Source organism: Camelina sativa, chromosome 16 (genome assembly GCF_030686135.1).
Source record: "Camelina sativa cultivar CO46 ecotype springtype chromosome 16, ASM3068613v1".
In the NCBI taxonomy this organism is placed as follows: Eukaryota; Viridiplantae; Streptophyta; class Magnoliopsida; order Brassicales; family Brassicaceae; genus Camelina; species Camelina sativa.
In genome coordinates, this window is record NC_141895.1 from 9658968 (window position 1) to 9801671 (window position 142704).

At 34.9% G+C, this 142704-nt stretch overlaps 13 protein-coding genes, 4 non-coding genes and 6 pseudogenes across 23 annotated transcripts in view; 17 read left to right on the plus strand and 6 right to left on the minus strand.

The window, feature by feature from the left end:
- Nucleotides 1-1314: 1314 nt before the first annotated feature.
- LOC104760078 (mavicyanin pseudogene) lies at nucleotides 1315-1746 on the plus strand (annotated as a pseudogene).
- A 7038-nt stretch (nucleotides 1747-8784) lies between these two features.
- Nucleotides 8785-10467, plus strand: LOC104758953 (CST complex subunit TEN1-like). 2 transcript variants are annotated; one of them, XM_010481922.3, is made up of 4 exons: nucleotides 8785-9014; nucleotides 9185-9339; nucleotides 9427-9583; nucleotides 10123-10467. In XM_010481922.3, the coding sequence occupies exons 2-4, from the start codon at nucleotides 9236-9238 to the stop codon at nucleotides 10243-10245; spliced, it is 384 nt and encodes a 127-aa protein (XP_010480224.1). In that variant the 5' UTR covers nucleotides 8785-9014; nucleotides 9185-9235; the 3' UTR covers nucleotides 10246-10467. The 2 variants fall into 2 exon arrangements, with proteins under 2 accessions (XP_010480224.1, XP_010480226.1); XM_010481924.3 differs by having other exon boundaries at nucleotides 8792-9014; nucleotides 9181-9339.
- Nucleotides 10468-14326: 3859 nt separating this feature from the next.
- On the plus strand, nucleotides 14327-15035 carry LOC104758952 (defensin-like protein 46). The gene is made up of 2 exons (XM_010481921.3): nucleotides 14327-14495; nucleotides 14748-15035. Exons 1-2 carry the CDS (start codon nucleotides 14411-14413, stop codon nucleotides 14900-14902), a joined length of 240 nt encoding a protein of 79 aa, XP_010480223.1. The 5' UTR covers nucleotides 14327-14410; the 3' UTR covers nucleotides 14903-15035.
- Nucleotides 15036-17664: 2629 nt separating this feature from the next.
- LOC147925379 (uncharacterized) lies at nucleotides 17665-18225 on the plus strand. Its single transcript, XM_087492595.1, has one exon. The coding sequence runs from the start codon at nucleotides 17665-17667 to the stop codon at nucleotides 18223-18225; it is 561 nt and encodes a 186-aa protein (XP_087348721.1).
- A 3708-nt stretch (nucleotides 18226-21933) lies between these two features.
- On the plus strand, nucleotides 21934-23371 carry LOC104758951 (F-box protein VBF). Its single transcript, XM_087491533.1, has 3 exons — nucleotides 21934-22356; nucleotides 22454-22572; nucleotides 22710-23371. Exons 1-3 carry the CDS (start codon nucleotides 21958-21960, stop codon nucleotides 23191-23193), a joined length of 1002 nt encoding a protein of 333 aa, XP_087347659.1. The 5' UTR covers nucleotides 21934-21957; the 3' UTR covers nucleotides 23194-23371.
- Nucleotides 23372-27798: 4427 nt separating this feature from the next.
- On the plus strand, nucleotides 27799-29149 carry LOC104758949 (F-box protein VBF). The gene is made up of 3 exons (XM_010481919.2): nucleotides 27799-28130; nucleotides 28225-28343; nucleotides 28467-29149. The coding sequence occupies exons 1-3, from the start codon at nucleotides 27882-27884 to the stop codon at nucleotides 28948-28950; spliced, it is 852 nt and encodes a 283-aa protein (XP_010480221.1). The 5' UTR covers nucleotides 27799-27881; the 3' UTR covers nucleotides 28951-29149.
- A 4754-nt stretch (nucleotides 29150-33903) lies between these two features.
- On the plus strand, nucleotides 33904-34855 carry LOC147925380 (DNA gyrase subunit B, mitochondrial pseudogene; annotated as a pseudogene). Its single transcript, XR_015585015.1, has 3 exons — nucleotides 33904-34152; nucleotides 34251-34361; nucleotides 34721-34855. The product of XR_015585015.1 is annotated as a DNA gyrase subunit B, mitochondrial pseudogene (transcript).
- A 4095-nt stretch (nucleotides 34856-38950) lies between these two features.
- LOC104758948 (tropinone reductase homolog At2g30670-like) lies at nucleotides 38951-41474 on the plus strand. The gene is made up of 5 exons (XM_010481918.3): nucleotides 38951-39515; nucleotides 39630-39837; nucleotides 39951-40167; nucleotides 40783-40889; nucleotides 40997-41474. The coding sequence occupies exons 1-5, from the start codon at nucleotides 39451-39453 to the stop codon at nucleotides 41186-41188; spliced, it is 789 nt and encodes a 262-aa protein (XP_010480220.1). The 5' UTR covers nucleotides 38951-39450; the 3' UTR covers nucleotides 41189-41474.
- Nucleotides 41475-41757: 283 nt separating this feature from the next.
- On the plus strand, nucleotides 41758-41906 carry LOC147925381 (small nucleolar RNA U3; annotated as a pseudogene).
- A 3696-nt stretch (nucleotides 41907-45602) lies between these two features.
- On the plus strand, nucleotides 45603-48323 carry LOC147925382 (uncharacterized; annotated as a pseudogene).
- Nucleotides 48324-56058: 7735 nt separating this feature from the next.
- On the minus strand, nucleotides 56059-57151 carry LOC147925383 (uncharacterized; annotated as a pseudogene).
- A 2907-nt stretch (nucleotides 57152-60058) lies between these two features.
- Nucleotides 60059-60152, plus strand: LOC147925384 (small nucleolar RNA snoR69Y). The gene has a single exon (XR_015585504.1). It is a non-coding gene; the product is annotated as a small nucleolar RNA snoR69Y (small nucleolar RNA).
- Nucleotides 60153-60219: 67 nt separating this feature from the next.
- LOC147925385 (small nucleolar RNA snoR69Y) lies at nucleotides 60220-60317 on the plus strand. The gene has a single exon (XR_015585515.1). It is a non-coding gene; the product is annotated as a small nucleolar RNA snoR69Y (small nucleolar RNA).
- Nucleotides 60318-60514: 197 nt separating this feature from the next.
- LOC147925386 (small nucleolar RNA snoR53Y) lies at nucleotides 60515-60590 on the plus strand. The gene has a single exon (XR_015585589.1). It is a non-coding gene; the product is annotated as a small nucleolar RNA snoR53Y (small nucleolar RNA).
- A 3700-nt stretch (nucleotides 60591-64290) lies between these two features.
- On the plus strand, nucleotides 64291-64805 carry LOC147925387 (uncharacterized protein At4g04775-like). Its single transcript, XM_087492596.1, has 3 exons — nucleotides 64291-64315; nucleotides 64366-64541; nucleotides 64611-64805. The coding sequence occupies exons 1-3, from the start codon at nucleotides 64291-64293 to the stop codon at nucleotides 64803-64805; spliced, it is 396 nt and encodes a 131-aa protein (XP_087348722.1).
- A 724-nt stretch (nucleotides 64806-65529) lies between these two features.
- On the minus strand, nucleotides 65530-66216 carry LOC104760077 (uncharacterized). The gene has a single exon (XM_087492597.1). It carries the CDS (start codon nucleotides 66214-66216, stop codon nucleotides 65530-65532), a length of 687 nt encoding a protein of 228 aa, XP_087348723.1.
- Nucleotides 66217-71894: 5678 nt separating this feature from the next.
- LOC104758947 (uncharacterized) lies at nucleotides 71895-75254 on the plus strand. Of its 2 annotated transcripts, none has more exons than XR_015584529.1 (7): nucleotides 71895-72449; nucleotides 72661-72775; nucleotides 72857-73519; nucleotides 73605-74131; nucleotides 74210-74334; nucleotides 74487-74643; nucleotides 74715-75254. XR_015584529.1 is itself a non-coding variant. In XM_010481917.3 (7 exons), the coding sequence occupies exons 1-7, from the start codon at nucleotides 72259-72261 to the stop codon at nucleotides 75198-75200; spliced, it is 2259 nt and encodes a 752-aa protein (XP_010480219.1). In that variant the 5' UTR covers nucleotides 71895-72258; the 3' UTR covers nucleotides 75201-75254. The 2 variants fall into 2 exon arrangements, 1 of the variants encoding a protein (XP_010480219.1); XM_010481917.3 differs by having other exon boundaries at nucleotides 74492-74643.
- Nucleotides 75255-75919: 665 nt separating this feature from the next.
- LOC104758946 (dormancy-associated protein homolog 3) lies at nucleotides 75920-77388 on the minus strand. 2 transcript variants are annotated; one of them, XM_010481916.3, is made up of 3 exons: nucleotides 77112-77388; nucleotides 76778-76960; nucleotides 75920-76267 (listed from the first exon to the last, which is right to left on the minus strand). In XM_010481916.3, exons 1-3 carry the CDS (start codon nucleotides 77224-77226, stop codon nucleotides 76149-76151), a joined length of 417 nt encoding a protein of 138 aa, XP_010480218.1. In that variant the 5' UTR covers nucleotides 77227-77388; the 3' UTR covers nucleotides 75920-76148. The 2 variants fall into 2 exon arrangements, with proteins under 2 accessions (XP_010480218.1, XP_087347660.1); XM_087491534.1 differs by having other exon boundaries at nucleotides 75920-76276; nucleotides 77112-77322.
- A 21975-nt stretch (nucleotides 77389-99363) lies between these two features.
- On the plus strand, nucleotides 99364-99470 carry LOC147925388 (small nucleolar RNA R71). Its single transcript, XR_015585622.1, has one exon. It is a non-coding gene; the product is annotated as a small nucleolar RNA R71 (small nucleolar RNA).
- An 11511-nt stretch (nucleotides 99471-110981) lies between these two features.
- LOC147925389 (uncharacterized) lies at nucleotides 110982-111989 on the plus strand. Its single transcript, XM_087492598.1, has 2 exons — nucleotides 110982-111575; nucleotides 111672-111989. Exons 1-2 carry the CDS (start codon nucleotides 110982-110984, stop codon nucleotides 111987-111989), a joined length of 912 nt encoding a protein of 303 aa, XP_087348724.1.
- Nucleotides 111990-129646: 17657 nt separating this feature from the next.
- On the minus strand, nucleotides 129647-131295 carry LOC104758945 (heavy metal-associated isoprenylated plant protein 35). The gene is made up of 3 exons (XM_010481914.3): nucleotides 131036-131295; nucleotides 130855-130930; nucleotides 129647-130770 (listed from the first exon to the last, which is right to left on the minus strand). The coding sequence occupies exons 1-3, from the start codon at nucleotides 131153-131155 to the stop codon at nucleotides 129887-129889; spliced, it is 1080 nt and encodes a 359-aa protein (XP_010480216.2). The 5' UTR covers nucleotides 131156-131295; the 3' UTR covers nucleotides 129647-129886.
- A 496-nt stretch (nucleotides 131296-131791) lies between these two features.
- Nucleotides 131792-135739, minus strand: LOC104758944 (uncharacterized; annotated as a pseudogene). The gene is made up of 4 exons (XR_015583679.1): nucleotides 135547-135739; nucleotides 134744-134829; nucleotides 133957-134631; nucleotides 131792-133865 (listed from the first exon to the last, which is right to left on the minus strand). The product of XR_015583679.1 is annotated as an uncharacterized LOC104758944 (transcript).
- Nucleotides 135740-140294: 4555 nt separating this feature from the next.
- Nucleotides 140295-142704, minus strand: part of LOC104760075 (uncharacterized) — a 4121-nt gene continuing 1711 nt past the window's right edge. For both annotated transcript variants that reach the window (XM_087489856.1, XM_087489857.1), the window contains exons 3-5: nucleotides 142457-142704; nucleotides 141873-141971; nucleotides 140295-141775 (exon numbers count right to left, since the gene is read on the minus strand). The exon at nucleotides 142457-142704 is cut by the window's right edge. In XM_087489856.1, the coding sequence (XP_087345982.1) occupies nucleotides 140467-141775; nucleotides 141873-141971; nucleotides 142457-142704 (1656 nt within the window). In that variant the 3' untranslated portion in view covers nucleotides 140295-140466. The remainder of the gene's footprint in view (nucleotides 141776-141872; nucleotides 141972-142456) is intronic.

Below are 142704 nucleotides of genomic sequence, written 5' to 3' on the forward strand. Positions count from 1 at the left end.
GTATTAAACATAAAATAAATCATAAATTGAACGATCAATCATTTAAAATTTAGCAATTTCGAGATATATATTAATACACTGGTGGCTTAGCCTCCTTATACATTAACCATAATATATATATAATTTAACAGCAATATTATGGTGAAGGAGTCATCCACATTATCGGCGGCTGAGCTATCCATTGTTATGGTGCGTTAAGCAACTATTACAATAATTACTTATTGAGGCGGAATACCTCCCACTATAGTAACAAATAAATAATGGTGTTTGAACAACCACGTAAATTTTAACTAGGCGACATACCGTCTGGTCGAATAACATATAGAGTATAATGACATATATATTATAAATATTATAAATATATAATTATAACCCACCGTAGAGTGATCGTACTGATAACGTGTTATAAAAAGTGTGATTCTGTGGTGAATGAAAATATAAATAATAGTGAGAAATTTATACCCGGAGAAGGATCGAGATATTGAATAAAAGAGAGACGAAGAGAGAAAGAGCTATAACTTCTTTGTAATTGAAGTTTGTAATGTATTCGTGTTTTACAACGATCGAATTTGATCGTTTATATAAAAGTAAAAAAGTAAGTTACTATGTGTGCATAGGAACAGTGGGATCCATATAAAATAATAATAAATGCATAATGTTATAGACATGCGCATCATTTGTTTGACATTGTATACGTCTTCTTTTCTGACTTTCACTACAAAATTGTATATTTAAATATATATATATATATATATTAAAAGTATGCTATATTGATTAATATCAGTTATTCATTTTTTAATTTTATAATTTATCAGTAAAAAACAAAGTTAAACCAAACCATGATATAATATGATTCCGTATGGGGTATATTTTGTAGAACCTAAAATACCAACAAAGAAAACAAACTGGGAACCAAACCAAAATACAATTATTTTCCAAAATCCAAAACTCGAATAAACTGACTGGATTAACCAAAAAGTTTTGTGTTGCTATCTTTAATCCCATTGGCATCATGTAAGAATATTCTAATTGATTTCTAATTACTACATTATAATTTATAAGTTATATTTTTTCTCACGTAGATATACTTTATCAAGCTCTTAGTACACATAGGGTCTATAATAAAATCAGGAAATTTTTATAGAAAATAAAATCATATTCCGAGTAGCAAACAAAATTTCAACAAATTCCCAAGTCTCTATATATACACGCACTAGTAGTCTTAAACAATTTCAATACAACAAGACTAATCGTTCTAGTACATCTCGACCAAGGAGAGAATCAAAATCTTTAATCATGATGAAGAACACAATCATGGCTTTGTTAATTGTGGCATTGTCACTAATTGGGTTAGTTCGTACTTCATCTCTTTACGAGGTTGGAGACTCCAACGGATGGACAACAACGATGGGTCTTGATTATTACAAGACATGGTCTTCTTCAAAAAATTTCTACGTCGGTGATATACTCCTCTTTCAATACAACGAGACTCTCCACAATGTGATGGAAGTGAGTTCCCAAGATTTCGAGTTGTGCAATCCTAAATCCCCTCTGACTATATACCAGTCACAGAATGAAGCAGTTTACCTTAACCCAACCGGTCACTACTACTTCATATGTGGTGTGCCTGGTCATTGCGAATCTGGTCAGAAGCTTGACGTCCTAGTTGTGGATCCTATTAATGAATCAAACAGTCCTAAGAGCATGGGCATTGGTGAGGGACAAATTTTGGTCCCTCAAATATAATAATTTTATTTTTAGAGTTTCTTAAATTTGGTATGAGCATTGGTGTCCCTTAGAATTGGTCCCCTGAAAAAATAATAATATTTTAATTTAAAAAAATTAGTTAGTTAAATGAATAAGTAAAAACATATTAAAGTTTTAATTATAATTAAAAATATAACATTGACATTAAAAACATAAGAAAATTACAAAGTTACAAAAACTTGAAAAAAAAACAGAATATACAATAAACTATTAAAAGAGTGTACGAAAGAGGAAAAAAGTGTACCAAAGAGGAAAAGAGTTTAAGAAGATGAGGAAAAGAGTGTAGCATATAGAAATAGAAGTTTAAGATGAGGAACATAAGTCGTTCTCAAAGAAAACGACTTGGAAGATGAAAGATACAGAAGATACATAGAAGATGATGGAGAAAAATTGAAGGCTGGTTGGTGTTTAAAAGAGCACATCGTTCTCAAGTAATAACTTAACAATCATAATGACCTATCCACCAACTACCTAAGTCTAATCCCAATTTATGACAACTTATAAAAAACCAAAGCATTATACTAGCAAGCTGTTCACCACTAATATTCGCTCCTTTTTATCAGACTTCAATCATCAACTACACTATCCTTTATACTAGCAAGCTGTTTACCAATCATATTAACTTGTTTATCAAATCAATTTATGATACCGCAACAAAGACCACAACAAAGACCACTACAAACACCACTATAAAAACCACTAAAAAAACCACTACAGAGACAACAACAACGACCACTACAAAGACAACCACAGCAATTACAAAACCGAGTCCACCAAACAACAATATATGGACATGTCTGTAGCTAAAGGAATCGATTATTTACCTCTTACTCGATGATTGTTGCTACTGCCTCCCGTTATGTGTGGCTTTCTCCAGGTGACACTGAGGAAACTCATGAAAAACAAACAATTGCAAGGTTATACTCGATTTAGCATAAAAGAATCCACATAATCAATACAAACTGACAACAATCTTAACAGACAAAGCCATAAACTCGGACAGTCAACTAGCTAAACCCATAAACATAAACCAAAAACCTAATTATAACAAAAAATTGACACACTCAACCATCGATACCAAAAAAATAATCCAATACCCTAAATCGAAACAAAAATCAGAGAGATCATATATCTAAAAACACATAGTAAACTAACCAAACAAATTCCCGAAACCCTAAATCGCGAAAGGAACATCAACCCTAAATCGAATCCCACAAAAAATTTCTCAAATCTATCGAATCCCACATATAATTGCCCTAACCTATCGAATCCCACAAACAATTTCCCTATTCTATCGAATCCCCCAAACAATTTCCCTTTACCCTAAATAAAAAAAAAATCATAAAACCCTAAATCGAGATTCCATCAAAATCATTCTTCAATTTACAACACATACCTCTTACAATTGGATATCTTGGAAGATGATATACTAAGTGAGGCCTTCGCGTTGCAAATCTTCACTTTGATGGAGGCGATCCAAAGTTTTTGATTAATCGTCGTTGCGATACAGAGAGAGTAAAGAGAGAGAGTGCGAAAGATAAAATGAATTGATCGGTCGAGTTTTTTTTCCTTTCACCCTACAAATAAAACAACATCCTATTAAAGGATGACACGTGTCCTGAGGGACGCATATAAATTGTCCCGTTTTTAGGAACGTTTCTTTGTATAATATATGATTTCGATTTAAATCAATCGTTTTAATTAAGTGGGACGGACGAAGGACGGTGCGATGCACATGCTCTAAGCCTTCAGAGGATCCTCTTGAGGTTCTTCCAGTAGATGATGCAACGATCGCAACACTTCCTAACAATGCGGCATCAGATCCTTGTCGGTGGAATGGTTTAAGCATGCTCTTCTTATTTCTCCTATAAACCCTGTTCTTCTTTGAAGATTTTTTTTTTTTTTTTTTTTTTTTTTTTTTTTTTTTTTTGGTTTTTTAGGGTTGATAGTTCTATCTACTTAAATGTTTATTTTTTTTTTCTTCCTATTAATCTGGTACCGGATAACCGATAATTTTTTATTGATTTAAAATATATGAACTTTTAAATTCAAAAAAAAAAAATTGATGGTTATGATTTGTAGTATTATTTGCGGAAAAAATGTCAAAGAAAATAAGGCACTTAAAATAATGAAAAATATGCTTTACTTTTCAAATTTCATTCAAAATTTAAATATTTAATTTATCTTTAAAATGATGTGCCAAAAATAATTTGTTTGATCGACGTTAACTGTGTTAATGACTATTGTAAGTTCTATTCCCATGCCCACATAAACCTAAATTCATAACTCCAACTTCTAGGATCCCTTACAAATTTGTAGGTCAAGAATTGTTTTATGGTTCTGAATCAGATATACATATTCCAAGTGTTATATATTCAGATCATTCACACTTGTTTCCAAATAAATGGGTCGAAAGTCGAAACTAAAGCCATGATAAGTATGATCAAATATATTTTAGGAAAGGAAATCATAATTTGAGTAAGAAACCAATTTATGTCTGTAAATTTTTTTACCTTACCTTTCATTCGTAATATCTCTTCGGCCTATAAGACCAACCTTGAATTACATTGTTTTTAGAGCTATTTGGTGTTTTAGTACATTTTACAAACATAATTGTAAAACTAGTACAATTACTATTTACAATTGGAGAATACCATGTTGACCACTATTTGCAACTGTTCGATTCTCTTTTTTGTCATCCCCTAACATACATAATTACCTTCACGACATTATTCCTCTTTTCTCCTTTTTTATTTATTTTTTTATTTTTCAAATAATTGTTAATATAACTTTTTTTTAGAAAACTTCTTAGAAACAGAAAAAACTATATTTTTTTCTTTACAATTTGATATGAATTTTGTTTAATATTTTTAAATATATTATATTATTCGTACATTATTTTAAGTATACAGACATTTGTAATTATACAGATGTTTGTATACTTAAAATAGTGTACGAATTAAACATATTATATATGTACACTTGATAATATGTACGAACATTTGTACTCTTAATAATGTATGGATAATATAATATATAAAATATATTACTTTCGTACACTTGATAATGTGTATAGACATTTGTACTCTTAATATTGTGTACGGATAATATAATATATGAAATTATATTTAAAATAATCAAACAAAATGCATATCAACTAATAGAGGAAAAAACATAGATTTTTGTGTATCTAAAACATTAAAAAAAAAGAATTACAACAACTAATTCTTTAGTTATTAGAATTTACGGGTTATGTTTAAATATAAAAAAAGAATAAAATAAAATAATAGAGAGAAAGAGGGAGAGAACGTGGCCCACATTCCATTTCTCCTGTTCCTTCCCTCTCTCCTCTTCCTTCACTCTCTCCTCTTTCTTCCGCAAAACAATCGACCAGGGGCAAACCAGTAATCAAATCCAAATGTCCCTGACCACAATTTTTTCTATCTCTTACCACCTCTATCTCACAAACCCTCTTTTTCCAATTATGAATAGTAATTGTACTAGTTTTACAATTATGTTTGTAAAACGTACTAAAACAAAAACACACCCTTGTTTTTAATATAATGCAAATCGGGTCAATAGACAATAGCTTAAGGTTTTTGTCATGCCTTCTATTCAGCAAGCACCTTCACCAAAAGTTAAACCTTGTTCTTCATGTAATCAAAATCCTTCTTAGATGGCTCCATCCCGGCCCTTCTCATCAAACTGCTGCCACAATCTCAACCGCCTCAAACTTTATGATATTTGGTTATTTTTGTGTAAAAATATTTATATTTACGATTTTTTTTTTGGCTCAAAACTACTTTATATTAACCAAAAAAGATTACACCTTGTCTGATTCCACATGAGATTGAATCCAAGATAGCAAAATAAAGTATAACTTAGGAATGTAATTCGTAAACTAAAGAGCTTTCTTGGCTATTCTATCCGCCACCCCATTTCTTTTTCTATGCGTGAAAACTACTTTTGCTTCTTCAAACCAAGGGAGAAGGCGCTTAGATTTCTTGAATAATCGGTGCAAAGTGGGGCACATCCGTTCCTTGATTGATGATTGACACTAGTTGCTGTGAATCTGATTCAAATATGGTTTTCCCATAATTGAATCTGGACAAAGAGAGAACTGCCCATCTCAAAGCAAGCTCGGCTTCCAAAACCGAATTGGTTCTCGGTATATCTCTTGCTCCCATCCATGGCGCTTGCGTCACAGAGTTTTTTAGCACCCAGCCTATACCGTAGTTCACCCTCTCAGCATTCCAAGCTCCATTGGTGTTGCACTTAACTCATTGGCTCAGAGGTTTTTGCCATCCACCCCGTCCTACTGGATTTGGCATTGTTGTGAGTGTATGCGGGGATAATTGTTCTTCTTTGCTGGCCCTCCATTCCCTTTCATCTTCCTCGGTTCTTCGGATTAGCTTTGGAGAATTATACTCCCTTCCTTTAAACAATAGATCATTTCTACTTGTCCAACGCCGCCACCGAATCCAGGGAGCTAGTTTGCTCTCTCCATTCCATTGGTGGTGAAAATGGCTAAGATTGAAGATGTTATAGACATTCTGGTTTGTAGAGTCTGACCATTCTCCCTCAAATTGCGTCGGGATTGATGAGATAACCCAAACCAATATAGCAAAATAGCATTTAAAGAGCATGTGATTTACCGTTTCTATGTTCCCCGAATATCTCATGCATGAGCCATCCTTTGCAAGGTCCCAATGGGATAGATTTTTTGCCACTGATAAACAATAACTAAGGCAGCACCATAGGAAATGTTATACCTTTGGAGATGTGTCTAATTGCCATGTCTGGTGAAACAGAGGATTGATGTTTGGTTGAGTGATATCCTGCAACTGCCTCCACTTAGCAATAATCTCACCCAATAGCAAGATTTGACTGAGTATAAGCCATGTTTCGAGTAGTCCCAGGTGAATCTGTCTGTCATTTCCTTGCCTCATGAGCGGAGTTCCATGATGCTCTGACAGATTTCTTCTGGCAAACACTCAAAATCAGCTCCTCTTTCCATTCTCTGTCGTTGTTATCTAATATATCACTTACATGTTGGAGAGAAGATATTTGTGAATACTGGTTCGGATGCACCATTTTCACCAAGTTTATAGCTTTTGCGGGTTTCGATTGCAACCACGGAGTGTTCCACATGCCAACATCTTTTCCACTTCTGATGACTGCCCTGACCCCTTTTTTCATCAATTCTTGAGCTTCATAGAAGCTTCTCCAAGCAATGGAGGGTCTGGAACCTAGAGAAGCATTGAATGGGTCAAATTTTCTTACATACCTGCTTTTGTAGACTTTGGCCATCAAGGAATCTTTCTGAGTGATCATTCGCCATAATTTTTTTCCTAGTAAGGCGATGTTGTAGGCTTCAATGTCTTTGAATCCTATACCATCTTGTGGCTTTTTGGCTTACTTAGCTGATCCCATGCTTTCCAATGCTTGCGCTTAGAGTCTTTGTTATTTCTCCACCAGAAGTCGGCCATGAGTGATGATAGTTTTTAGACATATTGTTTTTGGGAGCTGGAAGCATGCCATTGTTTGAGTGGGAAGAACCATTGCAACCGCTTTGAGTAGTACTTCTTTACCTCTTGGTGAGAGGAAATTATTTTGCCATCCCGAGACCTTTTGGTGGATAACCCATAGACGATACTTTGGATCCTCCAAAAGATTCTGGCAACCCCAAGTAAACTTCATGCCCCCCCCCCTCTCTTGATCTATCCCCAACTTTTGCGTAATTCCCTATCTTCTATCCTTAGGGATGAGTTTGCCAGATGTGATACTAGATTTATGGTAATTAATTCTCTATCCAGACGCTAGGTTGTACTCTTCTATTATTCTGATGATCAGATCAAGTTCCTCACTTTTTTTTATAGTATAACATATTGTCATCATCAAATATCAGGTGGGTAATGGATGGAGCTTTCCTTGCTACCTTTGCCAATAATTTGTTTTGCTTCTGCAATCTGTAACATTTTGATCAATATTTTTGTGCAAATGACAAAAAGGTACGGAGAAAGAGGATTCCCTTTCTTAGCCTTATTGTCGGGGTTATCTCCCTCTATAGAGTTCCATTGATCAGTATTTGATACTTCACTAATCTCACTGGTTATATTTACAAATTTATAATTGTAATTTTGGTAATTGGGTTATATCAAGTCTAAGTATAATCTATATATACATTTTTTGGAAACATTTATAAAATAAATCCTGAAGTTGGCACTTATTTACAGGCATGACATTGACATTAAATAATTAATTTAATAAACAAATTAATTCTACTTATATTTGATTTTTTATAGAAACTAAGTGTTTTAAAATATAACAAACATAATTGTAAATGTATACATAATTTATTTCCTTATTTTATAAGGAGGTGAGTAAGAAGTATTGTTCTTTAAAAATTTGAAAAACTGATTTAATAAAAAGTGATTTTTAGCCTCACATACTATATTTTACTTTCACGGGTTTCGTATGATGAGTTTTTGCGGATTAAAAATCTTTGAACATGTTGCGTGATTCGCCTAGCATAGCGGGTTTGGACTATAGAACCAACACTAAAACTATTAGTTTATTTCATATACTATAGATTTGTAGTCATAGTTTGGAAAATTAACTTATAAATTATTTAGTATATGAACTACAAAATATTACACATACTACAACATATTCTTAATATTCCAAAAAATAAAATAAAATTGTATACACATAAATATATACACTAACATACCATATAAGCATACACCTTTGTTTAATTATAGAAAAAAACTAAGTGTTTTAAAATTTTATATTTTATCTAATAACAAATTTAATGTAATTAGGTTATAAATTATATACAACGTAAGAAGAAAAAAAACATTCTAAACAAAATTATAAATTAATTAGATAAAATTTAATTAATTAGAAATTTAAAAATTAAATAAATTAAAAATTATTATTTAAAATATATTAATTTATAATTTAATCGAGCGGACTACCGCGCGATGAAAACCTATTAATATACAGTATTGGACTATATTTTGGATATATCATGTATCCGTTCTCCATTGGCTATCGTATCGGTCCTTATGTTTAAGATCTATCGGTTATTTCGTTGATTTTGGCTCGGTTTGGTTCCTTTTTCTGGTTAGGGTATATTGCCAAAGACTATCACTTTCCCGGACGACGCAGACACAAAGCCTCCGGTCTCGTCGGAGATTCTAGTGAACCACGATTCACCTTAATCCTCTCTCGTTCTGTGTTTGGTATGGTTTCTTCCTCAATCTTTTCACTGCAAGTTTCAATCTTTTAGTTCTGATTGCATAGAAACCTCAAACTTGTTTTAGATCAGATTGAGAATGTTGTGCAGATTTTAACTTCTTTGTTGTAAATTTTGGATCTTTTGCTAATTAGTTAACACCTCTTTTGAAGCTAGAAACTGGGTTTATCGAAATCGAGGGGTTTTGTTGAAATTATAAAAATTCCGATGGCGGATTCTCAAATGGGACCTGGTGCTCCCATTACTCTACAAGAGTTGTACCCTTCTTCTCCGTTTTACAAGGAAGCTGTTTCACTCAGAGTTACAGGAATGTAAGTTTCTGCTTTCTCTGATTTCCAAAAAAAAGTCATGAACTTGAGAGAGATTGTACCAATGTAATAATGAGAATGATCTTGCAGGTTGAGAGGATACTCAGTTGAAACAGCTATAGGAGTTATTGAAGATGGAGGGAGAAGTCTCAAAATCAATACTCAAAACCTAAGAGATGTTAGTTTCAGGGTTGGTTCAATCTACCAGTTCATTGGAGAGTTACACATTGAACAATCTAATAATGAGGTTAGTTGTTTTAGAGAGTGTTTTCATTAGGAACTTAATGTATTTGCCTGTGTTCTAAAGACAGAACCTGAGTATTAGATTAGTATAAAACGATTCTCTTTTCTTGTTTGTGTCGTGTGTTTGCGGATATGCCAAAAGGTGAACAAAGATAGGTTATGGGACGTCAGTTTTACCAAATGGCAAATCTTTAGTTATCTTCACTCAGAAATGGTTTATGGTAGTAGCCTAGTAGGATGTTAAATTTTCGAATATGAACTAGTATCTAAGCCTTTCGGGTATATCTAACGTACATGGAACATTTGGTTTCCCAAGATTAGACAACTTATGTATACTATGAAAGTTCTGATATTCATGAGCAAGAGGTCTTAACATTGATATTCCTCGTCTCTTCTTTAAAATCAGAAACGTTGTAAATGTTCTATTGAGTTTTAGTTAGCAGTACTGGTACCCATCTCAGGCTGAACTTTGTGTTTCAAACTGATAATATTGTCTTTGAAAGCTAACCAATCTGAAAACTGATTTATATACCATTTCTTTAGGCGATCTTGCAGGCTCGAACAGGAAGAAATGTGGATGGAATCGATATGAACCTCTACCGTAAGACAGTTGAACTCCTAAGACAATTTCTAAAAGAAGAAGGCAACAGCAATATGGTTGAATGAGGCTCTAATGATCAGTTACCATCCAAGTAACATAACCCACCCACGATAACATATCTTCTTATCTTTTTGTTCACTTGTAGATGAATCTTAGAATTGGTGGATTTGTTTTGGTCAGTTGGTTAATATGAGCAATGTTCTCAAAAGAATGTGTTTGAATTTGGTTAACCGGTATGAAATCCGGTTTGGTAAGTTGGTTAGCTCAAGCAATTCCGTTTTGATAAATATGACGTATATTAAATTCTTTATTATATAGCATATATAATTAGTACTAGTGTTATAACAATTGAGACTACCGAAGTAGTATGATTTTCTTGCCACTAGATTCATAACTATTAACTAAATAATAAATCCCCTACTGTCTTAGTTGACCATGAGCTTCGGCGGCTAGAGATGTTGGCAAAGTCATCTAGTGGTATTAAAATTATAGAGTCAATTAGATTGTAAGCAATGTTAACGATTAGAGACTTCAAGTTAATTAATAAACCTTAAACAAAGAAGCATGATCTTTTGGTGTGAAACGGACTCAGTGTTTGGTGTAGAACCTTATCAACTAAATCAACACCCCAAAATTTGACCCTAATTTAGCATTCCAAACTCACTAAACCAACAACCTCTCTTGTCTCGTAGCCACTAGGTTGTTAACTGTATTTGCTGATTAATCCAACTTTTTTATTATTTGGAGGATTGTGATCACGTAGATGGTCTTTATTGGCGGCGACGGAGGGGTTGTTTTGCTCGTTCAAGTTGTGCTTGCTCTTATAGTTGTTGTTTACTTTCCTTACACATTTAGAAAGAAAATCAAATGAAATTGATGCACTCAAGAAGCTTTGAAAGTTGTACTCTTAAAGTTAATATATGTTTTAGTGCGGTGATCTAAACTCTTTTGCGTATACGTATACAGTAAAACATCTATAAATTAATACTCTATAAATTAATAAACACTATAAATTAATAAATTTTACTAGTCCCAAGTCGGGACAGTGTAAAAATTAACAAAATTCGATAAGATAATAAGATAATATTTTTTTTGAAATCCCCATGTAAAATATAGTCCCAATAATATCATAAATTAATAATCATATAAATATATATATATATATATATGCTGATATAGTAAAGTATGTTTCTCTTAAACCTTATATATATAAAAAAAATTGTTATGTTGTATCTTCAAACTATAATGATATAAAATATTCTATAACATTTCATAAAACAGCTAAAACTTTTTAAAATTTTCAATTTCTAAATATGCATCATTTACATTTTTATAGTTTGATAGACTATTAAAATACGAGAATTGATATTCTTATTCATAAATTTGAATATTTATATCATATGTATAAATGAATTTGTCTATAATATTTGTAATTCATTGTCAGTAATATTTTTTAATTATTTCAAATTCAATTCTAATACCATAAAATTTACAACATCCAAAATTCTAATCTTATTTTGCAAAAATTGTCTCAATTCATAGTTTTTTAAAAAATAAACAATTAAAATTATACCTATAAATTAATAATTATTAATTTACACTATAAAATAATAATTATTAATTTATAGATAAATTAATATCACTATAAATTAATAAAATGTTTTGGTCCCAACATTATTAATTTATAGAGGTTTTACTGTATGTTGATTCTATGAAAAGAAAATTTATAATATGTTGAATAGATTTGGATTCGTTAGAAAGTAGAAACTTACTTGGATTGGTACAAAAACCTAATTACACAAACATACTTGTTCCCACAGCCGTTCCTAAGTTTTTGAGGGCCACTAGCAAATGAAAAAAATTGGCTGCTAGATCCCAAATTCTCCAAGAAAGATTATTACCATGGGACTAAAAGACAACTTTCTATAAAATAGGACCGAAAAAATCTTATAAAATATACGGTCGCAAGCAGCTGATTCATGAGCATAGCCTTTGGACCAGCTCTGCTTGTTGCCCTAACGATTAAGCACATAAACAACACACTTACATCGAAAACAACCAATAAATTCCTCCCAATCCATCCTACACATCCCAATCCCACATTTGTCATCCCAATCCCTAGAAAAGCTCAAAATCACCTAATTAATTCGGATTAATGACGAAATCTGGGCAAAAAGCAACACCACACAACCAACGTACTTCCCTCTCCTCCTACATGCCACTCTTTTCTCTTTCCTTCCAAGAGAGACCAACACAACTCTCTCATCTCCTTCTATAGGAAATGAAACGGTTTGGAAGGGAATCACTAAACCGGAGAGGCGTCATTCTTTTATAGGAAGACTTTAAGATTCCTCCAAAGCCACACTAAACAGGAGAAATAAATTAAATTAAAGTGATCAACCTTAAACGTTGATGTTGTCGATTGACATCTCCTTTATGTCGCTAGACACCAAACACACAACTTGTTTCCGGGTTACGAACGTTACATAATGTCATGTCACAATGTTTCAAAATTGTTTTTGTAGTTTCTTGAAATCTATATTATGTAACATACTAGATTTATAATCTGCGCGTTCCGCAAGACTATAATTTTTTAATTATTAATATAAACTGTTGAATATAATTATAATTATTCAATATGAAAATATAAATCTAAATAGATGTCAAATTAATTTTATTAAGTGATATATAACTTATCTAATTCTTTTTACATTTTTTACAATTAATTCTTTCTTTATTTTCCCGTATACATGCGTCATCTATTGCATCTACTCTTTTTCACATTCTATTATCTCACTTATAATATATTGATTATGAAGATATATCATAACTATTTTTTATCTTCCAATACTTTTTTTTATCGGTTGAGTGATCATTACTTACTAACGTAGACGTAGAAGATTTTTAAAAATATACCCACTCTTTGTGGCAAAGTTTCTTTAACAGTGTTATATACTATACATCAGTTTTGCAACCTAGTAGTAAAATTCATAATTGAACTCGTTTTTATCCACAAACATCATATTATAACATCAAATATTACATTTTATCTTAACTGTTTGACAAAAAAAAATTATGTTCACATATATAATTTTTTTGCTTTAAAATATGTATAGTCTACTTTGGTCTATATAGTGTTCTTTTGTTTTGATTCTCCTAAATCTACAAACTCATAAGATTACTCTAACTTTTAAATATGTGTATTTATCCAAAACTATAATTGTTTTTAAAATTTAGTTAAAATTCTACAATCTACCACTAATTTTATAATTGTTAATATTACAAATAGTTTTTTTTCAAATTCATTCTTAGTATTTTTCACTATTTTTTTTTGGTGTGTGTGATGTTCAGAATAGAGTTTCTTTAATATGTTTTATTTCAAGTAACCTTCTACATTTCTCTTAAATATATACATTCTTTCAATTTTTGAGCACTTGATTATTATTTTATCTTTTTTATATATCTTTGTTTATGTAATCTCTATTCACATTTTACTTTGATATTTTTTGTATTTTTTTTTTCATTTTGTTTTTGGTTTATATTTTAGTTTAATTATTTAAAATGATTTTTTTAATAATCAGAAAATATTACACAAATAAGTGAATTAATTGATGCATTTGCTTTAGATTTTATGTTCTTTGATGATGTGAATTAATTTATTAAAATTGAAAATAAGAATTGATGAGGTGGAAGGAAGGAGAAGCTAGAAAAACTAACTTTATATCTATAGATAGATTATAGCATAATGATTTTACCTTTAACAAAAAAAAATTAATGATTTTACAGATAATAATATGTAATTTTCAGTTTCTTTTTGGATACGAATTTTGAAATCAGCTAAAATTTCTATCATATATCTAAATATAAACAAAATTGTCTAATATTACAATATTATGAAATATAACTTAAGATATTGATTGATCATAATGATAATATATCCAACAAATTTTCTTTGACCATATATACACTCATAAATGCCAAATTTTAAGTTCTCATTATGATCATTACATGTAAATATTTACATAGTCATAAATGTAAAAGATCTTTTGCCAAAAAAAAAAAATTGACAAGAAACGAAAATTTATTAATGATAATACAAAATATTGAAGACTAAAAGTTATATAAATAGAACCTATCTCTCTTTTTATTTATCACTCAATAGAAGCTATCTCTAAGATCCAAGAAATAAATCATTTGAATTGCTCTATATAGTTTATAGAAGAAATTACTATGTGTAGTACTAAAGCTTTGGTGATTTGTTTCCTTGTAATAATACTTGCAGTTTCGTTGTCTAACAATAACGTTTTGGCTTCAGGTATATTTAAAGTTTGATTTGGTTATTTTGAAAATTAGTAGTGATCATTTCAAAAGATCTCAAGATATATATATATATATATATATAATTGGTATTGACAATGCTTTTATTTGATTTATATATATATATATATATTTATATAGACATGCATTAAAAAGTTTCCTTAAAATTATATTATTTGGACATGTTTTATAAAAAGAGTTACACCTGTTTTATATCGATTATGTTCAATATATATGTGGACTTGTATAGATGGACGGATCAAGAATTTTGATGTTGACCATTGCGATACTCGGTGTTACGGAAAGGATGAATGTATGAACTACTGTATTCAAGCTGGATTTAGAAGTGGAGAATGTGGTTCTCTTTGTATTCCATGTCCTATCAAATGTTGTTGCCAAAAGTAGTGAAATTACTTATATATCTTCTCTTTCAAGATTGACGATTCTAGCTTTACATTTATTATTTTTAAGTTATTGGACTTGTATCTTGTTTTACATATAAATGCAATGAAATAAAAAAACAGTTTTTAATAATAAATAATTTCCTCTTGAAATCTGTGTATTAGAGAATGTATCACGGGGTAAATCCTAATTGAAAGGAAAAACTCTTGACAAGCTGCAAAATATAATAACATTAATTAGTTTTATTGGTGGTCAAAAATAAACAAATTTGATAGATGAGGATATAGTTAACTACTAATTGTTTGACATTCATGATTGGTTTTGACTATATATCATTAATTTTCTTATATACTACATCACTATGAAGATGTTGGGAGAGATGGAAAACTCTTTCTCTTTGTAATTATCATCAAAATAAAAAGGAAAACTCAATACAATATGTTAAATGTTAAGGTCATGCACTTAATGTCATCACCGCTGCGTTTTAGTGGCCTTCTTTTTCCTTAGGAAATAACGAAGAAAAGCAATAATAATTTGTCAAATAGGGGGTATGGTAGGGAGGTCCCTCCAATAGGAAATGAATTTCCCAGAAATGCCTTTATAAAAAAATAGAAAATTAACAATTGTATGATAACATATACATCTGTTGATAAATTTTATAAATTATTTAAGTTTACAAAATGTGTGAAAAAATATGATTTTTGGAATGCAATTGTGATATTAGATAATCTATATTTATTCTTAAGACAGTTGAAAGTAGTCCTGGGCAAATAAACCGAACTGAATGGACCGAACCGAAATTTCGGTTTCGGTTCGGGTATGGATAGTGGACAATAACCGATTGGATAGTGTTTTAATTATCCATGGATATCGGTTATTAACCGAACCGAACCGATATCCATTCGGTTATCCGAATTAAATCGAACACGTACTAAAATTATGTTTTAGCCGAGAATCGAACCTGAGACCTCTACAAACTGTAGTGTGCAACATGGTCACTGCGCCACATTGAAGTTTTAGCTTTGTATTACGTGTTAATTTATATAAGGTAATAAAAAGTAAACTAAAAAACCATATATATTTAAACAACAATACCAAAATATTTGAAATAAATCAAATATGAGGAAGTTTTTAGACATATTTGTTAAAATATAATCAAATTTTATTTAAATAATATTTTAAAAATTTATATTACACTATTTTGGATATCCGGAACCGAACCGAAAATAATCGAAACCGAACCGAACCCGAATCGAAATAGTAAATTAACCGAACGGATAATAAACTTCTATATCCAAACTAACCAGAACCGAATTGATATATCCGAAACCGAACCAAATACCCGAACGCCCAAGACTAGTTGAAAGCCTGCAACTGCTACAAGCTATCATGTTCGAAAACTATACCATGTGTTTGTGGAAACGTAATGGTAAATTACACCAAAATAAATATTGGTCCTGTTCAGTATGATGTCGTTGTGACTCTTTCCATCAATCAAAATTAAAATGTGCACGTGACCAAATAAATGGTAGTGAATGACAATACTGTCGTTGTGACTATTTTTATAGAAGTTGCCAGTGTGATCATATATCGCCAGAAAAACGGTGATAGTTAAAACGATCGTTGCAATTCTTTTTTTAATAGAAACGGCAACTTATGTCTGGGATTTAAACTCCAGCTATGTTAATTTTTTAGTTGTGGAAAGTGGTCGCTGCGACCATGTACAAAAAGGCCCTTATCTTCCACATTAATGTATTTTTTCATGTTATTGGTAAAATGAAAAAAAAAATGTTATTGGTAAAATGATTCTTAAAAAATGATTCATTAAGTATATTTATTCTCTTTTATAATCGTTTCTCATGAAAAAATTGATTAATCATTGTTCTCTTCTATATTTCAACCACATTTTTCACATTCCTAATTTATTTTATACATAACTTTTTTTTGGCAATAAATTTTATTTCAGTAAAACAAAATTAGAAAAATGTTAAAATATTCTCCACTTTTAAAACTGGTTTGAAAATCATCCGTTTTTTATGGACTTTTTATTTTAGTTATCAAATTTTGTACACCAAGACATTTTAGTCTTACTGTTAATTGACTTGTTAAAATTTTTTTTGGAATTTTATCATCTACTATAAAAAGTTGTTATAATTTTGAACTGTATTTTTTATAAGAGTTTAAAAAAAAAAAAAATCCATACTTCATCACTGTTTTCAAAACTTACAACGTCAATTCATTCAAGGTATGACGGTAAGTAAGTCTTCACAACTGAATCAGTTGATTTGGCATTTCTCGAAGTCTGGGAAATATTCAGTCAAATCGGGATATAGACTAGCTCGAGAGGTGGTCGAGGAAGTTGAGTTTGGTCCTACATGTACAGCTCTTCGAGCACATGTATGGCAAGTTAAGGTCGTACCAAAGGTTAAAAAATTTCTGTGACAACTCGCGTCCGGTACACTTCATGTAATAGATCGACTTGTCCATCGCGGTATCCAGTGTTATTTACAGTGTAAGAGATGTGATTCTGGGGTTGAGACAGTTAATCATGCTTTATTTGAGTGTCCCGTTCGTGTGAAGTTTGTGAGTTATTTCCAAATTTCGTAGCGCCAGGGGTTTTCCCTTATAAATCGATGTATTCGAATTTGGATTTTATTTTCTGGCGGGCGGCTTCTTTGCTAGGTGATCCGGATCAAGCCCACTGGTTACCTTGGCTTCTATGGTCGATCTGGAAAGCTCGTAACAAAAAAGTTTTCCAAGGCATAATGGTCGATCCAAATGATATTTTTGATCAGGCTTTAACTGATAAAACGACTTGGGAGGAGGCTTCCACCATTGATGGAAATACATCGGACCCGTCCCAATCTTTCGTTGATCGGGATCGCTCGCCTCGCTGTCAGTTTGATGGTTTTTGGAAGGCTTCTGATATTCACTCAGGACTGGAATGGTGGTGCTGCAATGAAGCGGAACAGACCTTAGTTTTAGGTGCAAAGTGTATTCGACAATGCTTATCCCCTCTTCACTCAGAGTTGGATTCTTTTATGTGGGCTATGGAATGTATTCTTTTTGGAGGACTAATTTGTCAGTGCTTCGAGAAAGATAGTGTTGAGCTTCTTGCGATGGTCTATAGCCCTGAAGATTGGCCGGCCTTTTCTAGCCATTTGGAGGATTTCTGTGTGCTCAAGGCGGCGTTCCCACTATTCTCACTCACTCAGATTTTACGGGCGTCAAACATCAAGGCAGATTGTCTAGATCGATCATCGCAATCTCTTCTTTCTGAAACTTCATTTGTAAATTCTTACCGCGGTTTGGGCAACCAACCGTGAGTTTTTTTTAATTTAATTCAATGTATGGTTGAAAAAAAAAATTCATAATGTCAAATATTCTAGAAATGGTAAAGAATACACTAACTAAATAAATGAGAATAATGCTGGATATATATGATTTGTTTATTCTTCAGTTCAATAGATAACGTGCCAAACTTGTAACCTTAATAGAAAGTCCACTAATCATACTATTACCCTTTATAAAAATAAAGGGAAAAAGCCAAAAAAATACCTCATCTATTTTTTATTTAAATGTTTAATACTTGGTCTTTTTTTGTTGGAAGAATAATATCCAGATTAATAAAAACGTGTCATTTAATACCTAAAGAATTAAATGTTGCCATTTGCCTACTTACGATTTCTTAAAAAAAAATCCAGTTTTACCCCTATTCATTTCTATTATTTATTAATTTATAAATAACATTAAATTAATTTTTAATTTTTGCATAAAAATGGAATTGTTAATATTTCATTTTACCACTATTTTATTTCTTTGAATTCAAAACAGAGTTCTATTTTATTTCTTTAATTATTTTTAATATTACATTTAATTAAAATAGAAAAACTCAAATAAATTAATCAGAAGAAGAACTATGATTGTTCAAAACCGTTATCGACTTTGTTCTTTTTTTTTTCTAATCGTTATTGACTTTGTTTTGTCCTTTTTTCAGCAAAAATGATTTATATTATTGAATGGGAATAATCATTATACAATTGGTTTGAGAGCCAGACAGGATGTGAAAAACACCCTGAATAGAAAATATTCAAATGACAACCAAATGTAGCTAAATAGTGAGCAATATTATTACAATCTCTAGGAGCAAAAACAAATTTAGCCTTTTTGAATTTAGATGACCATGCTTTGATATCTCAAGCGATGTTATACACTGATATATCAACCTGTTTGTCATTGAGTATTGCAGTGAGGGTCTCATTATCTCCTTCAAACATAACATTTGTTTGGCCTCTAATCCAGCTTTGTTGTGCCGCCGCTAATAAGGCCTTTGCTTCAGCTTGTAAAGGTGATGATGCATAACCTAATATCGAAGCCCCCAATCCTTGGGAAACACCATCTTGATCTTTGAGTATCAATCCACATTTAACTTGATTAGTTGTGTAGTCGAAACTGGCATCATATATACATTTAATATATGGCTTTGGAGGTTTTTTTCATGTATGTTTTGTTTGTATCCTGTTCTGAACGCTTCTGTGATGGTTGTTTTTGTGAATCGAGATCCATTCTCGATTGTTTGATTGAGCACGAAGAAGAGTGGTATTCAGGTTATCTTGAATCCCTTCTAAACAAGAGTGTTTCTACTTTTCCAAAGATGCCATAGTAGCCAAAATGGTAACAGTTTCATATTAGGTGTATTTGTGGGAGAATTATGATAATGAGCCAATGCTACAATGAAAGATTCAGCATTTGTATATGAGGTGTATAGTAATGAAGCAGGAACTTTAAATATTTGCCAGACTGATTCAGCATAAGGACACAGGAAAAAGATATGTTCTATTGTTTCGTCGGCTTGAAAACATCTGGGACAGATTGGATCCAAGTCCACGAGTGTTTAGCCGTGTAAGGGTAGGTAAAGATTTAGATAGGATGCGCCAAATAAAATGTTTGAGTTTAAGAATAATATTCAGCTTCCAAATTTTCCTTTTTAGTTCAGGGGATCCATGGGGAACAGGTGGCAGATTATTTGGTTGATTCGGATTATGCATTGATAGCCAGTATCCTGATCGAACTGTGTAATCACCATTTTTGTTGTAATTCCATATTATTTTGTCATGGATAGTGGATTGTGGGAGATATGTATTTGTAAGAAGTTCTTGATCTTCATCGGATATGACTTCCTGAATCTTCTCTGTATTCCAATACTTGTTTTCTCCCTGTGTGACGATAAGATCAGAGACATGAACGAAATCTCACTGTAATTCCCAAGCATTAATCAGCTGCAAGATTCTGAAGTTTTGAAACCCAAATCAGAAATTTTGAACTGAGATATACAAAAAGAAGTAAGTTGTTTTGCGTTCTCTGTCACGTGAGGTGGAAGCTGTAATGCGGCTGTACCGGTGGAAGCTCTATGAATCTTTGAATTGATTTGTGAAGCATCGGTGATGGAGTTAACCCCATCGTCGCCACACTGTTGCTTCGATCAGATTTGGGCGATTTCGGCGATTTCGGCTGGACCGACGGCAAAATCAAAGGCTCGTTGGTCGGATCCAACAAAATAAAAAGATAGATGAGTGAGGGAAGAGACATGTAAGAAAGAGACAGATTGGTCGAGATAAAGGGATTGATAGCCTCTCGTCGTTTTTCTTCTCCCACACAATTTCAGTTTTAGGGTTTATGTGTATTTGGGAATTTGGACATTAATCAGATCGGGATTTGGTTTGGTTTGATAATTATTGGATTTTTTTTTCTTATTCACGAAACATAGAGAAATCTTAAAATTTTTTTTTAAAAATTTTGGAGAAAATAAAATATAAATATTTTTTGAATTAAAAAAAATGAAATAGTGATATAATGAAATATTAATAACAATTATATTTGTTTATTTAAAAACATAAAATTAATTTAGTTTTATTTATAAATTAATAATTAATAGAAATGAGTAGGGTTAAAACTGGAATTTATTTTTTGTTAAGAAATCGTAAGTAGGAAAATAACAACATTTAATTATTGAGGTATTAAATTACATGTTCTTATTAATCTGGGTATTATTCTTCCAACTTTTGACCAGGTATTAAACGTTCAAATAAAAAATAGATAAAGTATTTTTTGGCTTTTTTCCCTAAAAATAAAAAGGAAAAACACAACATACAAATATTAAATATCCAAATAAAAAATAGATGAGGTATTTTTTGGCTTTTCCTTAAAAAAAAAAAAGAAAAACACGACATAACGACATGTTTTGCTTTTTCTTTTCACCTTTTTTTTTTTTTTTTTTTTTTTGAAAAAGGGCTTAAAGAGGGAAAACTTCATTTGTAAAAAAGGCTTTTTTTCACCTTTCTTTTATTGTCATCTTTCATAATTGTAATAACTATTAGATACGTCCGAAGAGTTTCTAAAATTCGAATTTCCAAAATTAATTATCTGATATCCCACCTCTAAAACAAGGTTTAGTCAAAATTAGAATTTTTTTTGTTTTCACATCAACTATTATTAAAGATATTTATTTCAAATACCAAGACAAATAGCAAGTTAAAATCTATTCAATTTCAAATATTTATTACTGCCCATGCAGCACTCAACATTTTCAAATCCTTAAAATTAAAGTATTATATATATATAATACAATATTATATATATATATATAATACAATATTATATATATAATACAATATTATAAATTTGGGTACCTTAAATCTTAATTAAGATTTAAACAAGGACTATAGGACTTGTCAAAGATCAACTATTCAGATAAATCAGGTCTATTTTTAAGTTTAGTACTACTGAAAATGAATGAGAGTTTTAAGACTTAAGTTTGTTAGGAAAAAAACTAAACTTGTAAAATATGATATTTTAAAAAATGTTCCTAGTGGACGAGAGAATCGAAAAGTATGTCTCAAACAAGTCATATAGTCCTTGAAAAGTAGTCGTATGTCTCTTCCGCGTTAGCTTTTCTCTTTTGGTCCAACAACCAAAGGCTTTTTTTTACTTTCTAAGTTTTTAAGCTTCCAAATGAATAAAATAATATTGACCAACGGTCCAAAATAGTCAGCAGAAATATGCTCATCATCACTATATATACTCACCATCTCTATCTCCAACTCCAAGCAAAACTCATCTACCACACTTACAAAAAAAAATTAGAGCAAATCACAAAACGAAACTCTTGCCTTCTTATTAACTTCTTACTAAAAAAAAAACAGAAGAAGATGTTGTTACCAGAAGCATGCGTAGCCAATATTCTTGCCTTCACATCTCCGGCGGATACATTCTCATCGTCAGAAGTCTCTTCAGTTTTCCGGTTAGCCGGAGACTCCGACTTCGTATGGGAAAGATTTCTTCCTTCCGGTTACAAAAGCCTACTCTCTCAATCTACTGACCATCATCAAAGTTTCTTGTCTAAAAAGGAGATTTATCGATGTTTCTGCGATTCCATTCTCATCGACAATGCTCGAAAGGTTCGTTTTATATGAGTTAAAACTTTGAACTTAAAAATTTTGAATTCTTATTAATTTACTGGAACTAATAATATCTTCTTTTACGATACAATTTCAGCTGTTCAAGATCAATAAGATTACCGGGAAGATTTCATACATTTTATCAGCACGAGATATTTCCATAACTCATAGTGACCATTCATCTTACTGGTCTTGGAGCCATGTCTCAGATTCTAGGTCAGTTCTTTTTTCTTTTCTTTTTTTTTTTTTTTTTTTTTTCTGAACATAACTATTTTTTGCTTTGTTAACATGTCTCGAAAATGTTTTATTTTTAATTAATTTCTATTAACAATATTTGTTTTAAACAATTTCAGATTTTCGGAGTCAGCTGAACTTATAACAACCGATCGATTAGAAGTCAAGGGTAAAATCCAAACCGGATTTTTATCACCAAACACAAAATACGGAGCATATGTCATAATGAAAGTAACTAAAGGCGCTTACGGACTAGACCTAGTTCCGGCGGAGACTTCGGTTAATTCCAAGAATGGTCAAATTAGTAAGAGTGCAACTTATCTAAGTTGCTTGGATGAGAAGAAACAACAAATGAAGCGACTGTTTTACGGAAACCGAGAAGAGCGAATCGCCATGAACGTGGAGGCGGTGGGTGGGGACGGGAAAAGGAGAGAGCCAAAAGGTAGAGACGACGTTTGGATGGAGATTGAGTTAGGAGAGTTTGAGACACGAGAAGGAGAAAATGATGAGGTCATTATGAGTCTCACGGAGGTGAAAGGATATCAACTCAAAGGTGGCATTGTGATAGATGGTATTGAAGTGAGGCCTAAATCACTGGATTAGGATCAAGATTATTATGGAGCCCGGGTCTAATTCTTTAATTGTAAAGATGAAAGTAACTACGGGGTTTGTGTCTTAGTAAACTGAATTTATTTATTTATTTTTGGCTGCGACCACTATTCTTTATTTATTCACTGTTATTGTGCACGTTCAAAGAGTAGAAATTTCAAGTTTTTAATTATTTGGCTCGTTGAAGATTAGTGTACAAGCTTGAGTGGGACATTCCCTCTGAGACTTGAGATCTGACATGTCAAGAATATGATAAGATCAAGTTAACTATAATAATACGAATTGGAGGCTACGTACATTTAGGTATATATAGAATTAGGTAGTTAGATATAAGATGGTCATGCCGTTTGTCATTATTAGGCCGTTAGAGAAAATTCGGCAGAGAAAAAAAGTGTGTTCATAATGTTAGTGGTGCGATGTTATCATCAGATTGTGAAAGCCTCATGACATGGATACTCTCGCATCAATATCCATATCCTTGTAGTATTCTTATTTCTTTTTTTTAAGTATATATATGTCAATGTTTATATATGAAGGACATGAATCACGCGCGTATGCATGCATAGATTTTGATGATAACTACCGGCCAAGAAAATTTCACATTTGTAAGAGTGCGTTATGACATGGTTTTTATCTCACGACACGTTTAGGTTGTCGATGGAGTCTTTCATGTTACTCTCAAACTTTCTCTCGAGCTCAATAGAATGTGGTACTCAACTTCAGCATAGGAACAGCAACTTAGATACGACAAGACCAGCAACATTTCGCTTATGTTGATCTCTTCCATGAATGGAGAATTTTTGTCATAACCTTTTTGGTGCATTTCTCATTGGTGTTGAGACATGCATGAGGATGTGCTTCGTGGTTGTCAAGATTATATCATTTGAGATCTGTGTGAAATTGTATTCGTTACTATATATACATATATATATATATATAATAGCCGTAGGGCCTAGATGACGAAAAAAATACTATACTATTAAATATATATATATATATATATAATGTCACATGTATGGGTTCATGAGAAAGTGACCCGACACACCGTTTTATAGATAAAATACAAGGTACAAAAGTTATGTTCGCTTCAAGGAGTCAACCTTCCAAAAGGAGGGGCTAAAGTAACCCGACCCACCGTGTTATATATGGTCAAACGCAATGGCGCATGATTTGTCAACAGTCAAACACTAGTTGAATTCACTGTAACGACTACTATAATGTCATTCTTTTCCGGAAATAACCAAGAAAAAATATACTAGTAATTTGTCAAATTGGGTAATGATGACTTTAAGGCAATCGCCAATGTATTTGGGGTTCCGGCCAACAGCAAAAACAATATCTTAAACATGTTAACTTAGATGATACTAAAAGATTTGTCCAAAAAAAAAAAAAAAAAAAGATGATACTAAAAGAAAGAAAATACGAATCATAAAATTTTACAATCTAATTTGGAGATTTAGATATTTGTGTGCGGGTTCATTTCTGTCTTTCTTTTTGTTTTTGTGGTTTTTGAAAATTTTATCTTTGAAAATACTTGAGTTGTTTTGTACAATGTAATAATAGTCTATATTTGTCATAATGATAGTCAATATAATAAGGACTTTTGGAAATATGCAACTCCAACACCTTAATTTTTTTTTTTTTGTTGTTCGATGCTTAGATAAACACCTTAAATTAGCCTTGGCATTTTCTTCTTCGTCGTAAATTGTCACTTCTCAATTTCGTATTAAAAATATCGAATGCGATTGAATGAGACTTCGGATATTAAAAACAATAATTTCAACCATTGGAAATAAAATTTATAGCGTGATATAAAAATTCCTTCCGTTAGCTTTCAACCCAACCAAACTTGAATTAAGAGGTTATTCTATTATTTCTCAAAAACAAGTGGTGTGATAAGAAAAATATCTAATGGTATATAGAAAAAAAAAACTAAAGTTCTATATTTTATATATTCGAAAAAATAACTCGTAGTCTCTTGCCTCTAATTTAGTTTCTTATTCTGTACGTGTATTGCAGTGTCCAACTCTAAAAACTAAAAAGTGTATATCATCAATTTTGACAATTGTTTCGGAGATTTTTGCTCAAATAAATAATGGTATATCACCAATTACGAGAAGCCAATATATTATATTTTATTAATATAAATTTTGGTTTTCAAAATTACTCATTAATAAAATTGTGACACATGTCAAATAGCGATAAAATTTTGACACGTGTCAGTTCTAAATTTACTAAAATAATTAAATAAAAACAAAAAAGTAAAAATTCTAAACCTATTGTAAAAAGGAAATTTATGTATCATCAATATTTGTTTATTTCTTTTTTAATATTTTAATATAATTATGTCGTAGTATTTTAAGATTTTAGTTAAATTTGATTTTCTAATAAAAAATTCATGTTGATTCAAAATTAAATATATATATATATTTTCTTTGAGTTAGTGATATGTTTTTTTATCGGCTGTTAAGGATATGTAACATCAATATTTATTTAATAATATAAAAAATTATATACTATATATATTTTTTAAAATTATTTCAAGTTAATTGTCTTTCAATTTTTCAAATTTTATTGGGTCGGTCATAACATTGCAATTGTGTAGATATATTTTTTTATTCCAAAATATTTTTTAAGTAAACAATTTTAGTGTTAATGAAATTATCACAAATAAATTTTAGTGGTGAAAAGAACTATATCAAAGTGAAAGTAAAAGGACGAAAATTGGTTTAATTGTTTATAGAGACATTTTATAGATGGTGATAAAGAGCATACTATAACAATTAAATATTTTTGGGTATAAGAATACATTATTAGTGGTAAAACATTAAGTAAAATTGTATGTGGATGTTAATAAGATGACGCTTTGATGAAGTTAAACATTTTGTGAATAAGTTGTGGAACGTTTTCGAAATTTGACAATAGTAATATTACGAATATTTGAAAAAATTTTGGTGGCTGATAATTTAGCTTTAGATTATTGTAATAATTATTTTTAGAATAGAAAAATATAAATTAATATATTAAAGTAAAAAAAAAATTAAGTAAAAATATTTGTATATTTACTTCTGGAAAATATATTTCACTTATAACAAAATATTAATATATTCTTATAAACTTTGTTTTATTGGACAGATTTAAAATTCGCACATGCGGATCCTAATCTAGTATATATATATTAGTAGTCTCAATCATAATATTTAGTTTTAATAAACGAAAGTGTAATATCATACACAACTACACTTGCAAATATGGATATGTAAATATGTGAATTTATTAATTTATGATTAACCAAATGTAAAATTTCAGTGTTGTATTATCTAAATTCAGAAAGTTTCTTCATTTTTTTTTGTAGTGGATTCTTTTAGTTAATTTGTTAGATAAGAATATTTAAAACTTCTAACTTTTTAAGATATCAAAACTGTATAGTATGTCGTAAAAGATAAACTATCTTAATAGATGAGGATATAACTGATTAGTTAATTAATCTATTTTGACATGCATAGAATGTTTGATTATATTAGATCACTTGTCCAATAATAACACTTTCGCTTTGTGACTAAAAAGGGAAAACTCAACAAATTCACGAGGCATCTTTTGTTTAACATAGATAAATGAGAATTACCACCGGCGTATCGGTATTGATCTTATATAATAAGACGTACGTCAACACTAGTTAATTTTAACAAAAGTCATCACCGACGCGTTTAAACGTCCTTTGTTTCCTTAGGAAACAACGAGGAAAAATTTAACAAATTTTTCAAATAGAACGTGTACAACTAGTTGAATTCTTGATCAGGTTTGTACATCTTTTCGAACCAAAGACCAAAACATTTTATATGATCTCCTTCTAAATGTCACATGCACTGACAATCTTTTAACTTTGTTTAGAGTTTTTACCGATTGAGTTATTGATTGCTTGATCAACATAAGTATTGTTGAACTTGTCATAATCCGTATTTCTCAACTCCCGAAACATACAATACTATAGTTCTTTAACTGATGTCCCCTTCTTCTGGTATATACTAAATTTCATTAAAACGTTTTGTTACAAAAGATTGTCAAATAAATCATAACTTTACTTTTTTTTTTTTTTTTGAGAAACAAATTTTAATAAATTTATCAATCATAACTTTACTTGCATCTAAAAGAATATAATCTGGGGATTCAATCTGACCAATCTGAATATCTGATCTAAGCTAGAACAACTCCAAAAGAGGTATCGGTCTTGTATAAACCATTTTAGAGTTGAGGAAAAAAAAAAAAAACCATTTTAGAGTTGATGTGAATTTTTTATTTTTTTATTTTATCCTCAAGATTGTTTGGTTTTAAATACGGAACTGTTAACAAATTAAAATATACTTGGTCTCGTATTATATTTGGTCTCGTAACTCACAAGTCTCTTAAACGTTTTAATTGTCAACGTACATATAGCACAATTTCCTCTTGCGCGTGAACTTTCTCTTTTGGAATGCCAATCTTTTACTTTTGGCAAACGCTTTAATATTTAAATCGATATATTTGACCATTGGTCCAAAATGGTCAGTAGAAATATGCCAAACATCACTATATATAGTTACAACTTACAAAAATCAAATCAAATCCCATAACCAGAAAACAAAATTCTGAAAACTCAGTACCGTTCTCTTTCTTAAAATTATTTGACCAGAACAAAGAAGAAGATGATGTTACCAGAAGCATGCGTAGCCAATATTCTTGCCTTCACTTCTCCAGCAGATGTATTATCGTCGTCGGAGGTCTCTTCGGTTTTCCGGTTAGCCGGAGACTCCGACTTCGTATGGGAAAAATTTCTACCTTCCGGTTACAAAGGCCTACTCTCTCAATCTACTGACCATCATCAAAGTTTCTTGTCGAAAAAGGAGATTTATCGATGTTTCTGCGATTCCATTCTCATCGACAATGCTCGAAAGGTTCGTTTTATATGAGTTAATTTAAGGTATAAACAAGGACTTCTGTTTTAGTCTACTTGAACTAATAATATTTTCTTATATGATGCAACTTCAGCTATTCAAGATCAATAAATTTTCGGGGAAAATTTCCTACATTTTATCAGCAAGAGATATGTCCATAACTCATAGTGACCATTCATCTTACTGGTCTTGGAGCAATGTCTCAGATTCTAGGTCAAATTTTTAATATCTTTTCTCAAAATGACTATTTAATTATGCTTATTGCTTAGTGTACATGTATAGTAAATGTTTCACTTCCAAATAATTATTACTAAATATATATTTTAAAATTTTCAGATTTTCAGAGTCAGCCGAACTTATAACAACTGATCGATTGGAAATCATTGGTAAAATCCAAACCGGAGTTTTATCACCGAACACAAGATACGGAGCATATCTGATAATGAAAGTAACCAAAGGCGCTTACGGACTAGACCTAGTTCCGGCGGAGACTTCAGTTAAATCCAAGAATGGTCAAGATAGTAATAGTGCAACTTATCTATGTTGCTTGGATGAGAAGAAACAACAAATGAAGCGGCTGTTTTACGGAAACCGAGAAGAGCGAATGGCCACGACAGTTGAGGCGGTTAGCGGGGACGGGAAAAGGAGAGAGCCGAAAGGTAGAGACGACGGGTGGATGGAGATTGAGTTAGGAGAGTTTGAGACACGAGAAGGAGAAGATGATGAGATCATTATGAGTCTCACGGAGGTAAAAGGGTATCAACTAAAAGGTGGCATTGTGATCGATGGTATTGAAGTCAGACCTGAATCCCTGAACTAAGATCAAGATGCTAAAAGCTACGCCCTGAAGTCTCACGATATGCGAACTGTTAAAAGAACGGAAGAAACTGATTTTATTTATTTATTTGTGTATTATTGTGAACAGTTTTTTTTTTTTTTTTTTTTTTTTTTGTCAACTGATACTATAAAACTTGGAATGATACATGGTGAATTACAATTTAGTCGGCGGAAAATAAAAATATTCTCAGAGTCTAAAGCCCAAAATAGAGAAACTATTTATAGTATCAGTTGGCGGAAACTATTTTATACTAAGTCGACGAACAAACATAAGTTTCCAGGGACTTAAAACGAAACTAAGGTAAAAATTACAGAGTAGAGAAATTAAACCCAAAAAAATTATGAACCCTTAAAATAAAGAATTAGGCAACAAGGCATAACCCCTTACACAATCCACTAGTCTTAGGCTGCAAGATTAACTCTTCTCCCTAAACACTTGGATGAGAACAACAAGGATGCCCACGGCCAATCCCAAGCTAAGAACAACCACCTCCTATCATGATGAGAACCAATCTCTAGAAACAGAACCAAAGATTTCATAACCCGACAAGCAAAGACTCGAAACATTTCCGAATGCGACGATGACGACAACAACGTCCAGAATCGTCTGTGTAAAAGCCTTACAAAAAGCAATCAGATCTCAACAGATATGCAAAGCAATGACAAGGAGCGCAGCCTAATCTCTCGATAAAACCAAACTCAAAAGAGCACGATGAAGGAATGAAGAAGTTATCAACCACAACGAACAAACAACCAAGAGAAGAGCCAACTGTAAACAACTAAGACTAGCATAACTTCTAACAAACCGAAGCCTAAGCTTAGAAAGGGAATCAACCATAGCTAGGTGAATCAAAGGCTGGAAAAGAAGACCAAGGGTGATGAACGAGACAAAGGTTGGGCAGATAAAACGCAATCGCAACCAAACAACACAAGCGGCTGCAAGACGACGAGAAGCACACGAACGAAAGCAAACGAAGGGAAGGGTCAAGATACCATGGAACTACTAACTCCAGAATTAAAACCATCAACTTGTAACCACAAAACCCAACAATGACCTCTCCTACCGCAATGACAAAACCCAAGATCGAAACTCTAACCAAACTACAAGACTCCCCAATCATAGGCCAAACTTCAAACACAACTACAACACTAAAAACATAAACCTAGCTAAACGGAACAGGGAAAAGGCGAGAAAGTCAGCTTACTCAAAAAAGAGACAACAAGAACCCATGGACACAAAAGAAAACGCCGGATCTGACAAAGGCAAAAGAGGTTTCTCCTGAAACAGCCGGGAGAGGTCGAACAAACGCTCAAAAGACCGTCGAGTAACACTCACTATGAAGACCGTCTCAATCGCTGATCAAACTAACCACCCAATCGATCCACCACATCTAGCCGAGGCGACACTAATAAGCGAAAACAAATGAAATATAGAGCAATTGAGCCCTCTCACATCTACAACGAGGAGCACCGGTCACCAGAGAGGGCAAACGAAAACTTGTTTTTTAGGCGACGGCTAGGGTGAACTCGGGGAAGAGAAAAAGAGCAAACTCGTGTTTCTCAAAAAATGAATTTGACCTGAATTATTGTGAACATTAAAGACAACGTACAATCTTACCTGAGTGGGTCATTCTGAATTTCTGACTTAAGTGTTTAGTGACTCTATTGGTGACTTTTTCATTCCATTATATTTAGGTATATCCGTTAGTGCTAAAGCCCACAGGCTGGTCCATCCCGAACCTGAAAAATACTGAGAATATATATGTCCTGAAAACATTAGATCGTTCGGACTATAGAGTTTTTCATGTTTACCCCGATTAGGTTTGGCCCGGCCCAAAAATCCCTTAAACGAATATATTTGTATATTTTTTGTTTATATTTTTGTTTGATTGCAATATTGGATTAATAATTTATTGTAAATAAAGTTTAAAACTCTAATCATAGTTTTCATATTTACTTAATAATCTTACTTAATTCTTTTAAAAACTTTATCTTTGATATTTTATACGAATTAGATATTGTTTTATTTGGTTAAAGTATTAAAAAATTTTGGTTTTAAATTATTTCTTTTAAATTAAGTTGGTTTTAGTAGATATAGATGAGTTATTTATATTTTGATTGATTTGTTTTATAGTGCATATTTAAACATTACTTTTTTAGACATTTTATAAACTTATAACCCAGAAAAACCCAAAAAGCCCTATCGTCCTGTTAGGACTGGACCAAGATTTAAAATATAGGCTTAAAAATATTTCGGCCCAGACAAGGCTGGACTCAAACATATGCGAACTTTACAAGTTTTGGGCCGGACCAGACCATGTCGGGCTAGCCCGATTGACACCCCTATTGGAGATGCCCTATCTATATATCCCAATATCCAAAACAACCACACCTCTTAAGCTCTTCATTTTATAATTCGAGTTATAAATTTTAAGTACAAATTGGAGTTATGTTTAGGCAGAGAATTAAGTGTAATCTATTGTCAAATTACCATTATTAGTTTATGAAAGAAGATTCGGCAAAGGAAACATATAATTGCAAAAGCCTTTAGACGTGGAGTTAGGCCTGAGCATTTTAACCGAATCCAAAACCCAAACCCGACCCGAAATAACTAGTTCTTCTGAGATTTGGATATCCGATCGCCGATCGGGTTCGGGTATTACCTGATACCCGAAGAAGATCAGAATAAATCCGAAATTAAGTACAAAAATACATATAAGTGGATTTGAGCCTAGTACCTTTAGTATTTATTTGTGCATCACAAACCATTTTGCCATTTTAGTTATTATGTTCTAATATGAGAACATTAAATATTTACCAATATATAAATATATATGTATTCTAAAATTCTTAATTGACTTATTTTTTCCTTTCTCAATCAACAAAAGAACTGCAAAATCCATAATCGATTTATTATTTTCATTACCCAAATCAATTTTACAAGAAACATGACAAACAAATTTACAAAAATAAAGAGTGATAGTTTGTTGGGTTTGAGTAGTGAGTAAGACTATCAACAATGGGCTTGTTGAATCTTTTTTTCTAACAGTTTAATGTCTCCAACGAGGCTGTTGAATAAAAAAAAATCGACGTGGATTCATTTGAGTTGAATACATTCAACCAATGCATAGGAAGTGGTGTCTTCAGTGATATCGCTTGTGATTGAATAGAGTGGTGAGAGAAGGTTTTTTTTTCTTTTTATCTGTTATTTTCCTATTGGTTATCCAGATTTTTGTGTTTTTTTTTATCTCCTCTTAATTATTTAATACTCAATTATTTGGTTGTAATCAGTTTTTAAAAAAAAGAAATTTGTATCAAATTTTATATCAAAATTCATAATTTTTTTAAAATCTATATATAGAGACTATTTTGTTTCATTTGGACATTTAAAAAAATCGATTCTTTTGCAAATCATGTGCGTGCTAGATGTCAATTACGTGATTCAAATGTCCATCATGAATTGCAAGCAGATCTAGTCAAACACATATGGGAGAATTTCGGGATTTTCTATGATTAAAAAGGTTTTTAAATTTCTGAGTGTGATTTAAGTTAAGATAATTGTACTAAATAAGTTATGTACGTTTTGTTAGCTGTATTGTGTGTTTGTATTTTCCGAATTTGAAGTTTGTACAATTTTATTTGTTTTAATAATAATAATTTTTAATTTTGTTATATTAAAATATTAGCTAAAAGTATAAAATTCAATAAATTAATTTTATGAATTTAACTATAGAAAAATAATAATGTAACTTTTATTATTTTTAAATTACTAGAAATGTGTCGTTTTCAAATTAAGTAAAAATAAAAATATAAAGTGAAAATAGTGGGTTAAGATGTTGAATTTTATTATAAAAAAAACTATTGGAAAAGTTAAATTGATTTGGGTGTTGAATGATTAGGAGGAAGAAAGAGAAAATGATGTGGAGTATTAAAAATTGAGGTGGAGGGTGTTGAAAGAAAAAACCATTCTACATGGTCTAAGGTCGGAAATAAAGATAAATATGAATCATATCATATAATTTACAATAGATATGTGGTGGCCATGGATGAACAAATCTAAGGTTTTTGGCTGAAGAAGAGAGAGATGAATAGGGAGACAAATAAGAGAGAGGTAGAAGTTAATTTTTTTTGGTTTTTTATTTTTTTGAGTTCGGGTATACCCAAAATTACCCGAACCCGAAAGCACCCAATCCGAACCCGACCCGATATTATAAAATACCCAATCTGATTTTATATCTCTACATTCGAAAAGCCGAACATCTAAACCTGAATCTGATCGGATACCCAAATGCGCATGACTACGTGGAGTCCACGTCGTGGGCACTCGCATTTAAATCCAAATCACATGTGACAACATTTTTATTAAAACTAGGACGAGACCTTCACTACAACACATACAAATATTTACGGATATTTGTCAGAACGAATTGAAAATATGTTACATATTTATTTCATTATTGTGTAGTCGATTACATTAAATCATATATTTGTGATCAATCACATATATATTTGGTTTGAGTAAGGAATCACATATTTATATCAAAAGATTAAAATGATTTTAGTTGAAATTGTGTATACTTTTATACTTGGAATAATTGAATTTGTGAATTAGAGTATGTAAGTTATATAACTTAGAGGGGGGAATTCAACTAGATATTTGAAAGATTCTAGAGTATTCATAAAATCACTTGTTATTCAATTGATGATTTTTTAAAATCTTTTAAAATCCTATGTTATTCAATTTGAAATTTATGTAAAATCATTTAAAATGATCTAAAATATCTTGTTATTCAATCATGGATTTATAAAACTTACTTGAAATCTACTGTTATTCAAAATATCAAAAAAAATTTAAGAATGCTACTTTAAATGATTTTGCAAGACTTTTCTTTGTTTTTAGTTGATAAATATGAGTAACAAAATCCTACCTTTTGAGGTAGAATTTTAAAGGATTTTGTTAGAAAAAAATAGTAGATGAAAGATCCATCCTCTAACAATGATCCATCCACTCCTTCAACTCTAGCTTACTGATAAGACAATATATCGGCTTCTTGATCACACTTCACATTCTCTTTGTTCTCGTGATCACATGAACTATTTTTCAGTATTCACAACGGCAATTGAATTCGACCATAACACCATTGCTGGACGAATTAGGGAGCTTGCATTTCTGAATCGTACAAAGGTGAGATCAACCATGACAACTTTTCATCAAGACATGACAATTCACATTGTTGTATGATTCTATTTTCATAACGAATTGCGGTGTATTTTTGTTTGCAGGTTACCATCACTCTGAAAAAGGAGGATGATGATCTTGAAAAGAACCAATATACTGAATATTATTTTGCTGGAGGATTAACTGAATATGTTAGCTGGCTAAATACTGATAAGGTGAGAATCTACTCATCAAAATCACGTTTGATGTATACGAAGCCTATCTGATTCTTTATTTAAGCAGGCTAAGATGACTAGAATTTTGAAAAGGTTCTGTGAAATGATCTGTGATGCATCAATGTGGTGGTATCACTCAATGTATTTTTCTGCTAACTTAAGCGACAAGATATGTTGAGTACCACTCTCGAATTTGATGATTACTAAGGGATCTAGCCCACATGTTTATGGACTATTATGAACTCAATTTATACATAAGTGAACTCTTAGCATGAGTATCTCCTATATCATAAATTATTATACTTCTTTCTTATTCCTACGCTTACATGAAATATAATGCTGACAATTCTTTTGTTTAGAATCCCATTCATGACGTGCTGGGTTTCAAGAAAGAGATAAATGGTGCCACCGTGGACGTTGCCCTTCAATGGTATATTGTTTTTCCTACTAAATACATGCTTATATTATCCAACTCGTACTCTGTCACAAGATAATCTGTCTGGGTTTACTAGACCCACAAAATTGATATTTTGTCTGCATTTTTGTACCAGGTGCTCAGATGCAAATTCAGAAGGGATTTCTTCAAGAAGAAAAAGAAGAAGAGACTAATAAAATCTCATAGAATCACATCTCATTTTTTTTTTTTTAAAGATAAAAACTCTAAAACACAATCAAATCTCCTAAAATTTTCCTAAATTTTTCAAAATTCTAAAATATTAAAATCCTAAAAAATCCTTAAAATATTAAGTTGCATATCCCCCTTTTAGCGTGTTTTATTCAAGCAGTTCTGATTTTGGTTGTAATGTAAATGTAATTTGTAGTAATTTGATATATAATTTGTTTTATTTTTTTTGTTTAAGGAAAGTGTGTAACATATATATATATATATATATATATATATTCGTATTAATCCGAATTAATTACAATACTTTTGTTAAGAAAATTTTAAAAATCTAAAATAAAGAATGATTTGTTAATAATATTAAATTAGATTTCCATAAATATCTTAACATATATAACTAAATTAAATATGTTTACATTAGAACAATTTCAAATTTAATAATTTTGGTTTTATGGTAACAATATTAATCGATTTCCATAAATATTGGTTAATTATTAATTTCGTAATTATTGTTTCCAAAAATATAGGACTTTCCAGTAACAGTTTTGGGAAACCTCTTTTAAATGCTAAATGCTTATTAAATTAATTAAAATTAATAAAAGGATAATATCTATTATGGACTAGGTATGACCACGGTTATGGTTATCACTGTTACAGTTAATTAACCACCGGTTACGGTTAGAAATTTTGTTTAACCTTAACCATAACCGTTTAATAAACGGTTAAACGGTTACGGTTAAATACAGTTCTGGTTGAAGCGGTTACAGTTATATACAATTACGGTTATTTGATAATAAAATACGGTTGATATTATTTGATGATATAATATAATTGATATTATTTATTTATAATTAATATGTTCTTTTATTGTACTCATATTTCTTCATATCATATGATTCATATTAAATAAATAATTGTTATTATAGTTTATTATGTTTTTAAAACGGTTACGGTTAACAAATTACAGTTTAACTATACGGTTAACCAACGGTTTTGATATAGTTACGGTTAATTAACGGTTATGGTTAATATAATTTAACCATATATTTACGGTTAACGGTTACGGTTTTAAACCATTTATACGGTTACAGTCTGGTTACATTTCGGATACGGTCTGGTTACAGTCCAAAATACGATTACGGTTTAATTTTGGTCATGCCTAGTATGGACCATTTTGGATCTGATTATTAAGTATCCAATTGTCAAATTTTGGGTAATTGTAACAAATTGTTCCAATTATTAAATTTCTGACTAATATATCCTTAATGACTTTGAACTCTAAACTAAGTTGCAAGGGCATTATTGGTATAGGGAGAAGTTGTATTTTTCTTTTACTAATATAAAGATAGTTAATAAACATTAAATGTGTAATAATGACGTTGATTATGAGGTGTTTGCATTTGCCAGTACAATTAAGCCTCCATTAGATTTTCTTATTTGTACGGTTTGATTGTTTTATGTTCGAACCTACGGGTCTTTTCGAAGTAATCAGCCAGTCCATATGTTGACAACGTCCAAACCTTTAGATGTATTGTTTCTCTTAGGTCATATTCCTTTAGTGAACCAGATGCAATATCTGGATGCAAATGTTTATTATTGTTCGTTTAGTAACAATTAGGAACTCATCTAGATACAATATCTGGATACATTTTAAAAACTCATCCAAAAAAACTGAATTTCTGGATGAGATTTTTTAGAGAGTTTGGATGAGGTAAACTCATCCATAATTTGTGAAAGTTAAAAATACACCTATTTTAATTAAATAATTACAAAATATTTTTTTCTCAATTCTAATATACATACAACTCTAAAATTCCAATTCTTCACCCACCAACCTGCAAAATCTCATTTTTCTCTAAAACCGCAAAATCTCGTTTTCCCGCCAAAACCGCAAAATTTCGCTTTTCCCGTCAAACTGCAAAATCTTGTTTTCCTACCAAAAACACAAAACATGAAAACTCGTTTTCCCGCCAAAACCGAAAAATTACGTTTTCCCGTCAAAACCGCATAGTTACGTTTCCCGTCAAACCGCAAATTACGTTTTCCCGCGAAAAATGCAAAATTATGTTTTCCCGTCAAAACCGCAAAGTTATGTTTCCCGCCAAACTCACGAAATCTCGTTTTCCCGCTAAAACCGCAAAATCTCGTTTTCCCGCCAAAACCGCAAAATCTTTTTTTCCCCGTCAAAACCGCAAAATTATGTTTTCCCGTCAAAATCTCGTTTTTCCGCCAAAATCGCAAAATCTCGTTTTTCTGCCAAAACCACAAAATCTATTTTTCCACCAAAACCGCAAAATTACGTTTTTCGGCAAAAAAATGCAAAATTTTATTTTCTCGCCAAACTCGCAAAATCTTGTTTTCCCGCCAAAACTGCAAAATTTTGTTTTTCTACCAAAAATACAAAATCTAATTTTTAAATATTTATTTAATATATATGAAAATGAGCAAAAAAACATAAGTAAATTTAAACCACTAAAACATATTCAACATAAAATAAAGGGCTTTTTAGTATTTTACATATATTGTATCCAGATATAGATATCAAATTACAAAACAAACATAATTGAATCGAGATACAATTTATAGATACATGAACCAATAACACAAACGAACATCATCTAAATGTTGCGTCCAGATACTGCATCTTGATATTTTGTCTAGTTCACCAAACGAACAGGGCCTTAATCTACTTTCCTCTAATTAATGACATCTATCGAAATTCGCTGTTTTTATCCTTAAGCTTTATATGATCAGATTCTAATTGACGGGATTTAACAGTAACAGTTAGTTGTTAGCCTCCTAGTGCCTTTAATCAATGCGTCTCGATTGGCTTTTAAATTTTAATATGTCTTTATATGACTGATTGGACCAAGATAGCAAAACCACCTTTTTATTGTTCGGTATTACGTACGCATCAATCCAACCCACAAATAAGGAAGATGAGTGATAAAAAGAGGAAAAAAAACAAAAAAGAGGCGTATATGTAAAGGCTATTTATCATTTCATAACGTAAATTTTTTTTCTGTTTGAAAAAATGCAAATGAAAGAGATGAGTTGACTAGAAGTAAAACAAATATTTCTAACTAAACTGATACAATAAAAACTAGATGTTTTAGAAAACAGAGGAAAATGTATCAATATATCATGACGAGAGTTATTTACGCAAATTTCGTGTGTCAATATTGTCATGTCTTAATGATGATAGAGTAGCAATGCGAAATTGAGTCAAAACTCCCTTGTAGGAATGGTATGAGCTGACAACTTTCAACCCCACTATAAACGTGGTGTAGATAGTGATTAGTACAAGTATATCCATAGGAAAATAATTAATAGGTTATTACGCACATGTCTTGTCATTTAGTTATTAGGCAAATGTCATGTTAGAAAGGTTAGGCACATTTGATCGACGAATGTTTATTAGGCACATATAATGTCATTGAGTTAATATCATGACGAAGGTTATTAGGCACAAGTAGTCTTAATGTTGTCACATGTCTTACTGATGCTTAGAGTAGGAATGTGAAATTTAGCCAAAGGACAAAGTGGTGTAGATTGTGAAATGCGGTTAGTACAAATATATTTCTAGGAAAAACAATAGTTTCTACCTCTTAGAGCTTAATGAGATAGATTATAGTTCACTATTAATTAAATCAAGAAAAACAAAGAAAGGAACAACTATTTTAAAGAACCACCAACGCTGAAATATTTTTATTATAAAGAAAGAGAGTTGCACAACGTTGAAAAGATCATGTATGGCATCTTAATACTTTTTCCGACCATGTTGATAATCTATGTTCAGGTCGTCACTAAATATTTTCTTCTCATTTTCACATCACTTATTTGATACGTTCCCTACTTCTTTAGTCCGTCCTGAAATCGTGCGAGCAAGAATACATTTTCTTTGTTTTCCCCTGTAAGCACCTAAACTAGCAGTATATATTTTGGCTTCTGATCTAAGTACAAACCTAATTAACCTATGTATTAAAAAAAATTCGAAAGTGGGGTCGTACGTACCGATGATACAACTTATATTTATAAACTTTTAGGGGCTAAGATATATGATTTAGCAGATAACTTAGATGATTGCATTGTACACGAACCATTAATATAATGAACTATTATTTTAATTTATTATGTGGTTTACAATGTGTATACGGCCGGGGATGTTAAAAGTCTTTATATATTTAATTAATTAAAATATATTAACATTTATAAATTTTATTTTCGTATTACTTTAGGATATTCCTCATTTTTAAAAGTCTCTTAAGTTTTAATTAACATGAAAAATTATTCTAATGGCTTTGAAGTAATTTCACAACTTTCTTTAATTGCTGCTTGTATCTCCAACCAATCTCCGGAAGCTCATTAGCAAGTATTTTATTTTAAGCCAGTATTATTTTAACTAATTTGCCTCTATATATAGTATGTGGTATCTCTAGTCATTGATACTCACATGCAAACAAAATAATGGATAAAAGATGGAGTCTTGAAGGTATGACAGCTCTTGTAACTGGTGGAGCCAGCGGAATCGGGTTCGTCTTTCTACTCTCTGGCTATATCATATTTTTGAGTTTCGATACATTGTTCTGGAATAATATATAAGATGTTTTTTAATATTCCTATTCTCTTTTCGTGGAATGATTTAGGCATGCTATAGTAGAGGAGCTAGCTAGTTTTGGAGCCAGAATCCATGTATGCGATATATCTGGAACACTGCTCAATCAAAGTTTAAGCGAATGGGAAAATAAAGGGTTTCAAGTGAATGGTTCAATCTGTGATGTATCCTCTCATTCCGAGAGGGAAACACTTATGCAAACCGTCTCAAAGTTGTTTGATGGCAAGCTGAACATTCTTGTAAGTTAATCTTACCTTAAAGAAACTAATCATATTCATATAGGAAACATACCTAAATACTAAGTAATGACATATATAGTAGGATTTTTGTAACTCATTTTTGTTCAACTTAGGTGAACAACGTTGGTTTAACTCGTCCAAAGCCAACAATAGAATATGTGGCAGACGATTTCTCGTTCCATATTTCAACAAACCTGGAATCTGCTTATCATCTTAGCCAACTTTCACATCCTCTCCTTAAAGCTTCTGAGTATGGAAGTATCATCTTTATTTCTTCTGTTGGAGGAGTTGTATCAATGGAGTGCGGATCCATTTATAGTTTAACGAAAGGTACATACACGGGCTATTAATCAATAGAGAGATTTTCAATTAGACTGACTATAAATTAATCAGTAGAGAGATTCTCAATTATACTAGTGTATAATAGTATTGTATATATATGAAACATAAAGATACGTTAACTTTATATATATATATATATATATATATATATGATTAAGATACGTATATAAAAACTGAATTTAATGTTGAGTTACGTTATTCAGTTGTTTAATCAAGCTAGTGTTGTATTTCAAAATTAATAGTTAGAACTTAGAATGGTTAGACTCAGAAATATCTTTTGTTTTAGGATCTCATCTTAAATCATATATATGAGATTTATAACATAGTATTTGATGCATCGATCGAGATATTTGGAAATACTTTTTGTCTAAACAACAAAATTACAGAGGTATTTGTTTGTATTGATACACAAACCTTACAAATTTAAAGCTATTTAATTATCTTTGATGGATCACTAGTCTTATTCCAAAAGCTATTCCCAACGATTAATAGATCGGTTGTCCACTTGTCCTAAGAGGGCTAATATACACTCATATAAAGTTTAGTTTTCTTTGGGAATCGTAACCGTCCCGTAGTTTATCTTTTTCGTTTTGGTATGTGAAGGAGCTTTGAATCAACTGGCAAAAACTTTGGCGTGTGAATGGGCAAGAGATGGCATACGAACGAACTCTGTTGCTCCTAATTTTATTTATACTGCAATGTCTCAACCTGTAATGAATGAAACTCTCCAGCTTTTTGTTTTTGGGACTTTAATTCCAGTTAATTAATATTATAAAGTTTTCATTATTTATGTCTTACAATCTTGTCAAAAAATCAGGCTTTGGAAGACGCCGGTTACAAGAACAGTTTGTTTAGTAGAACTCCACTTGGTCGCGCTGGAGAGCCAAAAGAGGTTGCATCGCTTGTGGCTTTTCTCTGTCTACCTGCAGCTTCATATATTACTGGTCAAATCATCTGTGTGGATGGAGGTCTCACTGTCAATGGTTTCTCGTATAAGCCACATGCTTGAGCCGAGACTTGTGTGTGCTGGTGACGCAGCGTACAAGAGCTATGATAAAATTGATCCATTCGAAACTATATTAAATAAATAAGGACTATGTTCCTAAACTTTAATACCCAATATGGGTACAAGCAAGCCTTTGTCTTTCCTCTTGCACCAAGTGTTAGAAAATTTACGACGTATGTTTGTCGAAATATGAGGGCTCGAAAATCCCCTCTGATATACTAATAAAGGGGTTGAATGTATTACTTCATAATTCATCCAAAACTCCAAATATCAAATCTTTCTCCTCTAAGTTCTCACAAGCTTTCTACAAATTTTCTTAGAAATTTGTTTTTCTCTTTCTTCACAACAAGAAATCTTCATACTATATTATCTTTTCATTTTACTCTGTACAAATGAAAAATGTAAGGTATCTAATATTTTGACATAGAACAAGATTGCATACTATATTCTTGAGTAAAATAAGACAATAGAAACTAATGTCTAATAAAAGAAAGGAAAGTTAGGAAGGTTAGGTATGTACATTTAGGGTCAACGGATGTTTTCATGTTTAATTTAGCAAGAGTAGGAATGCGATGACCTTACTTGAACAAGATCTGTTCTATAGGTTCGTACCTCTGTTTCCTTGATTTCTAAGGAGACAGGCCCTTAACCTTGGTTGATGAGTAGGATTGTGAAATTGAGCCAAAGCTATCTTGTAGAAAAAGGTATGAGCTGACAAGTTTCAACCCCTCCCTATACAAGTGGTGTAAACTTTGGAATGTGGTTGCTGATGTAGTATTTTAGCTAGTCAATTAATATCGAACCACAAATTCGCAACGATTCAACTTACTAAGGCTCCGATTGGTGAAGGCTTTTAAAACTTTAAAAGCATTTAAAAGTCTTAAAGCATTTTATTTGCCAATCAGACTTTTATAATTTTTTTCTTTTTTAAAGTTTTAACGGCCACTTTAATTTTTTTTCTTCTTTATTTCTCTTTTTTTAAAGCTTCAAAATGATGCTTTAAAACCAACAAAATTTAAAACTTTTTTTTCTTTCTCCATCATAATTAAAAACTCTCTATAAATTTTTATATATTTATGCATAAACTTTTTTTTATAGATTAATTATCAGCATTTTTTTCATTTCTTTTGACATCCACTTCTCTTCACAAATTTATTATTTTTATCATCACTTTTGTATTTTCTTACAATTTTGTTATTAATAAAATTGCATTCACAGCTTTTAAAGTTTTTTTTTAACAATCAAATTTTAACAGTTAAAATATCTACACCTAAAGTCTCTGTAGCCATATTCTATACCGTCAAATTTTGACAGTCAAAGTCTCTACAACAATGTCGATTATCTTCGAGCAACATATATAGGCCCTTCTTTTTCTTATAACGAGGCCCATAAACTTATTGCCAACGCTATAAGGAATCAGCACCTGCACATATATATCTACATTTTCCCCTCACCGTACCCGAGAATATTAGTCTCAGTCAAAGTCTCCACATGAAGTTTTTTTTTTAACGATCAGATTTTAACAGTTAAACTATGTACAACCAAAGTCTCTGCAGCCAGATTTTAACAGTTAAACTATGTACAACCAAAGTCTCTGCAGCCATATTCTATACAGCCAAATTTTGACAGTCAAAGTCTCTACAGCCACAAATAAAATTCGTTACCAATCGGGGCCTAAGAATACATAAGAATGCTTAATCTAAACTCAAACAAAAACTAAGGTTGGTTTAGTAACAACTTAGCTAATCAACAACTTTAAAGAAAACAAACAAAGCAAACACAAACTGAAAAAGGTTTTAAATCAACACTAACAAACGACCTTGGACAAGGTTATTGACTTGGGAGATAGCTAATCAATCCTAGAATATCTAAGAAAACAATCAATAACAATCCGAAGGCTAAGAACCCTTATGTAAATCACTTCACTTCCATGATAAAGATTCTATGCAAATTAAGTAATCATCAACAATTTTCAAAGGCAATCACCAGATAAGCATGCATTATAATCAAGTCTAAGTACCACTAAACATCCTAATCATCAATTTTCATTGGCTAAGAATGCAAAGAGTTTGAGGGTTGAGGGTTGATCCTTTTAAAAGGATCTACTCACTCATGGTTATGATCACACAAATGTTGAGGGTTGATCATTTGATAATCATAGTTAGAGATTGTAGATTAAAGAAAATAAAAGAGAAATCACTATTAATAACTTAAAATAAATAAAGGATTAACCAAACTGAAAATAAACAAGCTTAAGAACCGTAAAAATTGCTAAAACAGAAGATAATATCTCTCTATAATAGGTTTAGTGTATTTATAAGAAAAAGACAAAGCATATCGACTCGAGACAAACCGGGTCTGAATCGGGTTAAAAAATGGATAGTATAGGGGATTGGCTTCCTTCGGCTAGTGATCGCCCGAACGGGTGTGAACGAAAGGCTCCTTTGGTCAGCCTCTGACCGAAGGGGTCGCTGCTCATCTTTTCCATTCCTTGACGCTTGCGATCATTTGGTTGACCGAATGTAATGACCAAACGAACACTTCGGTCTGGTCATGGTAAAAGGCTTCAACCAGGCCTTTCCGTCCAAATCCTCAATCATCCGTCGTTGCACTCCTTCGGTCATCACTTGCGAGATGATGCTCCCCTCTGTGACCATTCAGTTTCTGTGTGGCCGAAGGTTGGGACCGCTCCTGCTCAAATCTTCAACTTCTCACTTTTCTCCAATACTTCTTCATTTGCTCCAATATCCTCCAAATCCATTTATCTTATTGTCCATCTCTACTCCAATACCTGAAGACAACCTTTTGATGCAAATGCTAAAATAACATGTTTATGCATCTAAAAGTTTTGAGGCACACCTATTAGAACGAAAAGTTTTGATGAAAAAATATAAATAAAATATAGTGAAAAGACACAACTCTATAATGAATAGATACAACTGTTTAAATTTAAAAAAAAACAATTAAAAACAAAAATTTTAAGAAATGGTACCATGAAAAATCGCAAATGTTATGTGTGCACTTGATTATACATAATAACTCATATAAACTGATTTTTAATAGAAGACATCTTTATTACCATATTGAAAAGTCAAATCCAAAAACTCACTATATAATTAATCTAACTCTTGGAAAAAAACTCTAGGTATTTTCATTTAATTTTTATATTTAAAATTAACTAAAAATTGTAAATTAGATTCATCATTCCAAAAATCTTTTGTTAAATCAAGAATTGGAGAAATTTCTTTACTTTTAAAAGAATGAATGCTAGAGAATAATTTAAAAAGCTGTAAAAACCGTTGAAATTGAAATTTATATTATTTTGTATCATGGAAAAAAAAATAAAAACTCTTCAAACAGACAAATATATATATATATATATATATTTTTTAAAAGATACGAATACTCGAATAATCACAACGCTACAATGAACAATTACAACTTTACAAAAAAAAAACCGTTACAGTGAACAGTCGAAACTTTTTGTAAACCACACAATTTAATTTTTTTACAATTTTTTTTGGAAATGATCCAAAAGGTTGAAGAAACATAGCTTTTGGTGGCATTTATTGAAATTGCTATTATATATAGATTTAAAGTCCATGTCAATTAATTAAACAACTTTCTGATCATGATCATGAAGAGTATTTAATTACATTAAGAATATAAGTTTTAAAACAAATTAATAATAATAATTGATAAAAATATAAAATACTAATCATTACGGGTAAATGTTAACAAGCCTATGATATCATGAAACGAAAAACTGATATGCGTATTATGTAGGGTTATACTTCTTTGGGAGAATTGCACATAGACCCACTTTTGCCAAACTCCCTTGCAGCCACACCTACTTCTTGAGTGTGGTGTACTTTTTGGGGTGTTTTGGGTGAGTTTGGATAAAACTGAGACAAGTTTGCCCTTGTCCTATATTTTGAGACACAAAAAATTACTGTTGTGGTAATTATTCATGGCCATTCTGATTGTCAGAAAAGAAGGGACTTAATATTTAAACAAAAAGAATAATACTCTCTGTTTCTGGGAGATAAGTGATTAGGGTTTTACAACCCCCCAAAAGGAACACATGGCTGCACAGGTTGGTTTCTGGTGGATTGGTTGTCTAGATTCGAAACTCTGTGGATGGACAAACATTTTGGATCTTTCTGACCATGGTTTGGTTGTCGAACTTGTTTTGTTTGTTTGTGCAGGTCGGAATACCTGGGATTCGTGTTGTGATATCCGGCAATTTGAGCTGCTCTGATGAAGGAATTTGGGAATTTAAAGTAGACAACAAACTTCTTACGAGGGTTGTTCCACTAAAAGCTACAACAAGTTTATGCGAACTAGAAGAGGTTGTTATCCAAGAATTTGGATTGGTCCACAAAAGGCGAAATTAAGTTACTGCATCCCGACGTATATGGAATTCATGACTGCAGTGAAGACTCCACCGGTTATGGTGACAACGAACCTAGGTCTTGACCAGTACAAGATAATGTTGGGTACTAATCGAGGGTTAAATCTGTTTGCGACTTTTGAAGAGTCTAAGAAACGAGCTAATTCGGAGGAAGATTTTCCGGTACCAGACAGAGAACCTTCAGGCGATGGGTGTGTTAAGCGGACATATGGATTATCATCTACTAAAAGTAATAGCGGTGTTGGGGAGGATATTTTTGGTAAGGCTTCAACTGTCGGGTCAAAGACATTTGCTGTTGAGTCGACACCTGTAGATGAGGAATTTTGTGGCAGGGGTAGCTGAGATTGAAAGGAAATTAGAGGACGAGAGAAGATACGTTATCGATGGTTCGATTGGAGATGATTCCGGCGCAGAACAAGATAATACTCATTCTGCTGAAGAGAAAGTCGTGTCTGGAGAAGAGAGTTTTGATGAGTGTGTGGAGGAAGATGGAGTAAATTTGAGCGAGATGACAGTAACACCGAAATCGTATGATAAAGAGTTTTGGGGAAATTTCATAGGTGATCAGTTTGGGCGAGTGGATGTTGTGGAGGTTATGTGTAGTACAAATTCTTGCTTTGATCATACAATGATTTTGAATGGTGGGGTTCCAGTTAAGGAGGAAGAAAAGACGAAGCTAATGGGCCAACCGTGGATAGGTAACGGAGGTGGTCAGAGGAGTGGACCCGTTGATGAAGGAAGGGGGTCTGTTTGGACAGAAGATCGTGGACAGGGTAGTGTACCCATTATGGATACAAGGAATCTAGAGGATATTGATGACGAGGAGTTTGATATTCCTCCTTTGCTTGACAACATTGAATATGATAGGGAGGAGATACCTGATCTTGACATTGATGATGATGGTAAAGGGATTTACAAAGGGAAAATTTTCGCTAACAAAGAGGACTGCCAGATTGTTATAGCTATATATGCTATCAAGAATATGTTCCATTTTACACAAACTACAACGAAGAAAGATTCGTTTGTACTGAGTTGTTCTTTTGAGAGATGTGATTGGAGAATACTAGCCAATGAAATGAAAGAGTGTGGATACTATGAGATAAGGAAAGCTAATTTGGAGCACACTTGTCCAATAGAGACAAGGAGGAATTATTTGAAAAAAGCTACATCTAAGGTGATCGCAGCTGTTTACAAGGCAAAGTTTTGTGATCCAACAAAAGGTCCATCTCCATTGGATCTACAACAGATGATTCTTGAGGATCTGAGGCTGGCTGCATCAGACAGTAAGTGTTGGAGAGCAAAAAAAAAGCTATGGAGGGTATTTTTGGTTCAGACGATGAATCTTATGAAGATCTGGCTGCTTATTTGTATACATTGGAACAAGCAAACCCAGGGACGGTGACAGATATTAAGTCGGAAGTGTTAGAAGATGGAAGAGAGAGGTTTTTGTATATGTTTCTGGCTTTTGGTGCATCTATTCAGGGGTTTCGTAAGCTACGTCGTATTATTGTTGTTGATGGGACACATATAAATGGGAAGTACAATGGTGTGCTACTGACAGCTTCTGGACAAGATTTGCAAATTTCCAGGTTTTTCCACTAGCTTTTGCAGTCGTAGACAGTGAAAACGACGATGCTTGGACATGGTTTTTTGAAAAGCTGGAGCGGATAATTGCAGACAGTAAAAGTCTTACAATTATTTCAGATAGAAACGGATCGAGCTACATATCTAAGAAGAAAGTTTTTCCGTTGGTACATCATGGAGCATGCATTGTCCACCTGGCTTGGAATGTTAATGCTAGGTTCCATAATAAAGGGCTTGCGAAAATGGTCACCAATGCTGCATTTGCCTACAAGGTAATTGGGTATCAAGAGATATATAGACAGATCAAAGCGAAGAACCCCAAATGTTCCGCATATTTGGATAAGATAGGAGCTGCACACTGGAGTAGGGCATATTTCCAGGGAGAACGTTATAATCTAATGACTTCAAACATTGCAGAGACTTTGAATAAAGCTTTAGGAAAAGCTCGAGGTTCACAAATTATTGAGCTGTTGAAGTTCATTCGAGCTATGCTAACAAGATGGTTTAATGCAAGGAGAAAGAAGGCTGAGAAGCACAAAGGAATGACACCACCAGAAGTTGATAAATAGATTCAGAAGAATTTGGGATCTGTTAGTGATAGTAGAATAGGTGCTATCTCTAGTTGGGGTTATGAAGTTGTTGAGTTGCTTAATGGGAAGCATCATGTGCTGCTTGATATGAAACAGTGTATCTGTAAACAATATGATCGGGTCAAAATCCTATGCGGTCACGCCTTGTTAGCAGCGAACACACAAGGCATACCGTATGATAGCTTTGTTGCTGATTATTATAAGACGCAGCAGTGGAGAGGAACATATGAAGGGGTTATTAATCCTGAGATATTTGATGTAGATATACCTGCTGAGATTAAGAACCGGGTGTTGTATCCACCAAAGGCACGTAGACATTCTGGCAGGCCGAAAGAGTTGAGGATTCCATCGATTGGGGAATATCCTCTAAGATTGGTTCTCCTCGAGTATTTAAATTCGATATGGTTGAAGTTGTTATGGTGGGTCTTTAACATTGTATTTTGTTGAATATTGACAGAAAATAGGAGGAGGGAAAACGAAGGTTAATAGGTGTGGAAGATGCAAACAGTCTGGACACAACAAGAGCAGCTGTTCCAACCCGTTGCCGTGATCGATGTCAAAATATTGTGGAGAGAATATCACTCTTTTGTTCTCTTTTGTTACTCTTTTGTTATGTGTGGCTGGTAGTTAAAACTTTCTCAACGTTAGCAGTCCACTATATTATTGGTTGAGTGGATATAGGTTTGGCCTATGTAAGGTTTTTTTTTTGGGATACATGGGACCATTTTTTGGGTGTTTAAAGTATCCATTGTTGACCAGCTTTGTGGATACTTAAAAAACAAAACAAATTCGATATGGGTAGGATATTTAATTTAGATTGGTGTGTTGAACCTTATTATTTTTTGGAAAGTAATTGCCAGACCAAGTATAAATTGACGGTTATTATTTGTTGTTTGTTTTTGTGTGTTTTTATTTGTTAAATATGCGGAATTGGTGTGTTGTTTGGTTTGTATGACGAACTATATCCACATGGTATTATCCAAAAACAATGTTTTCCGAGCAGAGGTAGGGCGTAGATGTTATTAAAATGAGAATAATATGTTAAAACCAATTCGAAATTTTTCCACGAACAAATGAAACGACATAACTGGGACGAAAAGAGGTATCGTTAAGATTTCTTAAAGTTCACTGTATCGTTTGGTTCTCTGTAAGTTAATACTATCGTTTGGTTCTTTGTACATTAGTTGTGTCGTTTGGATATTTGTTGTCTCTTCATATTCTTCTTCGATCATCGCGCCTATAAAAATCCTCTCATTACTTAATGGATATCATCGGTTATGTTAAACATCTTCACCATCTTCATCTTAACTCCGACTTCTGTAGGCAATCTGCTTCTCTAAACTTGAGACGGCATTTATTTTCTTCATCTGTTTACGGTCCGAGAGTTCTATGCTTTTCTCCTTTTGAAGATGTTTAACATAATGAACATATTCTTCTTCTTTGCTTTTCTTTTTCAGATTCAAACTATGGCCGGAGAGAGTTCCTCAAGGGGGAAACGTAAGTCAAATTAGAAGGAAGACATTGCCGGAGAGCCTTCCACCAAACGTCCAAAGGAAAATCCAGATTCCGAGTGGGAAGAGGAAGCACTTGAGGTAATGTCTGAGGCGTTTAGTAGGACGAGGGCAGTGGTAGAGGCAGAGACAAGGGAACGATTCAAAGCAATCATTAATATGATGAATGATCATATGAAGAAGAAGGAGGAGTTTACCGTCCTCGCCCATCAAGTTGAACTAATTGATGCCCAACTCTCCCAACTGAATCAAATTTTGGGGCAAGAACTGGTGGACCTCGAGGCAGAGCACAAGAGGTTGGAGGAGACGAGAGAGCTTGCGGCGGCGGAAATCGAACTGTGTAAAGCTCCTCCTCCGATTGACTGGTGTAAACTGAGAGTTGGTATTCTCGATGATTAATCGCCGACGCAATCTAGTGGATACCTGGACGGCACTGAGAGTTGGTATAAACTAGTGGACACCTCTTGTGTAATGTCATTTATGCAGTTTTTTTGGCTAACCACATAAACAAACTCCTATGGATACCTAATGTTAGGTTATATACACATATTATATTTTTCATCTGTTGAACCCTTATGTTGTTTTACTATAATTTTGTATTTTTCATCAGATGTATTTGGTATATCCAAGATATCTACGCTCTTATGGTCACTATTTTGTGGACAGAACTTATAGATACTCATCTGTTGAAACCTTAAGTTGTTTTACTATAATTTTGTATTTTTCATCAGATGTATTTGGTATATCCAAGATATCTACGCTCGTATAGTCACTATTTCGTGGAAAAAACTTATAGATACTCATCTCACTTCATAACCCACTACTGAACAATATATATACATCTGAAGGATCCTCCACTTTATTAAACTGGAAAAACTCACGAATCAAAAGTAGCCGAATAGGTGGAAATACATGAATCCAAAGTAGGAAAAGAAGTGAAAACTAATTGGAAACTCAGAAAAGCAAAGTACGATACATAACAACCCGAAGGTGATCTTGTAACCCAAAAACATAGCAAAACAAACAAAGTTTTAACAATGGAGAAACAGCTTGAAAGTTTCACCATAAACTTCCAGCAGGATCAAACATTACCAACTCTCCAATAAACTAAGACAAATACATTATATCTCTAGAAAGGTAAAAATAGATACACTCCATGCATCTCTCCCGTTGTATTCATCAAGGCTGTCGTGCATCCACATGCACTCTGGGAAATCTTCAAAATGCCAGGTTTTCTCGTAAGTGCTCTTCTTCTGGGGTTCCATGATGTAAATGTGGTATATCAAAGTGTCTGCCATCTTGTCAGCCTCTCCAAACCTATACTTCCTCTTGAAATTCCAGTATACATCCATATCCAAACTTCCTCTGGATCTGGTTCACGGTCAGTCCTACGGGTCAAAGCGCTATGGGGGCGATAGTAATGTCTGGTTTACGGCAAAAGTGGAACATGTTTTACAAGTTTGTATTTCGGAAACATTTTCTTCCGTCACTTGTTCGTAGGGCGAACACTAGAACAGACTTTTATAAGCAAACTTTGCTTTCCTTACATACAAAATTAAAGAGAATAAGAGATATTAAAAACACGTGGACATAGTATCCTCGCAACCACACATACCTTATCTACTTCGTTTGTAAAGGGTTTTAAAAGTGGAGAATTCAGTAGGTTTTAGCATCTTATAAATGCACCTAATACACCAAGAAGTCCAAAGGAAACGACAGTTCTCTCTTTATCGCGGGCCCACAATTGTCACATCACATCGCCAACACATCACATCGCGTTAAGGCGTTGTAATGTTGGGAAATTTGAAACACTTGAAACATCAACATCAGTGCATCCTAAAAGCTAAATAGTACATTTTCCCAGGGATTTCAACAGTAGAGTGGGTCGCATTAGTCTTCCATTTTCCTCATCCATCTTTTCTTTTCTTATCTTACCTAACTTTTTAAACATCGCCCATTTGAAAAAAAAAAATTGGGTATCCACATGGATAGAGTTGTGTGCCTTAATTGTAAGTAGACCTCTTGCAGAACCTTAACAAAGATTGTCACCCTACATAAAGGGTATGAACCTTTTTACGCCACATAGACAGTTGGTAGAGAAGTTGTTGTCGCTGATGGAAAATACTCAGCATCATGAAGTGGCTGTAAGAGTAAAATTCGTTTTACTTCATGTCATCATTTACTTTCCTTGAGAGTAAGAATCTTAAAACGTTTTTTTTTCTGTAACAATCCGACCAATTCTTCGCAGGTCGCATCCAATACCGAGATTCACATGCCATCTGATCTGCTTGAGAAGGTTGCCTCTTTTTTGGGTGAAGATGGTGTGGATGTGGTAAAGAACTTGTTAATTGCTGGTAAACAAGGTTTGAATGCTGTATACTCCAAGGAATGTCTCTCAACCGTGCGACTTGACAAGTCTGAATATATCTTGTGGTGGTCAATGCCACACTTGATATACCATTGCTTTTTCTCCAAATGTCTAGAAAACGGCAATCCCTACGAAGTGTGTGTTGATAACAAGAGATTTGCTTATGCAGATTTTGTCCATGCTTGTTATAGTGCTCAAAGCTGGGCCCTAGCATATGTAGATGGGGGATCTACTGATTTAAGTTCATTCATGGCCGAACATAAACTATCACCACCGAAGAAGAAGGGTAGAGTAGGTCGTCCTAGGCAAAACCAGCAATACTTATCCCTATTTTGTTTGATGTAACTCGCTTTCGCTTTTAATTGCGAACAAATCTCTTTGAAGTAGTCATTGTTGATGCATTCCTATTCAAAATCAAAACCATGTCGTCCATCCATGCGTCATTGAACACATAAGGCTAATTGTATGTGTATCCACATGGATGCATAACCGTGGTCAGTCATAATAAACTTCCCAAAAAAGAAATATGCTTTGGTATATAACAAAATCTCGAAAGTCTGTTTATAGCAATCCATTAATACTTGACCATGTGGATACTTGAACATTGGAATTAATATCAAATTAAAGTGAACTGTGTTAATAGGATAGTGGTACAAGATAATGTTAAATGTGTCCATATAGGTACACTGCAACACACAAAATCCAAGCACTAAAAACTTAACCATAAAAAATAACCCCCTAAACCTAAGGAGTAGACATTAAACCCTAAACCTAGATTCTAAACCACTAAAACATAACATCTATACAATAAACCCTTATCCATAAACTCTAAATGGTGAATAATAAGCCCTAAACCCTAAACCCTAAACACTAAACCCTAAACCCTAAGCCCTAAACCCTAAACCCTAAACCCTAAACCCTAAACCCTAAACCCTAAGCCATGAACCCTTATTCCTTAACCCACAACCCTTAAAGGAGAATCCCTAATCCATAACCAAGGCGTCCATCCATGCCTCATTGAACACATGAAGCTAATTGTATGTGTATCCACATGGATGCATGATTGGGGTTAGACATAATTGTATGTGTATCCACATGGATGCATGACCGTGGTTAGACCTATCTCGACTTAGACTATAGGTCTTCGTAACCACATCTGTATCCACGATAGTATCCAGAACTACACAATATAGTCAACTACGCGTGGATATATTTTGAAAACTAGACAGACCATGCTACCCCATCGACTGAATTTGTATCCAGATGTAATATGTCCATTTTCCTATCGACATGGATAGTGAGAACTACATATCATATGAGTGAGAATGAAGGAAACAGCTAAAGCGGAATCATACAGCCTAAGATGTGAGAGTACCGGTGGATTAATGAAAGACAGAGTAATGTTACGTAGGATTAGTGTACGAATAAAACATAGCTAACATTTAACATCTAGTCATAAATGGGTGCCACAAAGTGTTTGACTATGTCAAACGCATATTGTGCCCTGAATTGATCAACTATGGGGTCGGTGATCAAAGCCATGGTTTCTGGCCCAGCCCTGTTGCGTGAATTTCCAGGAACTTCATGGCGACAGGGCCACAATCACCGCATCTTTTGTTGACGTACATATCTTTAACCCTGGACCAAGTGAACGGGGTGAATCCATGAGACTGAGTAGTGGGATCATTGCATAGTTTATGAATAAGGTACGGTAGCATCTCTACAAACGGGGATATGTGGGCAGCTACATCAGCGTCGCTGTTCAAAGGGATATTGGGGTCAAGGATCTCTATACTCCAATTGGGAAGGTTGATGACTAGTCCGACCCAGTGAGAACCACCCCAATTCATTGGAGTGTACAACATGTTCCAGAGATCAAACCACTCAGACGGATCCCCGCTGATGGATCGACTAAGCTGGGAGTCCCACTTTACTTGCTCCTTCTTTTTGGCTAGGCTGAAAGACTTATACTTACCTTGTAAGTAGTTACCAAGCCATGATGAAAGGAAGATTGAGCGTTCTATGGAAAGGACATGTGAAAGAGTTTTTTGTAACAAGGACACTAAAACTTCCATGTGCTGCAACAAAGGAGACTTAAACATATAAACATGGCGCTTAGAAATTAAAAGGAATTAATGACGCCAAATGTACTGAAACATACCAAAGTGGTAACCCAGTTTGTCGGCTTCACAAGTTGTATGAGAAAATGATTGTCTAGTGGGTATCTACATTTGGTTATGTGTTTCCTGCAGTAAAATTTGGTTAGCAGGGCTGTATTGTAAGGGAGCTACTATTAAATGGTTTGAAGGAAAGAAGGGCTGTATAGTACGTGTTAGGGGCACACTTGAGAGTTTTTTTGAATAGGGAAAGAAAATCTTTCTCAACACATGGAAGTAGGTCAGGATGATGGGACCGTAAAGTTTGTGGCATCGCCACTATTACAGCAAAAAGTTTCGCTACTCCATCAGACAGAACACTATCTTCCGTCGCTCTGGCAGGAGAAGAATCACTGAGACCAACATAGGGTGGTGTTGTACGATCAGTATCCTGTAAGTTAATCACTTGTAAGTTAGGGCGAACATCTTTCACAGTCAATTGTGGTAAGGGGTGGATTTAAACCTGAGTATCATCGCTCTCTGAATCATTGCGCTTAGTAGGGGACTCATCACCAGTTTCCTAATAATGAAACTAGTTAATTACTATGATTTGTGGAGGGTGTTGTGGATATATGATTTGTGGATATATGATTGGTGGATATGTTGCAAAGAATTGATAGCGGAGGGTGGTGTGGATATATGATTTGTGGATATTTGGGAAAGTTGGAAAAACAAAAAATTACCTCTGGGCGATACAAACATAAGTCAAGACAAGGATTGGTAGGAGGTTCGCAAGTAGAATCTGGCTGAATGGACGACTCGGTGGATGTTCCATGGGATCCTCGTGGAGTAGATGGCAAGGAATTGTTGCTTTGCTGCAAATTGTTATACATGATTGCATCCTATTAGGAAAGCAAGGAACGTCTAAAAAAATTAGAAGAAAACAAAGAAACGTATGCTAATTTGAACCTCTGGACTCAGGACGTTTACAAACACAGACGCAACATTGTTATGAGATTCATTAGTTGGAATATCAAAAGAAGAGGATTTTGGACTCCCAACTAGAGGGACCTAGAAAAAAAAATTGAAATAAGTCAGAAGGGAAGAAAGCAAAGGACCATACTAACTTGATTGGGTGTATGAGAGGTAACATTTGCGTGCTGCATAAAATCCTGTAACAAGGTGGTATATGGCAGGAGTGTTGTTGCAGTTTGCTGTTCTGTAAATTTACCATCTGCGTTTGTTCCCTAAAAGTGCAAAATGTATGTTTACAAATGGACGTGAAAAATCTGAGACTATTTGGAAACTAGGGAATAGAAGAACAACTTCATTTTTACCGATAAATCATCAGTTGTAGAAGGTTTACTGATAGTGTCGTATAAGGGGGACAGCTGTTGCAAATGTTAATAATTGAATTTTAGAAAAACAGTAAAGTGTAATAGAGAAAGGTTCAGGGTGGCAAACCTTGAAGTCAATATCGTAAATAGGCTTGAGACTTGTGTCCTTCTCCAATATTAATGAGTCATCCTGAAAAAGGAAATTTGTTAGTGAGAAGATTAGTATAGGCATATGGAAGTTACTAAAATTTAAACTTACGGTTTTGCAAAACGGCTGGACATATTGATTCCCGTTGTGCCCACTTGTAAGAATATCATCAGGGGAGGTAACTGCTTTGGTTGGAGATCTGTTAGGATTTGATGGTGGTGTCCGGACGGATGTACCCTGATCATCTTCAGTTCCGTGGTTGTCAGCTGAAAGGTTCTCGCTAGGTGTTTTGCGAAACCAGAGGGGCTTCCGAAAAGAATGTCTGAAAAACCTTTGCATACGGAGTGCTCTAATCGTTGCTCGAAGCTTATTGTTCTCATCTTCTAACTGCTTAAACCTTGATTTTGTCTCTTTCCTAATGGATATAAACTCTGCCTCCACATCAATGATGAAATCAGAGAAAGAGATATCGTCAGAGTCGGTGAATCTTTTAGGAAGACAGGTAGAACATGATCTTATTGGTTTGGATGGAGTTTTTTTAAGCCAAGTTTGGCAGACACCTCCCTTCGCCTTGGGACAATGTGCTTCTTGCGAACAACGTTGTCCTTCTTCTCAGGAACATATATGATAGGCAAAGAAGCATCACCACCAGGCCACATCTTTTTGGTGAATATACAACCATTCTCAATTTGTGAAACCAAGTAAGAAATTTTTTTGTCCTTGACTTCATCATCCCACTCCCCCCAGCCCACTTGTTGTGGACCAACTTCGAAATAGGGAGCAACAGAATGTTGGAATAATAATGAAACATTAGTGTGGTGGATATTAACGGTTGTGGATACGGATGGTGGATAATCTGTATGATAATGTTGAAAAACTTACATCGGATGAACGTACACAGTGCACGTTGGTAAGAGGGAGATTATTCTTCGGTAGGCCAACTGAATACCAATCCAAGAAGGTTGGACCATCACCGGAGCTTGGAATCTTGTCAAGTAACCCATAGATGTTCCTATATGCAAGCAGTTGAAGGGATAGAGGAAAACCGTGCAATCGGAAGGTCTTCTGTTGCAACTGTGTTTTGAATGTATCTAAGGCGTTAGCGACCTTTGATACCTTGTCCTGAAGGCGAGGTCTCTTAGCTACTGGTTTTGATGGGGGGTTGATGTCAGGTCTCATGGTTGATATTGTCTTCAATGACTCCCTGCCCCAAGGAAAATCTAGGAAAGAATCAATATCTTGAAGCATCTCAACATACTTGAAGGTTGGTCTATGTGTTTGGCTTGAGGCTATGAGTACACCATCAACAATGAGAAGAAGCGCTAGGTGGAGCTTTCTATCTGGATCATTTATAGATGGGTCTTCGAAAATCTTGTGCACATCAGCTAGAGTGGCCTTACGATCATCGCCAATCAACTGATCCCAATAACAGACGTCATCATAGGTCGTAATTGGGATCGTAATCTTCAGGGTATTCGCCACATGGAAAGTTAGTAACACCACCAAACTCGACCAAAGAAAACCTCAGGGGATATCCACCAAACACAGTCCACATCTCATATTTCTGTTTGGACAGAAGCTGTCTACAGAGGAGAGCGTGGACTAATTTGCAAGATATAGGACACTCACTAATTTTAAGACTAAAAAGCGAACCCAAACTTGAATTCAAAATCCTCTCCATCTGTTTTGTGCCTCGAAGTACCTTGCAAATTGCAGTGAGGATGTCAGGTCTGGAGTAGACATTGAGCCTTGCGTCTGGGTAATGGTCGGTTGCGAATAGACGAGTAGGAAGACGCTCATCGACCTCAGCACATTCATATGACGGTTGCTCGGTAGCAGAGATGGAAGGAGTATTGCTCGAGGACGGTTGGTCTGGGTTATGTTTGAAGAAACGAGTAATGCGGCGATTAGCTTTCATACTCTCCGGTGAAATTGACCAAATTTAAAAGGAGAAGAAGATGGTGGGGGTGATTCCGACAACGGGAATTGCGAGAAGGAGGAGACCGCCGTGATTTTAATACTCTCCGGTGAAATTGACGAACTTCTATCCGAGAAGATGGTGCCTACGATTCCTTTACGCTTAATTCCGGCAACAAGAAGAACTCGGAGGTTGACGAGACCGATTCGTCAACAACAAGAAGTTGTTACTGTGGGAGAATTAGGGTTTGAGAAAAGGGGAACGAAGTATGGAGGAGAACAACTGGAGTTTGATTTTTTTTTTAACTTTCACCAAAGAGAGAGTGTGGAAAATTTTTAAAATTAGTGGGTAAAAATTGTGAGATGAAAAAAGAGAGTTAAAAGTGAGTGAAGTGAGTTTGAAGGGGTAAGATGTAATTTTATAGGGGGAAAGTATAGTAGTAGTAGAAAGTGGGTGTATGTGTTATTAAAGTTTGAGAAAGTGGGTGTGGATGCAATATTCTCTACTTCTTTACCATCTCAATACCTTTTGGGTTTTTATTATGTTCATAATTGTCATTAGTTTCTGACCTGCACATTATGTGCAGAGTTATATTTATAGATATAATTATTTGTTATACTATTTATAACTCACAATTAGATTTGTTTGATTTTATCCAATACATGATTGTTTGGAATAATAATGCTTTCACCGTAAAATTCAGATCGATATGATGGCAGACCGAGATCAACATGACGGCAGATCCATATCAAATGTAAACCAAAGTAATCAATTAGGTTTTGATTAAACCATGAATTTTCAAACCGAACAAAATCTGCCAAAATGATCAAACTTCACAAAATAAAGTATCTAAATTGTCAAGATGGACAAACCCACTTTGATAGGTCTGTCCCGTATATGATTTCATATTTTTCGACCTATAAAAAATTCATCCCATGAAAACCACATTAGCAATGTCTGCATTCATCCTTTTTGAATATACAAAATTTGTGGATAACATACATTTCAACAAAAAAACAGTTTCTAATTTTTGTGTGGGCATGAAAATTTTTTATGATTGGCCATGATCAATCTTTTACTCTACGAAAGGAAGAGGTTACGGTTGTCCATATAAATTTTAGGATTAAGGGTGCCGTCGCACGAGTAGGAGAGTCATTAGAAGGTTGGAGTTGTTGTTGCGGCCAGGGAACTTGTGGATATAGAAGACATTGATGGTGATAGGTCTAGTGAAGGGGATCTGGCACATTTGAGGGTTCTTCGAAGATGATCTTGTAATCTATAAATAAACTTGGCGAGACAAAGTAACGACTACTGAGTTGAGTGTTAAATTGAAATTCAATGATGGAGAAAAGCTAAGCGGGTAATTTTTTGGACATTTTGCTATGCGGTTTTCCAATTAATAATATAGATTTATTATCTTAATTAAACATGTAGTTGAGTAAAATATGAATAAAACATTTTATTTTCACTTTTAAATTTTAGTAAATAGATACTTAAAATCGATTTTTTTATTTGAAAATGTAAAGAGTTTGTTAACAATAAAATATAATAATATTAGAATATTAAATATGAATAATGATATGTAGTGGTAACGGATTTTCTGATGATTAAAAAGATTAATACAATCAACCTAATGTTTACCTCTATGAGTTACACATAAAGAAGAACTGCATCGACCTTGCAAAAGTAGAAATTTCGTGAGATCCCAATATATAAAACGTAAATGAGATCTAGAGATTCATGGAGTCATTAGGTCATTAGAATAAATAAAACGAAATGAAAAATAACTCATACATTTTGATCAACAAATTAGAAAGAGTAGGGAGAAATGTGTGATGAGAACTGTGTAAATTTCTGTCTAATTGTTTATTTTATTTTAAAAATGAATCTTGTGTAACCTTTTTTTTTTTTTATCAACGTGTAACCAAAACTTTGTTCGTGTATAAAATATGTTCATTTCAATTTTTGCATAAATTCACCGCTAAATCTTAGTATAACGCCTAACTTCGTATTAGTTATTCTACATGTACAGGAAATTTCAAATAACAAATTTTATAAGTACCTTATAAACAATTTGTAAATATCATGTAAAATTTTATAAATATGTCATAAAATTTTATAAAAATATTTATAAAATCTTATAATTACTTGTATTGAGTGTCTGAGTAGTATATTTAACATCCAAAAGTATTTTATAAAATTAAAATAACTTTTCAGAGTTAACTAGATATATTTTTGAAAATAGATAGATGATGAGACATTTTTGAAAAAATGCACACCAATAAGGATAATTATCAAAAATCTCATTTTTTTAGTTATATAATTATTTTAAAATTTGTATTCATAATATAACTATAACTACTTTAAAATAAAATTTAACGAAACTTAAAGCAAAACAAAAAATTATCCAACACTTTATTATGAAAGATTTAACAAAGTTGAGTACTTGTACAACAACAAAAAAATTAATGTATTTCTCTACTAATATCACTTATTTTATAAAATTTAAGTGCTATCGGAAAAGCAAAAAATACATAACATTGTCATTTTGGTTAAAAGAAGCAGGTAAGCTTTATATAGGCCTAACATATCATGACATAGCCCAACTAGGTTTTAGCCCAAAAATAAAAAAAAAGGTTTAGGTTAATGAGGGCTCGTAATATGAAACCCTAGTTAGTTTCTCTTGCCGTCTCTATAAATCATCTTTTCTGTTAACTCCAATCCTCCTCCCATCGTTTCTCATACAGGGTTTTGATCTCTTTTCTCCATAAAAATCTTAGCTTGAGCAGTCAATTGAGTTATCAAGTTCGTGTCTCTCGTCTCATTGATGTAGTCTGTTTGGAATCTTAGGTCTCTGTTTCGAGTTTTGTGCTCTGTTCTTGTTTTGGTTTGCGAATTAGGAGTTTATTGAGGTGATGATGATAACATATAATCCCAGCTCTATGAGACCTTTTGTGGTCCAGGACTAGAACTATGTTCATTCATATATCTGAGCCTTCTTGATTTGGATTACAAATCTTTGTTTGATTGGTTTTTGTAGAATTGTTTAGTGTTTAGTATTTTAGGGTTGATGTGGCGATGATGATAACATATTATCCCAGCTCATTATGAGGCCTTTTGTGGTCAAGGAGAATAACTGTTTCTATAACATTATCTGAGCCTTTCCAACTCTTTAAGTATAGTTATTTTTGATTGTATATATTGCATATCTTGTTCCCTATGATGATTTTAAATTAATGCTAATGTATATCTGATAAATTTATTTGATGATTAATGATTTGCTGAGGGAACTTAGCTTATTTTTTATCGAGTGTTTTTTTCTTGTTTTTGAGTATGATTGTTTTTTAATTGAAGGTTAAAAGGATTCCCTATGATGGTATTAACCATGCTAATACTGATTGTCTGGTGACTGAATCAATGTTATGTGTCTGAGGGAATCTATTAAGAATTTTCTACTTTGTGTGTTTTACAATGTCTCATAGTTTACTTGGTGATAGTGAAGTCTTTGTATATTGACAACATTGACATGGAGGAAACGAAAAGAACTGAACACGGCCAAACACAGAATTGAGAGTAATGTTTAAGTCGTTAATCTGGTCAATAAGTGTAAAATTTGCTTATAAATTCTTGTTTATGAATTTGATGTTAATGCGAATGCCACACTGACACTTTTCCAGCGTTATGCTTAATATATTGAAACTGTGATAAGACATTGCGATCTTTTATTTCGTCTGATTTTAGGTGTTCTGTATTAATTTTGTCTTCTTCACCTCGATCGGTTCACAAAATCCATTTATAAGATTAATTCTTCTCTTAATTGAAAATATATGTAACCCAAGGCACAAGTTTGTGTTTCATTCAGAAAATGAAGATGAGAACCATTGATTAAACTATAAAAAGCATAATTATTGAACACAACAATAACTCCATTGACGTCCTATACCTCCAGGCCGTGAAGTACTAGGTTTTACAATAACTCCATTGACGTCCTATTTCTTTTTCAACCAAACATAACGTGAAATTTGAAATCTTACTTGTATTTAGCGATTTAGCGATTTGCAAACGTCAGGTATATTAGCCAAGACTTTGATTGGTGATGCAAAGAGCAAGAGAGTAATCAATGTTAACCGAACCCCATACATTTTTGTTTTTGGAATTTATGTTTTAAGATTTTAATATGAATGTATAGGATCATATTTACCATCATTCTATCATTTTCAATTTTCTATTAGAATCCTACAAATTATTGTTTTTTGTGCTGTAAATTTTCTGGACGACACCCCTGAATCCTGAAACCCCCTAAACCCCATATGTTTCAGTGAATTATGGCACATATGCTAATGTACCAATTTATATAGTTGCTTCCAAATTGAAATCATAACTCACATGCACATAAAAACTAGAAAACATTCTTATTATTTTATTGGAATTGAGAATAGCATATATATATGTATTGTATATGTAGAAAGAAGAAAAGAAAAATCAAACTCTGCAATTAAAAGTGCAGAGGCATTGCTTGCTCGATGGCATGCACGTGCCTTTTCCATTCTTGTACTTCGCACTGCATACAGTGGCACACCAATCGGCTACACATGGTCCTTGTAAATGAATATATTCATGACACAGTTCTTGTCCTTGCGTCTCCTTTACCACCAGCGGCCCTGATACAAATATTTTAACATAATCTCAAATTTTCTGTTATAAAATAAAAGGCAATGATAAGAAGAATACTATCAAATAAAGGAGAAGTCATGTGAAAATACGTAATATAAAGTCTTATTTTAAAATATTAACCGGCATAATATGTAAGTGTGAATCAAACCTAGAACGAGGAAGACCATGAAGATAGCAATAACAGGGGTTTTAGACATCTTTCTTGATATAATTGAATTGAAAACTTCAAAATTAACAGTTATGGGTGTGATAGTTAGGTACACGTGAAGACCATATATATAAAAAATTAGATGCATGTGACTAAATGACTACAGATCAGAAGAAATCATAAGAAAGATTTTTGAAAATTGACTACAAGTGGTCAAAACATATAAGAAAGTTTCTTAAAAAAAAAACAGATAAGAATGTCATTGAGCAGTCAACAAAGGATTAAATGCATAAGTATCTTAAGTACATTAATTCAAACGTTTTATAATAAATTGTTTTTATTTAAATTTTAAATAATAATGAAATAAAGTAACCAGTCGGTTTTTTTTTTTTTTTTTTTGTACAAAAGAAGGTAAACAATCAGTTAGACCACCTCCATTGGTGATTAACGAGAGGTTGGATGTCCTAAAAAATAATCATAAATTAAAATTTAAGACATCTCAGTTTTTTATTTTGTGTCTTCATAAAAACATTTGCATCCTTTCTTTTAGACATTCTTGTTGAAATAACAATAAATCAATTATAAAAAATATTTAAAACACTCATATTGAGTATCACTAATAATGATGCTCTTATGGCCGTCTGTAGATAGTCCAAAACATGCACAAAGATTAGGTAGAGAACATGCACAAAGCTTAGATAACTAACGTAGTATGATGCGAATGTTAAAGTAAACGAATGCTGATTTTGATTCATTAACCACCACGACTGTCAGTATATTTATATATATACTTGTCATGTAGAAGATCATAATCTTGACTTTGAGTTTCTTGTATGAATCTGAATTGGTCCAATTTTGATTTTTTTTTTCTTTCTCGTCTATAATATATAGTATGTCGTTTTGAGAACAAGTGAAATACAAAAAGACCAAGACCAAGATAAAGATATATTATCTAACCAAAGGAAGAAAGCAAAACACATTTTTACCCTAATTGCACTCATTTTTTTATGTAAATAAATATTCTAAAAAAGTATTTATTGTTGATATATATTAGGTATCAGCTCGAACTCTTTTTACTAAACCATAATTGTAATTACTCGAGAAAATTTAACTTCCATATAAAAACGACAAACAACTTGTAACTAGCTACTTTTTTTTTTGGACAAACGTAACTAGCTACTTATAAATCAAAAACACAGGTAAAATCTACTTATAAAATACGTAAGATTTTGTAGGAAATGTTATTAAAATATTGATGATGTCGTATACAGATCCATTTAAAATTGATTTCGTACCTTATTTTTCTACACTGGTTTTGTTTTCCTCTTTAGGTTAAAATATTTTCTGGAAAAGAGCTGTTGCGTCTTCTAAAAACATAAGTAATGGCAACTAAGAAGTTTCTATCTCTTCTCTTGCCTTCACTAATGGTGTTTAGTCTCATCTTCCTGCCCATAATTTCAGGTAAAACATTTATTTGTTCAGGACTGTAACAAAATATATGTTTTTGTTTCGATTTGAAATCCTCATGGGAATTTGAAATATTTGGTTGTACAATTTACATGATAAATTATATAATTTATCATTAAAATATCCTTCAAATTTTTTTTAATATGTTTATTATATATATATACCAAATAGGACGATCAATGGAAGTTTTGGTCAAGCCCTGCCGTGACACACCGGAATGCTATAAAATATGCATATCAAAGGGTTACAAAAGGAGAATTTGCCGAACGGACTTGACACTCCATTATTGTTATTGCTACTCCCAATTTGTAGTTCATGATGATCCTTCCATGTCTGATCCACCCAAGTCTGGTCCTATTCGTTAATTATTAACTTTCATATATATATATATATATATATATATATATATGTATATATATATTGTTATAATTATTAACGACATCATCAATATACAGTACTCGTTTATATACATGTATACATACATATACATATAATAGAAAATCGGTATATTTATACCCCAGCTAAGGGAGTATGTTGAATTCATACACCAACTATGACACTGAACAAATCCATACATTAACTTAGTTAAAATTCAAATTCGCTGCATCAACTTGAGAAACTGTGTATAAACATACACAGGCCGTAACGGTGTTAAGAAACCGTTAGCGGCTGCTTACGTGGAAGCCACGTAAGAAACGACGCCGTTTTGGTGAGACGAAAGAGAGTGATTCTTTTCGTCAAAACGACGTCGTTTCTATCTTCTTCTTCCTTTTTTCTTATTTTCCCGACTCGGGTTTAGGTTTTGTGTTCGCGATTTGGGGTTTCTCAAAATTTCTCTCAATCGATCAAGATGTCTTCATCCTCAGCTTCTTCAGGTGCGAAAACCTAATGTTTTAATTTTCCTTTTCGTTGTGTATTTTGATAGAAAGATTATTTACTGTGAATCCGTTAATTGTTGAAGGAGTGAGCGACAGATTTACTGTGATTGGAAGAGGAATCCCACGAAAATGTAGATGTGGTCGATTCTCTGTAATGAAGACTTCAAACACAATGAAAAATCCTGGAAGACTCTTTCATTGTTGTCCTAATGGATCCGACGAGGTAATCAATATAGTTGGTCATATGAAAATTGTTCTCATAACCTTCTCATAATGTGTATTTTTGTATTAGAATCCGAATCATTTGTTTAAGTGGACCGACATAAGCATGGTTGAGGAGATGGAAGAGGTTGAAAGTGTAGTTGACAAAATAGAAAGAGAAGTGGGAAGCTTAGCAAAGGGATTAGATGAGGTAGAAGCTATCAAAGAAATCGCAGAAAGATGTGAAAAAGATATTGTAGAGCTCAAAGGTGTGGTGAGTTCTTGAGAGAAAGAGATTCAAGAGCTAAGAAGCTTCAAGAACATGATTGTTTGTGGTGGTTTAGTTGTGGCTTTTGTCTACTATGTAATATTTGTGTAATGTGTTGTTAAGTGTTTTTGTTGTGATTAAGCATGTAATCATGGAGTTGTTAAGTGTTTTTGTTGTTAACTATGTTAAGATTAACATAAAACTTCAATTAGTTTTGATTAGATGAAAAATAGAAGCCATGTTTTGAGTACAACAAAAACTTGAAATTCACCGAACTACAACCATAAACTACCATGAGATTACCACAAAAATTTTCAATCTCATCGGACAAAAACAAAAAACTAACTTCCTTCTATTCAGTTCATTCATTCCATTCCATGGCTTGGTCCTTGGGTTGGTGCTTGACTAAGTCCTTGGCTTGGTCCTTAGCTTGGTTCTTGGCTTGGTTCTTGGCTTTGTCCTTGGCTTGGTTCTTCACCAGTTTTCTTCTTCTTCCACCTTCTACCAACAACTCCCAGAGCCGGACAACTTCTAGTATTATGACCGACAGTACTACACCGGCCACAACGACTATCTCGTCCAGCTTTTGAAACTTTGATTCTCTTCTCCGGTTGTTCTTGTTCTTCTTTTCCTTTTGACTTCTTCTTTGGAGACTCATTCTTGCCCTTCTTTCTTTTTTCTGTCTTTTTGGGACTTTTTGTAACTTCTCGTGGTGGTGGTTGAATCCTAGGCTCCTGAGATCTTATCCAAAAACCAATGCCATTAACTGCTGAGATTGACTTAGAGTAAATCTTGACATTTGTTGATGCAAGTACCAATCACAGTTAACATAATCTTCAGGATTGTGCTTCTTGGTCAGTATGACTCTTAAAACATGGCGGCAAGGGATCCCTATCATACTCCATCTTCGACATGCACATGTCTTTGCATTCATATCAACCTTGAATCCATGTTTGTTTTCGAGAACCTCATACTGCCCATTTCCACAAGGAATTACCTGACAATACTTTCGTAAAAGCTCTTCCTCTTTGATGGTGTTGGCGACCTTGAGAGTGTATTTCCCTTGACATTTCATTGCTTTTTTAAGCCTCACATCTATACGCATCATAGTTTGTCTTCTTATTGTCTCCAACATCTCCACTAATGGCATTTCCCGTGCTTTGTTGATAGCATTGTTGTAAGACTCAGAAAAGTTATTAGAAATATCTTCACAACTGGATTTGCAGCCAAAGAAGGCACGACTACAGTTTCGCGGATTCCTTTGCATCAATGCCTCATACACTCCTTCATCAAACTTCTTCAATTCGTCAATGGCTTTGTTATACTCTGATGCATTAAAACTCTTCGCAACTGCCCAAAACAACTTCTTTGGCAAATCTTTACCTGGATAAACTCTTCTAAGGTTACCATAGATATGGCGTGCACACATCCGGTGTTCCACCTTTGGTAGCTCTTGATCAACAGCATTGAGCAATCCCTTTTGTCTATCAGAGATAAGGTTAAATCCATCACCATCTTCAAGCTTCAAATCAACTTTCAGCTTCTTAATGAACCACAACCAAGCATCATAGTTCTCTGTTTGCACAACTGCCCAAGCAACCAGATAGAACTGATTGTTAGCATCTCTTCCTACAGCTGCCAATAGTTGTCCTTTCACACCGTTTTTTAAGAAGCAACCATCTATGCCAATTATTGGCTGACAATATGCAAGCCAAGTCTTCCGAAGGGCTTCAAAGCAGACACATTTTCTGAAAATTATCACCTTCATTTATTAACTTCAGCTCTGAAAAATCTTCAAATGGATACTTATACCAGATTTTCTGCCCATAAAGAGGATCGTCCAATGCCGCCATCAGATTAGTCACAACACTTTCTGGTTTGCTTTCAAGGGTTAGAGCCGATCCTCCAACATAAGTAATTTTTTTCCCATCAACAACTCCAAACTCTCCACCATTGTGGCATTGGAATATGACATCCTCATCGGAACTGAAAAAAAAAACTTAAAAGAATTAGAGGGTTATTCATTTCGTTTACACATATTATCGAACACTTGGTGTTCATGGTATTTTTGTAAGAGCTAAACTAGTTCCAAACTTAAGAACACACATCAATCTCATCTAAACTACACAATTACACGCAAAATCCATCGGGTTTTCTAAATAAACACTCCTAAGTATCTCAATTAAGAAAATCCCTAAATTATAAAAACCCTAAAAATTGAATTAAAATTACCTCATTTTCCGATGACAATACGGTTAACAACACTTTATACACTCTCCACGGTCGACAATCGTTGATAATTGAATCAATTGACCAATTGATTTTGATTTATTGGTGAAAAGAAGAGAAGAAACATGAGTCGGGAAAGAGAAACCTAAACCCGAGTCGGGAAAATAAGAAAAAAGGAAGAAGAAGATAGAAACGACGTCGTTTTGACGAAAAGAATCACTCTCTTTTGTCTCACCAAAACGGCGTCGTTTCTTACGTGGCTTCCACGTAAGCAGCCGCTAACGGTTTCTTAACACCGTTACGGCCTGTGTATGTTTATACACAGTTTCTAAAGTTGATGCAGCGAATTTGAATTTTAACTAAGTTAATGTATGGATTTGTTCAGTGTCATAGTTGGTGTATGAATTCAACATACCCCCTTAGCTGGGGTATGAATATACCGATTTTCCTACATATAATAAATTTTATAGATCTTCCATATATGTTTTTATTATTGGTCAACAGATAGTGAAAAAAAAAAATTGCTCAACAACTTTCATATTATGTTTTTATTACTTGTCAACAACTTCCATATTATGTTAGGGGGGGTGTATTCAAACCATGATTTTGGAGAATTTGATGGGATTTAAGAAATTTAGAATTTTGATAGATTTTAGGGAAGTTCATATGATTTTCTGTAAAATTCTTTCAAATCCCACCTAAAACCATGAGATTTATATTTCTGTATTTTTAACATAACAAATCCTCTGGAATCCTCCAAAATCCTAAAAACTATTAAAATCCTAATCCACAAAACTGTTTTGAATAATAGTGTATTTTAAAGTAGATTTTTAAATCATCAGTTCAATAACAATGAATTTTAATAGACTTTTTAAAATCCATGATTGAATAACATAGAATTTGTAAATTTCACACAAATCACTTAAAATTTCAAGTTGAATACACAATGTATTAAATATTACATAATTAGTTTTCCATAACAAAAAAAAATGAAACATAGATCATAAAGTTTTTCAAAGGGTGCTCATAATTTATTATCGGTTAAATTACAGATTAAACCTTCAAAGTGTCACCGAGTAGCACTTTAAACCTTGAGATATTTTCACTAACACTATAAACCTTTAAAATAATTTCACTAACACTTTAAACCTTAAAACTAAATTTCATATTTGTACCGCCACGAAAAATAACGGAATAGTAATATTCATCAACGTGAAATAGTTAAACTATGTTGGTTCGATTTAAATACTTGTTTATTTATTTATTTATTTTAATTTAATTATTTATGACAAATGATAAACTATGTTGGTTCGATTTAAAATGTGATTTTCCATTTATTATCTTTTCACTTATTTTTTATTTTATTTATAAAGCTTTGATTAGAATGCCCTCAAACCTTGGAGAGCTTTCAATTGCTTCGCCCTTTGGCCTGTCTTTTTTTTCCACAAATCAATTATATTGATATCAAAAGTCAAAACATGTTTACCAAATACAGAAACATTCCTATAAAACCATTATATGCAAATACATGAAATTGATACAATTTTAGTAAAAAAGTGAAAGTGAATCTTTTGTTAATTAGTTTTATAGACAACAGATAAAATCTGTTAAATCTCCCCTTTACACACTTTTATTAGCTATCAGCTTGGTGCTAATATGTTATCTAAGAAACTAGATAAGGATACATCTGATGAACATATTATTTCTTTAAAATAAAATTTAAATTAAACATTCAAACTACAAAAATAGTATTCAATTATTTTTTAGAAAAATAGAGATTATTTTTGTGATTTTTCATTTACAAAGTAATTTCTCACATATTTGATTACATAATTTATTGTATTTCTTATAATTAATTTATTTTTCACTAAATTTGATGGTACAGTGCTTACAAATTAATATTAATCTAAACTATGATGCTAAACACAAATTTGGTATCGATTATTGAATGATAACAAACTCATTTGTAATGTTACTAAATCTTTTATTTTTGTTATAATATTTGAATAATTTGAAACATGTCAAAATCTTTGAATAATTTGAAACATGTCAAAATCTTGTTAATAAACTTTCAAAACCCAAATTTATATAATAAGATAGAATCGGATTCATGAGCTCGGTTCCTTGTATGCAGTTTTTTTTTTGCCAAGTCTTTATTATATTTTAGTTTCATATCTTTGAGATGTGAATTATATGATAAATCTGATGAGAGTAGACACACAAAATATTTAGGCATAACTAAGTTAGACCCTGATACAACAAAAAATACCAACTACATTATCCTCTAAAGAGATATGATTAATTTAAGTTTATTAATCTAAAATAAATATAACTGTAAATTATACATTTAGAAATTATGGTAACTTTCAAGTTAAACATATTGACAATTATCCATAATTTTCTAGATCCTCTTTCATTAATCTTAACCATTCCATCTTGGCTAGTCATTTCAACTGTGTAATTTGATTTTGGTCCATGTCCAATTGTCCTGACATTATATATATCGAACTTAGTGATATTCTCAAATTAAACCCTAGAGCTACACTCTCAAATTGAGAGGTCACTGTAATACTTAGGGGTCGAATTCCACAAGGACTCAAGTCTACACCATAAATTATAGAGTTTTATAATTAAGTTAAACAAGTTGATTTAAATAAAGAAAAGCAATACAAAATATTAAATAAAACTGTTGTAAATTCAGAAGATCAAAAAGCTAGGTCCAGAGAATTTCTCAGGAAATTACAAAATATTAAATCAATAATTAAATAGGATTCAAGCAATTAAAATCAGATCTAGAACTCTAAATTCTTTTGTAAAATAAATCAGTTCTCACTGTAAATTTATCTAAATTTAAAACCAGTAAATCCAAATCTCTTTGTAAAATTCTAGGTTAAAAATCAGCTTTAAAAACAGGTTTAGATTGTTCACAAAATCACTAAATCAAATCTCTTTGCAGAAAGTAATTTTGCTCATCAAAAAGTTTTATCAGGAAAATCAATTCTATTCTCATATCAATTTATTTTCCTAGGTTATTAATTCTAGGTGATCAATCAAGAATTAATATGATGAACAACCTATGATAAAGATCTAGAAAGATAATGAATCCTAAATAAACAGATCTAATAAATCATAAAATCCTTGTGAAAAACCATGAACCTAACAAGCAAACTACTAAGACATATTCAATGAAGAACAAAACATAATTCTGAATAATAAGCAATGAAAATTAAAAGAGTAAAAGAGAGAGTTTATGAATTTTTCTCTCAAAGTAGTTCAGATCTCTCTCTCCCAAAAGCTCTCAAAATCTCACAGTATTGCAGAAAATAAAACTTGCTAGAATAAAACTTAAGGGTTTCTAAAACCCAAAACAATATATATATATGTCCTAAAACACGCCAGGGACTTGTCTTGCAATTATGGAAAACTTTGGGGGCAGATTTGTGAAACTTCCAAAATTGTGGTCTTCTTGCGGCTAATAGGGGTGTCGACCGACACCACGAGTGGTGTCGATCGACACCATCTCTCTGAAAAGGTTCCAAGTTGATTTCCTCCGGATTAATGCTCCAAAACGATCCAAATTGCTCCACTTTGCTCCATCCATGCCAAAATCCTAGAAAACTTGTCAAGACTCAAAAACATCATAGAAAACAAATCATAAGACTCAAAAAGCACGCTTATATCATGGTTAAAAACCGTAAAAACCATGATATATCACTTAGTTTCTAAATAATGGCATTATACCCAACCATCATATCATCAAAACCGTATTTATACTAAAACATCATATCATTGGCTTTATTTTAAATGCATCATCATAGTTGTGTAGCACTGACATCAACAATAAAACAATCGGAGATGTTCGTTTTAGGTGTCGCACCACACGTTTCAGCGACGAGGAAATTTCCCTCTTTCGTTGCAGCGGGTTGAGGGTCTACATATGGTCGCTGGTTTGGTTATTGTTGATAATGAAGCTGATTTGTCTCCTATATCAGAAGGCGTGGATTCGGTGCTTTCTGGTTCTTAACAGGAGGATGGGCTGGTGTCATCTTAGGGAGAGTGGCTCCTGTGATTGGTGATCCTAGGATGACTTGTGTAGGCATCGACACAGGTGTAGCAGGGCTGGTTATTGAGGGTGCAGAGTAACATGCAGCTTCAAGTGTTGTGATTGCTTTGGAGAAGACTTCTGTAGAATAGACTGGTTTTGATTCATCGGTGAAGACTCCTTCTTCTAGTGAAGCTAATGATTATGTTGGTGTGTTAATGGAGACAAACCCACCTTTGGTGACCTCGGGTGCTGCTTCGGGGTGATTGATAGATCATGCAAGCGAAAAAGGCCCAATAGGCCTACAGACGATGAGGTCCAAGAAGCTGAACGTGTATCATGCTCTTTTTGAATATCCCCTAGCGAAGCAAATTTGGGCTTTATCCTCATTTCCAACACTGTCAGAGCAATTTTCTTTCTAAGTCCATCTTTGCAAACATGGATTTTTTTATTTTGGCGAGCACAAAAGATTCCTAACCCGGATGTGTATCCTTGAATCTTGTGGTATATTTGGAAGGCTCGAAACGATAAAATCTTTACTAATCTGGATTCAAATCCGCTTGCAATTTTGCGTTTGGCAGAGAATGATTCTAAAACTTGGTTTATGGCACAGATGAACGACATGGTAGACACATCACCTTGTGTCCCAAGGGCCATATTTGGTAGCGAGGGCAGTCTAGCGGTTGATAGCCCTGTTAAAAGTTATCATTGTTTTGTCGATCGATCTTGTGGAAAGTGACAGACCAATATGCTAGTAGTGGATAATATTGTACCTAAAATTATATATAATTATATATATATATATATATATATATCCAATGATATAAAACACAAGTATGGCTCTAGTGTCTCATACCAAAAAAAAAAAGTATGGCTCTAGTGTCTAGTCGCATAGCTAAAATATTTCCTGTTTGGTTTTGTCATCACCATTTTGGTAGTTTGTGTCTTGACATGATTCGCTTCTTATAAAATTAATTGTTTAATTTAATACCTAAAATTATACTATAATACTGATTTAGAATTAAAAAGAGAAAACAAAACAAAACTGTTTTGTTCACTTCAGATGAACTCTACTTTATTCCTTCACGGTCTCTATACGCCAAATATCTGTTTCTTCATTCGACAAAAAAACCTCCAATCTCATGTCAATGTTTTGTCTTTAGATACTATCTTACTCTCTCTCTCTCTCTCAGAGAGCTAATGTCTCTAGGACTGTCGGAGTTCGCCGACGGCGTAGCGGCGCGGAGTCTCAGCGAGATCTCAGAGGTAGACGCCGTAAGAATCGGAGCTGATATCGTATCTGCGGCGAGACGTCTCATAGCGCTTTTTAGGTCTATCGGAGATTGTCAATGGCTTCATCATCCACCCGTTATTGCTGAAGCTATTAGAAGGTGACAAAAAAAAATTAAAAAACTTCACCTTTACTCTTATCTCCTGAGTGTTGATCGGACGGTTTAGATTCATTTTGTTATCTTTCTACTGGTTTAGTATCTTCTGGTCCCCAAAGGTTGGATCTTTATTGGAGTCTGATTGAATTTATTCCTGAAAGGTTTGATTTTTCTGATCATGTAATTAAATGCGAGTGTTGTTGTGTTCTTTAAGGTATGATGAGCTTTGGATGCCGTTGATTTCTGATCTAACGGTTGGTTTAAAGCCTCCAATGATTTTGCCTCCTATTGATATTGAATGGGTTTGGTTTTGTCATTCTTTGAATCCAGTAAGCTCTGTTTCCTTCTCTTATTTAACAAAGATTCTGATTTGATCGGGAATTATATAGTTATGATCTTATCTTTGTTAGGTGAGCTATAGGGATTATTGTCAAAAGAGATTCTCAAAACTTATAGGGAAGCCTGCTATTTACGATCAAGAGAACGAGGATTACGCGGTTCTACAATGCGAAAAGGTTTGGGTTTTACGGTACCCATTGGAGAGTTTCGAGAACAGAGCTGATCCTGATTCAGTTGAGTCTGTTTCTTCAGTAAATGAAGATGTGAAAACTCTAGTAGAGAAGCAGAGGTTTCTTTGGGAGAAGTTTTCAGCGCCTTATATGTCTGAAACCGTCTACTTGATCGCTGCTCGGTTACGTTACAAAGGGTTTCTGTTGATCTTACACAAGTTTAAAGACGAGATATCTCGTCTTATTCCAGCTTCTGATATACTTCTTATGTGGCTCACACATAAGAGTTGCCCGACGGTATATAAAGACGATGTTGATGAAATGTTGGAAGAGATAACGAGAAAAGTGGTACGAGTTGGAGAAGAAGTTGAGAAAACAGAAGTGGAAACAACTAAAAGACTGTGGGATAGGTACTTCAATCAACCATACGAGAAAGCAGGTGGTGAATTGACGGTAATAGCGAATGAGTCTCGTCTTAGTAACAATGCAGTGTTTTATTGGCCTGTCTCTGATATGGACGTTAACACCACGTATAAGTCTCTTCGACCTAGATTTGTTTTGGAAGTAAGTTCTTGCTTTTGATGTAAATGACTTGACTCTGAAGTAAGTTGTTTTGTTTTTTGTATCTGAAAATGATTATTTTTCGCAGTTGTGTATATTTGTAAGGCTGAATACAAAAGCAGAGCGGAATGAGTCTATAGATCGAAGTTTCCTTCGTTTGAGAGTTGCTAGATGTCATAGGAAGCTGCAGCTAGATAAGAAAATGACAGATTTGTCTCGCGATGGGACGTGGCAGAAGGGTTGGCATCTTTACTGCGAGTTTGGGACGTTAGGGGTTGTATTGGAAACACATCGTGAACGTCCTCGTGGGATTTGCTTCAGAAGTGGTAAACCGGAAGGGATGATTGAGGTCCCGTGGAATGATCTGTTAAGAGCACATTCATTAGCATCTGGTAGGTTTCTCGGTAAGCAAGTGAGTGTGTTTGCTTCGGTTACGCCTCCGGTTCAAGCGCCGTACTTGCTGAGATTTGTCCCGGATCGAGTTACCGATGATTCAGGTGCTATGATATCTGATTCAGTTCAAAGAACTAACAACTTCCGACCTCAAGAAGGAAGATGGCTTACACGGACCGTTCTTGATCATGCTGGACGAGAATGCTTTGTTATCCGAATCAGGTAAGCTCCACAATATGTCTGTTGAAACTTGTTTCTCCTTCTGAACTGACTGTTTCTTTGATTCTAAATTTGGTTTAGAGTGGGAAAAGGAGTGTTTAAACGTGGAGGTGAAGTTCCATCCCCAGTTAAATCAGAGGAGCGGATAACAGAGATTCGTGTAGGCTCTTGGTCTTATATCGAGGGCTCAATCGGTAAAGCTCCAGGTACATTGACTTAGGAGACAATGTTTAGCATTTGAGTTTGCAAAATATATCTTAAAAAAAAACTGAAAAATATGGTTTCTATTTTAAGAAAGTCGAAAATGAAACAGTAGCAGTCTTAAGCAGTGTACCGATCATTGTGTTTTCTCGTCTAGTACAGGGAAGGTGGTTGGAACCGTGACGCCTAAAGAACCAGTTGAGGACTGGGAGGCTGGTTGGGAATTTTCGACTGGAGACGAATTGCGTATCCGTTGGGACTCATCAGGAGCTATCTCAGAGCTAGGTCTATATTCAAGAAACCCTGGTTCGCTGGTATGGTTTCAAGATTCAAGAATTTTCTTCGCGTTTTTTCAAACCGTTTTCTGATATCTTTGGTAATACAGGTTCGGCTGTTAACTGGACGGAGAATGCAATATAAAGGAGAAGATGAAGAAGACGAGGAGGGTTTTGTAACATTGGTAAGATCAACAGAAGAAGATCCAACAGAAAAAGCAACTGCTCTAATCGACTGGAAGCATCAAGCCGTGGAGTTTCTACCCGAGGAAGATGCGGTTTTCGTCTTGCTATTGTCGGTATCGATTCTAAGAAGTGTAACACAGAGAAGAAGAGAAGATGTTGGTAAATTGTTGGTACGGAAGAGGATAACCGAAGCTACCGGTGAACGGGACTGGGGATCAGTTATCGTCGATGCTTCATCGTCAAATGTATCTTCTTCTGCAAGTCCATACGTAGAACCATGGTATCGGAACTCTGGTAAGGTTTTGGCGATGGAGGAGAAAGTACAAGTTGCGAGATATCCGTATCCTGTTATGAGCTATTCTAATGTTGATGGTGGTGATAATTTGTATAAACACGTAATATTCGGGTGAAAACTTCAAAGAAATTGCATAATTTTTTAGAGAGATGGATTGGTGTGACCAAAATTGATACGATTCTTGGTATGTCTTTTATCAACTAGACTGCTTTGCTTACTATATTGTAAGTTAGCTATTAACTTATAGATCGTTGAGCCTCTTTCATGCTTGAATATTCGCTGGATCAAAAGTCCAGAACTCGAGATGTGTTGTCTAGTAGATACCTCAAATTTTATAGAGTTGGAGGACTTACCTAAACAGAATCTTTAGGATCCGACAATGTACAAGATATACTTTGCTTGTCTTACCACTCCATACTTTTGAGTCGCTTACACCTTATTAAATGACAAGTGTGACTACATTTGAGGGTTTGGCGTTTATGGCACCGTGGTCTAAGTAAGCATGTGGTCTCACTTGTTTAGTTATCCAAGCTATTGTAGGGTCTCACTTGTTTAGCATGTGCATTTTGTTCCCCTTACCCTGCTGTCTCCACAATTACAAATGATTTTCCGATTTTTGGGTAATATTCGGTTATAGTAAAATGAATTTTTATGATATTTTGAAAAGAATCCGGAGATAAACTTGTTAGTGTAGAAAAAATTTAAAAAGTCGTTCTCGCATGGCCTACGAAGAGACTTTGATGTCAAAAAATCAGAGTGTAGTGTTTTTTTTGAGTGGACTACTTCTCTAGTGAAGGATAAGCTATATAAACTGATAAGATAAAAAGACCCAAGTCAAGCATCTACATGTCTTCTGTTATTATCATTGCAGCTAAAATGTACAAAAGCGGGATAACACATAAAAACAAACACACAAACAAACTCGTACACGCACGCAGAAAAGAACTCTTTTAGCCTACAGAAGCAAAAAGAAACAAGACTTGCAAACGACCACTTGATGTTGTCAGAACGAGGGTACTCTGTTTTTTTTTTCCTTCTCTTTTTCAAGATTTGGTGTTAGAGATCACATGCCGTAAGTAGGAGGAGGGCTCCTTGGTCCAGTCTCTGATCCTGATCCTCCTGCTGCCTTATGGAACGCATCCGACGTCGACCGCCTCCTAAACCGAAAGGGTTCCTTTCCTCCTGCGTTTGCTCCGTTCACATCCCAAAAATGATCATTTTCTCGTTAGAAAACCTCATACATTCACTTTAAACCCATAAAACTTGGACTCCTTCAACCATATGTATAAAATCTATCAATCCGACGTCAATGAAATGTTAACAACCACACACATACACTTGTCAAATCCTCCTATTATGTTAGGTAACGTATAACAACATTTGACAAGACAACACACCTAATCCAACCAATATAATCAAACTAATATCACATAATGACCAAATTGGAGTATCAAATCATAATGGACACTATGAGACAAAACTTTATGTTATACTGTCGACAAAAACTTATGTAAAAACTAAAAAGTGCACTATGCCTACACACACACTTTTCTATACCTAATCTAATCACAGTACATTAATAGACATATAACATTAAATGACAAAATTACCCTTCAACGAATTAAGTGAGTGTACTGTTTCACCTAACTCACACTGATATGAAAGTGGTAAAGTTAAAAAAAAAAAACTCACCGGAGAACGGAGATAGTGGCGGAGAGAAAGGAGACAGCGGCGGAGTTGAACCGGCAGGCGACGCAGGAGCTGAACCGCCTTGGTAACCCGGTGGTTTAATAATCATGATGCTACGTGTAACTTTCACAGCCTCTTCCGGCGAATCCTCACCGTACGATCTCGCACTTCCACCTTCAGATTGATCTAATAAATCACAGCCATTAAAAGATTACATCAAATCAAACGATCTAGTCGGATCGATCATCAGGTTTAAATACTTCAGTGCATGTTTTTACTAATTTTAAGATTCGTTGATTCAATCGGTTCCAATTTTTATAGCAATAACACGGCGTACCATTGCCGGAGCTAGGTCGGAAACTGAAGGTATGGTGTTTCCGAAGCTTGCCAAGGCCGTTCTCTGGCCGTGGACCAGCGACGGTATCATCCCACAGATGATCAAGTAAGCCCATAAAGGGGTTGAAATTGATAAGAATCTAAAGTTTTTGGGGTCTTTTTAGGATTTTTTTGTTAAAACTTGTTGTTGTTGTTGTAAGAGAGATTCAATGATTCAACAAGGAGGCGATGATTTAAAGGCGAATGAAAAGATCTGAGCCGTTGATCTGATCTGACGTGGCGTCTGGATCATGGCTCTACGCAAAGGTGGATAAGGTCGACTGTGGGGCCCGATAAGGTCAAGATATTTAGATCGGAGTGCCACGTGGCGTTTCATCGGAGGGTTATTAATGCGTCTCACGTGACCGCATCTTTCGCTCTCTTGTTTAATTTATTTACTGTTGTGTCCTTAGCTTTATCTTGATTAAGTTTAAAATACCCTTCGATATATGTTTATTTACAGTGTTACCCTTGCCTTTTGATCTTAGCCGCCAACAAAAGAGACCAAGTTCTCTCTTTCAGATAATATCGGAGCTTCTCTTGTTTCCCCCTTTTTTTATTTTTTCTTCTACTATCCGAGCATGACAATTAGATGTAGTTTCAATTTTATTAATCACTTTTTCTGTTTTTTGTTTTCTACGGCAACTCAATTCTATTATCATAAGAGAAGTGTTGCATAATCCATACAATCATTCAAACAGATAAAGAATATTGAACATAATTTTGATGAAAAAATGGAAATGACTTTGTTTTTCCAAAATAAATCTGTTAAGCTTTTTCTTCGTAAAAACTCATAAAAGACTAACATTTTATGGATAAAATTGTTTGTATATTGTTCGAGATAGCTCTAAACCATGTTTTTTGAAAGAAAATACACATATTCTCTTTGTTACGTTATAAGTGATGTTTAAAGTTTTTATACACAAATTAAATAAATATGTAATTTACCTTTTTTCATAAAAATATTATTCCCTTTGTCCTTTAAAGATTGGCTTGTTGTAACTTTTTCATGTTATGTACAAATATTAATTTTCCATCACTTTTAGCTAATCAATATTAAACTTTTATAAATATTAAGAAATAACCATTAAGAAAATTATAAAATCTGAATAGTCACTGGTCTACAATTATATAAGTACTTTTTTTAGTTAAAAACAATAATGTATTTAAATTTAATAATCATTATTTCTTAATTTGTTTAACACTCTCAAACATTTATCTTTTAGGAACAGAGGGAGAGGGAGTAATAAATAAATGAATTCACCAGTAGCAACATACAATGTAAAATACTGTATGATTGATCAAAATAAATTAAATACATTTAATTTTTGCATAAAGTTTTTAAAACATCATTTAAATGAAACAAAATTATGTTAAAACATCATTTATAATAAAATAGAGAGAGTATAATATTAAAAGAAGAACAAATATTATTACATTTTCTGAAAATGGTTTATAAATGTAAATCTATAATTTTAATATTAATAATTAATAGTATTTTTAATAGTATTTTTCTGGCTGTTTATTAGTTACGGTTCTCGATCATATCTAGTATATTGAATATGTTTTACAGCATCAAAAAGATTTTAAAGAAATTGTACAGTGATTAGTTATTAAAAATTCAAATTCAATAATATTTTAAGTTCTCAAAAATATATTTTAAATTTGTATTTGTTTGTTTGTACGTTGTTTGGGAAAACACTTTGTGACTTTAAGTGCTACTAACAACAAGTCGACAATGATGATCTTCAATCCTCTCTCTCTTTTCTCTCTCATATTTGAGAGAGAAGCTTTCTTTTCTTTGATCATCGTCCGACATGTTGTCGGTCTTTGTAACTGGATAAAATCTGGTATTATTGTAAACATGACTTTTTCGTTGCCTTGTTCTGGCCGTAAACATGGCTTTCTTGTTGCCATATTCTTGCCATAAACATAGCTTTTCCGTTGCCATGTTCTTGCCGTAAACATGATTTTTCTGTTGCCATGTTCTTGTTGTCGCCTTTGTTAGGCGTTTTTAGTTTGCTTCAAATAAATAGGAATTGTCAGTCTTGATTTGTCTCTGTGTTTTATAGAGCTTCACGAGAGATGACAAAAACTTATATGTTTATACATCATATAAGTGTTTTTTTGTCTTAGTTAGATCTGAAGCAAAAGCTTTACTATCTTATGGTGAATGAGATCAATTTAGATTTTTGTCGATCTATGGTTGATTTGTTTATCCATATAGTGTTTGCTGTTTGTCTCTGATCTTTCTGTTGGGTAAACGGTTTATAGAAAATTCAAGGATAGTTGCAGAGTTGAAGAAAAGAAGAAACTTTCTTCGCGATATTCAGATTCCTCATAGCCGTGACTTCAATTGTTTGGAGTTTTGATTCGTCTTATAACCAGCTTTATCGGTGAAATTTAGAAGAATCAAGTGTCGAAATTCAGATATCGACAATGATTATGTTCACCGGAAAAAAATCTCAGACGATCGAGGATGTTGTCGGAAAGCTTTAGATTCTTCATCCAACACGTGTTAATGACACGTTTTGTTTGGATGAAACCAACTATAGATGAACTTTCTTCATCGTAAAGCAATGTATCTGTATGAGTTTTTAGGGGCTGTGTAACCCAACCTTTTAGAAATAAAATTAAAATCTTATGAAAAAAAAAAAAGACTTTAAGTGCTAGTCATGGCCTTTATAAAAAAAAAAATATATATTTGACCATACATATATAATTATATGATATCATGCAACTTGCTCGTCATTATCATGCAACAACGATGCTTTTCTTCTTTTATATCTAAACATTTCTTCCCACGATTTTTCAGTAAATTAGCTCACATTAATTTTATATTTTCTATAAAAAATGAAATTATTGATGCACTTAAAATCAAACATACAAAAACAACTTAATTTTACTACTGCGAGATAAATTTTTGAGATATTTTTTATAATATTAGATTTTCATATATGCAAGTAAGTAATACTATATGATAGTATGTATTGATACCAATATAGATTTGAACGTGTAATATTAATAGAGAAATTCTTCGAAGTATCACAATTTAAGTTTTTTCTAAAAATATCACGCTTAAGTTTTTTCTTTTATAAAAGTACCACAAATTTTTCTTTTTCAAAAATACCATAAACACATAAAATTGATTTTATATTCGATAGAACTTCTTTTTTTAGGTTTACGTTGACAAATTTATATTTATGATGTAGTTTTTAGCGGGTAAACTTTAATGTTTAAGATTTCAGAATTATTTTTTAATATAAAAATTTAGTTTCATTTTATGGTATTTTTGAAAAAATTACAATTTTATGGTATTTTTAAAAAAATACAATTTCATGGTATTTTTGAAAAAGAAACTAAAAGTGGTATATTTTGGAAAACAAATATTTTAGTGATATTTATGAGAATTGACCATATTAATGGTGTTAATATTGCCATATTGGTAACATTTGTTAATACATACATTATGATTGTAGAAATTATTTTTTTTTGTTTGTTCAAACGTTTGATTCATTAGGTAACTAGTGGGCCAGACCCATTACAATCGAGTGTAAAGCCTCATTTGCTAAGGAATCCGCTTTCTCATTGTTTGATCGAGGAGTAAATCGAAAAGAAACAGAAGTGAAAAAAACTAGATATATTCAGGATGTCGAAGAGAATCCCGTGGAGCTCTTTTGGTTGGATCTCCGAATTGATTGCTTGGACCAGATTCATCGAGTCAGAAGCGAGAGAAAGGTGGGTTATCCCCAATAGTTTGGCCGATTGGAGAGCATTTAGGACCGCCAGTCCTTCTGCGACGATTGGTGATGCAACATTTGGTAAAGTCATAGATCCTTGATCGATAACTTCTTCGAGATGGTTTGTGAAGATCCAGCCTAAACCTGCGGTTTTTGTGGTATTCCAGGCTGCATCCGTATTGCATCTGATGACATCTCTCCCCAGAGAGTTCAGTGTCGTCGGCTGTTGGGGCTTCAAGGTTGGTTTTATTACACCCTGGCTTTGGATCCACTCCTTTGCCTTGCCGATGGCATGTGTAATGACCTCGATAGGGTGAAGATGCCTATCCTCGAAGATCTTCTTGTTCCTATTATGCCACATAGACCATAAGATCCAAGGGTCAAAGCTTATCTCTCCCATACCCACTGGGGGTAGACATTTTAGGAGTTTTGTGGCATCGTAACCCTTTTGGAAGCTAGAAAAGCGATCAATCGCCAATGAACCTGCACATGGAATTAACTCCCAGATTTGCCTGGCAAAGTGACATGTGAAAAATAAATGCAGGGTCGTCTCATCCTCTCTGCAGTGTGTACATCTGGCCTCCGTGAAGATCTGCCGCTTTCTAATGTTCTCTCCCACTGGTAAGGCATCCTGAATTGCTTTCCATAGGAGGACTTTTAGCTTAGGGTTGCATTTAATTTTCCAGAGGCTTGCGTTCCAATCATAGTCACTTTGACCTTGAGGATCGATATTGCAGTTTTCCTCCTTATTTAGTGCTTCATAGTAGCCGGATTTAAGAGTGTAGATTCTAGTTCTCGATGATAGCCATGCCCATTTATCTGATCCGCCTAGTTTTGCTCGGTTTCAGGTTGAGGATTTTGTTTTCATATCCCGGAATAGTACGTGCTATCTCATCCAAATCGCATTCTTGAGAGTCCCGGTGAAGCAGGTCAGCAACTTTTTATTTTTGTGAGCTCTCATTGACTGGACCTGTTGGTATTTCCGGCTCTTCGAGGGATAACCAAGGATCCTTCCAGAGAAGAGTTGATTGCCCATTCTCAATGAGTCTACCAATATGAGGTTTGAGGAGGTCTCTTCCCACAAAAATGCTCCTCCACCCATGTGATGCAGAAGTTGGAACCACATAATCCAGAAAGTGGGCATTTTGACAGTATTTTCCAAGGAGAATTTGAGCTAGCAAGCATGAGGGTTTTGTAAGGATTCGCCAGCCAATCTTGGCTAGAAGCGAGTCATTAAACAGTTGTATGTCTCTAAACCCTAAACCTCCCTTATTCAGAGCTTTTGTCATCTTTTTCCAAGAGATCCAAGACATTTTCCTCTTATCTCCAGATCCATCCCACCAGAATCTAGTGAGTGCTGATTGTATTCTTTTGCACAGAGAGACGGGCAGTTTGAAGCAAGTCATAGCATAGGAAGGCATTGCTGTCATAACCGACTTTGAGTAGGGTTAGTTTACCAGCTCATCACTCGCTGCTTAATTCTATCAATGATTGATGTGAACACATCCTTCTTTTTCCGCCCAAACAGCTCTGGTAACCCAAGGTACTTACCTTTTCCTCCTTCATGGTGGATACTGAGTTCATTTTTAACTCGATTCTTTGTCTCTATTGTTGTCCTCTTTGAGAAGGTGATAGAAGAATTCTGAAAGTTTATTTTTTGCCCTGATGCTTCTTCAATTTTTGCAGGATGGATAGAAGGTTCTAACAGCTTTGTTTATCTGATCTACAGAAAAACATGGTGTCATCCGCGAAGAGCAGGTGGTTTACGCGGGGGCAGTTTTGTGCCACTTTGATGCCCTCTAGTGATCCATCAGATTGAGCCTTGGAGCATAGACCAGAAAGAACTTCGCTGCACAAAATGAAGATATATGGTGATAAAGGGTCACCATGACGGATTCCACGTTCAGGTTTGACTAATCCTTTTGCAGTTCCATTGATGAGGTAAGAGTATGATACAATAACAATCCATTGCATTATCCATTGTATCAATTTTCGATGAAAACCCATTCTAGCCATAACGTGTTCAATAAAATCCCATTCCAGCCTGTCGTAGGCTTTACTCATATAAGTCTTGACTGCCATGTAGCATAGTTTTTTTGCTTTTGAGGTTCGTAGGTAATGTAATGCTTCATGGGTTATGAGTACATTATCACTGATAGCTCTAAGGGACAAAAGCTGATTGATTTTCAGATATCACCTTTTGAAGAAGAGGTTGAAGTGTTTTGGACAGAAGTTTTGCAATGATTTTATAGTAGACTGAGCAGAAAGCAATTGGTCTGTAATCTGATGTCTTCTTTGGGCTTGTTATCTTGTGAATCAGTCTAACATGTGTGTGATTGATGTTTTCCGGTAGGGTTCCAGTGGAGAAGAAATTCTTAATCTCAGAAACTATCATGTCTCCCACTGTATGCCAGTTCGACTGGAAAAAACTAGCAGAGATTCCATCTGGTCTTGGGGCCTTGTCTGCATGAATTGCGAAGCATGCTTCCTTTATTTCCTTGGGAGAAGGTTCAAGGATTAATTTGTCATTTATTGTAGGAGTGATGGTGGGGGAGATCGCTTCATTCACACATTGGAGTCTTGTTCCAGCCTCAGATCGAAAGAGTTTGGAGTAATATTCAGATATGCAGTTAAATATTCCTTCTTCCTCATAAGTGAGGTTTCCTTCCTCTTCTTCCAGTACAGCTATGTTGTTAACTGCCTTTCTTCCTTTTGTTACAGCGTGGAAGTAGCCTGTATTCTTATCTCCCAGGACAAGCCAGAGCTATCTGCTTCTTTGTCGCCAAAATTCCTCCACTGCTTGGTAAGACAACATGAGTTCCCTATTTAGTTTAGTAATTAGCTCTGTTTCCAAGAAATCACTGCTCATTGCCTCCTCAAGTCTTACTTTGATGTCCTCAATCTTTTTTTGGCTGTTAAATTGTTGCTCCTTATTCCACTGGATGATCACTCTGCCGCATATGTTGATTCTATTCTCTACAGTGTCTTCGGGATTTAGGTTCCAGGCGATGTTCACCAACTTTTTAATTTCCTCATTTTCTCTGAGTCTCCGATAGTATCTAAACAGCCCTTTTCTTCTCTTTCTTTCAGGATCAAAGGATACTGCAATCCCTCTATGGTCAGATCCCTCAAAGCGAAGATACTCACTCCTACCAGAGGGATATGCCTCTGCCCATGCACTATTTGCCATAGCTCTGTCTAGTCTACATTTAACCAGGTGATCATATCTTTTGCCCCTCCAAGATAAAAAATTACCAGAGTAGTTTAAATCGTACAGATCACAAACTGACATGAGTGTTCTTAGGTCAACAAAGGAACCTTCAGCTCTTGCTGGACCACCTCTTTTCTCCGAGTTGTTGATGATGTCATTAAAGTCTCCAGTCAGTAGCCATGGATCGGTTCTGTTTTCTCCAAAGGATCGTATCTGGTTCCAAATATGGATTCTGTTCATTCTGATTGGTTCACCATATAGGAAAGTCACATAGAAGGTCCTCCCCTTTGATTTGATTCGAGTGTCGATGTAGTTTTTGCAGGACGAGAGTATCTCCACCTCAGTAGAGTCCTTCCAAAACAGAGCAAGCCCTCCTGATCCTGGTGTGCTTGGTGGTACTATAAGTTTTGATGGATACTTCATCCATTGCAGCTTTTGGAGCACAAGATCAGTGTTATTATTTGTCTCCATGAGGAACAGGAAGTCAGGAGATATCCTTTTACAGATATCTTTCAGCCTGTGAACTGTTATGGGGTTCCCCAGCCTACAACAATTCTAGCTTACAATCCTTAAGGAAGAGGTTTTGGTGGATTCTGAAAATCCACCAGTTTCTTCTTAGTTGCAGGGATGTGTTTTATCTTTGGATCACTTGGTCTTGGTCCTGCGCTACTTGGATTAGCTTGGGTAATTCTGACACCCAAAGGTCCAGCTTGTTGGTTCAGTTCCAAGGTTTCGTCTCTGTGAGTGCTGTCTCTTTCCATCACATGGCGTCTTCGAGGTGAGCCTGAAGCTAGACAAATATTTCTTTTTTGTGTTTTTACACCAGAGATTCTGAGAGGGCTCTTACTAACTGGTTTCTTTTTCACATGTCTGCCTTTCTTCTTCTTTCTAGGGCCACCCGGTAGAGTGCTTTGGACTGAGTTCTGTACAGGGGTATTCTGGGTAAGATCATGCACTATTTCCATTTGGTTTTCAGTTATTTGGGCCTGGTTTACTGCATTTGCAGCCACTGCTATAATATTATCCGCAATTTCAGCCATAAGGTCTTTTGCTTCTCCTTGTATAACTCTCTTTTTCCTGGCTGCACTCTCAGTAGGGTCCGCACAAGACACATATTGGACCACTTCACGAAGTTCGCCCATAGTCTCCTCAAGTGTGGGGATTGTTAATGTTTCCAAAGGCTGTTCTGCCTGTGGGGGGAGTGTTTCTTGGTTTCTCTCCAAAGGAGGACGTCGTGTTCTTGATGTTTCAGAGGAGTCAGCTATGGTAGCATTATTGCCAGTTACCTTTTCTCTCCACTGCAGGGAAAAGGAGGTATTAGTCCTTTGGTTCCAGCCTCTATAGTATGATCCACTTCTTTGCTCTCTTTGGGAGTCATTTCTAGAGTGTGAGTGTGATCTTACTGGGGACCTTCTTAGGTTTGGCGTGTAATCTCTCGGTCCCCTTGAGTCTGAGGGTCTTCTATATCCCACTTCACTGTTATGGTATGATCTTCTAGATGATGAGTATGTATCATGAGGGGCTTCTTGCTCTTTTGCTACTACGATTTGCTGACTCATTTTGGTTCTGGTTCCATCTGTGGGTTCCCGACATGTTTAGACTATTGTCTATAGGGGGAAGTTGCAATGACTGGGGTTTGGGTTGGGAGCTATCTTTATTGAGGCCTGGACAGTTCTTCCTTTCATGAGTCAGACGGAAGCAGTAGTTGCAGTGGTTCTTCAGTTGTTTATACTCCAGGGTCACTAGGATGTCACTACCATCTGGGAATTCTACTACCATTTCTTTCACTATAGGCCTAAGTCCATCAAGCATGACTTTGACTTTCGCATAAGAGGTTGTAATCTCGAGCTCCATTATTTCTCCTATCTCTTCTGCAATGCTCGAAAGCATCTCTATTTTCCAGTAATGTTTGGGTAGGCCTTGGACATCGATCCAGAAGGGGATTTTTGACGGGAATGAGGAGGAGATGACCGGTTCCCACTGTTGAATAATGAACATCCACTGGTCAAAGTGGTATGGCCTGTTATCCAGTACTTTTTGTAGATCTTCTTCATAGTCGAATCTGAATTGGAAGCATCCATTTCCCAGATCTGAACCTATTGCTTTTCCCCTTAGATTCTATTTGTTAGAGATGAAACGAATGAAGGACCATAGTCGTTAAGCCGCCGGGTTAGTGAGTCGTCCCATAAGGGTCAGGGAGTTTTCTTGTATCAGATCTGAGGTATGTACTTCCTGAGCTCGTATTCTTTTGCGTGGGGGTGGGGCAAACTCGTCCATCTTTCCTTTTCCCTTCATGTGGTAAGGTATTCTTCGATCCATGCTATGTTGAGTATACACATGTATTAGAAACTAGAGTTCTTCACACTGAGGTGAGAGTTATTCAGTCCTCAGGACAGAGTGTTCAGAGAGTTTCAAGAGAGTTCTTCACACAAAGGTGAGAGGGATCTGGGGTAACCTGAGAATCCAAGTAAAAGCAACCAAAACTTTGATGGTCTAGGCAAACACAGTTTCAGGTGAAACTCTTGATCTTGAAAACCTAAAACCAGCCAGTATTAGTTGCACTAGAAGTGTTGGGATGTGCTTACCAGTGTAAAGGGAAGCACAATTGGAGTGGGTGTTGCTTGTGAGGAGTCGGTTGGAGCAAAGGGAAGTAAATTTGTCATCGGAGCCACCGTCAAAGATCGCTGGAGTTCACAATTGTTGCTATGGACCAACAGTTACTTCCTTTTTTAGTATTCCAGGGTTGGTGAGATCCGGATAAAAGAGTTCCTCATTCTTCTTTCAACCTTCCTCGATAGTCGTGCCTGAGAGCTTTTTAGTTGACTCGACTACCATCACTCTAAGTAAAAAAAATGTAGAAATTAATTTAATACATACATTATTCACATACGTTTGGCATCCAGGTAAGTTGTATTGTTTTAGTGTTAGATTGATTAGAGAATCAATGATTGTAGCGGATTAGGGATTTGCCGCGAGAAGGAGCTTGAAGTAAGGCTTCGATCGTGATTTCTGGGTTGGTGTCGTTCGACATCATTGTGGTGTCGGTCGACACCAATACCTGCGGATGAACAACACAAACTGGTCCGAGATGCCTACTTCGGGGAACCGTTTGGAGCATTAAACAGAGTCTGATTCGGCTGAATTTTGGTGGAGAGCTTTTTGGTGCTATAGGATTCATATCCAATGGTGGGTTTGTGAAATTAACGGTTGTTTTATGATTTAGTCAAGTGTTTGTATTGTGGTATGGCATAGACGATTTTGTGGTAAGGTTGGAGTGTCGAGCGACACCAAGGTAGTGTGGGTAGACACTAGCATCTTGTTGTGTGTTTGTGTCTTAGGAAGACAGTTGTAGTTAGGTTTGGATGAGGAGAGGTCGACGAAAGTGATGTCGTGGGCGTCGGGGACACTAGAGGAGTTGATAGTGAATTGGAGTAATTTTGGGGAAGTGTTGTCCGTGGCTGTACGAAATCAAATATTCCAGCCCACCTCTCTTGTTACTCAGTTTTTAGGGGTGGTTGGTTGTGCGACTCAGTAACTAGATGAGGTGGGGTTTGGTGTGTTTGTGAGTTTTTGTAAGGAGCGATTTCTACGCCGGTTGTCTCGTCGAAATTATGGGTTTCCGGTGAGATCGTTTCCCGTGAATTCTGTGTGAGAATTGGAGATTCGGGTGCGGTTGCTTCAAAATAGATAAAAAAATACATGTTATAGATACGATCTTGCTAAATTTAAAATAGTAAAAAAAAATCTAACAATTTTTTTAAAGAGAAATAACGTAACATACAAAACATCTAACTTTGTAAAATTTTATTATTATTTACCGGCTACTCCAAGTACATGCCAACACATCATCACACATGTAAACAATATAAATGTTTTATTGACTACACGAACTATTGTCATTATATACAGAAATCCATAAAAAACATAAGTTATGTATACAACACCATAACCATATAATTCTGATGTTTTATTTGCCGGAATCTGGTGTTGACCAGTATTAATCGGCATTGACTGATGTTGACCGGCGTTAACCAAAATAATAATTTTTTTATAAAAAACAAAAAGAAAAAAATTACAGAACTTTACTAAAAGATTATATAATAAAATTTTGCGACAAAATAATGTATCAAATATACATTTTCCTTTTGTAAATTCAAAAGTTGATTTTTAATTTTTTATCATATAATTTGTATACCATATTATATTTTATTATGTATTAGATAGCATGCTATTAAATATTTTTATATAACAACTATGTAACAAATAATGGTAAATAAAAGTTTAAATATATAGCAAGGAGTAACATATTTGACAAAAGAACAATATAACAAATTAGACTCAATTATAAAAAGATCTATGAACATTTTAGGCGAAAAGATTTTAAGAAAATATTATATCTCTCATCATTTGTTATATACAAATTAAATTTTCTGTATATTATAAAATTTTACTAAATAAAATTTTAACAAATATACATAATCCTTTTGATATAAAAATATAATATGATATATAATATGGTATACAATAATATGGTATAAAATTATAAACCAAGTTTTGAATTTACATAAGGAAAATGTATATTTGTTATACTGTTTTGTAGTAAAATTTAATTATATAATCTTTTAGTAAAGTTATGTAATTGTTTTTTAAAACTTTTGTTGTTATTTTTTTATGTCAACGTCAGTCAACATCGGTCAACGTCGGTTAATGCCGGTCAAAACCGGATTCCGGTAAACAAAACATCAGAATTAGATGATTATAGTGTTGTAAACATAAATTATGTTTGTTATGGATGTCTTTATGTAATAACAATAGTTTGTATAGTTAATAAAATATTTATATTATTTGTATATGTGACGATGTGTTAGGCCTATACATAGCGTAGCTTACAATCATTTTCCTACTTCAAACAGAGATTACAAAACGAACGACAAGCTACCCTCATTGTCTTTTGGAAAATTTTCATTGCGGCAGATAATATGATTGGACGTATATTGGGACATCATTTTATCATTTTCAATTTTCTATTAGATTTCTAAGAAACTGATCCTGAATAGTAAACCATTCGATTTTGTGTTATGAATCCTGAAACCAACTATATTTTCATTGAATATAGTTGGCCGGGAATTATATGTTAAGATACCAATTCATAGTTTTACTATAAGAAAACAGGTTCTTGGCGACGGAAATCTGCTATGGTAATATGCCCTCACAAATTTGCTATGGATTTGCGAGTACCTTGCTATGGAGACGAGGGCACTTGCAATTCCCTTGCAATATTTGCGATGGAATACTCCCTCGCAAATTTGCGAGGGAAGTAAAACAGATTTCCGTGGCTGAGTAAAACCCTCGCAAATAACTCGAAAATCCTTCGCAAATTTGTGACGCATTAGCGATGACTTATTGCGTAGCAAATTATCAAGGGAGTTGCAAGGGACATTGACGTCAGCAAGCACGTTTTACTATAGCCTAACTGTTTTGTCGGTAAAAATCTAGCAGCCTCGCAAAATTGTAGCAAAAATAATTTTAAAAATATCCCTCCCAAATCAATGCAAATTTCCCTAGCAAATCCCTTGCAAATTTTCCTAGCAAATCTATAGCAGTTATTTTTAGTAAGCCTATAAATAGCAAATCCATGGGACTTGGAAACCACAACACAAAACAATTAGAAAAACAAACTTCTGCGACCCAAAAAAATAAAATCTTGTCATAGAAAAAATGCTACAAAAAAAGCCTAGAAAAATTTAAATTTCATATTAATGAAAGATAACACACAACAGCACCATAACCAGTGTAAACAAGGTTCTTTTGTAGAAGGGAGACACATTTCTCCAAGAGTACCATGGTCCCTTAAAACAACTTTGAATGACCTTTCAGACACCATACTTGGGTGTGGTATTGAAACCTGTTCCATTGAAATAAATTACTTTATGATTTATAACTATGTGAAAGTAGTCAATAGTATGTTGAAATAAATCTATACCATTTAGCTCCATTTAACCGAGATGGATGCAGCACAGGTAAACTCGAACGATCCACAAATGGCTCTCCATACGTACACTATAAACGCATAAACATTCAGAAGTTATCAATCCCCAATTTTATCAAGTAAAAAATTAAAGCGTTCATATCAAAATGACTCTAATCTAAATTAATAGAGATTAACAGAGTTTTTTTAAACGACTCTAATCGAAATTAATAGAGATTACCAAGATTTGTAAAATTTGTAAGCAGAGAATGTGTAAAACCACAACAACAACGACTAGCAGAGATTTGTAAAACTTGGAAGACAAAAGGGAGTAAATATTATTAATTTAACATCTAGATTAATCACTAAAACTTTTTTTATAGAAATACCTTTCAATGAGATCTGTGAAATGAAAAACAGCCCAATAGGTCTTATAAATGTGAAGTGGCGTAGAGACCCGAGAAGTAGAGGGAGGTGGTTAAATAGTTTTGACGCAGTTTTAGGATTTTAAGAGTTGGGAAAATTTTACCAAAATTTAAAGCGGTAATGAAAATTTTAGGTTCCTATTGGAAAAAAATTAAGGCGCTATTTTGGTATAAAAAACAAAAAAATTTACGGATCTAGAAAATTCTAATATGGTTAATTTGTTTTCTCAATTAACTTATTTGCATATATCTTTATGTACAAATATCTAAAAAATTTGGAGATAATATTATTCCAACCGACTTGATTGGTTTAGTGAAAAGAAAACATAGTCTGGGTTCTCATCGATGTTAACGACATATTTCCTAAATCCAAACCTAAGCGAAATCGGACCAAAACCAAGATTGAAGAAGATTCATATCAGAGATGACTGATCTGTAAAAAGACCGCTGCTTTAGCTCATCTCCATCAAAAAAGGGAGCTGGCGGAGGATCTTGATAGTCTCTTCTCCGGGAATGACTTCCACATCCTTAGCCAAATTTAATTAAACCAAACACTAATTCAAGCCACAATCATAAAGAAAGAAGAATTAAAGAAGATCAAGAGAAGAGAAAAAAAAAAGCAGAACTCTCTTTATTTCCATATCTTTCTCGCTTATGGAGGCATGTGAAGAAGACGACACAGAGACATGTCTCTCCTTTTGTAACCTAAACTACTTCCAACTGGACCTAAAACACCTCGGGTTTGGTCTGCAACTGAAACATAATCTTTTTTTATGTGGTGATGATGGTTTGTGAAAGTGTATGTGTATGGAAGATGGAAGAGGTTTCAATTCTCTTATGCAGTTGTAGTATAAGAGATGTCAATCCATAAAGTGTGTGATGTGTATCCAATCAGAATGTGAACAGTAATCCAAGTTAAGCCAAGTATGAAATTGATTTTGGTAAAACAGTTTGATGAAAATAAAGAAAATGCAGATAGGAACATGGAACAGAAAATAAAAGAACAACCCGAAGGTGCTCGATCAATCACTCGACCGTGTGACTGGTCGAGTGACTAGGTCGAGTGGGTTTTGACGAAGAACAGATATAATCTTGAGAAACTTAAACTGAGACAAATGCAACGAAACAGAAAGATATGCGATAAGTAAACAATCAAATGACAAAGAAGGCTTCTAGAGATGGATTCATGGGCTAGTGTTCAGGTTGTGGCTATCTAAACTGGTCAACATATCTCAATCTACATGAGCTATCTCTAAACAATGATCTTAATGACTCACTAATCCACTCTCGTGACATAAGTGATCAAGTTACAGTAACATCCTAACCCAACTCTCATTGGTGAAACTATACTGAACATGCTTTAAACACTAGACCATTACTTGTCAAAAACCACCTTGTGCAACCAATCTCTTGGGACAAGCATGATGATCTCCAGTATTGACTTTATCTAACAACCTAGACAATGGTGTGATGCTAGGAAGCTTACAATCTGCTCTTACCCTCTCAGATATAAGAACAGCTTAGAGCACACCCAACCCAGAAGAGATATTTAAACAAGCTAACTTAACCATTCCAGACTACCACATCCCTAAACTAACCTAATCCATCTCCAGAATCCTAACTCACTACGCAGATGAACTAGACATGATGATGATGAACATAAACCCATAAATTAATGAAACTAACATGATAAGATAGATGAAATGATGAACAACAACTTAATATAAAGAAGCAAACTCAGATTCTCAATACACTGAAAGTTATGGAACTTACAAAGTATAGAAATCTGAGAGAATACAGTAAATAAAGGGGAAAAAGCAGTAAATAAATCCTAAAAACCCTTAAGGGGTAAGAACTAGGTTTTTTGGTGGCTATAGAGACTATCTTGCATAAAAGAGGACTTTTTGCGGCCATGGGGTACAAAGAGTATATATAGAGGGAGAGGGAAGCCCTAATTTGGCTACCAGACAAAATAGCAAGGCGGTTCGATGTACTCGACCAGATGTGGTCGAGTGGGTTTCCTTCTGCTTCCCACCAGCCGAGTCTTGAGTTCTACACGGTCGAGTGTCTTCCATCCAAACGGTAGAGTGCTTCAGAGTCAGACGGTCGAGTGCTTCATGTTTTGTTGGTTTTCTTCTTGATTCATCTCCTATTCACTGCATTGATTGCACTATCTTCATCCCAGATGCTATTTCCATGCTTCTTGAGTCCAATTCACCTGTTTAAACAAGGAACAATGCAAATGCAATGCAAATCCTACTCTAATGCACAAACAATCCTTAAACTATATGAAAGTGACAAGATAGGCTGATAAAACATGGAAAAGATGTAAATAAACAGTGGTTAAACAGGGTAAAATATACACATATCAACTCCCCCAAGCTTAGTCTTTGCTTGCCCTCAAGCAAACAAATCATAAGAAGGAAGAAAGGTTTGAAAGTGGGATCTTAGAACCTTAAACATGCAAATAGACCAGCTAGAATCAATGTCCAAGTTACTAGTACTATGATGCAAGGTGAATGAGCTATACTTAAAGATTTTAGACAAGCCTTTCTCAACCTCAACTGATTCTAGCCTTAGACTTCCACATGCATTCAAATCAGTCATTTCCTTAATCATTCATTAAGCAAGAACATGAATCAGACTATGCAATGTTTAAACTCATTTGGCTTGGTGATAAGGGTTAGAGACAAAAATGGTCTCTGTTTTGAGTGGGGCTTATCAAACATAAGGGTTCTCTCAAAAAGTGGATTGAGCTTTAGAAGAATGCTAAAGGTAAGATCACTTAGACACATACAAGAACAAAACCTTGTCTACCCAAAGGTACCCAAAGTGTTTGTTCCTAATCATTCTAATCCCATAATGTCCTAATTCTACCCTTAAGCTTCATCTTTTCTCTTTTGCCCTTCTTTCTCTTTGTTTTTCAGTTCTAGGAGAGGTTTCTTACTGATTGCTCTAGTGAAATGGGGGTTTCTTTTTTAAATGCTAAAGTTCTCTTTCTTACTTGTTTCCCAAGTCATAAAACTTTTTACTAGACTCTTCTTTTCTTTCTTTCTTTTCTTTGACCAGAACCTTATTTGAAACTTTTACTACACCCCATTCTTTCACTTAGAGTTTGAATTTACTTTAAAACACTTCTCTCCTAAGGACTTTACCCTTTTCTTTCTATTTTCACTCTTTTCTTTTCTTTTTGAACACACCAAGTCCCAAACCCAAAAATTAAACCTCCTAGTCCTATCTAGTTTGAAAAATGCAAACTAGAACTACACAAGGTTTTATTCTTGTCAGATCAAACCTAACACTTTCTACCAAGCTCAATCCCAAAATAGGCCTCACACACTCAAGAATAAACAAGGTTTGAAAGAAAGGTTCGTTATGGGTGGGGAAAACTGATTGAATGATAAAATCAGCTACTTGGATCAACAAGAGTGGTAAAAATGGGAAAGATGATCCAAATATGTTTAAAGTATCCATGAGTTTAAAAAACATTGCACAAGCTGATATTTAAAAGTAAAAATTAGGTTCTTATAAATAGAAAATGACTTCAAGTCACAACATGCTTCAGTATAGGAATTCTAGGTTTGGTTCAATCTTATGTTTCTAACCACTCAACTAGCATCAAAGTACCATTAACTTGGGCATTGATCCTAGTTTAGTGAACTTCCAGCGAGTGGTCGTGTGTGTGGCTCTGGAGCTTTCTCCCTTATCCTTCTGACCTACCCTCTCTTCCTGGCCTCACAAAAACTAAAAACAAATTAGAATATCTCAAGAGTAGACTAATATTCACAGGGATACCTTAGGGACTTCCTCCCTAGTGAGCTTGTTTAAAGTCACTAAGCTTGACTGATTCACTTTCCTCAAGCAGGGGGGACTTCCTTGAGAAACATTGTGAATTGCTCATGTTTCTCCCCTGGCTAGTATTTCTTGACTCTCTGTCCATTGACTGTGAATTCACTACCATCTTTGTTGAGAAGTGCCACTGCCCCAAATGGTAAAAACTCTTTTAATTCAAAAGGGCCTCCCCATCTGCTTTTTAACTTTCCTGGGAATAGCTTAAGCCTTGAGTTGAAAATCAGCACTTGATCTCCAGCAGTGAGGTCTTTAACCAGAATCTTCTTATCATGGAAGGCCTTTGTTCTTTCTTTATAGATTTTGGAGCTCTCATAAGCTTCTAGCCTTATTTCTTCAAGCTCATGCAGATCCATAAATCTAGATTCAAAAGTTTGATTGCCCACAGAGCTTTATACTCCACTTCAACAGGAAGATGACAAGATTTTCCATAAACAAGCTGGAATGGGGTTCTTCCTATTGGATTCTTAAAAGCTGTTCTATAGGCCCAAAGTGTTTCATCTAGTTTGCTAGACCAATCTTTCCTGGTTGCTCCCACTATCCTTGACAGAATTGCCTTGATCTGCTTGTTTGAGACCTCCACTTGCCTACTTGTTTGAGGGTGATAAGCTGTAGATACCTTGTGTTTAACTCCATACTTCTTCAACATTCCCTCAAAGACTTTGTTAATAAAATGAGTCCCCCCATCACTGATCACAACCCTTGGAACCCCATATCTGGGAAAGATTATTGTTTTGAAAAGTTTAAGAACCACTTTGTGACCATTGGTGGGGCTTGCAATAGCTTCAACCCACTTGGAGACATAGCCCACAGCTACCAATATGTACACATTGCCATTTGATGGTGGGTTAAAAGGGCCCATGAAGTCAATTCCCCAAACATCAAATATCTCAACTTCCAGAATTGGGTTTTGGGGCATCTCATTCCTTCTGGTAATGTTTCACATCCTTTGGCAAGCATCACAGCTTGTAATGAACTTATGAGTATCCTTGAACAGAGTTGGCCACCATAGACCTGCCTGTAGAACCTTTTGGGCCGTTTTGAATGTTGCAAAATGGCCTCTATAAGGTGAACCATGACAGTGCTTCAGGACTCCTTCTATTTCACTTTTTGCTATGCATCTTCTAAACAGGCCATCTGATCCCTTCTTGTATAGATAAGGCTTATCCCAATAGTAATTGTTGACATTCTTGAGCAGTTTCTTTTTTTTTATAAGGGTCTATGTCTTCTGGAAATTCTTCGCAGACCTTTTAGTTCACTATGTCAGAATAACAAGGCAAATCTCCACTGTCTACTGCCATCCATTCTTCCATCTGGTCCTGCTCGAATGAGTCCCCGAACACACTCGATCGAGTGTCTGTTCGAGTGGGTGGTCGATTGGCCTCCAATTGCATCAGTCTCTCTTCTGGCATTAAATCATCAATGGGTATAGCCTCTTCTATCCGCATTCTGGACAAGTGATCAGCTACTCCATTATCTATACCCTTCTTATCCACTATCTCCATGTCAAATTCTTGTAGGAGAAGTATCCATCTTAACAACCTGGGTTTGGTGTCTTTCTTTGAGTAAATATGTCTCAAAGCAGCATGATCAGTGTACATTATTACCTTGGAACCCACCAGGTAACTTCTGAACTTCTCAAATGCAAATACAACTGCCAAAAGCTCCTTTTCTGTGGTTGAATACCTCCCTTGAGTCTCATCCAAAGTTCTGCTTGCATAGTGTATAACATGCAGCTTCTTATCCTTTTTCTGTCCCAGGACTGCTCCCACAGCAAAATTAGAGGCATCACACATGATTTCAAAAGGAAGATCCCAGTTTGGAGCTTGAACTATTGGTGCTGATATCAAAGCAGCCTTGATCTCTTTAAAAGCTTTCAAACACTCTTCATCAAAGTTGAACTCAGTTTCTTTGCACATCAATCTTGTTAAAGGCCTAGCAATCTTAGAGAAATCTTTGATAAACCTTCTGTAGAAACCAGCATGACCCAAAAAGCTTCTTATGTCCCTAATTGTCCTTGGTGGTTGAAGTTGGATCATGACTTCAATTTTAGCCTTGTCAACCTGAATATCTTTCTCTGAAATTCTATGACCAAGAACTATCCCTTCTTGAACCATGAAGTGGCATTTTTCCCAGTTCAGAACCAGATTTGTCTCTTCACACCCTTTTAGTACCCTACATAGGTTAGCTAGACAAGAAGAGAAAGAGTCTCCATAAACAGATAAGTCATCCATAAAGACTTCAACAACATCCTCAATAAGATCAGAAAAGATAGACATCATGCATCTTTGAAAAGTAGCTGGTGCATTACATAGTCCAAATGGCATTCTTCTATACGCAAAAGCACCATATGGACATGTGAATGTTGTTTTTCTTGATCATTAGGATGGATTGGTATTTGGAAAAATCCAGAAGAACCATCCAAGAAACAGTAATGAGTGTGATTAGCAAGCCTTTCAAGCATTTGATCAATAAAAGGGAGAGGAAAATGATCTTTTCTATATGCAGAGTTAAGCTTTCTGTAATCTATACACATCCTATGTCCTGTTATATTCCTTGTAGGGATTAATTCATCTTGATCATTCTTAACCACTGTGATCCCACCTTTTTTGGGCACACAATGCACTGGTGAGACCCAAGTACTATCAGAGATAGGGTAGATCACACCAGCACTAAGTAGTTTAAGGATCTCTTTCTTTACCACTTCCTTAAGGTTTGGGTTAAGTCTTCTCTGGGGTTTTATGCTAGAATAAGATTCATTTTCAAGGTGAATTCTATGCATGCAAAGACTTGGTGAAATCCCCTTGATATCATCCAAGGAATAGCCAATAGCCTTTCTAAACTTTCTAAGTTCAGATACTAGCAGATCAAGCTCTTCATTACTCAAACTAGCATTTACTATCACAGGGTAAGTAGAGTTAATTTCCAGAAACACATACCCTAGCCCATATGGGAGTGGTTTTAGCTCCACTTTTGGTGCCTTGAGCTCAGCCCAGTCATCTGTGAGTGACTCGGCAGGGCACACGACCGGGTGATATTGGTACTCGATCGAGTGATCGTTCGGGTGTGGGGTCGAGCACTATGCTTTTGGAATCCCAGTTGACTAGACTTCTTCTCTTGACAGTGCCAATTCTTCAAATGTTTCTGGGGTGTCAGACTTCCTGTGGGAATCCAATATCTCTTCATAAACCTTGGTTTCTTCTTAGAGGAACCCTTCTTCTCCACTCTTGGTTAGAACAGTTTTGAGGTGATCCTGTTCTGATAGCTCTTCCATCAATTCCCCTGCCAGTTCCTCCATTTCTTCAGCCCAAAAAACCTTTCCTTCAATTGTTGGTTTCTTCATAGTCTCAAGAATGTCAAATGTCATCCTGAAGTCTTCTCCCAAATTTAGATCAATCTTTCCTTTCCTTACATCAATTATAGCCCCTAATGTAGCTAGAAAAGGCCTTCCCAAGATCAAAAGATATTTTGGTTCTTCATCCATTTCTAAAACTACAAAGTCTGTTGGGACTTCCACTGGTCCAATCCTGACTGGTAGATCTTCCAATACACCATTTGGCAGCCTTACTGATCTATCTGCTGAGATCAATGATATATTGCAAGGCTTATATCTTGTAAACCCCAAGCGCCTGGCTACTGATAAAGGCATCAGACTGACTGAAGCTCCCAGATCAAACAAGCATCTGTTGAAGGTTAGAGGTCCAATGGAGCAGGGTAATGTAAAGAAACCAGTATCCCTCAATTTCTGAGGATTCACTTGCTTCTGGATTATGGCACTGCATTCATGACTGAGAACTACCATCCCCTGGACTTCCTTAATTCTTTCCATCACAACATCTTTCAAGAACTTCTGGTAAGGTGGGATTAAAGCAAAAGCATCTATCAAAGGCATCTTAAGCTCAATCTCTCTGACTTGCTTATCAAGCAGTGCTTTGTACTTCTCTACCATTTGCTTCTTAAACCTTCCTGGGAAAGGTAGTGGGGGTTTGTAAGGAGGGGGAACAAACCGGACTTCCTTTTCTTTGGTAGCAGCTGATTTGACCTTCTCTTGGGTAGGCGTTCGACCATCTGCTCGATCACACACTCGGTCGTTTGACTGTTCAAGTGGCTGATCGAGTGGGTGCTCGAGTTCTGCCTGCTTTTCGTTCTGAGTTTCTCCTTGCTGAAACTCCTCCCCATCTTGATCTTCACTGTCCTCAGTGACTGGCAAGATTCCAACTCTCTCTGGTAGTGTCCTTCCACTGCATAGATTGATTGCACTGGCAAATTCAGTGGTTTGTCCAACTGCTTTTCCTTTTAGTGTGCTCTCCATTTGTATGACTTTGGATTGGAGGGTGTTAAATTTTGTGTACAAATCAGAATAAGTGGAGTCAAGCCTCTTGTTTATTTCAGCAAACTTCTTGGAGGTTTCCATCTGACCAGTGGCTTGGTTAAGCAACAGCTGTTGCATCAATGTCCTTAAGTCTGGTTCCTGGGTTTGGGTGGTCTGAAACCCTGGTGGGAGACACATTTGACCCTGGTAATCTTGGTTCTGTTGTTTAGGCACATAATTGTGTTGCTGCTGTGCTTGTTGTGGTGGATAGACCTGGTCCTGTGGATTGGCCACATTTGGACTCCTATAAGACAGATTGTTGTTCTTGAACTAGTTGTAGGGCTTGAATCCTCCTTGGTTCTGGATGTAACATAGCTCAGCTACCTCATTCTCCCCATCTTGAATTGTTGTGTCTTCCTCAGCAAGAAAATGAATGATTTTCTGTTGACTGAGCAGAATCTTGTCCAGCTTCTCATTCACAATCTTCAGATCCTTCTTGTATTTCTCATCTGGGGCTGAATCCACAAATCTGACAGTTCTATCATAGTCTTCATTATAGTCGCCATCTGACTGGGCAAAGTTTTCTACCAGTTCCCATCCTTCATCCACATGTTTGTTGAGAAAATTACCATTTGATGCAATGTCCGACAACATTCTGATCTTTGGTAGAACTCCTCTGTATAGTGTGCTAAGTAGGAACTCATTGCTGAACCCATGGTGTGGACACTGAGTTTGATAACCCTTGAACCTTTCCCAAGCCTCACAGAAAGTTTCATTATTCTTCTGAGCAAAACCAGAAATCTCATTCCTCAACCTTGTTGTCCTTGCATTGGAGAAGAACTTAGCTAAGAAGGCTTTCTTGCATCCATCCCATGTGGTGATGGCTCCTGTTGGTAAGGTCTTCTGCCACAGGTGAGCTTTGTCTCCAAGTGAGAATGGGAAAAATCTGAGTTTGAAGCTGTCTTCACTTACTCCATTAATCTTGGTCAGGCCACAGAGCCTATCAAATTCATCAAGAAACTTGTTTGACTGAATCATTGTGATGGGCCCACTTTTTATCTCAAAATTATTGTTTGCTACTGTAGGTGGAACTATTCCTGTCCTTTGTGTGTGAGTGTTTGGAGCATCTCCTGCTCCAATCTGTCTTGGTCTCTGCATGGGTGGATCCATCAGTGCTTGTTGCTCTTGTTCTTGAAATATCCTGGTTTTCTGCTGTCGCAAGTCCCTTGGTAGGCGATTGATGTGATCTAAATACTTCTGCAAGTTCTGATTACCCTTTGATCTTGTCTGCATCAACTAACTCGACCAACTGCTCGGTTCGGCACTCGATCGTGTGCTTGCTCGAGTGGGTTGTCGTTTGGCTAACTGATCGATTTGTATTCGATCACTTGGTCAAAGTTCACTCGATCGAGTGTAAGCTCGAGTGGTGTACCTGAAACTCAAAATAACCAACCCAAACTGTGAGACTAGTGAACAATTAGTGACAGAACTTAATCTTGGATCTATGTAAATTCTAAATGAAATAAATCAACACACTAATGGCAACAGCGCCAATTGAAACATAATCTTTTTTTGTGGTGATGATGGTTTGTGAAAGTGTATGTGTATGGAAGATGGAAGAGGTTTCAATTCTCTTATGCAGTTGTAGTATAAGAGATGTCAATCCATAAAGTGTGTGATGTGTATGCAATCAGAATGTGAATAGTAATCCAAGTTAAGCCAAGTATGAAAGTGATTTTGGTAAAACAGTTTGATGAAAATAAAGAAAATGCAGATAGGAAAATGGAACAAAAAAGAAAAGAACAACCCGAAGGTGCTCGGTCAAGCACTCGACCGTGTGACTGGTCGAGTGACTAGGTCGAGTGGGTTTTGACGAAGAACAGATGTAATCTTGAGAAACTTAAACTGAGACAAATGCAACGAAACCGAAAGATATGCGATAAGTAAACAATCAAATAACAAAGAAGGCTTCTAGAGATGGATTCATGGGCTAGTGTTCAGGTTGTGGCTATCTAAACTGGTCAACAGATCTCAATCTACATGAGCTATCTCTAGACAATGATCTTAATGACTCACTAATCCACTCTCATGATAGAAGTGATCAAGTTACAGTAACATCCTAACCCAACTCTCATTGGTGAAACCATACTGAACAGGCTTTAAACACTAGACCATTACTTGTCAAAAACCACCTTGTACAACCAATCTCTTGGGATAAGCATGATGATCTCCAGTATTGACTTTATCTAACAACCTAGACAATGGTGTGATGCTAGGAAGCTTACGATCTGCTCTTACCCTCTCAGATATAAGAACAGCTTAGAGCACACCCAATCCAGAAGAGATATTTAAACAAGCTAACTTAACCATTCCAGACTACCACAGCCCTAAACTAACCTAATCTATCTCCAGAATCCTAACTCACTACTCAGATGAACTAGACATGATGATGATGAACATAAACCCAGAAATTAATGAAACTAACATGATAAGATAGATGAAATGATGAATAACAACTTTATATAAAGAAGCAAACTCAGATTCTCAATACACTGAAAGTTGTGGAACTTACAAAGTATAGAAATCTGAGAGAATACAGTAAATAAAGGGGAAAAAGCAGTAAATAAATCCTAAAAACCCTTAAGGGGTAAGAACTAGGTTTTTTGGTGGCTACAGAGACTATCTTGCATAAAAGAGAACTTTTTGCGGCCATGGGGTACAAAGAGTATATATAGAGGGAGAGAGAAGCCATAATTTGGTTACCAGACAAAATAGCAAGGCGGCTCGATGTACTCGACCAGATGTGGTCGAGTGGGTTTCCTTCTGCTTCCCACCAGCCGAGTCTTGAGTTCCACACGGTCGAGTGTCTTCCATCCAAACAGTCGAGTGCTTCAGAGTCAGATGGTCGAGTGCTTCATGTTTTGTTGGTTTTCTTCTTGATTCATCTCCTATTCACTGCATTGAATGCACTATCTTCATCCCAGATGCTATTTCCATGCTTCTTGAGTCCAATTCACCTGTTTAAGGAACAATGCAAATCCTTCTCTAATGCACAAACAGTCCTTAAACTATATGAAAGTGACAAGATAGGCTGATAAAACATGTAAAAGATGTAAATAAACAGTGGTTAAACAGAGTAAAATATACACATATCAGTAACTCTATACAAAGAACATGTCCAAAACCAAAATTATATCTTAAAATTAATAAAGGAGCCATTGATTCTGACTTAAGTTGATTTATTATGTTTTTGTTTCCCAAATCTAAACCGATTCTTCTCTCAATTAGTTTGAGAAAAACAGAGAGCATCATAATACACTGAAAACAAATCAAATTTTCAATTTGCCTAAGATAAAAAATAACTGTAACATCCGCAAACCGGAATGGGATGTGCATCGACCGATGCAAGGGTGGTGTCGGTCGATGCAAGGTCGTTTTTGTGTCGTTTGACTTAAGCCAAACATTGCGTTTTGGGGATAGGAAACCCTAGAGCCGATTATAAAAAGGGGTTTGTCGTGTTGTGACCGAGTTTTAGCCGCTTTTGAGAGATTAGAAGGGAGAAAAGAAGTTCTTCAGTGTTCTTGAGGTTTGGTGCGATTTTGGGAGTTTGAGGTTGTTCCTGTAGAGATCTGTAACTGGGATCGTTGTAGGAGCTTCCTAGGAGTGTTTCTCTCCCTATTTAAGGTCAGAAACTTCTTGGCAAAGGTGTGCGCATGACCATGGCTTATCTAAGCTTGAGATTGTCTTTGATCTACTTGTGTATGTGTTTATTTGGCTTGTTAGAATGTTGTTGAGTCGCAAGAAGCTTTGGGAAGCTTTTTGTGGCATTGGTTTTGTGTTCTTGGTGGTTTAGGGACGGAGATCCGGCGAGAAGCTTCGGGAGAAAACGATGCTCAGCATGTGCATCGGTCGATGCACTTTGTGCGTCGGTCGAGGCAATGTGAGGACAGCGCGGATTGACCTAGGAGCATTGGTTGATGACATGTGGAATCGTCGGTCGATGCAATTAGGAATTTCTTGCAATGTCGAGCATGCGTCAGTCGATGCATGGGGAGTGTCGGTCGATGCAAGTGATCCTTGCGTCGGTTGATGCAATCTTGTGTTAGTGTATGCGTATCCTGTTGGTGTTGGTTGATGCGGATGTCTGGTTTGTTGTTTATTGATTGTTGTCTGATGGTTAGAGTTGTCTCAATTGCTTATGTGTATAATTTAATAGATAGAAGGATTGTCTCACTGGATGTTTATCAAATACTCATGCATCTCAATTTGTGTTTGTGGTGCAGGTAAAGGCAAAGTGTGATCGTGGAATCAAGGCAATAAAGAGGAGGATGTTCTAGTGGCTCGATTGGTTGTTGTCTGGGTTCTATTAGGTTGCTAGAGTGGAGTCCTAGAATGTTGTTTAGGATTGTTGGTACTTTGATTCATGCTATTAGGATTATTGGTTTAATGGTTATGACTTAATATTGGTTATTATTGGAGTAATGGTATTGATTATGTTATCTGTTGATGTGTGTTTGTGGTTATGTGACTAGTTGGTATGAGACCACTAGTTTAGACTTATTATTTTTTTTTTTCTTCACGAGATGTAGAGCTGAAGAGTATTGCCATCTTTTATTGAATCCTCATTTAATGCAAACAAATTGATTGTTTTTTATAATATCCGATGATATATTTCTATTAGTTATAGTTAAGGTAGTTAGCCTTTTATAGGAATTCTAATTTAATCGTACTCCTACATTCCTTACTTACATGAGTATATGGTTGGCGGTAAGGGTGGGCATTCGGGTATCCATTCGGATTTTGGGTCGGTAATTTGGGTTTTCGAGTGTAGAGAAATAAAATTCATTAAGGTATTTTCAGATTTCGGGTCGGGTTTGGGTAAACACCCATCAGGTATGGATAGTTTTGGGTTAAATCCAAAATTTGAAATATATTTCGAGTTAAGATCGGATTTGATTGTTTTAAATCCAAATTAAAAAATAGAAGTAAATTCAAATTAATGATAATAATCATGAAGAAAAAAAATCAAAAACTGAATTCACGAAAGAAAAAAACAATTCTAAATATCAAACACCTTCACAAGCCCATAGTTATGGACTTCCTTAAACATCAAATGACCTCAAATTCAATGTTAGAATATGTAACAACCCGTCCCGTGGACTCCACTAGCCTCACTGGTAGCTTGCCCCCGTAGGCTCAAAGCTGGCCCTACAAGGCATCAATCCTAACCCTTCATTGTAGCAAATGGAACTACTCATCCAAATACACAGTAGGTTATTGGTGCGCCAGGCGTTCCTCGAACCCTGGTCCCCACCCTTTCACAAACTTCCCACAATACAAGCTGTCACCAATTGATCTGAGAATTGTAACGCCCGCAAACCAATTTCTGGAATTTTTGGTTAGGGTGTCGATCAACACCACTTGTGGTGTCGGTCGACACCGTTTGCAGACGGTTTGATGGGTTCAATTTTAATCGTCCAGTTTTCGTGGTTTGTTTAGGGGAAGCCCTAAAGTCGAGTTTAAAAGGGGAACTCGACTTATTTCGTCCTTTGAAGCCGTTTTTGACAGAGAAATAGAGAGAAGATCTTGTGCTAGGAACAAGGGAGAAGGCTTTTAAGTGTTGGTTTCGTCGTTGTTGAGTGAGAATCTTCCTTCAAAACAGGTGAGTGCATGACCATGGCTTATCTAAGTCTGAGAATCCTTTGTTTGCTTGATTTGTTGTGTTTTGTAGTGTTGTTCTTGCTTGTGGTGGTTGTGTTATGGTTCTTATAGGTTCCTGAAGCTTTAGGGTGAGTTTGGAACGGATTGGAGATGATTGGGAACAGAGATTCGACGATCGGCGTCGAGCAGAACGTGTCTGCGGGGTCGGTGTCGATCGACACCAGGTGGGTGTCGGTCGACACCATGTTTTGGGCCAGTGTTGATCGACACCCCTTCTGGTGTCGGTCGACACCAACTTGTGTGATTCGTGTTTTCCTGGTTTATTGAGTTTGTTTTGTTTTTGTTAAACATTGGAATCTCAGTTGCTTGTGTGTATAGCCCAGTAGATGGGAGGATTGCCTCACTGAGTGTTTGTTAAATACTCATGCATCTCAATTTGTTTTTGCGGTGCAGGTAAAAGCAAAGTGTGAACGTGGAATCAAGGCGATGAGGAGGAGGATGATCAGTTACCAAGTGGTTTGCTGAAGAGTCTTCCCATTCCAGAGTGGAAGTGGGATATGATTACTATGGACTTTGTGGTAGGTTTGCCAGTGTCCAGGACGTTTGATGCTATTTGGGTCATTGTGGACCGGTTGACTAAGTCGGCACATTTTCTGGTCAGACTGATGGAGCAGCGGTCTTGGCTAAGAAATATGTAAAAGAGATAGTCAGGTTGCATGGGGTGCCAGCGAGTATTGTGTCTGATAGGGATTCCAAGTTCACTTCGGTGTTGTGGAGGGCATTTCAGGCAGAGATGGGCACTAAGGTGCATATGAGTACAACTTATCATCCCCAGACAGATGGACAGTCAGAGAGAACGATCCAGACGTTGGAGGATTTTCTGAGGATGTGTGTGCTGGATTGGGGTGGCCATTGGGCATATCATTTGAGCTTGGTAGAGTTTGCTTTTAACAATAGTTACCAGGAGAGCATTGGCGTGGCACCTTATGAGGCTTTGTATGGGAGGTCGTGTCGTACACCGTTATGCTGGACTCGGGTGGGGGAGAGGAGCATGTACGGGACAGATTTTTTTCAAGAGACCTCGGAGAAGTTTTGGGTTCTCAAGCTGAACATGAAGGAAGCTTAGGATCGGTAGAGGAGTTATGCCGATAGGAGGAGGAGAGATCTTGAGTTTCAGGTTGGAGATAGAGTGCACCTCAAGATGGCCATGTTGCGGTTTCCAAACAGGTCATTGACTGAGACTAAGTTGAGTCCGAGGTATATGGGCCCATTTAGAGTGTTTGAGCGAGTTGGACCGGTGGCATATAGAATGGAGTTACCTTAGGTTATGCCTGCTTTCCATAAGGTTTTCCATGTGTCTATGTTGCGGAAGTGTCTCCGTGAGGATGATCAGTTGCTGGCTAAGATTCCTGAGGATCTTCAGCCTAACATGACTTTGGAGGCGAGACCAGTGAGGGTTCTCGACAGGAGGATCAAGGAACTTCGGAAGAAGAAGATTCCTTTGATTAGAGTCCTTTGGGACTGTGATGGTGTTGAGGAGCAGACTTGGGATCCTGAGGCGAGGATGAAAGCAATGTTTAAGAAGTGGTATGAGAAACAAGCCGCGGCTTGAGCTTGCCTAGCCTGGTCCCATATGTAATTCGTGGCTGGAGCGGGAATGGAGTATTCCAGCCCATCTCTCTTGTTTACTTTGTCGCTTGGAGTGGTTGGTTGTGCGACTAAGTAACAAGATGAGGTGGTGTTTGGGGTACAAAGTTTCCACGAGGCAGTGTGTTGGAGGAAAGTTTCATGTTTTAGAAGTTTCTATAAGTGGAAAGTTTCCAGAAGTGGGAAGTGCTAAAAATGGAAAGTATTATGTGATTTGGAATTTGTCTATTTTTAGTGGCAGAGGGCCTTGGAGGGGCTTGTGTGGCCTTAGTGGCGGACTTTTGAGTCGTTGCGCCGTGTGTGGCGGTCTTTTGAGTTATCATGTGGCCTTTGTGACGGGCTGTTTAATCGTTGTGTGGCCTTTGTGGCGGACTGTTTAGCCATTGTATCGCCTTTGTGGCGGGCTGTTTAGCCATTGTGTGGTCTTTGTGGCGGGCTGTTTAGCCAATTGTGTGGCCTTTGTGGCGGGCTGTTTAGCCAGAGTGCCTGTTGAGGCGGTCCTTCGGGACATATGGTCTTTATGACGGTCCTTCGGGACGAGTGGCCTTGGTGGCGGTCCTTTTTAGGAAATTTGTTTGGCCTTGGTGGCGGTCCTGTTTAGGACATTTGTTTGGCCTTGGTAGCGGTCCTGTTTAGGACATTTGTTTGGCGTTGGTGGCGGTCCTGTTTAGGACATTTGCTTGGCCTTTGTGGCGGCCCGTTGGGCAGAGAGATGATCCTTGTGTGGTCATGAGGTATTCCAGTGAGGGGATATGTGGTTGGTAGGACATTGTGTTGTCTTACGCGAGCCACAGAATGGAAACCTGTATAGGGATAGGACTCAGACGTGTTCGGAATTGTTTGCTCGCGACTCTTGGGGAACTTAGGTTCTCCTAGTACCGTAATATTCTAAGACTTTATGGCTTGGGAGTATGGCTGGTATATCGACTTCGGATGACGATCCGGGGGCGCGCTGTAGGGTGGCAACCCGAGAGACGAGTATTGGACTCCCTTATATATATTATGGCATGCGGGCTTAGGTCCGATGAGGAGCTAATATTATGGCATGCAGACTTTGGTCTGATGAAGACCAATAAAAACTCAAGGTTTAGGCTTGTGAGTAAAAAGGAGGGTCCAAAAGTCGAGAGCAAATAATGTCTGGAGCGTGAGTCTATCGCCTAGAGGTGACCTTTCGTATATTGGTCGGAGGAGTGCGGGCCGTGGAGACGGTAGCACAGGAGTCCTTGGTTGTGTGTTGTTTGAGATTCGAGGATGAATCTAAATTGGTGGGGGAGAATTATAACATCCGCGAACCGGAATCCCGGTTTGGAATGTGCATCGATCGATGCTGGAGGAGCATCGGTCGATGCTGACTCAATTTCCTGCGTTTTGACTTAAGTTAAACGCTGCGGTTTGGGCAAAGGGAAAGGAGAGAAACCCTTAAGTCGTTCTTTTGTCTCATTAGACGACTTTAGCCATTTTTGAGAGAAAAGAGAAGAGAGAAAGTGTTCTTGAGCGTTCTTGAGGTTTTTGAGAGATTTCAAGCTGTTCCTGTAGAGATCTGTAGCTAGGATCGTTGTAGGAGCTTCCTAGGAACGTTTTCTTCCTGTGTTTGGGTCGGATACCTTCTGTGGCAAAGGTAAGTGCATGACCATGGCTTATCTAAGCTGGACATTACTCTGATATGTTTGTTTCTGTGTTGTTAGGCTTGTTAGTATGTTGTTTGAGGCGCTGGGAAGCTTTTTTGTGGCTTGGGATCGTTTCTTGTGGTTGCAGGAACGGAGATCCGGCGAGAAGCTTTGGGGAAAACAATGCTCGGCATGAGCATCGGTCAATGCACTATGCGCGTCGGTCGATGCTAGTGCGAGGACAGCGCAGTTTTACCTAGGAGCATCGGTCGATGCCATGTGGAGACGTCGCTCGATCCGATTAGGGTTTCCGCGTAATGTCGAGCATGTGTCGATCGATGCAAGTGGGGGCATCGGTCGATGCAGTAGAACCTTGTGTCGATCGATGCATACCCTGTGTCGGTCGATGCTGGTCCCTGATGGTGTCGATCGATGCAAGCTTTGTGTCGGTTGATGCAAAGCCTGGTTTGTTTGTTGATTGTTGTTTGATGGTTAGAGTATCTCTATTGCTTGTGTGTATAGTCCAGAAGATGGGAGGATTACCTTACTGAGTGTTTATAAAATACTCATGCATTGCAATTTGTGTTTGTGATGCAAATAAGGGCAATGTGTGATCGTGGAATCAAGGCAATGAAGAGGAGGATGTTCTAGTGGTTCGCTTGGTTGTCTGGCTTTTGTTAGGTTGCTAGAGTTGAGTCCTAGAATGTTGTTTAGGAATGCTGGTTCTCTGGTTTATGCTTTTTGGATCATTAGTTTATAATTGGATTATTTATTGGTTATTGGTATCTGTTTTCCGCTGTTGGTTGTGTTTGTGGTTAGGTGACTAGTGGGTATGTGACCACTAGTTGTAGTGTTTTTATTATTATTATTTATTATTTACAAAAAAGCGGTCAAGTCGTTTCAAAAATATTATTTATAACAATTAAATTTAATTTTAAATATTTTTGTTTTCAAAGTTACCAAATTAAAAATTTTCTCTATAAAATAAAACTTTTATAAATTAATATATTTTAATGTCCCAACATTATTAACTTATATAAATTTTACTGTATGTCACGTTTTTTCGTTTCATAAATGTGTGGTTTTAATGACAATTTATCTATTTGAAATTATATATTTTTCCAATTGATAGAAATATAGGTAAGAGATTCGAATATGTAAGTACGTGCAGGTCAAGTTATATTTGTAGATATAATTATTTATATATTATGATGAATTTCTAACTTTTTATAGTTATAGATTATATTAAAGAGAATTTATTGGTTAAATCAACTGAGTGTAATCTTTTTTTTATTAATCTGAGTGTAAGTAACATAACAACAACAAAACCTTTAGTGATACACTCCGACCATTACAATAACTGAAAAGAAAAAATAATTGTCATCACCAAACTCAATGGAACCATCAAACAACATCCAAGTTCATCAAGAATTTTTACTTTTTATTTGATCATGTTTAGGGATTCTTATCAGGTGTATATTCTTTTTTTTTTCAAACTGATTTTATTATTATAGTAATTCAGAAGCCATGACAATAAGTCATACAGTTTTTAAACCAAGAGAACAATACAGGCACATGCCAATATTAGACGTAGAATTAAGATGAAAACCAAATCTTCCGCTTCGGTTAACCAAATCTTTCGCTTCTTCTATAGATAGATTTTCAGGTTCATACAAAGAATCAATGGATCGAAAATCAGATATTTAGATCACGAACATCATTCATTGTCTTATCAGGTTCACCATCATAACACTATCAGCATTTATTGTCTAGGTTGCATGGAAACAGAAACGGGTACGCGGAAGTGAAACCTTTCGGAAACGAAAAACGATTTTTTCTAAAATTAGGAAATAGAAACGTTTTGGAAACATATAGATATATATATATATATATAATAAAACACTAAATATAAAAATCATATCAAAAAGCTTCAAACAACAAAGCTTCAAAATATAAATTTTAAATAGTTTGATTAAAACACTAATAATATTATATATTTATATCTATTATAAAGTTTAATATTTCCAAATTATTTATTTATTAAGTTTTAAACTAAAAAAAAGGTTTTCGTCGTGTTTCCAAAACGGAAATGGAGTTTCCATCGTGATTCCAAACATAAATTTTTATGAATCGTGTTTTTGTGCCTTGTTTCCGAGTTTCCACGAGTTTTCCTTTCCGAAACGTTTCGGAAAAGGGAATCGGACCTCAAAAAGAGTTTCCATGCAACATAGCTTATTCTTGAGATTTTCCTTCTTAAATTTGTGGTAAACAATTATAACAATTAGTTTTAGAACAACCTCAGAAAACAATCTAACATAATTAGTGTAACTACAATTATAAATGATACACAATGACTTTATTAGAAAAGTACAGAACATTAAGCAGAAACCGATTTAGGTTTCATGATTAAAAAAAAACATTAAAATATTTTACCTTTTCCTTTGGTCGACTTTCTTAAATTGCCGATGATAGTCCAAGTGTCCAACCTTTGGTAACCTAAATGACAAGTAATAAACATAGTTTAGTCAAAACTACATATAATCCTTGCTAACATAACATTTGCTCTATCTGTGGGATGTTTGGACATACACAATCTGCATGTGCTCGAAGAATTGTGGAACAGTCAGTTGTTGCACCCCCTCCGGTGGTGTCGGATGGCTCAGGCGGTGCAAATCAAGGGGATGATGGTTTTACGGTTGTTCGCCGGGGGAGTCGTAGATCAGAATCGTCGTCGAAGCCGGTTGTATTTGGGGATGGGGAGTTCCAGAAAAGTATGGAAAGAAATCTGCAGGATATTACACATATCAAAGAGAAGGAGAATCTTTCCATATCAAACCGTTTTGGTAGCCTGTAGGAGGATTCTGTTATACCACTGATAAGGGAGGTTTCGAATATCTCGGGTGCTAATAAGGAAAACATATCTGTCCAGCAAAAGTCTCGTTATGTGAAGAGTGGAGGGCAAGGAACGAAGGGAATTGTGAATGGGCCAGCGGCCCAGTTGAAATTTCCTCTTGTTGTAGGCCATACAGGAAAACGAGGGGGTTCGAATAAAGCTGTTGGGTCTTATGGGCCTCAGAATAGAAAGCCACTGAATAAGCCCAATCGAGGTTTAATTTTTGGCCCAACGCGAGGGGAACCTCCACTGTCGGAATCCAGCAAGAGACTGCGGGTGGAGAAGGGGGATGTGTGTCGTGCGGGTGGAGCTTTTGTTCATGGGGCTGTCGGGAACCGACTGGGGGAGTCTCCGTCGTCGGATTTCACTAGTGTGGAGTCGTCTTCCCAGCAGAGTTTGGCCATGGTTCCGATGGATAGTGGATTGGTTGAGATTGATGACCCGATCCGGGGGTCGAATAGGGTTCAAGGGGCATAACAGTTCGCCCCGGTAATTCGATCTGTTTCTTATAAAGTTTTGATGAATTGCATTCTATGGAGTTGCCGGAGAACGAATAAGCCTAACTTTCGGCGGTCTATTCGTTATATTCTGAAAAAGTTTCCGTCTGATGTGTTAGCTTTGTTTGAAACGCATTCGAGTGAAGATAGAGCGCAGCGTATCTGCCAAGGTCTGGGGTTCGATAATGTATTTCGGGTGGACTCAACTGGGCATAGTGGTGGGATATGGATTCTATGGATATCTGGAGTTGGTGAGGTGACCATTAAGAAGTCTTCCCATCAGTTTGTCTATGCGACTTTGGAGAAGGATGGAGAGATCATACATTTGGTGGTAGTTTATGCAGCTCCATCGGCAAATCGCCGGGAGGGTTTGTGGGATGAACTGCGGAGCATGTTGCAGAATATTGTCGGTCCGATCATTATTGGAGGATATTTTAACACCATTGTTAGGCTGGATGAGAGAACCGGTGGGAATGGTTGCCTCTCTCCGGATTCACTGAGTTTTGGTGATTGGATTCATGATATGTCTTTGATTGATATGGGATTCAAGGGGAGTCAGTTCACTTGGAGGAGGGGTCGGGTTGAGAGAAACTATATAGCCAAGCGTCTTGACAGGGTGTTGTGTTGTGCGTCTGCAAGACTGAAGTGGCAATAAGCATCTGTTACTCACTTGCCTTTCTTTTCTTCGGACCATGCACCTTTGTATGTCCAGTTACAGCCACGAGTGAGTGTGGATTCTAGACGTCGTCCATTTCGCTTCGAAGCTGCCTGGTTAAAGCATGAGAGTTTCAAATCGATGTTGGAGACTTCCTGGAACCGCGAGCTTTCTACTCAGGCGGCTTTGAAAGAGCTCCAGCTTAAGTTGAAGACATGGAATAAGGAAGTCTTTGGTGACATTAATCGAAGGAAGGATAAGTTGATGAATGAACTTCGAGTGACTCAGGAGCAAATTGATTTGCATCCGTCAGATGTCCTTCTAGGTAAAGAGGCAGATTTGCTCAAGGATTTAGATGTGATTTTGGAACAATAGGAGATGGTTTGGTTTCAAAAATCAAGAGAGAAGTTTATTGCTTTTGGGGACAAGAATACTACTTATTTCCACACCTCCACTATTATTCGAAGGCGGCGAAACCGTATAGAGTTGCTGCGAGGAGATGATGGAACCTGGATCTCTAACGCACAGGAGTTGGAGTTGTTAGCGGTTAACTACTATAAACGTCTTTATTTGATGGATGATGTGGAGCAGGATGTGGTGAAGCTGCAAAAAGAAGGTTTTCCAGTCCTCTTTGGATCGGATTTGATGGAGTTGGGGAAGCCTTTTGTAGCTAAAGAGGTTGAGGTGTCTTTGCAGAGCATGGGGAAGTACAAGGCACCAGGACCTGACGGGTTTCAACCGGTTTTCTACCAGGACTGTTGGTCAGTTGTGGGCGAGTCTATGGTTTGTTGTGTCCTGGATTTCTTTAATTCAGGTGTACTCCCAGAAGCGATGAATGATGTCTTGATTGTGTTGATCGCCAAAGTTACGAAACCAGAAAGGGTGAATCAGTTCCGGCCTATAAGTTTGTGTAACGTTTTGTTCAAGATTATCACGAAGGTCATGGTTTTGCGACTGAAAAAAGTAATGCCATGGTTGATAGGTCCATCACAAGCTAGTTTATACCAGGAAGGTTAAGCACGAATAACATAGTCATTGTTCAGGAAGTTGTGCATTCGATGAGGAGGAAAAAAGGCCGGAAGGGTTGGATGCTACTCAAACTCGACCTTAAGAAAGCAAATGATCGGGTGCGATGGGACTTTCTGGAGGATACCCTGCAAGCAGCTGGTTTACCGGATGATTGGATTAAATGGATTATGACGTGTGTTAGAGGTCCATCAATGAACCTATTGTGGAATGGGGAGAAGACTGGAGCATTTACACCTGCTCGAGGTCTTCGCCAGGGAGACCCCCTCTCTCCATATCTTTTTGTTTTGGGCTTAGAGAGGCTATGCCATCAGATTGAAAGGTCCATCGGGTTGAAGGATTGGAAACCTATCAGTTTGTCAAGAGGGGGTCCGAAGCTATCCCATATATGCTTCGCTGATGACCTTATTTTGTTTGCAGAGGCTTATGTGGCCCAAGTGCGAATTATCAGACGTGTTCTTGAGCAATTTTGTGTAGCTTCTGGCCAAAAGGTGAGCCTGGAGAAATCCAAGCTTTTCTTTTCTGGTAATGTTAGTCGTGATCTAGCTCAAATGATAAGTCAGGAGAGTGGTATTAGTTCAACGACTAATTTGGGGAAGTATCTTGGTATGACGGTGTTACATAAGCGGATTAATAAGAACACCTTTGGAGATGTGGTGGAGAGGATTGCTTCTAGGCTTTCAGGGTGGAAGGAACGAGCACTGAGTTTGGCGGGTCGGATTACCTTATCAAAGGCAGTCTTATCTTCTATACCAATCCATTCGATGAGCACCATTATGCTGCCTAAGTCAACGTTAGCCCAGTTGGATAAGATTACTAGGACTTTTTATGGGGTAGTACTCCGGAGAAAAAGAAACAACATCTTCTCTCATGGGATAGAGTTTGTAAACCGAAGTGTGAGGGAGGGCTAGGTATCCGAACTGTAGCAGCTACCAACATTGCTTTGCTTGCAAATGTTGGGTGGCGACTGGTTCATGATTGTCAGAGTTTATGGGCACGTGTTCTGCGAAGCAAATATAAGTAGGACATCTTCGTGATACCTCTTGGACTGTTGTGCTTTGTAACTGGTCTTCTACATGGCGTAGTGTGGGGACAGGTTTGCGTGATGTGGTGATTTTGGGGATGAGTTGGGTGATTGGGGATGGTAGGTCTATCCGGTTTTGGAAAGATAAATGGCTTTCGAACACACCACTGGTGGAGGTTGCTTTAGTGGAGATTCCGGGGGTGCTAAGGGACCTACGGGTTCGAGACTTATGGATTGATGGTTCTGGGTGGGATATGGCACGCATCGTACCTTTTGTGTCCAAGTTTACTTTGTCTTCTTTAGTGACTGTGGTGGTGGATACAGTAACGGGAGCGAGGGATAGGCCCTCCTGGGGGTCTAGTTCTGATGGTAAATTCACGGTGCAATCGGCTTATGCTTGGTTAACAGAGGATTGTGCCCCGCGAGCGGACCTTATGGTGTTGTTTGGGAAGGTTTGGTCACTGAAGGTTCCAGAAAGGGTGCGAGTTTTCTTCTGGTTGGTTGTGAACCAGGTTATCATGACTAATTCATAGAGGCATAGGAGACATTTGTGTGATTCCAGTGTGTGTCAAGTGTGTAAAGGAGGGATTGAAACCATTATTCATGTCTTGAGAGACTGTCCAGCGATGTCGGGGCTTTGGAGTCGTATTGTCTATCCGGAGAAAAGGGGTCAGTTCTTTGGTCAGACACTGTTAGAGTGGGTGTCAGGGAACTTAGGGGATGTGTCAGTTCGGTTTGATGTTCCTTGGGCTATCATGTTCGATATTTATGTGTGGTGGGCATGGAAATGGAGGTGTGGTAATGTGTTTGGTGTGGTGGGAAAATGTAGGGACATGGTTCAGTTTGTGAAGGATATGGCAAAGGAAGTTCATCGTGCAAACTTGGCTTGTAAAGTGTTATCGAATGAACGGGTAAGGGTAGAGAGGCAGATCTCATGGGTTCCACCTAGGGAGAACTGGTTTAAACTGAACACGGATGGTGCCTCACGGGGTAATCCAGGCTCTGCAGCGGCTGGCGGGGTAATTCGTGATAGTGAGGGACGATGGATCCATGGGTTTGCGTTGAACATAGGTTACTGTACGGCCCCATTGGCGGAGCTATGGGGGGTTTATTATGGTCTCTATCTCGCATGGGAGCGACAAATCACTCATGTGGAGCTGGAGATAGATTCAGAGTTGGTAGTTGGGTTCTTCAAGACATGGATTTTGGATTCTCATCCCTTGTCATTCCTAGTACAATTGTGCTATGGCTTCCTTTTAAAGAACTGGTCAGTCCGGGTTACACATGTGTACCGTAAACCTAATCGTCTTGCAGACGGTTTGGCAAACTATGCTTTTACTCATCCTTCAGGATTCCAATTGTTCGATACTTGCCCGGAAGATCTTCTGTCTGTTTGGATGGAGGATGCGAGAGGGGATGCGATTGTCAGATGGGTTTGTTTGTAATTTTTCTTTTTTCTTTTTAGGGAGGTTTCTCCCTTTGTCTTACCAAAAAAACATAACATAATTTCAAAATAGTGATAAAATTTAAATTACATGGTTAGTTTCTATAATTTAGCCTTTCCAAAATTATATGTGTAGAATTTTATTTTGAAATTATTCTTAATGGCACGTTATTAGAGAGATCATGTTTAGAAATAGATGTCAATGTTAGTTGTTATGATTTGGAAATCGGAAGATTGAATCATAATTAAAAGATCTCTTTTATTGAATCCTTATTTTATGCAAACGAAATGATGGTTTTTTATAATATCGGATGATATATTATATTTTTATTGGTGATAGTTAAGGTAGCTTTTTTTTAATAGGAATTCTAATTTAATCGTACTCCTACATTCCTTACTTACTGGAGTATATAGTTGGCCAGATATACTCTATTAATCAGAATCCGAATATGAATAATCCGGGTTGTCCATGATCCGCATGTGTAAGACATTTAAAGCTACCACTTCGCCCCTGCTGTTTTTTGTCTTGTTCGTTTGTGCTATTTTTTTGAGAGGGTATTATATGAAATTCTGAAAATTTTATTTTCTTTTTATCCCTAAACCCCATATTCTTTCAGTGAATTAAGGCACATATGCTAAAATTAAAGACCAATTTCTAGTTCCTTCAGAATAATTGTAATCATAATTCACATGCATATAAAAACTAGAAAATATTGTTTTTATTAGAATCGATAATACCATATAGTTTATAGATCAGGAAAAAAAAGTATCAAATTGTGCAACTAAACGTGCAGAGACATTGCTTGCTCGACGGCATGCACGTGCCTTTTCCCTTCTTGTACTTCGAACTGCATACATTAACACACAGATTGGCTTCACATGGTCCTTGTAATTGAATATATTCATGACACAGTTCTTGCCCTTGCGTCTCCTTTACCACCAGCGGCCCTGATACAAATATTTAAATATACTCAAATTTTCTGTTATTTTACAACAGGCAATGATTAGAAGAAAACTATCAAATAAAAGAGAAGACATGTGGAAGTACGTAATATAGATTCCTATTTTAAAATATTAGTCGTATAATATGTAAGTGTGTATCAAACCTAGAACGAGGAAGACCATGAAGATAGCAATAACGGGAGTTTTAGACATCTGCGTTGATATAATTAAAATGATAATTTCAAAATTTAAAGTTATAGGTGTGATAGTTATGTACAAGTGGAGACCATATCTATATATACATTTTCGGAGATGTTTAGCAAAAAGTAAGAATTATTGGTTTGAGATTTGAATAGAGTTTTAAAGATTTTAATTGTTAGGTAGAATTTGTTGTTATTAGATCAATATTTTGTTAAACTCTGTTAAAGTTTAGTGTTATTAGTTTGTGATTTGTAAAAAGTCATTTAAAATCTTAATACATTTAAGTTATTGAATTCAGACTTTTATAAAGTCATTAAAAATTTTGTGTTATTCAATTAAAACAAAAGAAGATTGGATTGTTAATAAGTTCAATTATTATGTTATTGATTCATGATTTTAGAAACTTTTTTTACAAAATAAAGTCATAGAAAGTATCATAAAAATACATGGATTGTTTGGAACACTTTACAAGATTTTAGAAAACTAATCAACAAAACTCTCTAGCAATCTTTAATAATCTTTCACTTATTCAGTTTTAATAATTCTGTTGAACTCTTCAAAAATCTTCATCAATTAGAATCCAATACCACACATTGGCATTTATATTTCGTTTGCAAAATTTAAACTAAAATATTTAAATTGATTAACCGATTTTGGAAAATCAGAACTGATTTTAGATATATTAATTACCGTTACAAATCTAATGTTAAACACAATTTACCATAAAACTTGGATCCTAATTTACTTACTGTGTAGTTTTGGAAAAAAATTGATTACATGATAATTAACGTAGTTATTTTCTAAGCCAATATTTCAACAAATTTGAATTCTTTTTAGAACCTTACCTAACATATAACATCCAATTAATTTTCCTAAATAATAAAATGTCTTAATTCAGATATTTTTAAATGTGAAAATAACAAAAAGTTACATTCTCTAATATTAATATGAAATAGTTAAATTCACACAAAAAATTGTAAAAATTATTTATTTTCATAAGGATGATTTTCATTGATAAATACCAAAGCTGTTATTATAATTAGCTATTTTGGATTAAAATTATTTTCTGAATTTGTTAAGATTATAATTAAAAAAAATCAAATAACGCATTTTAAGTTAGGTCTTTGATTTGGTTTTCTATTTATGGGTCAAGAATATTTGTTTGAAATCAGACATTTATGGTGATTAATGAAAATTTGGGAATTATGGTAACTATCTAAATTTATGAAGATAAAAAATCAAAAATTGAAGAAGATATTCTATAGAATAATTGTTAATTTATAAAAAATATATTAATTCTTTACACATATATTTCTTAATTTTTTTAGAAAATATTAGTTTTTATATTTTTTTAGTTAAACCTAACAACATATTTAAACCTCTCCTCCCAATATATATACTGATCAAGTCCCAAACAAACTCGAAACTTTATCATCATAAACCAACCCATTGATTTTTTTTTTTTTCTGTTCCATAACAAAATAAAAATGATTATGCAAAAACATATAAGGGTTGGCCGCGCATCAGTGCAGTAATTCAGTGTTCAACTTGTTCTTTTACATATCTTCGACGTTTGTTAACTTTTATATTCTATTTGTATATAAAGATTTTTTTTTGTTGTTGTTGTAGAAACTCTATAGGGATGTGATACATGGGTTTCATTCGGTTTTCTATTCTATGAAAATATTCAGTCTTATTGGCCTGAGATAGATTTGACTTTGTGATCAAAACTGTCATGAGAGGCAGTTTATTCATTAGGTTTTGTTTGTTTTGGTTTACACTAGTAAAAAAATATCATATAGCCACTTCTTCGTCACCGTCACTCCGTGGCTCTTTTTTAGATAGTGACGAAATAGTCACATAAAGTCACAAAAATGAAAAGACAGTAAAAACGTGATTAAGTCGTGGTCTAACCGTGGTAAAAATAGTCACGACACACTCACATGAGTGACGTCACTAAACTAGTCACGAAATAGTCACTTTAAATTTATGATAACAAAGCCACAAAGTAAAAATATGATAAAATAGTGACCAAACACCCACAATAAAATATGTTACAGCGTCAAAGCCACAAAGTAAAAATGTGATCAAATGTGTTATCATGTTTTAATTTAATATCAGTTTTATAAGTTTAACTATACTATTTTCTTACAGCATAATTTTATTTATTCATTGTTTTACACCTAATTATTTAAGTTGAATTGGATCAGCGAAGCAACAGATTATTTTGGTTTTTCCTGGTCACAAAAAATTAATCACCAAAAAAATATTTGGGTTCCCGGGTAAATAGAGTAACTTTAATATCAAAATTAATTTTGGTTTCCCAGTTTAGGTTAAAAGCAAGAAAACCATCGTCGTGATATCTCTGCCTCCATTCCTAACTTAACACTTAGAAAAAAAAAAATCTCATTCTCAAATCTCTCACTCAACAAAACACACTTCAGAAACATTTAGGGTTTCTCCAATTCGAATCGCGATAACTCCGTCAGGCAAAGCCTCCGACCGTCGTCGCACACAGCCTTCCAATTTAAATCTACCGTATAAATCTTCTTCTTCTCTTCTCGATCTGAGTTCCTTCAGATCCTATTTCAATGTATAAATGTTTAGGTTTTTGGGTATGTTCTTCAGATCCCCTTTCAATGTATATGTTCTGCTTTGTTTGCAGATATGCAATAGAGAAGGCCTGCAAGGTCTTCACCTTTGGGCTCTCCCATTCCTCCAGGTCATTCCATGCCTCCAGGAGCTATTGGATCTGCAAGCGCAATATCTTCAGCCGCAAACAACTACGCTCGTAGAATCGAAGAGGCACTACATACTGCCTCAAGAGATGCCCAACCACACCTCCATCCAAGAAAAATCAATGGCGCTTTATGGTAATTAGTTAGCAAAATTCTACTAATGTGTATATCATGAATATATAATCTTCTTTGTCTCTGATTCTTAATTTTTTATGTCGGTTCGGTATAGACCCATGTGTCCATGGGTTAATCCGGATAACTTGGCAAGGCAACTACATGGGACCAAAGTCAAGCTGGAAATTTGTTCCTCAGGAGAGGAAAACTAACTGGTGGCAATCTTTTGTGGTAAGTGTTCAAAATTTATACTACTTTTTTTTACTCTACATAACTAAGTTCACTTACTCACAAATACTAATGTCTTCTTTTAATATTGTAGCAAAACTTCTATTGGGAGCCAAGGTATTCTTCAAATAACTTTCACTTTTGTATTATGTGGATGATGTTTTGTAGGTGTATGATGTCTGCACGTTTTCATTCACAATCCATAAGAGAATGTTCATTGTTTTAATTTAGTTTTTGTTGTGACTAGTTGTTTTTGACTTTTGATCTGAATGTTTGTCTTTGATTGCTGGTTTATATTAATTTGGTTTTATATCCATTCACAACGGGGTAAGTCAAGCAAATGATGCAATTATTGAATAGGCAGTGTTCAATACTGGGATTTTGATCCTTCTAAGACCTTCTCTTCAACGCAACCTCGACATGGACTTGCGTATCTCTGGTTTGGGTAAGAACTCTAAAACTGTCAGCACAAATGTTGAAACGCTCAAGACTGACATGAAGACACTCAAAGATGATATGATTGCCTTGAAGAGTGAGTTCAAGGACGAGATGGTTGCAACACGAGCTCCACTAAATGTGATTCTATAGGCTCTTGGGGTGAATTCTGCTACCCTCCAACATGTTAATCATACTCAACCTTCTGATCCTACTGAAACACCTATTAATCCCACTGTCCTGAATGCCGCAATGCCTAATACTGCCTTGACCTCGACTCCACCTATGACTCGAGATCAACAAGCTGACTTTGAACAATGGTGTGCTACTCGTGACTTTACTTCACAAGCACTTAGATAAGCGGTGTGTCTCTTACTTTATTGTGTATCTTGTATTTTTAGCTTGCTTCACAAAATAATTGCATCTTTCATAATACTTAATCACCTTTTGTAAGTTTTTCGGAATCTCATGGATCTTTTTGTAAAACTTTGGAAATCTATGGTAGTGTATTATAGGTTTTATATTTCACGTTTCAGATTTTTAGAATTTGTATTTCACGTTTCAAATTATAGAATTTTGGGGTGTAGGTTTCAATTTCTAAATTTATCACAATCACCAGGTCACAGTGGTTCGTGGTTAGAAAAAGCCATCGTTTAGACACAAGTGCTTCGTGTCTACTTAGTCACTGAATAGATATGAACTGAATCGTGGCTAACTGACCACAAAAATTTGCCTGACTATTCCGTGGCAATTAATGTCATGAAATACGCGTGTCAAAATCGTGAGTATAACGTCACGAAAAGCCACGAAATATTTTAGTCCACGATCGTATAGACACAACTTTTTTCTGTGTCTTGTCGTGTCTGTGTGGTCATATAGCCACGAAAATGAGACCTTCTCCACGGAATATTCCATGGCTATAGGCTCTATTTTTACTAGTATTAGTTTATTCTATACATTCTAAATATATGTTATGATTATGTGGAAATCATAGTAATTCTTTTATTATAATTTTTATTTTTAATTGCCTATGATTCTAGGAATCATCAATTCCAAAAACAAGTTTTAGTTCAGTTACTCCTATGAGATTGAATGAAATAAATGGAAGTCAAATGATAAGAAGATTTTTTTTTTTTCCTTCATGTATAGTTCTCTAATTGTTGTAGCCATTTTCCATTTAGTTTATTTGATTTCCTATTTTATCTTTAATTTAATATTTTTGATGAAACTTTTATAATTAGTAGCTAAGATGTTTCACCTTTTTGTAATTATATAACTTAGAAAATGACTATTTTTAGTAATGTTTTTTATTCAACGAGCGTATGTTAAATTTTTTTTAAAAACATATCTTCCTAATTAAATATTGATAAAATTATCTTTTTTTTAAATAATTACAATAATACACGTGCATATACTTTGTTTAAAATTGTATATACTTCAAGATTACTGAACAAATTTTTCTAAGAAAATCTTTAAAAAGCTATCTAACGACAAAAAACAAATCAAATTATTCATAAAGTTTAATTAATGATACTGTAATATTTCATTTTTTGACTATTTGGTTTTCTATGTATTATTTCTGGATTTCAAAATAGTACACATAATAAAATCATTCCGTATATATAAGAAAGTTTTTGATTACGGTTTATACCCAATGATAAAACTGAGTATATATATATATTATATATATATACATATAAACAAATAAATACAACTTAATTTTCCTATATTTTGGTTTTTTAAATAGGTAGCTGATGTACTGCATGTTAAATTCTAGTATATATATAAGAAATTAGATGCATGTAGGAAAGATCAGAATAACGCATGTAGGAAAGATCTCTGAAAGTTGACTAGAAGTGACTCAATGACTAAAAATTAACAGAAAAATAGGTTTTGGAAATGACTAAATGTAATCTAAATGACTAAAAATTAAAAGAAAACTAGATTCTGTAAATGACTAAACATCAGAATAAATCATAGGAAAGATATTTGAAAATTGACTAAAAGTGAAAGTTGACTACAAGTGGTCAAAACATATATAAGAATGTTTATTTTGAAAAAAAGAACATACTCTCTCCGTTTCAAAATATAAGATGTTTTAGCTAAAGCACGCATAATAAGAAATGTTTACTTTTAAAAAGTTTAACCAATCAGAAAAAAAATTGCATAAAATAAATAATAAGAAAATATAAAAGTAGTCTAAAAGTTGCCTCAAAAATTGAAAACATCTTATATTATGAAACAAGCAAAAACCTCTAAAACATCCTATATTATGAAACGGAGGGACTATAACAATGTTTCTTTTTCTACAATACTACTATCAAATCAAAAGCAGGTTAGATCTTTAGAGATACAATTGGATTATACGTGGGTTCACGACAAGCTGACGTTCTCTCACAGCTTTAGGGTAAGACTATAAACTTTGCCGCTTCCAACTAGGTCATAGATATAATGAAATGGATCCAGAGAATGGAGATGATGAAGTTCAGTTGGGTATCAAGGGATGATAAAAAGTGTGTGGATACATTGACAAAATCTCCTCTCGCTGCTAATACTTCAGTTATTCATCATTCTAATATCCTCAGCTTTTTGTATTCGTCCTTTGATATGATCATGAGACCATCCAAGAAGATCCTTGAGCCTTGTTTAACACGAACGAAGTTGAAGATCAATTCTTCCAGCCAAACAGCCATTTGGGATATATTCTTACCGCATCTAGAGCATATCTCAAAGTAGAATCAGTCCAATCAGAGTTTGGATGAAGGAGTTATTCATGTTACAAATCAGGTGAACTCATGGCTACGCGACTTGGACCTACGAGCATTCAAAAGAGGATTCCGACCAAGACAGAAGAATTCAAGGTATGAACTTAACTGTTCTGGAATCATGATCCATCCTAGAATCATTGATAATTGGAATCTCTTTCAAATCGTTTCATATTTGAAAGATATGGATATTTCAAGTCAGTGGATCTGTCCTAGTGCCAGTTTCGCGTCTGAGACAAAGATCGTGTTACGCAGAGCAACACAGAAACAGTTTCCATATGAAACTACTTGGAAGATGTTAATGGATCTCTTATGTTTCCAACAACCTGTAGAACATAAGATTTGGCATAGGTAATACAAGGTTACGCCCAATTTACCAAAGGAGGTCAATCAAGTTCTTTGCTATAAGAGTTTTAGGTCCAATTGGTTTTAAGAGCTTCCATAATTATTTATGGCTACCAGGAGTTGTTTCTACTAAGGTCAAAGTGAAGAAATGATACAACACATGTTTTTTCTCATCAGCAAATAAGATCAAGGAGTCAAAGAGATGAAAGATCAAGGAGGCACTTAATGGGCTAATACAAGAGCTTTTGGCCAAAGAGAGCATGGGAAATTATATTGGGGATAATTTCTATCAAGACCAGCCTACTTTGAGCCTAATTCAAAATTATTACTTTATTTTGTGTTCAAAGAGGAGTGACGAAAATAAAGATTAAGAGTCACTTTAGAGGAAGAAAAACATGCACCTGGACTCTTCATTCAACTTACTATATTTATTATCTTCTAATTTCAAGAATAATTAATACTTGGCTTTGTTACCAATTTTCTTTTCCTATATAAACTCATGTAAGAGCAATGAAATAATCAACCAACTTTTTTATAAAACCTTTTCTTTTGTGAGAGTGATTCTCTTCTGTTCCTTGTGAATAAAACCGATTGCTTGGTGTGATTCCAGCAATCAAAACCGACTGCTTGGTGTGATTCCAACAGTCACAAAACCGATCTTCTTGGTGCGATGCTGAGAGATCTGATCTACTTGATGCTAGGCTGAGAGATCAAACCGGTATATAAAGAGCTTTTCCGCAACGCAACTCTTGTGTGACCAATCGTTCCACCATCCTTATTCTTGAGGCTTCAAGAATAAGTCTCCTCCCGTCCCATTCGTACCGTCCCATTCCGTCTTGTTCCATTTACCTCATTCCATCTTTTAAATGATTACTAGATGTTTATTAATAGAGATTGGGTAAAAAATTTAGACAGGATACCGAATTCCCTGTTAAATATTTACTTTTATTTAGTTAGTTGAAATTATTCAAAAAAAAACTATTTAATTATTTTCAAAAATAACCAAAATTTTCAAAGTACCCGTTCCAAAGTAATTGATTACATATCGCATAGTCAACCTTTAAAAACAGCACAATACACAATGACCTATTAACCACTGAGACTCTTAATGTCTTCTAAGTACTATCTTGACATACAGTAATGTATCAATTTTTTTATATTTGAAAGTTAAAATTAAATTTAATCATCCAAATTTTATGATCTCATCTTGTATTTTTTTAATTAGAAATAGTTTAGATAATTATTTTTATTATTTGAATTACTTGTTCCCATTTGTTACACGTTCTTTTCTATAAGATCATTTTTATATAAATGACATCATTTACATGTTATTAGAAAAAAATAGTGTTTCCTAAAATTTTCAAATAATTATTCCAAAGTGTAGATTTTGTTCTATAAATATAGAGATGGTATAAGGTAGGGCAATATTTCATGTACTTTTACTATTGCATAAAATGATTTCCCTAATAATCATAATTACTTAGGTAGCAAATATTCTTTACTTATACCATTTCTTTCAACACAAATACCTAGTTGAATACTTAATTTTTATTTACTTAGTTAAAATTATCCAAAAAAAAAGGAAATTTCCCGAAAAAAAAACCCCAACTAATTTTAATTTAGAAGTTTAATACCCAATTTTTCCGATTGGAATAAAAATACCTTATATAATTAAACGTTGTCGTTTAAAACCTGAAAATTTAAACGTTTGATGAATCAAACATGCGACTTAACGACTGTTAAAATATCTAACGGAATTACTAAACTAGGTTAATTGTGATCAGCACGTAGGTAATTGATCTTCATTGAATTTCCATTTGACCCAGAACTTTGACTCACCATTGTCTCCATTGTTGTGAAGAAGAGACGAAGAGGAGAAGAGCTCAATGTAAAATTGCGATTTAGGGTTTGTGACTCCCAATTAGATTTGGGGAAAATGGCGAAGGACACTATTGTAAAATAACATAAAACCAATTACCCACGTGATGATCACAATTAACCCGGTTTAGTAATTATGTTAGACATTTTAGCAGTCGATAAGTCACATGTTTGATTCATCAAACGTTTAAATGTTCAGGTTTTAAACGGCAACGTTTAATTCTGTAAGGTATTATTATTCCAATCGGAAACAATTGGGTATTAAACTTCCAAATTAAAATTAGTTGGGGTTTTTTCGGGAAATTTGAGCTTCTAAAAAAATTAATTTGAGCTTTTTATTCCAATCGAACACTAAAATTAAGTATCAAAAGCTCAAATTATATTTTTTTAACAATTTGTAAAAAGAAACAAAAATATTGGTGCTAGAAAAATAAATTCTATGAGTTCTGAATATGCATTCGATTCTTAAATTTATACGAGAAGCATGAAAGTTTCATAATATGCTTTGAAAATTCTAATATATGCTTAATTGTTATAAATGCAAATGATACCAGTATATTTTCTGAATAAATTTTTTCCATAAAGATTTGGTTAAATAGTTATATTTTTGATGCTTTGAGTAATTAGTTAGTAAAAACAGAAAGGATTTTTAATTGAAATTAGGTAGATATGAGGTTAATGTAATAGTTGAAGCAATCTAGGTAATATTAATTTTTTTTGTGATTTTAACTTAATGATTAGGATTTAATCAATTTTAAATATGGTTACTTTCAAAATCGTATTATTCTCACAAAGATTTAGTGATTGAATATATTTTAGTTGTTATCACAATTAAGGTCAGTACTAAATATGCGAAAAAATAGTCTGCTAGAAAAATTCCTAAGTTGGTAGGTTAGATAATAAAAAATTTGGGAATAGTTTATTTGTTTTCCAAAATAAGTGATTGATATATTCAAAACTCATGAAATTAAATCTAAAAAATCTTGAACTTGAGATAAATGTGGGATCCATATCTCGAATATTTGGTTATCAAGATAAACATTAATGTAGACGATTCAATCCTATAAACTACATATTCGAGATTTATGGAAACTGCAATATTCATAATTTTAACAAACTTTGACACCAAATTTTTAAAAATTTATCTTATTATCACAATTGATATTTTTTATTGAGATTTATGAAAACTATCATAGTGGTTATTTTGATTTATCATGTGTTTAACTAATTTATTTACTTTTAAATTAAAAGAAATAAATAAAGAAAAAGGAATAAATAGGCCAACAAATGGGGTAACCAAATAAAACAAAATAACTAAATTATCTTAAAGGCTTTGGAGATAAGGAAAAAATACGAAAATGTAAAATCCGACCGGTAACCCGTACGTTTATCCAAATAAGATATGAATAATTGATTTTTTTACTCATAATGAAAATCTATGATTTTGTCTTGCTTTTAATGGCATTCTGATGTAATTTTTTACAAAAATAAGGTTAGTTTTTTAAATTTTTTTGATTAATAGTAGAGATATAAGATGAACCACACAAGGCCCAGATTTATTCCAAACACCAAGCCCGTGGATTAGTTCTCAAGGTAAATTACATTTGTAATCACGTTCTGGGATTCCAAAATTGAATTTTTAACTCCACAACGGACTAATCTTAAGTGGAGACTGGAAAAGATTAGAGCATGTACAATAGGGAGTTCTCACCAAATTTCTCACCAATTAAAAAAATAAAAATATTAAAAAGTGGAAGACAGAGGTGAGAATCAATTCTGTTTTGAGAATTTTTGAAAATCTCATGAGAAACTAGTTAAACACATGTTACTATGTGATTGATTTTAAATTTAACATTTTTATTTAAAATTTAAGTAATTAACTATATTAAATTAGAACTATAAAAATATTATATATAAGAGACTACGAGAGTCTCTCTGCACTGCAGATGCTCTTATAAACTACTAAATTACATATACATGCGGTGAATAATTCAAATCATGTGGTTTGTTTTCTTTTAAACTCTAACAAAGGTAATTTAATACTTTGCGTGAGTTGTTTCTCTTGTCTTTGTTCATTTGTTTTTAGGGTTTATTGGCAAAATAATATATTTTGAAAACTTAATTGGAATTGTAGTACATTTACTATTTATAATTGGAGAAATAGATGAGTTTTACTATTTGTGTAATAGAAGAGATATGAGATAGATAATAAAGTGGGGTATAGTGTAGTAGTGTAAAATTACAAAAGGGTAGTATGATAAAAGACATATGTACAACATATTTAGTTTACACATTTATTACACACATATAAATATTTTTATTTCATTCATATTGAATATATTATATATCAGTTGTACGGATAAAAACATATATATATAAGTACACTAAATGAATTGTACGGGTTAAACTTGTGTATTATTATTTATTTGTAAACTTGATAACTGTACACATTATAATATGTACAGACACTTGTACACTTAATAAGGTGTACGAATACAAAATTTATAAAAAATATTTAACATTATCAGATATAATCATTACACAAAATGCATATCAATTTATAAAGAAAAAACATAGATTTTTTTGTATCTGTAAAAAAATTTAATATATATATATATTGAATAGTATTTTAGTTATTAGATTCAATGAGTGATTTAATAAAAAAGAAAATATATATATATATTTAATTTCATTGGCACATTTGTAAATAAAATGATTAGAAGAGGATTAGAAAATAATTTAAATAGTATTAAATAATGAAAGTATGTGTTTTGCCAATTTTAAATAGTAAATGTACTAATTCTCCATTTAAGTTTTAAAAGTATACTAAAACTCAAATTTTTCTTGGGGGGGTTCTATGTGATCAACGAAACTTAACATTTTATGTTTTGTCGCAGTGTACTCGTAATAAAAATCGTGACTATTCAAAGTTCTTACATTTGGACATAAATTGAAAACAATCAAACATGTTTGAATGAAAAGGACATAATTTAAGATTATTAAATGCATTGAGTACTGTTTTTACGTAACATATTTTCTGACGTCATTTATAATAGACAAATGAGAAATGAATGAATAATGTAGAGTTAGTTACACCTCTCCTAAAACCTCCCTACTTTTCTCGAGCATTGCACATTTTCAACTTTCATAATATATATATATATATATATATATATATATATATATTTTGTAATTTTACATTTATCGAAGTCCATAACTAACCACATTGGTATAAAGAAAAGTAACAAGTACAAAATACTTTTTTGTTTTTGTTTTTTATCATCTACATCTAGAATGCCTTTAATTTCGCACAATAAATGTGACAAAGAGATCTGGAATTGAAAGGTCAAAATCCACTTAAATTGCATGTCCCTTTTGCCCAATTGATTTACGCCATTGTATAACTCGTGTTATTTTCTGTGTAACAAACAATTGACTAAAGAGATAATGAAATTACAAAAAAAAAGAAAAAGGAAAAAGGAAAAAGAAAAATTATTGATAACGTTATAGTAAGAGATATTATTACAAAAAAAAAAAAAAAGAACACTCATCATTTAGAACTAGACACATATGGCTAAGCGTTTTTAAAGCTGGACGCCAGGACCATTAGCATCATTTAGAACCGTCGATACACGACTTCGTCAATCAGGCAGTCCCGTAGAACAAAATATCGGGGAACTATGTCTTAACGTTCACTCTCCAAAGCTTCTGAGTGTGTTGCGTATATATTATCCCGATCTTACGACAAAGTCACAAAGAGAATCTTAAATATAAGCCTAGCGAACTCTTTAAGTGTCAGTAATCTTTGTGATCACTAGAATTACCCGATCGAACTTGCACAAATAATGTCAAAACCTTCTACTGTACATTTTCAGCATAACAAAGCAGTCTCGTAAATCTCAACCAATAAGTTTTGAAGCTTAGGCAACTTATATTGTTTGTCAACTTAATTTTCTAGAATTTGGAAGTGTTAAATACCATGGTTTGTCGACAAACTCAAAAGCAAAACTAAAGAAGCAAAAAAAAAAAGAAGAATCTATTAATATGTCACTATTACGAAAACAAAACTTAGCCAAATCAAAGTGCCCAATCAGCTTCTACACTTTACACATCACACTTTCCCCTTACAACTAAGCATTGCATCAATGCATCTTCCACATTTCTTGCTTTCTTGTCAGTTTTCATCGTTTCTACTTTAACATTAGGGCATCGATATATGGGAACAGTTTTGGGTGTTCTTAGAGTAAAAATATTATGAAAATAATGTAAGATCATTAGTTTAGATCTTTTGTTAAGAAGTTAGTTATTGAGAGAACATGTTTAAGATCATAAGATTTAATAATATAATAATCTTAAATATATACATTTATAAAAACTTTAAAAATAACATTTAAATTGCAAACTTATAAAACTTTTACTAAAATTCAAAATACAATACCAAATTTTTATGTAACAAAAAAAACATTAAAGATAAAAAAAAAACATATTACTTAATTAAAGCACACAAATATTTTATTTTATTAATACATAGTTTAATGTCCAAATTTATTCCATATATTCTCAATCAGATCCTCTTTTAATTTGTGAAAAAATGTTTGCAAAAAATTGTATCCATTCATAGCTTGTCAGTCAGCTTAGAACTGAGTCAAGATCAGTTCTACATCAAAAACTAAAAAAATTGTTTTAAACCACTATTTATTATTTTTCTAATTTTTTTGGGCTTAGAACACCAAGGGTGTTCTCCCTATAATGATGGGCTTGTAGCTTAACCACAAACTAATTTTTCCTCTTTTTAGAGAACTCTAGAAAGTAAAGGATCTAGGCAATAACAAAAAAAAAAGAATAAAAAAACAAATAAAGCATGTAAATGATGTTTAAAATAGAGCAAAAAGTTATTAAAAGGATATCTAAATTATTAAATTAAAAACAAAAGCTGCAAAAGAAATAAACAAAAGCTTAGTCTTTATCTAAACATCCCTCTAAACATAATCATAGTTATAGAACTAACTGATACAACAACATTAAAAGGACCATTAAGCTAACATGCACGTGTAAAGCTTCGAATTACAAAACCACCCTTAAGTCATACGAGGCGTATAAGCAGAGTTCAAGGTCCTTTCCGTAATTTGCCATTACATTACCGAACAACCGTTTGGGTTCTCGTCGCTGAATAACTCAAACGAATCTGACGGTCGAGATGGATACGCGTTTTGATCGGACGGTTGATAACTATTGTGCATGTAAGCGTACGAATACGGAGGTGGAGGTGTATAATACGACGCAGCGTCTGCACTTAACGGAGGTTGAGCAACGTTATAACTTACGCCGTACATGACCTGCGGCGCATAGTAGTTTGGTGCAGGATAAAGATACATATCGTGACGTGGCGGATTGTTATTGGGTATTACGTTGATCTGATTGATTGAACGGTCGTGATCTTCTGTAGCGGGAGGAGGGAGTGATTGACTACGGGTAGGTCCACCGGTAGGATTGTTGGGAGCGCTCAAGTTTTGCCCTATGTTTTTCTTCTTTTTACCAACTTTGCCATTACCAGCTCCACCGGTTTCTTCAACTTTCTTCCCCGCCGGAGCCGGGGAATCCGCCGGTGGTGACGGAGATTCTTCCTTGACAGTATCTTTCTGTTTAACAACGTCTTTTTTCTCCTCTTTCACCGGAGCATTTTCACCGCCGTCACCGGAACCACACTCTTTGGCGTCGGTTTTTTCGGAAACTTGGTTATCGCATTTCCCGGCGTCGGTTTTTTCCGGTTTATCAGTAACGGAAGAGGTAGCTTCATCGGTTGTTATTTGCACTCTTTCTTCTTTCTTCTTGTTCTTGTTCTTCTCATTCGGGTCGACGGGTTTGGGTTTGTTTTCAACCAGGTCGGGTATCTCCTCCGGCACTAGTTCGGCGTTTTTACCAGCCTTGTGAAGCTTCTTTAATAGAATCTCCGGTGAGACGATCCCTATTACTGTGACTCTATGTTGCTTCACATCAATGTCCACTTTATAAACACCTGTAACCAAAAATTACAAGTATAATTTATAAAAGAAGTACGTATATAAAATAATGATTTTTATGTATATATATAGTTATGTACCGTCAATGCTAGTAAGGATCTTTTTCACTTTTCTTTTGCAGCCTTCACAGTGAATTGAAACTTTCAAGCTGCATGACTACAAGTACAAAAGTAACTATAACTTAAAACTTTGAATTGAACGAGTATAAGAACTTGTGGAAACTATAATACAGTTATGTGCATGTAAGGGTAAAGAACAGACCTTGTATGGAAGTGGAAGAGGTGGTATGGTCGAAGGAGGAAGGTCTTGTTTGATTTGAGGGGATTGTTTTTGCTTCTGTTCTGTTTTTTTAGTTTCTGGTTTCATTTCTTCTGTTGCCATGACAGAACACAAAAGAAGCTAAGGTTGTGAGGTCTTTGAAGGGAAAGAGAAAGAGAGATAAAAGAGAGACAGGAGTGTGTGTTGGGGAAGGCAAAAGATTATGGGGAATTCATTATGACTTTATTATAAAGGATGGGGATATGAGCTTTTTTTCGCTGGTTTTTAAAATTTGTTTTACACTTTAGAAAATTGTAAAACGGTCCTCAAAGTTGCTATTGTTTTCAAAAATAAACCACCAGTTTTTATAAAATGGTCTTCGCATCCAAAGTAACTCCCAAGAATTTCAAAATGGAATGTGTATAGAAGCGAATTTATAACATTTACTTTAAGCAATTAGTGCTCCTAATATTTGAGCTGAGGTTCGAGGATTTAGAAAACAGTCACTGTGGGAAGCTTGAAAAATATGAAGCGAAGTGGCAGCAGACGAAAGATTCAGATGCCTCAACCAGCCCTTGAACAAACATTGCTGGGACTTTACTACACTCCACATAAATCGTATCTACATGTTTATGTTTTTAATGTGAACCATAAAGTTATTAGCGCATATTCGTTTCAAAGTTCATGTTCAGGAAGATTATGATTCAAATACGAGTTATGAGAATGTGTTCCAAAATAATAAGAGATTAGTCACGGATATGTAAATATGTAGCAGATTTCACCACGGAATTCTGGCTAAAAAGCCTTCTTCTTTTATACATACTTCTTTGAGAAGGTCCAAGCGTTAAGATCATCAAAAGCCCCTAAAAATGATTCAGACTTCAGTCTTTAACGATTCTTCAATCACGCCTAAAGGGAAGTTTCAAAACAATTGGAGGAAGTTTAGGGAACTCGACAGTAGCCTGCTTCGAATCCTCTATTTTATCCATAGGCTTACTCTCCATCGTTGCTTTATTAACAAGAAAGATCGGTTCCGAATCCTCTATATGGTCTAGCGGTTTACTTGTTGTGGCCTCGTTTACAAGAAAGCCATTGTCTACCTCATCTGGAGTTTTGTTACTCGCATTGGCTGAGTGCTCGTTCTTTGCAGACCGTTCGCGTTTTGTCCGTTTAGATGTAGTAGTTTTCATGCTTTTTGGTGTTAGAATACTTGATTCAAGAGCTTCCAGAGCACGAGTCGTCAATGGCCGCTCTCTTGTACTTTGTCTTCTTGGAATGTTTGTGTTTGTCTGTAGGTTGTGCTCTTCTTCTTGTTTTTCTAATGATGCACGTTCTTGAGTAGTTCCATTATCAGTTGATGGAGAATTCTTGTCTGAGGCCGACTTGGGAGGTTCTTGTTGTTGGGCAGGTTCCAGATCCTTCGAAGAGCATTTTTTGTCCGAACACAACCGATTTGATTCGTCTTGTTGTTGATGTTGTTCTGATGGACTGATTTCATGAAGAGATCTTTGTTCCTTTGATGAACAGAACCCTTTTGGTTCTTGTTCTTGTGCTGGTGTACTTTCTGATTGCTCAGTCTTGAGGTCCATAGAATCAACAGATTACTTATAGTAGCAGTTAGTTGTCTGGTCTATTGCAGGTGGCTTCAACGCTAAACTTTCACTAGAACGTTTTCTATCTTTCCTTACACCAGCACTGAGCCGCCTGCGTTTCGGCAAGACAAGAGAACTAACCGAATGAAGGTTGATAGATTCTGATAACAAGGCAAACCTCTTCTTAATCTTCTTTGACTGACCTTGTTGGACATTCTCCAAAGTCTCCTCCTTTACAACAGAATCATTCCCCTTAAGATACTCACACTTCACATCTTTATTAGTGCAAGATTGGTTATGTGATGATTCCCCAATGGCCCCTTTGGATACCTTGCAGGGATTCTCAGAAACCGGCAAATTTCTCCATCTTCTTATACCGGATACATGTCCACCTTGTTCCACACTTGTATCCACAATCAAGAATCTCATCGAGTCATCCACCAGTTTCAATTTTCGCCTCCTCTCCCACTTATGTTCATTAGCAAACATGGCATGCTCCTGTATATCCAATGGCATCATTTGGAGTCTTTTCATAGAGGATTTCTTTCTCCTCGACAAGCCTTCAATTGAGATTCTGACTTCGGAACCCTTAATTCACACAACTTTCCTCCTAAAGCGAACCGAGTAGTGTCCACAACAGTGAACTTCCCATGACTAGAAGAAGAATTTGGAGACCTGAGGTAACGATGTATCTCTTTTTTTGAGTGGTTGCAAGTGTTCTCTTCAGTGATTCCATCGAGAGCTCTAGTCTCTGCTGTCTCAGACTCAAGAAGTGCAGGCTTAGAAACCACCTTTTTGAGAATGTCACTGATAAAATCAAAGTAATGATCACGTTTTACAAGTTTCTGTCTTGAAAACTTCTTCACCCCAGGAACCATAAAGACGATGTAACCTCGGTCCTTTGGCTGCTCAGAATGCCACCCTCTATGTAGCAAACGCGGCCATACATCGTCCCACAAGATATCATTGCAACGAGCTTTACTCAGACGGGAACCACCGGTAAGTTTTTTTATTATACCATCAACTGTGAGTGAACTGTACTCCCCTAAACCAGATATAATTGCAGGAGAAATTGTAAACCATTGTTTTGCATTTACAGGTTCCGTTGTGAGAACTGTCAGGTCTTCCTTATGTTTATCAATTGCTACAGCCTCTACAAGAGACAAAAGACCCACTAGTTCCTTCACCACGCTAATATATTCCTCCAGAGATTTTTTCCCATCAGCAAATGACTTTGAGACCTGTTAATGGTTAACAACAACCCTGTTAAAGCGTAGATATACACTTGGGGGATATATATTTTCGGAGTAAGAATGCGAAGAAGAGACTCACATCAACATGCTTCTGTTTGTTCGGTTCATCGGGAAGGCATGGAACCAAACGGGACAATAACAGCTGTAGCCTCCAATCTGAATAGAGCTTCTTCCCTTGTATGCATCTCTTTCTCCGCTTCTTAGACCATATTTTGTATTTAGCAGATTTGTAAAACTTTCCGTAGTAAAACGAAAGTATATCTCCTATTTCTTTGCTTTCTAACAACTTCTTCACCTGAGAAAAGTCCTTCCCAAATGTATACAGCCCAAGAACAAAGCCATCTACTTCCAACTCCTCCCAAGAACTGGATGACTTCCCAGGCACAGCTTTAAGATTCATCTGTTGCCTTGATACCAGGTTCCCGTCACTCCCACCTCTGCGGCTTCTTTTTCTTTTAAGAGATTTGAGAGATTCATTCATGTCGACATCATCATCTCTAAGTCCATGTTTATCTCTACACTTGGTGTCTATACACATTACTTCAACAGGTAGCCCCACGATAAAGGAACAAGAGGAATCAGAGTCTAGATGATTTGAGAGAAGTGCTTCACGTTTGGATTCAGACATCATAGGAGGTATCTCAACCTGATAATCATCTCCAACAGTAATATTAACTTTTGGATCTCCGCAGACATATTCAACGTCAGAAGAATCTCCCATAGGATTATTTTCTTCATCCATCATAAGAACTGTCTACATAAACAAAACCATATGTCACTTGATAACCTTTTGAGGGTAATGGAAAAAAAAAAACTGCAAAGAAGAGATCACACAGCTGTTTCACTCATCCACTGTTATACAAAACCTTCAAGAACATACTAAAGTAACAAGCAGAGAACAAAAGGCGACGACAGTCTCAGATCATCATGTCCATACAAGAGAAAGACTCATCTGAGACCAAATAAGAACACCAAATTAACAAAACGCAGCTTAATATTTCTGGTGAAAAGCACATAGAACAGATAAGCAAAAAGGTACATTGTAGATCAAACACCTCTCAACATGATTACAAGAAATAGGAGACTAAAATCAAACCATAACTAGACATTCAAAGGTGAATTACTACAACGCTAAATCAAATACATCGGTTAAGAACCACAAGTTTGGGATCAAGAACCCAAGTACAAGGAGAAATTGCAGAAGATCCGAGACATGATTCAACCATAGACAGACACAAAATTCCAAGTAACCGACAAAAAGTCATAAAAATCAATTTTTTCAAAGCCAAAACCCAGAATCAAGAACATGCTTATCAGAGACAACAAGGGTCTATATATCCCACAAAGCATCAACAAAGACATGTAATTTCTCAACGATCCAGTAGTTACAGATATACCCACGTAATGGACTAAGACAAAACAAGACGAGTTGAAAGCAAAAAAAGGATAAAGTTGAAATCTTTATGCATACACAAAACGTGAAAACACGAATTCTACAGGGGAAACAAAAGAAAAAGATGAATACTTTCATGTAAAAAAGACCATCTTTTTTTTACATATGTCTCTGATTTGCTATGCAATAACAGTATCGTTTTGACGAAACGTGAATTACCTAACATGGGTACTAGTGAGTAGAAGGAAGGAGCAAGCAAGAGAGATTATGGTTAACCTGAAGGAGATGTTTCAGCTTTGCATTGGAAGTGAGATTTTTCTCGGTGTAAGGAGGTAACGAAGACCGAACAAGTTTGGTTCTTTGTGGAGAGAAAGAGAGAGAGGAAGAGAGATCACTTGGCCGCTCTTTCAACACTTTAAGTCTTCGAGAGAGAAGAAAGTAAGAAGCACAGAAAGAAAGAAATTTTATCACTTAGAAAAAATAAACAAAAGAAAACTAAACCCTGTACACAACTCAAGCGCAGTCACTATTCACGTCAACATTGTAGCAACTGAAGTTTGATTCAATGTTAAAATTAAAATATATATTTTCATTAGTTACAATTTCTTTTTTCTATATTCAAATCTTATATATTAATATAGATAAGGTCCGCCTAATAACGCGGATAAAAATTAAAAAAAAATATTGAGAATTATTAAATAGTAATATACATGTTTTTAGATTTTATCTTATAATATTTTAATATTGAATATGAAACTTTCATAATTCATTTTAATACTCTCACAGTTCCATTGTATAAGGGTTTTAAGGTTTTTTCTCTATTTTAACATCTAATCGATATTTTTGACAAGTGTCACGATCTTGTTAATGAGTAACTTTGACATCAATTTTTATATAATAAGATTATCGAAAGTGATTTTTTCGAAAGAGAACCAAGCGAAATCAGAGTCTAGATGGTTTAAGAGAAGTGCTTGACGTTGGGATTCAGACATCATAGGAGGTATCTTAACCTGATAATCATCACCAACACGAAATTTATATGAAAATTAAAATACATAGATCATGCACTTTTACACATTTTGCAAGGTTATCCGCATAGATATTATCTCCTCGATAGATATATTGAACTTAAAGACTACAAAATCAGTTTCTATGATGCCTAAAATCCTTTGATTCTGATGTAAATGTAGGTCAATTATTAATATTGACGTAAGCTAGGATATCTAAACAATTTGTTGGAAAATTGGTCTTATCCATATCCAAGAACAATAAAGACTTCTTTGCCTAGAGAAGAATAACGAGTTCAGTGTGTAGTGGAGAGAGGCTTCTATGCGAACCTTTCAAGCCGAGGTGCAAGATCTTATCTTGATAGACACAATCCAACCCTGTCCACTTTTTTCTCCCTTGGCATGCCAAGATCCATCTATCAAAGAACACAAGAGAATCTTGTGGGATTGGGATTGCGGGTTCGCCTAACTTATGTACCCTCAAGTACCCTGTCTCTACTATTTGGTCTCTTCCAAAATTCTTCCTTTTAAGTGGTTTTCTCCCAAGTATCTTGCGGGATGTAGATATATTTTTAAAGATTTTCTTATTTCTTGTCTTCCAAACATATCATATTATCCATGAACATATATGTAAGTTTTGCTGTGTGTTCCAAAGTCTTTACCCCTCCCAAATAAAAAATCAATGTTATTATATAGGGAGGATGAGGGAAACACCATAGGAAAGAATGGGATTGTCGACAGAGCTCACAGTTTTCTGGCTAGCCAGCACTCGAATAGCATATGGTTTATAGTTTCTTCTTCCGCTCCACATCTAGGAAATTTTTTATCTCTACCAATATGACGATAATATAAATGTCGGCATGTTGTTAAACAACCTGTCAAACTTTATCACACGAATATGTTGCTGCTTTCATGTAGTTTTTATCTTTCGTGCGCCTTTAGTATCCAAACACTATGCACATGAAGAAGGATGTTGCACATTGGACGAGGGATAAGATCTTCGAAGATATCAGTCAGTTGAGGTTTTTTAGGTTCAGTTTAATTCCCAGAATATAGGTAACTTCTTATGAAGGGAAGAGTTCCCGAACAAGATCCACTTTCCACCTTTTTTAATCAAAGCAATCAAGGTGTTACCATAGATCAATGAATACCATTTGTAAATGCATTAAGTATGCAATTTCATAATTTTTTTTTACACAATTGCAATTTTTTTAGGGCAAGAAAGAATTCATAAGTTTAAGTACTAAATGAATACCTTCACATATGTGTAGATTTTGTTTATAAATTATTTTGTATCTTATAATTTTACATAAACTTTCTCTACCTTACATATACGGATAAATATGTTATATGAATATATGCATATTATTCATATAGTTACTACAAAAAGTGTTGTTATATTTTCATTATTATAACTAGGATGTCGACTCGTGCGCGCACTGGAAAATGAAAACTTGAAATGACTAGCATTGTTAATTCATGTTTCGAGTGAAAGCTTTATTGTAATCCTTTAATTGTATAGTATGAAATTCAAAAATAATGCCTAACCTGAATCAACCATATTCTCAAACCACAAGAAAACCAAATTAATCAAATAATAATTTTGTTGTAAAACAAAAATCGATTCAATAACAATAGGTAGTTGATATTGCTCCTGAGACCTTTGTAGTTTCCTTTTTTGTTTGTAGAAAACAATGTTAACAAGATATATGAATTCAGGTTTTCTGAATCTTAGTTAGATAATCAATTTTGGAAGATCTTCACGTAAAACAAAATTTAAATTATTATTCTATTAAAATTTACAAAAAGTAACAAGAGAAGCATGGTGAGAGAGTGCATAGCTAAACAACCAACCAAATTGACTTAGAAATCACAATCAATTACCTAGATTAATACTTGGAAAAGATGATTAATGCATGTATAAGATGGAAAACGATACCAAATAAAGGTTGGATAAATGAATCCATAAATAAAACAGTCCAGATTTTAACGAAGATGAGTGAATCAACGTCGATTAATAAATTGAAAAAAACAATACTTAGATTTTTTTAAACTTGGTGGTGTGAAACAATACTTAGAGAAATAAAAACTCTTTTCAAGGTCCATAAAAATTTAAAAACAAAAAAGAGGTGTGAAAAACTAAGAGGTGAAAACATTGAAAGTTGGGGTACGACGAGGAAAACACAATTGTTGGATCAAAACATTGCAACTTTTGACATCATTAACAAATTTAAACTGTTAGATGAGATAATATAAACAATCTCATCCATTAGATTTAAATTGACCTAAAAGTGGATTAATAACTTGAAAAAAAAAACAATACTTAGATTTTAAAAACTCGAGGTGTAAAACAATACTCAGAGAAATAAAAACTCTTGAACAATTCTTGGGTTCACTCCTAAGGTGAACCCCTTTGTTCACTTCTCCTTATTTTAGCCAATGAGAATCTGACATGTCATAATACATTTAAGAATCTATTTATTCACATCCTTATAAAATAAGGAAACAAAATTTGTATACATTATTATATAATTAAAAACTTAAACCGCTTATTTATAAACCCAAACCGATATATAATTTCATTCTAATTGTAAAATCTAAACCCTAACCATCTCATTTGTAAACCCAAACCGACATATAATTTCATTCTAATTGTAAAATCTAAACCATAACCATCTCATTTGTAAACCCAAACCGATATATAATTTCGTTCTAATTGTAAAATCTAAACCCTAACCATCTCATTTGTAAACCCAAACCGACATATAATTTCGTTTTAATTGTAAAATCTAAACCCTAACCACTTTATTTGTAAACCTAAACAGACATAACAATTTTGTTTGAATTGTAAAATCTAAACACTAGTCACCTTATTTGTAAATCCAAACCGATACTTCATTCATTCTAATTGTAAAATCTAAACCAAGTCAATATTTAACTTTCCTTAAAAAAAATTAAACAGAATTTTTTTCCTTAATCTGTTTTACTTTTTGATTTAATTTTGATTTTTTTCTAAAAATAAAATAATGAATAGAAGATTCTGATTGGTTGAAAAGGAAAAAGTGAACAAGAAGTTTCACCCTAGGAGTGAACCTAAGTATTTTTCAAAACTCTTTTCAAGGTCCATAAACAAATACATCTGAAAGCAAAGAGATATGAAATGTTAAACAAAAAGGTGCGAAAAACTAAGAGGCGCGAAACAAAAATGTGCCAAAAACTAAGTGGTGCAAACATTAAAAGTTGGGATCCAAGGAAAAACACAATTGTTGGATCCAAATAATGCAACTTTTGAGATTTTTAACAAATCTAAACTGTTAGATGAAATAATAAAAACAATCTCATCCATTAGATTTAAATTGACTCCTAAAAATGGATTTGCTATTATATATAGAATGATTCAAATGAGTTTTACATCACTACAGTAAGTGACTCTTGAAGTGAACAAACCAAGAGTTTAACAAAACTAAAAGCAAGAGACAAAAGAAAAGCCTATATATATGTGAAAGTTAGTATAAAAATTATATGAAATTTATTTTAATCTAAGATTGCATTTTTTATAATCTTAAAATCATTTATTCTACAAATCTACGGTATTTTAATCTAATATTAATTTTTAACAAGGCCGGAACAACAAAATGCTCATGGTAAAGTTGTGGCTTGGTAGAATTTTGACACAACCCGAGGAACAGATGACGGTGAAGAGAATGCGATGAGGCTAAGAATTTATCCGCGCTATACGACTCGACCCGAGCACATGTCTCTCCACTATTGATTAATTATCTTTGTAATATATTTTTTTTGTCTGCTCTTTGTTGTTCATTTAATTAATGATATAACAAAATAAATTCCTGAAAATTCCTTTCATTAACAACTTTTTAAGAAAATAATTGACCATGAGCATTTGTGGTTCCGGCCTTGTTCAAACTCGAAACTGACTTCTCGTCTTCTCGGCCCTAGATGGCCGAGCCATTTAAGTTCACGAATCCATTTACATTTTTATACACCTCCAAACCTGAATTTTGTGTTCATAATGAGAACCACCTTTTTTAAAACTCGCCCAAAACTCTCGTGCAACAGAAAATGACGACTGTTATTATAACTGAACTGATGCCACATTGCCACTATAGCCAAAAGACTGATCTCTCTAATAGAGATTTGAAATAATGTCTGAAAATGTCAGTTTACATTTCTATCTCTCGATAACCCTTCGACTGTTTCTGAAATCTCCGATGTCTGTGTCTTTACCATCACTATGCCCATGCCGGTTTCCTCCTCCTCCTCCTCTTCCTCCTCTGTTAGACCCCCTGAAACTACCTGAACCGCGTCCCCGGCTGCTCTTTCTATCAAACTCATCATCAAAACCTCCCCTTCTGCTTCCCATTCTTCCCCCAAACCCACCACTATCTTCTCTGTTCCCTCTTGATCGACTAGCCTGGGAACTTGACCCTCTGTAATCTTCATCGTCACTACCAAAGCTACTCCTCCTGCTTCCTGTTCTTCCCCCTCTCCCTCTTGATCTGTTAGCTGACGAGCCATTAGATCCCTTGTAGCTATCAGAGGCAAAATTATCATTGAAACCACCACGTCCACCTCTCATTCTTCCTCTGCTTCCTCTCGATTTATTACCAGAGAAGCTTGACCCTCTGAACTCTTGATCATCCATGTCATCATCAGATTCTGAAGCTGAATAGGATCTTCGTTTTTCTTTGAACCCTCCTTTACCACCGTTGTTTCTTTGTCCACGCCTTAGACTGGACCTGGGACCATCGTTCTCCAGATCAGAATCGAGCCCAAATTCTTCGTCTGACCCAAATGTAAGTTTTCTCAAAGGTGGACCTCTCTGGGTTGAAGCAACATGGCTTGATTTCCACCTGGGATTGGCGGATACCTCATCATCTGAACTGAAACCGAGCTCATCATCCCTAGAGAAACCTCCCTTACCGTTTCCTTGCTTCTTTCTACTGTTGTGAAAGTTTGAACTTCCTCCTCTGTGTGCATCATAACCAGCCTTTGATTCAGGAAACTGTTCATCCTCTGAGAACTCGTCAGAAGCAAAAGAAGATCGAGCTCCTTCAACTGGGACCTCTCTCTCTCCAGATTCGTCTATTTCATAGCTATCAATGTCATCTTCATCGTCAAAGTCATCAAACCCAACTCCAGGTCTTCTGCTTCTGCCAAAATCAGAATTTTCTCGGGCTCCTGGAGGAAGATTACCAAATTCTTCTTCAGGATCTCTCATACCCTCCCGGAGAAGGCTTTCATTCTTTTTGCTGGAATCTGCATATTCAAACGCAGCAACTTCTGCTCCGTCTGATTCATCGTCATCAAAATCAAAGTTCCATGCATTTGAAACATCATCCCGCTTCACAACCCTGTCGGTTTGTGCTTCTGTGAAGCGATGTGTATCTTGTGTTTTGTTTTCTAAGATAGCATCCGCTGGACGCTTGCAATCACAATGGAAACATGCCATGTTTCTCCTATAGTTTAAGAAGTTGCACCTGCCATAACAGCATTCATTATGATCAGTTCCATGACATAAAAGTTCAAACAGTATCCTTCTCCCATTTATAACTCCCCAAAAGCATAGAAACTTACTCAGGGCATTCCCATTCTCCAGGAAGGAGCTGGCGCTTTGGCCTCTTTGCATCACACTGTAAGCAAATCGTGTTCTTTGCAAAATTCATAAAATCGCACCTGATACGAAAATGAAGTGGTATTAACATCTTAGGACAAATGTCAAACTTCAAATATACAACAAAAGATTTATGAAATGTTAGCCCCCCGAGTCCAAAATTTTATAATCTAATTTTAAAATGCTGATAGGGTATATCTTCAACCAAAAATGAAGATTTATATGAAATTCATTAGACCTCACCTACAAGTTATAACTAATAGGTTTGGATGGGTTGAGATCAAATGTAGAAGAATTTTCTAGATCTCACCTAACTTCATCTACAACTAATGTGCATTGTCGTGTAGAAACCAGGATACATTCTATGTTCGATACCTTGGAATCAGAAGACTCTTTCTTAATGTAACAAGTAGAACAGGGACGAAGGGCTCGAGAACCCTAAGCTTCTGTACAAAGCATAGGCTATGCATCTAATTTTATAGTCCTTATGGTAGGACCATGATATAGCCTTAAAAAGAGGTCATCAGAAGAGAAAGGTGGGACTTACTTTGGGCACAGCCAATCTCCTTTCTTCATCTCAACGTCATCACGGCCGACACGTCGTTTAGGAGTTGGCGGTGGCTGCTTGACTTTAGGCGGAGCTCTCTTGATAACTGGTGGAGTAAGATTAGGATCTATTGGTACAGCGCTTAACTTGACAATCTCGTGCAGCAGTTTCCGCACCACAGTCTTAACAGACTTTTTCTTCAGGAGATTTTTGTTGGCCACTGTTCCGTTCAATGGGTCAAAACCATA

Excerpts from the sequence above, each read along its gene's own strand:
- LOC147925387 (XM_087492596.1), top strand. The coding sequence starts at position 64,291 with ATGTCTTCATCCTCAGCTTCTTCAG. Across the intron at positions 64,316-64,365 it reads TTCATCCTCAGCTTCTTCAG|AAAGATTATTTACTGTGAAT; the intron begins GTGCGAAAACCT and ends GTATTTTGATAG. Across the intron at positions 64,542-64,610 it reads GTCCTAATGGATCCGACGAG|AATCCGAATCATTTGTTTAA; the intron begins GTAATCAATATA and ends TTTTTGTATTAG.
- LOC104760077 (XM_087492597.1), bottom strand. The coding sequence starts at position 66,216 with ATGTGTGCACGCCATATCTATGGTAACCTTAGAAGAGTTTATCCAGGT.
- LOC104758952 (XM_010481921.3), top strand. The coding sequence starts at position 14,411 with ATGTGTAGTACTAAAGCTTTGGTGATTTGTTTCCTTGTAATAATACTT. Across the intron at positions 14,496-14,747 it reads CAATAACGTTTTGGCTTCAG|ATGGACGGATCAAGAATTTT; the intron begins GTATATTTAAAG and ends GGACTTGTATAG.
- LOC104758948 (XM_010481918.3), top strand. The coding sequence starts at position 39,451 with ATGGATAAAAGATGGAGTCTTGAAGGTATGACAGCTCTTGTAACTGGT. Across the intron at positions 39,516-39,629 it reads GGTGGAGCCAGCGGAATCGG|GCATGCTATAGTAGAGGAGC; the intron begins GTTCGTCTTTCT and ends GGAATGATTTAG. Across the intron at positions 39,838-39,950 it reads ATGGCAAGCTGAACATTCTT|GTGAACAACGTTGGTTTAAC; the intron begins GTAAGTTAATCT and ends TGTTCAACTTAG.
- LOC104758947 (XM_010481917.3), top strand. The coding sequence starts at position 72,259 with ATGTCTCTAGGACTGTCGGAGTTCGCCGACGGCGTAGCGGCGCGGAGT. Across the intron at positions 74,132-74,209 it reads TGCTTTGTTATCCGAATCAG|AGTGGGAAAAGGAGTGTTTA; the intron begins GTAAGCTCCACA and ends AATTTGGTTTAG. Across the intron at positions 74,644-74,714 it reads CAAGAAACCCTGGTTCGCTG|GTTCGGCTGTTAACTGGACG; the intron begins GTATGGTTTCAA and ends TTGGTAATACAG.
- LOC104758946 (XM_087491534.1), bottom strand. The coding sequence starts at position 77,226 with ATGGGCTTACTTGATCATCTGTGGGATGATACCGTCGCTGGTCCACGG. Across the intron at positions 76,961-77,111 it reads CCGACCTAGCTCCGGCAATG|ATCAATCTGAAGGTGGAAGT; the intron begins GTACGCCGTGTT and ends GTGATTTATTAG. Across the intron at positions 76,277-76,777 it reads GCCACTATCTCCGTTCTCCG|CAAACGCAGGAGGAAAGGAA; the intron begins GTGAGTTTTTTT and ends ATGTGAACGGAG.
- LOC104758953 (XM_010481922.3), top strand. The coding sequence starts at position 9,236 with ATGGCGGATTCTCAAATGGGACCTGGTGCTCCCATTACTCTACAAGAG. Across the intron at positions 9,340-9,426 it reads TCACTCAGAGTTACAGGAAT|GTTGAGAGGATACTCAGTTG; the intron begins GTAAGTTTCTGC and ends ATGATCTTGCAG. Across the intron at positions 9,584-10,122 it reads TTGAACAATCTAATAATGAG|GCGATCTTGCAGGCTCGAAC; the intron begins GTTAGTTGTTTT and ends CCATTTCTTTAG.
- LOC104758951 (XM_087491533.1), top strand. The coding sequence starts at position 21,958 with ATGCTCATCATCACTATATATACTCACCATCTCTATCTCCAACTCCAA. Across the intron at positions 22,357-22,453 it reads TCATCGACAATGCTCGAAAG|CTGTTCAAGATCAATAAGAT; the intron begins GTTCGTTTTATA and ends ATACAATTTCAG. Across the intron at positions 22,573-22,709 it reads AGCCATGTCTCAGATTCTAG|ATTTTCGGAGTCAGCTGAAC; the intron begins GTCAGTTCTTTT and ends AAACAATTTCAG.
- LOC104758949 (XM_010481919.2), top strand. The coding sequence starts at position 27,882 with ATGATGTTACCAGAAGCATGCGTAGCCAATATTCTTGCCTTCACTTCT. Across the intron at positions 28,131-28,224 it reads TCATCGACAATGCTCGAAAG|CTATTCAAGATCAATAAATT; the intron begins GTTCGTTTTATA and ends ATGCAACTTCAG. Across the intron at positions 28,344-28,466 it reads AGCAATGTCTCAGATTCTAG|ATTTTCAGAGTCAGCCGAAC; the intron begins GTCAAATTTTTA and ends TAAAATTTTCAG.
- LOC104758945 (XM_010481914.3), bottom strand. The coding sequence starts at position 131,155 with ATGGCAACAGAAGAAATGAAACCAGAAACTAAAAAAACAGAACAGAAG. Across the intron at positions 130,931-131,035 it reads CTCTTCCACTTCCATACAAG|TCATGCAGCTTGAAAGTTTC; the intron begins GTCTGTTCTTTA and ends TTGTACTTGTAG. Across the intron at positions 130,771-130,854 it reads GATCCTTACTAGCATTGACG|GTGTTTATAAAGTGGACATT; the intron begins GTACATAACTAT and ends TTTTGGTTACAG.
- LOC147925379 (XM_087492595.1), top strand. The coding sequence starts at position 17,665 with ATGGTCGATCCAAATGATATTTTTGATCAGGCTTTAACTGATAAAACG.
- LOC147925389 (XM_087492598.1), top strand. The coding sequence starts at position 110,982 with ATGAATTGCATTCTATGGAGTTGCCGGAGAACGAATAAGCCTAACTTT. Across the intron at positions 111,576-111,671 it reads TAGCCAAGCGTCTTGACAGG|TTACAGCCACGAGTGAGTGT; the intron begins GTGTTGTGTTGT and ends TTGTATGTCCAG.